General features: G+C 40.5%; 3 protein-coding genes across 5 annotated transcripts; all 3 read left to right on the forward strand.

Annotated features, from left to right (window-relative positions):
- Positions 1–13,020: 13,020 nt before the first annotated feature.
- On the forward strand, positions 13,021–97,350 carry LOC137258242 (1-phosphatidylinositol 4,5-bisphosphate phosphodiesterase gamma-1-like). 3 transcript variants are annotated; one of them, XM_067795841.1, is made up of 33 exons: positions 13,021–13,338; positions 22,328–22,477; positions 28,874–28,967; positions 29,867–29,947; positions 30,430–30,514; positions 32,155–32,229; positions 33,112–33,161; positions 33,319–33,367; positions 33,968–34,066; positions 34,730–34,845; positions 35,657–35,742; positions 37,214–37,340; positions 39,278–39,363; positions 40,435–40,517; positions 72,115–72,151; positions 72,649–72,710; positions 73,355–73,465; positions 74,285–74,454; positions 75,256–75,462; positions 76,641–76,760; positions 77,769–77,940; positions 79,771–79,839; positions 80,187–80,290; positions 80,900–81,036; positions 81,741–81,892; positions 83,493–83,589; positions 84,235–84,325; positions 85,264–85,434; positions 86,327–86,429; positions 87,117–87,228; positions 87,755–87,916; positions 88,370–88,458; positions 93,495–97,350. In XM_067795841.1, the coding sequence occupies exons 1-33, from the start codon at positions 13,158–13,160 to the stop codon at positions 93,495–93,497; spliced, it is 3,531 nt and encodes a 1,176-aa protein (XP_067651942.1). In that variant the 5' UTR covers positions 13,021–13,157; the 3' UTR covers positions 93,498–97,350. The 3 variants fall into 3 exon arrangements, with proteins under 3 accessions (XP_067651942.1, XP_067651941.1, XP_067651940.1); XM_067795840.1 differs by having other exon boundaries at positions 93,498–93,725; XM_067795839.1 differs by lacking the exon at positions 93,495–97,350 and adding an exon at positions 89,205–89,524.
- Positions 97,351–98,693: 1,343 nt separating this feature from the next.
- Positions 98,694–107,169, forward strand: LOC137257713 (superoxide dismutase [Cu-Zn]-like). Its single transcript, XM_067795108.1, has 5 exons — positions 98,694–98,852; positions 101,842–101,921; positions 103,062–103,246; positions 103,537–103,651; positions 104,467–107,169. Exons 1-5 carry the CDS (start codon positions 98,726–98,728, stop codon positions 104,575–104,577), a joined length of 618 nt encoding a protein of 205 aa, XP_067651209.1. The 5' UTR covers positions 98,694–98,725; the 3' UTR covers positions 104,578–107,169.
- A 1,609-nt stretch (positions 107,170–108,778) lies between these two features.
- On the forward strand, positions 108,779–115,096 carry LOC137257712 (uncharacterized). Its single transcript, XM_067795107.1, has 5 exons — positions 108,779–108,930; positions 112,441–112,520; positions 113,116–113,300; positions 113,795–113,909; positions 114,785–115,096. Exons 1-5 carry the CDS (start codon positions 108,789–108,791, stop codon positions 114,914–114,916), a joined length of 654 nt encoding a protein of 217 aa, XP_067651208.1. The 5' UTR covers positions 108,779–108,788; the 3' UTR covers positions 114,917–115,096.
- The last annotated feature ends 29,083 nt before the right edge of the window (positions 115,097–144,179 follow it).

The following is a 144,179-nucleotide window of genomic DNA, read 5'->3' on the forward strand; positions in this document are numbered from 1 at the left end:
CCCCTCGTGGGTACGATGTGTGAAGCCCGTTTGTGGTGTCCTCCATCGGGATGTTGCTGGAATGTTGCTAAAAGCAGCGTAAAATTAAACTCAGCTCTAAAGCACAGACATGCAGGAAAGCGTGATCACATGTTTGAAAGACGCTATATTCTTGCTGACGTAGAAAACGTTTATACTCATGAATTTTTCTATTTTGATTTTAAGACTCATTATGTTAATTTTATGGAATATTGTGTGTTTTTGCAGTTTTGAATCGACATAACAGCAGTGTTTGTTATAAAATCCCATCGCACCAAAATATTATTGCCTAACATAACCATGGATCGGATGTCAGAGAAATAAAACGGGTTGGGACAAAGATGCCGGCGGAATGACAAGATGCGCACGTAAAATGTCCCCTGTTAATCGCAGAGTGTACATAGTTTAGAAAAACTTCCCATTCACAAATTGTGTGACCAGTGTATTAGCATATTACGATAGATAGGGAAGATTTGTTGTTTGGAAGAGGCCTTATTTACATGATATAATGATGATGATGATGATGATGATGTGTGTGTGTGTGTGTGTGTGCGTGTGTGTGTATGTGTTTACTGTGTTATTGTACCCTGTATTGAATACATTTGAATGATGTAGGAATGTATGTAGACTTTATACCTCTGTCTGAACATGAATGTAAGACAGCTTTCAATACATCATTTATAACTGTAACCACTTCATGAAACATTACTATATATGAGTATGGGTAGCAGTTTATATTTATAAACACGAATAAATAGATTTCTGATGAACGAACTCGCCCGCGCGCATGTCTAGGGTTAACATAACATATTTTCAGATTGTACACAGTTACACATGGATAACAGGAGGGTGTAGGTTTTGTGCGGAATGAACTCATCCTTGTAAAGGTAAATCCATCTAAAATAAACAATTTACACGATGACATTACTGTTTTGACGTATTGGTATGAATGGGAGGGTCGTAGATCTGTGAGGTGTGCGTCGATGTCTGCCTAGGGACGACACATATTACCATCGAGGTATATGAAGGTTATATGCCATGCAATAAATTGACAAAACAAGCAATTCATTCACATCATTTATTGATAAAAGTCAATCAGTTCAATACAAAGCTGTGACATTCGAATGGACAGTAGTGTTCGCTCTGGAACATGAAAGTCAACAGTCCAGTCACTCTATACACACAGGCTGCTGCTTCAAGTCCATGTTTTGTAACACACTGCTCACTGTTGAATATCCAGTTCACCTTTCCTATGCTGTCATATAGTCTATGCTTTATACAGGCAGTCCCAGGTTTACAACTCCGCTCACGCAGAGGGAAATTCAACGTTTCTCATCGTTCAAACGCCTCAGTTTATGAGGTGTTTTCAAAGTATGAATTAAACTAGACGCGTGGTGTTGTCTCTGTTAGACTGATATGCTAATGATCGGTATTTTTATCCACAAATATTTTCCTCCACGTCATCCGCCTCCTCATCGCCTTCGTTATCCTCTACGACGTTATCAGATTCAGTGTCACTTTCTATTTATCAAATCAAATCAAATTGATAGCATATCTATCAAAGGTAGGGTCGCTTTCATCTTGGGTTTCAGGAGGAGTTTGGTTTTATTTTTGAGAACGGATTGTTCATAATTATCTCCTAGGCTGTATGGCATGTTTTTAAAGAGAGGTGCCTCTCTAAAGTACTTGGTATATTCCGCCGCAAAGATGAGAGTATTACGCAGTAGATTCTCCCACCACAGATTCAGTACTATTTCCTCTGCAGTTTCATCTTGTCCTGAAACATGTCGTACACCAGCTTGAAGAAGCGTTGTAAACCTACATTTTGCCACTTCTCGGCTTCCATATCAGTGAATGTTGGCTTCCCGCGAGGAGGTTTGACGGAAAGACCACTGCCTTTCTGGGAAGACGCTAGGTCATCATAGTCACTGTCATTGTCATCACTCTCGAGTTTGGTGCGCGGACACCAATGTTTGATATGTCGCTGTAGATCGTACACGTTATCTATCAGCATCCCGAAATCCGCGCAAGCCGAAGACATAGTCTACCACTCGTGTCCGAATCGGTGTCAGTTTGAGTGAGCTGATGTTGGTGCAGTCTCTCTTCTTCAGTCAGAGGACTATCCAGAGATTCTGCTGTAGTCAACTTCTCCCTAGGTTCCCTTTGACTCGCCCGGTTTCCTGGGGGTCATCTGAGACAGTTGCTCGCTGATGTCGTGATATAAGGGCTGCCATTGAGTATACCACCAAACAATGTAGGTTGGGGTTGGACCAGGCCATATTTGAGCACGTGAGAGGTAAACACGGACTTTCCACAGCAACCGGGTCCAACCACGTAAACATTGGAGGGAATCAGGAACCTGAACTGTTCTTGCTGCTGCAGCTGGTCCTCTTTGCGAGGAGAAGGAGGGTGTCTCTCTTGAAGAAGGTGTGTCTCTTGAGGAGAAGGAGGAGGAGGTATGTGTCTCTCTTGAGGAGAAGGTAGGCGTCTCTCTTGAGGAAGGTGTGTCTCTTGAGGAGAAGGAGGAGGAGGTATGTGTCTCTCTTGAGGAGGAGGTAGGTGTCTGTCTCTTGAGGAGGAGAAGGTAAGTGTCTCTCTTAAGGAGGGTCATTACCTACAGAAGGGACGTCGGTATCTAGAGGAGGAGGCACTTTTGGAGCGTGTATCTGCTTCCGATGTCTCTGCAGATTACGTTTCGTGCGAACCTCTTCCCACATTCCAGACAGGTAGCCACTCCCATCATGATCCTATGCAAGTGTTCAGGTTACAAGGGTTCAAGCTTTCTTTTATACTGTTGACGTTTCATTCCACGGGTCTAAAACTTATTGCAACATCTACATATCATTTCCTCGACAGTAAGCTGACACTTGCCCCATAGTCATAGCCAATCACACTCACGTGTCGGCCTGTTTACTCACTGTTGACAGTGTTCTAGCCTGCTGCATATGCATCACCAGGAAGCGATCGTAGGAAAAATAGCATTCGGAATCTTTCGGGTATAAATCTTTTCGAGGTAAAAGTTCAAAAGGTATCTGCGAATGTCCAAAATTTGGTAGGCTGTGTTCTGACGACCAATCTCAAAAGTTACCTCACACAACTCCTGCTAGGGTTTGTGAGACTCAACAGAGGAGTGAAACGAATAATACTGAGACTAAGATTACTTAGACTGGAATATGAGGACACGTTTTCAGTCCGAGTTGCTGGGGACAAGTGAAGGTCGCGGGGTAGAATAGGCCCTCAGCAACCCATGCTTGACATAAAAGGCGACTGTGCTTGTCGTAAGAAGGGACTAACGGGATCGGGTGGCCAGGCTCGTTGTCTTGATTGACACATGTCCTCGCTTCCCAATTGCGCAGATCGATGCTTATGTTGTTGATCACTGGATTGTGTGGTCCAGACTCGATTATTTACAGACCGCCGCCATATAACTGGAATATTGCTGAGTGTGGCGTAAAAATAAACTCACTCACTCCCAGTTGTTGGGATAGCGCTGAAAATACATTAAATGTTACTTTTTTGTGAAAGCCACTCGGGAAGCAGGAACGTCTGACAGCAACAGGACATTCTCTTCCATATTTGTATCTACATTCGTTTTAGAAATTATTAATATATTAATATACCTCCAGAATTAAAAACAACAACAACAACAAACATTTGATCAAATGGCATTCCATAATCGAAGCCGCTTCAGGATATTTGTCTTCTCCTAATGATACGTTTTGCTCTTTGAGTATATAGGATAGGAGAAGGATAATCTTGCATCTGATGACAAGAGATGACACATGATCAAATCACCAGAAATTAAGCATTTGAACAAGCGACCAGAGATTCTCTTCAAGGCAGCCTTGTCTTCAGAGAGTTTTTTCAAGGTTCCCTGATGCTTTCGATTTAAAGGGTAACAACACTCCAGCTTCAAGGTATTGGGATATCTGTCGCCGGTTTTATTCACTTATAAAATATTGCTCATTATGGAACCAAGTAAATGTTCATTGTTTTAAGAAAATAACATGTTTTCTTTTAGTCATGTTGTAACTCCTGTGCGCCATTTAAAGAACGCGCAGAGTGGTATTGCTGAAATATTGCTAGAAGCGGCCTAAAACCTAACTGACTCAACCCCCCAAAAACACGAGTTTATAGTTGTCAAAACCTGATAATTTCTCCTGATTTTAGATCGTTAAAGGGATTTTCCATGAAAACGCCGTACATATCTTTCGACGTACACCTGTGTTTTAACAAAAACAGGCGTAAAAAACCAAAAGAAAAAAAAACCCCAAAACCAAAAAAAAACAAAACCCAACAACAACAATATGCACCCGAATCGTGTTTGTAATCATATAACGTTTACCCCACGTAATCAAACACGTTATCTCTGTATAGATATCCGATCAATATGCCGTCCCTAAGCAATATCAAATATTTGACGAGCTTTATTTGCTAACCGTACAAAAAATCCCTTTGTTCAATCCACTTGAGATTTAAGAAAGACAACAAATTTATAAGATCTTAACCACTGGTAACTGGTAAGGTATACTTGGGGCAATCCGTGGGATTCGTGAAGCACATTAAGAGAAGCCTTTTTCACAAGAGGACTATGAACCGTCTTTGGGGAACGCCACGTCTCTCATGTGACCAGCTATTCGCCAGGCTGTGAAGGATAGAAACGCTGTTATTGGGTCAAAGCAATAAACTGACTCATAATCTAATATATCATTTTCATAGAAAAAAAACAAACAAAAACAAGTCCGTCTAAAGTTAATTAAAGTGAAAAAATGAAATACGAGTTCCAGAAGGGTAGCTACAGAAAAATGTCACTATGCATCATTCAGGAAGTGAGTTTACTTTTACGCCGCTTATAGCAATATTCCAGCAATATGGACACCAGAAATTCACACACTGTATCCATGTTGAGAATCGAACCTGGGTCTTCGATCGGCGTGACGACCGAACGCTTGAACCCCACCATCTCGAATGTACACCGAGGTGCCATTTTCTCCCTGATACTGAAGTTGACATCTATCAAATGTTCTCGATATTTACCTAGTTTGAAGATCGAAAAAAGAGCATTTTTCTTGTTAAAAAATTAATGTTCCAAAAACACACTTGAACTGAAACTCACTGCTATATGAAGTGTCATTTTTTGCCCATTGCCACCTAAGGTTCATATTTGTTACCCAATATTCGTGATTTTATTAAATCCGTGAAGATCGGGTTTAGAACTTATCTTCAGTAACCCATGCTTGTCGGAAGAGGCGACTAACAGAATCGGGTGTTCAGGCTCGCTGACTTAGTTGACACATGTCATCGGTTCCAGAAAGCGTAGATCCATACTCAGGCTGTTGAGCACTGGATTGTCTGGTCCAGACTCGATTATTACAGACGAGGAGACAATTCCGTAAGTCTGCACTTCTAACCAAAATCCCGCCGTTATAACGGGTGTAAGCCACAGCTGAAATATGGATGCCGTCTACAACACAATATACTGAGTATGAGTCCTAGTTCCATCCCAGTATGACAATAAATGGTATCGGTACCCATACCGGTTTGTTTCTACACCCGGTCAAAGGTCCGAGTTACGATATCAAACAAGGAGCCTAACAAATGCTATACTTGTATATGGATTGTATACTATATTCTCCGTAAAGTACAGATTCTGGTACGTTTACGGGGATGGGTCCCTCCCATCCCATCGCCCACCCCCACCCCCTAAAAAAAAAGAAAAAAAAAGTGTAATCATTTGAGTAATTGGTACGTTTAACTACTTTCTAAATGGCATTGTGTATTCAGAGCTTTCGGATTTGGGAGACGTGCCAAGCTATCTGACGAAAGAGGAATACTAGGTGAATAGTAAATTAAATGCAACTTCCATTTGGGGGTTCGAATCTCTGAATGGACTGACCTATTCTTATTGCAACCTGTATTTTACTGAAAAGCGTAATCCTAGACATGGCATCTGTTACATGATAACTTTGTTAAAGGGACTGTGTATTCAAAAGGAATCCAGTTAATCAAAATTTACAAAGCGTTTTCACTTTCGTGTCGTGAATGACCACTAGATTCGGATGGCCGTAGTTTCCAGATCATGACGCCATTATCCCTCGATTCCCATTTCCAAAGTTGTCAGTGGGTCCTCACAAAGGACATGGAATGTCTGTGACTGTTAAAGTTTATACGTTGAGATGGTTACGTTTCCATGACGACCGGCAAAAGTGCTGTCGAGGAAATAGCAACCCCTTTCGAGAACAGGAAGGACACCGATACTCGAGTTCATGCACAAGGAAATTTAAGTTGTCTCAGGATCAAAAATACATTTTGTGCGTGAGTGAATATTTGAGTGAGTGGGTTTGAGTGAACCGGTGAGTGAGTGAGTCCATGAGTGTGTGAGTGAGTTTAGTTTTACGCAGCACTCAGCAATGCGCCAGTGAGTGAGAGAGGGTGGAATACACCACAGGGAATCCGTGGGCTTTCTTCGACATTTAAACTAAGGCTGGGGAGCTTTGTGCATTGAGTCATGAGAGAGTGAGTGATGCGACTGGTTGAGTGAATGAGGCAGCTGGTTGAGTGAGCGAATATATGAAAGCTTGAGAGAGTGAGGTATCCATCCGAGCAAGTCAGCGAGTCACCGAGTGAGTGAATGAGTGAGTATGCTTTTATGCCACATTCACCAACATTCCAATAATACCCGGGCGAGCTTCACACGTTGTACCTATCGTCTTCAGTTTGACCAGGGGACGCTACAAACTTTAGTGACTGAGTGAGTTTAGTTTTACGCCACTTTTAGCTATATCCCAGCAATATTACGGCGGGGGACACCAGAAATGGGCTTCACACATTGTACCCATGTGACGGGCACTAGGCTATAATCCCACCTCCCCCACCTCCCTTGACAGTCCTCAAGCATGAACATGCATTGAATTTCATAGAAATTCAACAACAGGGTTGTATTCAAAGCGGTGATCTCTCACATGATAATACGGTAAACGGAAGACAGGCAGTTCATGTGACAGCTGAGGATTGGTTAGCGTGCAATGTTGTTTTCAAATAACACAAGGAAGTAAACAACACTTCAGTTTTCATTGGTCAGTAGATGTCGTGGATTTCAATGTCACCTTCTGGAATTACACACCGGAAATATTGAAACTTATGTATAGCTTGAATCCAGTGACATCAAGTGAAATATACTCAACAGGAAAAGAAAAGCAAGTTTCGAAAAAATGAAATCTCATAAACGTAAACGTTCATGTTTATGTCTTATATTAAAAACTTGACAAAAAAATTGAATTGTACGCAGTGGGGATACGATGACACTTTTCAACTGAGTCAGCGAGCCTGACCATCCTGTTCCGTTTGTCGCCTCTCATACGACAAGCATGGGTTACTGAAGGCCAATATTTTAACCCAGGTCTGCGCGGGTCCAACACGGGATCAAAGACAGACAGACAGACAGGAATCCGACCTACGAAAGAAAGTGTACACCTCGAAATTTAGGACTTTGGTTTCATGCAAACAATGTAAATATTGAAGGTGACGAAACAAATTTTATGGATGATCAACTTCTTTATTTTCACAATAGCGACGTTTCGGTATGGATTCTTGTACCGTTTTCAAGCATATGGGAGGACAAGGTGTGACAGTTTATATACAGGTACATGAGATATTGCTGAGGAGATTAACAATAACAACAGCATAATTGAGGAGATGAGATAACAAAAACATCAAAGGATATAACTTGAGTTGTTGATATAACCAGTAATTAGTGTGAAGCCGGAGGGGAGGGGGAGGGAGGGGATTACAGCGTTGAGGAGACCAATTAATAGAGGATTAGTGACGGAAGCCAGAGATTAATATTTCTTGATTAAAGTGTCGAATTGGTTAGGCAGAAATATACCCTGATCCCTGTTTATAGAAGGGTTGTGTCTGCGGATGTGAATAGCTTCTGCCAATTTTGTCTGCTTGTACTCATGTTTGTTGCTGGAGAGTGTTTTGATAGTGTCCCAATTGATTTTGTGGTCAGGAAATTTGGTAATGTGTTCCGAAATGGCTGCTTTGTTTGTCTGCTTTGTTTGTTGATGTCTTGTGTTCTTTGATGCGAATGTTTAGTGGTCTGAATGTTTCCCCAATGTAGCTGCTGCCACAGTTGCAACTGATGTTGTATACCACACCCTTAGGCTCTTGTTGTGTTGTGGGATGTTTCCTACCATTTGCACTGATGATGGTTTTGATGGATATGGCTGTGGTGAAGTATGTGTCGATGTCTGCTTGTTGTTCGAGTAGACGGCTAATGTGGTATGATGTTTTGCCAATGTAAGGAAGTGAGATGCGAACAAGTGCTGAGTCAGCCTTAGTAGTTTTGGGTTTAGGTGTGGGGTTGATAGTGGAGTTGATGATGCGGTCGACAAGCTTAGTAGGGTAGTTGTTTTGTTGGGTAAAGACGTGCCTGAGATGATTTAGTTCAGGTTTAGGGGTGAGAGAGGATAACTTTACAGCACGGCGGGTGAGGGTAGAGAAAACGCCGGTTTTATTTCTGAGGGGGTGATTAGAATCAAAGTGGAGGTATTGATCAGTGTGGGTAGGTTTGCGATAGACAGAGGTTTCGATAGTGTTGTCAGTATGCGGGTGACAAGGACGTCAAGAAAGGGTAGTTGTGAGTTGTTTTCAGTTTCAATAGTCAATTGGATGCGGGGGTGTTGTTGGTTAAGATGTTGGAGAAGTTCAGAGGGGTCATTGTCGTGAGGGAGAATAACAAGGGTGTCATCAACCTTCCTGGTTTGATTAGTGAGGTGCTGAGGGCTTGTTGTTCAAAGGAATTCATGTAAATTTCAGAAAGGATAGGAGAGAGAGGGGATCCCATGGGAAGGCCATGAAATCGCTCAAAGAGTGCATCACCCCAGGTAATGTAAGTTGAGGTGATGGAATTAGAGATGAGCTGCAGGATGGAGTCAGTAGAAATGTTTGTGACAAGAGGGGTGTCAAGGCGGTTACGGAGAACGTGCAGGGTTTCATTAATGGGAACACTGGTGAAGAGATCAACAACATCATAGCTTACAATCTTTCCTGGATCAGTGACAGTTCTTAATTTTTCACTGAATTCAGCAGAATCTGAGATGTAGGAATCCGCTGTTTTGCCAAGAGGGGCTAACACTTTCGTCAGGTGTTGGGCAGTGTTATAGAACACTGTGTCACGTGAGCACACTAAGAGTCTGGCTTTGGGTGGGTTCTTATGTACGCACGTGCATATGGAGCTTGCGGATGAGGAACACAGAGTTTTTGGTAGAGCTGATAACTTATCTCATAGTTGTCACGTAATATCTTCAGGTGCGCCTTGTGCTGTCGTTGGAGCTTTTGGGTGGGGTCGTTTTGGAGCTGGCGGTATGTTGTGGTGTCATCAAGGATCGTGTGGACGATGGACTCAAAGTCGGGGGTGTTGAGGATGACGGTGGCTTTCTCCTTATCAGCTGGCACAACGGTGATGGAGTCATCGTTGCGAAGGTCCCTTTGGGCTTTTCTCTCGGTCTTGGTGAAGTTGGGTTGTTGTGGTTTGGACTTTTTGAGGATGTCAGTAATCTGGTGGCGCAGGAAGTCGATGTTGCCTCCGGGAGCTAACAGCTGGAGGCCTTTCTCTATGTTGATGATGAACTCATCATGGTTCCGTTGCGGTAAGGTGGGGACAAACTTTAGTCCTTTGGCTAAAACGTTGGCCTGGTCTTGGGTCAGGCTCTTGTCACATAAGTTTATAACAGTCTTTTTCAGATAGTCTGACTTACTGAGGCGTTTCGTGTTGTCGGCAGTTGGTTTGAGGAGTTGGAGTTTCTTGAGATGAGTTGTCTTGGTCTTTATGTCAAGGAGGTTGTTTGACTGAGTCTGAGCTGCACGGAGGGAGGAGAAGGTGTCAGGGCCATGGGTGGAGCGGAGGGTGTCAAGGTGACTGGTGATGCTGTTGAGGGTATGGCCTTGGTCTTGCGGTAGGGACGGATGCGCTCCTTCACTAGTAGTTTGGAGGCGGTGTTCAGAATGGACCTGGCTGCTGGTGAGTTGACAGGCGATGAGAGCTTCAGGCCGTTGGGGACGATGTTGAGGTCTCTGCATCTCATCAGGAAAGTGAGGTGGTTGCTGGCGTGGATATGCCTCTTTTCCAGGCGGCTGAGGGTGTTGATGGTTTGGATTGCCACGTCTCCATGAAGACGACGAATAAACTGTTGTAGAGGCATTTTAGAAGTTGCTGAGGTGAAGGTGACGGAACAAATTTTATGGATGATCAACTTCTTTATTTTCACAAAAGCGACGTTTTCAGTTGACGGGGTTCCACCCTACTGCGCACTGCATACGTAGTGCAATAGCCAGTCTAGAAGGTTTAGACTAATACATTTAACTGGATGCATAAATATTGATCAGTATGATCTGATACATTTAAGCACTTGTATATTGTAACACTACGCTCCTCCTAATCCTTGCAAACACGTCGTACAGCATGCTCTGTCGTACAGCGAGCTGTGACAAACGGAAATCGTGGAAATCTCAAAACGAGGCTATGCCGCTAGAAAGGTTTGGCGGTCTGGTACGGAATCGATATTATATCAGTCTCATTGTGCGTTAATGAAAAAAATGAAATCGCCAGTTACACGAATCCAGCAATGACAAGGACCGGGCATTAGTACCCCAAAACTCCGCTTTCCCCAGGGTCATCGGCGAAGTCTTGACGATCATATGTTGATTTGATGAAAGCGAAACTAAATATTCCAAACAACAGTGTTCTTTCTCTATGCAACGAACAGGAACACACAAAAAGGCCCGTGACAATTATAATCGTTGTGAAACACTTCAACAGTGTGAAGCATCTGCTGTGTCGCAGAACTCAATTGTTGATGTGCTGTAATTTTATTTTTCGATTAATATTCGTGATTAATATTTCTATACCCATTTTCTTTGTTTATGTCTGGGATACGGAAGAACAAGGTTATAATTGGGTAAGGCGATAACAACATGGGAGAGAGGGTGGGTGAGTGAGTGAAGAATGCGGGGAAAGGAGGGGGAGAATTGGAATGCAGTGTACCGTCAATAGATGGAAATGTGGTCATATGGATGAATATAGAAGTGAGTGAGTTACGTTTTACGCAGTGTTCCATCAATGTGGTGGCGTTTGGCACCAGAATCGAACCCGGGTCTTTAACCCGTAGAAACAGTCCCAAGGCACTAGCTGCACGCGTATAGCCCCAAACCCCGGAAGTAACAACGAAGAAGATCTCTCTCGCCCCCCCTTCTCTCTCTCTCTCTCTCTCTCTCTCACACACACACACACACTCTCACTCTCTGTAACGGGGGTGTTGGTGGGGGGTTACAGAGAAGGAAGGCTGACGAGTGATAAGGCCAGCTTAGTGTTTGTATATGGGAAAATCGTATTTAACACGGAAACACATGGCAACGTAATTAAAGCGATTCGGGATTAGAACAAAGAATCAAGTGAGAGGCGTCATAGCAAATCTTTGTGCTTTGACGACTGGTTGAACCTGACATGCTGTCCACCAATGTCGCTGAAGGCAGACTGGACGCCACGGTCCAGTGGTTAATTCTGGACCCTGTAATAAAAAATGTCAAATACGGTTGTGTCGAAGTTGAAGGTCCCTACTTAAATACTTCGAGTTACCCGACGTTCCGCAAAATATTGACTAAAAGGGAAGGGACAAAGTGTTCACCTTAAGACAACTGAAAGTTCGACAGAACGGTGTTTGATTGAACCGGGGTGACAGTAAAACATTCAGGTGTATTCAACATACCGTCGTGACAGACCTAATGAGGACAACAGTAAATTATATATATATATATATGTGTGTGTGTGTGTGTGTGTGTGTGTGTGTGTGTTTTCTCAAAATAAAACATCATCCTTTTCTAGTATGTAAGATGAGCTTCCCTCTTTCATCTGCTCCAGAAATTAGTTTTCCAATAAAACGTCCTTCTTTTCTGGAATGTGAGATGAAGTTCCCCCTTTCAGCTTCTCCAGAAATTGGTTATTTAAATAAAACATCCTTCTGTTTCTGACCTCTTTACTTTTACAAACGCCCTCAGTGCCTAATTGTCCCTGTAGAAAAATACCTACCACCTTACCGAAGGGACCTAATTCTTAAATCTTTATTTGTAACACCAATTGTCCCCTTTTGGGAGTGGGATACAACACGTGCATGGCCCAGTCGACAACGGAGTATCCAGAATTTCCTGTCCTGCAAAATGGGGTTTGACCACTCTCAGTTTCCCGGTATTGGCATCCCCCAGACATTTCATTCTAAATTATAGACAACACCAAGGCAAGAAATAGCATAAATGAAAGTTAAGGAATGATTGGTGAATAATTAATAAATAATAACAGTTAGGGCATTATAGTGCGTTAATTCCACACTGACAGCTTGCTCACAGAGCAGTCAGTTCATTGTTTCCCAGAAAACAAGCTGCTTGTGAGGAAAGGCGCTTTTTTATAACCACGTGGCTTAGATGGAGGTGAACGAAAGAATGAATGGATGGATAAAGGAGAATGCAGGAATAACTGAGTGAACACACAAACGAACAAACGAACGAATGAACTTTCTAAATTCAATAAAACCAAGATAATGAATGAATGAATGAATGAATGAATTAAATCTATAAATTAAACAATACCAATATACTAAACGGAATAAATGAATGAATACAAGGATGAATGGACGGATGGACGAATATACTTTACACATTTTATAAACAATACCAATATACGAAACGGAATGAATGAACGAATGAACTAACGGATGAACGAACGAAAGGACGAACACATGGATTTTACGAAACGGAATGAATGAATGAATTAATGAATACCCACCCCTGTAACACACACTTTTTCTCTCCCTTTGTTTCAAATAGCGGATCGTAAGGCGAGTACTAAGCACATTATGCAGCGCCGCCCGTCTATCAACATCAAATGCTGACTGTCTACAATTTCATATCCGTGTGTGTAACACATTACAACGTCCTTGACCTTCAGATAAGATTCACGGCGAACGCACCGAAAAATAATACACATCCTACTAGACCTCCAGCCCCGCGAGCAGCCACAACAGAGACTAGGGGGGACACCGTGACTTGTCTGAGGACTACATACCCGGGAGGGTATAAACCAGAGAATGGAGGGATACTATGACACAAACACATCGGAGAAAAACTTACGGAAACTGGAGCGAGGAGTTGTTGTGACAGTGTTTTGTTCCTCGAAGAAAAAGCCTGAGAATGTCACCTTAAGAGCCATTCTGGAAACCAAGGAGGTTATATGTATTTTATACGAGGGGGGCAAGCCAGAGTATAGAGGTATGTTAATGTTTACCATTCAAGCGTGACCGTAGTAGTTCATGCCGACAGCTCCCAGGTAGGCATGGGCGCTTAAGTCTAACTATCTTGCATGGTATATGTGTTGTACAATTTTTGTGGTGTTAATTATCATATCTGTAATCGAGGTTAGTTGTTTTAGTTTCATACGAAGGATATAAACCGCGGTTTTGTTCGTTACACGAACAAGGAGCGACCCCGTTCGTTCTACTTCCTGGTTCACTTGTGTTCGGGTCAATTGAGTAATCCGGTGTCATTGTTTGTTCAGTAAAATTTTGAGTATGCGAGGTTGAGGTTCCCTTGAAACAAGTTTCCCTAACGCCTACCCTTATTTGAAAACCTCGGGCCTTCTGCGTGAAAAGATACAATAATTATGTTTCTAAGACACGGTTAAATTAATGGACAAGCTGTTGAGACTTGTAGATTCATGTCCTCGAGGTTAAGGGACATAATATCGATCACTGGATTCAGCTTGGACAATTTGTAGATGGTCGTCAGCTAGCTATTATTTTATGTTTACTTAATTAAAAAATAAATAAGCGTTTCATTTTACTCTGAGATTATACTTTCTAAATACTTTGTATTTATATTAACTTGACACAGAACATCTGTATGTATATAATTTTATGTATAATTCTAACAATGAAAGCAAAAATATCATTAAGTCTTTATATTTCAGTTTAATATGTGAAAATAAGTGATCAAATGTCTTGAGCAAATTTAACAAAATAAATAACTCTCTGTAAAAATGTAAAGATATGTGTGCAAGCGTTTACAGAAAAATGTATAGTTATATCATACGGATTTCGTGACAAAAATGTATACATAAAGAATCAACACAGCCTTTCAGTTGAGTCAGTTAAATGAAACATCTCGATTGCCTTGAGATGATTCATTTGAAATGAAATAATTTCAGTTTGCTAAAAGTTGAGAGGCATTCCGTCACCCAGGAACATAAACTGGTCCTGTATCCGGGCCTCACACAACGACTGAGGAAAATGAAAGCATCAGGTTAGACCTCTAACAAAAACAAACCGAGAGAAAACAAAATCGGTTTTATTAAATTTATGAAACCAATGACTGAAATATTTTTTATGTTAATTTGATCATGTCAATTTGTCGTCTACAGCTGATATAGTATCTGGCAAATTTTTTTTTTGAGTTAAAACTGGTGGACATGCAACTGTATGAGTGAGTGAGTTTAGTTTTAGGCCGCACTCAGCAGTATTCCATCTATATGGCTCCGGTCTCTAAATAATCGAGTCTGGACCAGAAAATCCAGTGATCAACAAGATGAACATCGACCTGCACAATTGGGAACCGATGACATGACTCAACCAAGTCAGCGAGTCTGACCAGTCGATCCCTTTAGTCGCCCCTTGCGACAAGCATAGTCGCCTTTTATGACAAGCATGGGTTGCTGAAGGCCTATTCTACCCCGTGACCTTCAGAGGTCGCGACTGCATGTAAGCAAACCTATTTATTCACAGAGATATATAAGGCATGCATCAACAGATGTGGTTTAAGAAATTTCTTTTTAATTTATAAAAGGTTATAATTAAATGTAAAATTGAAATTACAAAAGAAATCCTGTAGAAATATTCCTTCAGTGATAACCTAACGCAGACCGGTTTATTTTGTAATATGACAGTTTTAAACATATTCTTTTGTCCACGTGCAAATATTACACAGTTTACTGTCTGTATATGGATCGAGCTATAATTAACAATTGCTACTGTATCGCTTTGCAGTTTCTATATACTTGTGTACGGACAAGAATATATAATAAATAGCAAAAGAAACGCAACTCTGGCTTTTTGTCAAGTTTTAAATAGAAACGTGAACGCTTACGTTAAAGAGATTAATTTTTTCGCAAATTGTGTTTCTTTTACTTTTCAGTACATATTATTCAGCTAACCGTTTAGTGTAGGGAGTAGGTTTTTCTCTGGTGTTCCAAATTTCCTATAGATTTTCTGAAGTCATCATTTAACAAGGAAATTGAATAATATCATACTTTGAGATATTTTCAGCTGAAACTAAAAACTGATAACATCAACTGTATTGTATATTTATTTTCGTTTGCTGATCAGTTTAATGAATGACACATCACTTCATCTTTCTTCCCCATCCTGTTCACGAAACGGTAATATGCATCCCATTGTCTCTCCATTAAGAGACTTGTATAGTCCCCGAACAGTGAAGATCCGGGTTATAATTTATCTTCAGCAAAACAGATGTTGACAGATGTCATCATATCCCACATGCGTAGATCGATGCTCATGCTGTTGATCAGTGGATTATCTGGTTCAGACACGATTATTTACAGACCGCCGCCATATAACTGGACTATTGTGGAGTGCGTCGTAAAACTAAATTGACTGACTCACTCATTCTGTGTTACCTAATACTCGATTCTTTCTTTCTACTGTTATCGATATTTAACCTTAAGGACTTCCATAACTCGTGGACTGTATGCAGGCATGGTGCAGTCGTACCATTGCCTTGCGTTTTCGCTTTGTGATTTGTCAGTTATAATATATACATTGCCTGTACGTTGTAACAGATTACTTTTAGATTATTACTTGGAAGACCGTACTGATTCAGCAGTTTCATGTTTTTTTAATGCATTGTTTAACTTCACAGGAGATATCGCGGACTTATCTAAACTTGCTGTCACTTTTTATGTTGCTAAATTACTATATATGTTCATGTTCAAATAAGTGATTGTAGTTAATGGAGAAACGTGTAAAATGTAAATTAACTATTTTCGTATTAAACCTTGTGCCAATGAATGAATGAATGTACGCTGCTGTTTCGACGTAGATAGATTGATAAATCACGGACAGAGTGGAACATGCTGATTGTATTATCGATACTTGTTGACGACGTGGGGATCGGGCGGTCACACCTAAAGCGAGGGTCTATGCTCATGGTCTAAGCCTTTTGTTTGTCTGTCCTACAATTATAAGTTTAGATCTCGCTAGTTGTCTTAAAATAACATGCTTTCGCTACATAATGCACCCCGAAATCCCTGTATCATTTAAACCGTGGCAACACCTAATGCCTCGTGTGAACGTGGCTTTGTTATGTTTTTTTTTTGTTTTTGAAAAAAGTTTATAAAAACAAAACAAAACAACAACAAAATAAAACGGGTTGTGCTAGAGGTATCTAGCCAGTAATTTGATAAAATGGGTGTACTTAAGAAAAGGTTCCAGGTCAGATTAAACTGTTCTTTTTCCAGGTGTTCCAACACCCTATTCATCACCCTATTCTCTCTCTCTCTCTCTCTCTCTCTCTCTCTCTCTCTCGCACACACACACACACACACACACACACACACACACACACACACACGTTGTTATATTACAGGTAATGAACCGACTGTTGGTGTTTGTAAATACTGCTTCCTCAAAATACAAGAAAACTTGTTGTGAGCTTTTACTTCAACGTGAAAACAGACAGCTTGCTTCTCATAATCGGTTGTTTTAATGATCGTGTTTGCTTTTTTCTTTTTCCCGCAGATTATTTTTTTGAGACACGTGCTTCCTGCATTTTCATTCATATTCCCAGGCAAGTCAGATGGAAGTTAGACGGAACCAGATTAGACGAGGGAATTCCTTTCTCAGCAAACTGGCCAAGACTATGATGATTTTTTACACTTGCCTATTGTTCCATGCCGTTACGTTAATTTCACCTGGTGCCCTAAAAGATAATGTAATTCATAGATTGTCTGGCCTTTTGAAAGCCACACAAGGCATCAAACAACACGAACAGTCCATGCCTTATTTACGGGTGGTGAAGCCAAATGCTTCTTTTGTTACAAATATTGCTTAAGGGTTGTGTTCATGGCTGTCTGTCTGCCACGCTTAACCTTCACTGGTCATATCTTTACGATGACATGGAGAGGAGCACCATGCCTCAGTCTTGTATCTTTGGCTCCTTTTTTATGATAAGATCTCAAGCCCAAGATTGCTGATTAGCTCAACGTGCGGTGTGAGTGACATCATGACCAATTTCTATAAAAAGAGGCTTATTTCAGGGCCATCTTTTGAGTCCTTTGCTTATCTTTGTCTTTTTAAACAAAAAAGAATCCTGTCATCCAGGACCTACTTAGCACAGATCCTCCACACCCACTTCACATGAATGACCTTGAACGTATTGCCAGGGGAGAATGCACATTGGAAAAACGGTTTCTCCTCGTCGTGTTCATTTCCTATGACATTGGCACTCCATACGCCAATTTCTTCGTCATCTGAAATGTGACAAGAGAGAGGGGAAAAACGGAGGAAACTACCTGGGGTTAAGGTTCTTCCAAGTACCAAGCTGTTCGATTCTACATTGTTCTTAGATTTGGTACTTTTAAATCTCAAGGCTGGTATTTGGCTCCAGTCAGGAACATCACCATCTTGAAACTCTGGGTAATGTAGGGTATGAAAAAACCTGCAGTGTTACATGTCTCTGAAAGGTGTTTGGTCGATCTGTCTTGGCATCCCTTCCTTGAACCTATGAGGAGCTCGACCAGCCTTGCTGCATTAATTATTCCATGATGTAAATAAAGATGAAACAGATTTGCGGTAAAGGTCTTTTAAATGGTATCCGTACACTTCACGCGCCCATTCGACTTGATTATAATGACAATGTATGTGTTAACATAATATGTCAGCTATATATGCATAGCTGTTAAGTGCAATATATTGTTAAGTAGGTGAATGAGATAACAAGAGCGGTATTCATTTGAGACGTTCACGAATTGATACTCAGGTCATTTACAAGCCATACGCTTCGCATATTAGGTATAATCTGGTGGTCTGATCGCTGTTACTGTACATACTCTGTTTCGTTAACAAATTTAACAAATGAACTTAAGGTATGTCGGTGGTCGTGTGGATGTGTTGAATATACATATTTTTAAAAAATAAGAATAACTTGTGTTCTGCCAATTTTCGGCGTGAGTCCATGGTAATATGGATAATAATACTGAGTTCATGTTCGTATTGGAATATTTGTAACTTATCAAATGTGTATTTAAATGTACAAATATGTCAATGGTGTTTAAATTAAACATGAGCTTTTCTTTACCATCAATTGACTTTCTATTAGGATCTAAATAACTCTGCGAAGAAAACACGTGCAACTTATCAAAATTAAAATGGCATTTGCCAACATAACTGTTGCTGGGATAAATATGTGTGAGCCTGTTGTGAGATGTTGAATCATATTAATCTTAGAGTTTACTCCTTAGGGGAATCATACTAACGCGTGTTTTATGTGTTGTCAAAATAAGACACAAACGTTAATATACCTGTACGGTTACCACCAATGTGAATCCGGTGGCAAAATAAGCTAAGATACAAATAACTCCTTGTACCAGGATAGACTAGGCTACATCTGCCTTACGCTGGATACGATTAGGGATACAATGTATTGGTTTAGTGAACTAACAGTTAAGAATATATATCCCTTTAAAATCACCGTGTCACGGTGACCCACACCTCTTCACTGTGAACACACGACGACAGACATACATTACCACCCTACATCCTTGAACTATAAAGGCATTGTTCCTCCCTCACTGTAACCACTCTGTAACCTTTATCTGGAAGTATGTCATGGCGCCAGAGGCCCGAAACACGAACACACTTTTTAAAAATGATCTTTAAAATATCTGTAGCAAACAGGAACCTTTTTAAAAAGTTTGTATATGGTAATGTGCTGAGTAAACGAAAATGGAATACAGGTGAACAATCAAACACCTTAAGCAATCAGTGATAGGTATGGAGTATATATATTGTTTCAAAATATATTTCTGCTGTCCTTCTAGACGGTAGCCTAGGTTCTTACTCAACTACAAATCTATTCACGGCAGGTAATGTGACCTTGCTGGCAGTGTCAGACCACAACAAAGTTGGAGGGTTGGTTCCCTTTTACGATTGAATAGGAACTTTGCTCACAGTCGTTTGAACGATCTTTATAACTTGGTATTGTTGTGGAAATGCTTCTGTATAGTCTACAGTCTATCAAGTCGGATATCAGTTTCGGGCTATGCGTGCTACAGGTGTATACGGGCGCCAGTGTTGGTTTACTGGCGGGGTGTATTTTTTTCTGGGAAACTTTGTCTGTGAACTTGATACAACCTGTTAGGTGCTAAATTACGCCTACGTTGCAATATTGATGTTTCCTTTTGGTAAATTAAGAGTCAGCTGGGTGTGTCATTCTCGTTACTGAAGACGGGAGAATGGTTCTGTATGAATGTTTTCGAGGTCTTGGTATGTATGTATGTATGTATGTATGTATGTATGTATGTATGTATGTATGTATGTATGTATGTATGTATGTATGTATGTATGTATGTATGTATGTATGTATGTATGTATGTATGTATGTATGTATGTATGTATGTATGTATGTATGTATGTATGCATGCATGCATGCATGCAAGTATGTATGTATGTATGTATGTATGTATGTATGTATGTATGTCTCTCTCTCTCTCTCTCTGAATGTGTGTGCGTGCGTGTGTGTATGTGTGCGTATGGACACCAGGATCCACTTCATGAGATAAGCAATAATGTTCTTTTAGCTGATCGGGATGAGCATGACGATTAGAATTCCTTCCTGATTAGGAAGAGGAATAAGGATGCAAATGAGTAGAGCAGTGTTGTGGTTATCTATTATGGTGAGGATAGGTGTTACGAAAAGCGTTGTCAGTTTAGTAACACGAGGAGATGTGTACGGGTCTGGATGTGCGTGCGTTTGTTTGCGTGTGCACGTGGATGGCTGGATGGACGTTACGAAATGACGTTACTCATTGCTCCTTGGGCATATTAGCTCATCTACGAGGTGTCTGTGCAAATTGACATTCCATATATTTTCTAAACGATAATGAGTTCAATGTATTTTACCCTATTCGAAACCCGGTTCCCCCATGTGTATTATGACGCAAATCATACAGGCCAAAGGCCCGGGCTTACGTTATCATCCACTCGAGTTCTCATTTTTCTTTTAAAGGAAAAAACTGCGCAAGTCTGTGCATGTTCATATGCAATACACATTTGTATTTCTGAATTAAACCCTGTCACAGCACAGGACGTGTCTCAGTCGTGACAAACTAGAAATCAGCAAGATTTATGAACACGCATGGAGGTGAGCAGTAACCCTGCAGGCGACCTATACACATCGTTTGCAAGATATTGGAACACACGCGAAGGCACAGCAGTTGTACCCAGAGAAAGAATGATGTGAATTATGATTAATACAGTTTGTACTTGCTTTCGAGCCCTTTAGGATGGATACGCAAATGCTGAAACGATGAAAATCATGACCTTGACCCTTTTTAACAATACCTTAGGAGAGTACATGAATGTTGAAATAGAAATTTACAATCGCATTGTGGTAGTCGGACCCTGGAACTTAACAGAACAACGTATTTCTTGTAACGAAATAAGATTCAAACAGGTTGTTGATTATTTCCGTGTTAAATAAGTACTGTATTGTTCTACGAGATTGTAACCATTATGGTGGAAATTCTGAACGATTTTTGAATATCGATTATGTTGAACCTTGAAATGTTGAAAGGAGCCGCACTGATGTTTATGAAATCCACACTCTGTAGCGTGGTGCTGACAAACCTTTAAATGTAACCAGGAGATTCGTACCCACTATCATAAGGAACTCTGCACATACTTCTTTGATTTAATGCAGTGTATGTATGCAGTGTAACTAAGGATGTAAAAAGACATTAAATATAATTTCACTATCTATGATTATGTTCTTGAGACTCATATGATAGTTGGTAATAAGTATAAGACAAAATACAGTGGAAGCTGTCCAAACCGGTATATGTCCAATCCGGCAAGTTGTCATCACTGGCACAAAATCATGGCTTGTACATTTATCATTAGCTGTACAATCCAGCACATTGTCTAAACCGGATTATTTCTTCAGTCCCAAGAGCGTCGGTTTAGTCAGCTTCCACTGTATTATAGGTCTCAAATTCTTCATTTTCTGATATTATTGTCAGATGACAAAGGGTCAACGACAAGCTCAGAAGTTGACATCCATACTATTTTGTTTTACACTAATACCATAGCACCCACAATATTTTGTCTCCAGAAATAACTATTCTACATGGCATTCGTAGATGCTTTCAAGGGATCTCGCGTTGATTCATTTTGTGACGTTTCAAAATATTTTTAAAGGTCAATGAGTCTACACAAAGTCGTGCTTAACCATGAAGGTGACCATTTATCTTCAATTTGTCCAGTGAGTGAGTATAATTTTACACCGCTTTAAGCAAAATGCTAGCAATATCACGGCGGGGGACACCAGATATGGGCCCAACACATTGTAGCCATGTGAGGAATCAACCCGGGTCTTTTATCTGATGGGCGAACGCTATAACCACTTGGCAACCCCACCACCACTCAAATAGTCCAATGCTGGTCGTGACAGGCAATTGTATGGATTGTTTGGCGAGTCGTAGGGCAGATGTTGATATGGTGTCATCGTTTATCGAGGCTCGAGGCTCGAGGCTCAAGGCTCAAGGCTCGAAGCTCCATCGTTAACCTATAGCTTGTATATTTGAAACGTTAATGTTATCGACTATGATCCACAGTCGAATACACAGGTCTGATTATGAAAGACGCCTAACCCCGAAGCTTCTTGTTGCATATCTTCAAACAGTAATAGACAGTTATTAGCAGGGACAATACGTACTGAAGACCAACAAGCATAGGAAATATTCATACCCCAATTGCGTAGATCAATACTCATGATGTTGATCACTGATTTGTCTGGTCCATGCCTGATAATTTACAGACTGTTGTCATACTGCTGTCTCACTACCTCTTTCTCGCTCTTTCCCTTGCTCCCATGAGAGTAGCAGCCGTTTAGTTTGTAACCATATTATTTCATTTTGAATAATCCCAATTCGGTTTATACTTTCATTCAAGTACTACCCTATGCGTTCCAGTATACCTACCATTTGTAAAGGAAGTACGGCCAGGCCTCAACACACCGGACTTCGAACGCTGGCCAGATGAAGCAGCTAAATGTGACCCTAATATGGCCCTGGGCATCTTCCACGGTCTGGAGTTCAATCTCTCCTGCCTGTCTATAGTGGGTAAGTAACGTAAAGATGCATTTAGAAGTTAAAGCCGTGAAGACGGGTGGAAATATATGAATGCACTAATTCATTGCAGTGACGGCGACGTTTCAGTGTAGGTTCCAACACTGTTATCACGTAATTGATGAAATGACTAAGAGGAATATATGGTCCATTACAACGAAAAGCGTATACAGCATGTTTGGGCCCATAACATAGCATTACTATTGTCATTTATTTCCGTGCCCATCACATCGAAACAAGTGAGACGATTCGGGCCATATATAACACGACTATTTTTCTTTGAAAGGTAGACTTGTGGGAGACATAAACATGCCTTTTTTCTTCATTAAATGTTTTATCGAAACATGTTGAACGATAAATACTAGTCAAACTGGACGAACATGACTTTAGTAATCAGGTTGTCAAATATTTCATGAATATATCCCCTGAAATGATTTTGTTTAGGGCTTATTTCGTAATTTGTTTTCAAGTGGTATTTATTTGCGTTTCCTACAAATACTGTCAATTTATGTAAAAGCAAGTGAAGTTAAGCTTTGTGTTTCTTTTTCAGCAATAACATGTAAAGTACTCAAATGGAATGGCGTTACATAATGTTTCTTACAAGTAATACTCTGAAAAATCTAGAAAATCCTAGTTTTATTTGGTAAAAAAGATCACGACACATACATATACCATTAAGTATATTGCTGTTTCCACAGATGAACACATTAGTAAATGATATCCTAAAGGGTCATACGATATACGAGCGCCACATCTGAACATTTTGTGTGCTGTTTTACGAAGATATCATACAAAATAATCTGTATTTTGTCAACTTTAACTCCCCAAATGTTACCCACAAGTACCAACCACTGATCACATTCAAAAAGATTGGTTGAATGCCAACACGTACCATGTGTTCCATTTAGGAGTCGTCATTGATGAGACCAGACAACATCTTGGTGATAGTTAGTGTATTATACATTTTGTGTGAGAATGTATAACAGTAAACCCATGTCGCAATAACATAAGATGCATACGACACCTGTTACGGCTAACCAACTTTAATTTTAGTGAGGTTTTAAGCCTTATCATTGTTGAGATAAGGCATCATACTGCAAGTGGAATTGACATGAGGGTTCAGACTGGTACGACATGGTGTCCTGCAGGGATTGCCCCGGTTGTAGCTCACGGTGCTTGTAGGTAACGTGTTCGTTGTTAACAAAATGAAATAGAGAATACAGTACGCTACTGTAGCATAATTCATACGAGGGGATGTTAATAAGTTTTGAGCCTTGCATAGAAAAACACAAAATATTGGTATGAACCACATTTATTTTTCAACATAGTCCCCTTGTGAGTCAAGACACTTCTTCCATCTTTTCTGCCAGTCGCTGATGCCATCTCTGTAGAAGGCGCCATTTTGGTCCTCAAACCAAGCCTCAGTAGCAGCATTATGCTCATTATCATCCTGAAATCTACGAACACGCATGTGTTTCTTGAGATTTGGGAACAAGTGGTAATCACTTGGTGCCAGGTTTGCAGAGTAGGGGGGATGCGGCAAGATTTCGTACCCGCATTCCAGGACAGCACCGGCTGCAACGCGAGAGTTGTGTACTGGAGCATTGTCTTGATGTAGAAGAATACCACGTCTGATCTTGCCCCGGCGCTTCTCCTTGATTGACTGTCGCACTTGCCTCAACAAGTTAGCGTAATATTCCCCATTCATTGTTCTTCCTTTTGGTAAGTAATCTATGTGGATGACGCCTTTGCTATCCCAGAAGTCTGTCGCCATTACCTTCTGCACTGATCTGGAGGCTTTGAACTTTCTGGTCCTGGGAGAAGTGACATGTTTCCATTCCATGGATTCTTGTTTGTTCTCAGGATCATAGTGGTGGATCCAGGTTTCATTACAGGTTACTAGCCTAGAGTGAATATCTCTGGATTCTTGTTGTAACTGGTTAGCATGGAGTTGCTTATGGTGACCCTTGTTTGCTTCGATTCATCTGTAAGCATTCTTGGCACCCATCTTGCGCACACCTTAGACATGACGAAATGTTCATGAAGAATTGTCTCGATGGATCCGTGTGAAATGCATTTGGTCTCCTCTAACTCGTGGAGTGTGATTGGACGATTTTCCAGCACAAGTCTATGCACTCTGTCAATGTTATCCTGACTAGTGCTTGTTGTTGGGCGACCTGGACGGGGGTCATCTTCAAGACTCTCTCTACCATGCTTAAATTCATTTACCCATCGTTTAATGGTAGCAAGTGAAGGGGCAGACTTCCCATAAACTGCTGAAAGCCTTTCTTCAATGTTTTTCGTCGAGTTTCCTTCAAGAACTAAAAACTGAATTACTGCTCTATACTCAATTTTATTCATTTTCACTGCCGTGAGAGGGGTCTCTTTCTGTCAATGTGAGCTGTTCAATAACTTCTGAGAGTAGGATACCAAAACTTATATATCACATCAGCTATACCCCAAGGTTCCATGTCGTACCATAGGCTGTGACACCTGGGTATGAAAAATGCTCAAGGCTCAAAACTTATTGACATCTCCTCGTACAAGTATTGCAGATTCTAAAACTGACCAGGTATGCATTATTGCCTATTAATAGTTCCTTAGAATTTAAAATGGCTACATAACTGAGCGTACAGGGATGCACTGCAGCTAGTGGTTTAGACTTTATTATATATAATGAATTATTTTTGGTTGAAATTCAGACAACGAGGTGATCCTAGTGGCAAAAGTAAACGTGCTGGATGTTTGCATGATATCACGCGATAAACGGTAGACTCCTAGGTAACGTGTATTCGTTGATAACATCCCTCATTTGTAGGCAACATCAGTCAGCGTGTTGTATGTCTTGTTCAGGAATGTCACTGATCCACTTGCGAGCATAGGAGAAGTTAGGTGCATGGGTTTAGTTATTGGATTTGTCAAAGTTATGTCTTATTTGTACATAACTCGTTTTACTAGCTGAAACCTTGTGTAAATATCTATTTAATAGCCATTGTCATTACAAAATATGGGTAATTCAAACACAGTTATGGTTAAGTAAGACGTATAATGTATTGATGGTCTTAGTGACATGTTTATCTGTACATAATGGTATGTGGTAATAATTCAAGCGTTTTGAACGTTTGTGATGTGCTTTCTTTGAATACAAATGTCAGTTGAAACATTTGGCAAATTAACTACAGATGTAATGAATTCCGTTCAATTTCTGTACTTCTCATCAAACATAATTTAGACTCTTTAGTGTAAATATAGCCACTTCCTTCTGGCGACTGTTTTAGATTACATTTTGCAAAATATTCCATACTGTTTAAAGGTACTGTTTACACATGAACTGATGTTTTGTGAAACAAATTCGTAATGTTGAAAAGTGCTCAATGGTTTGATAAATCATCTAGGATTTAGTTTGACATATACAAACATTTATGAAATACAAGGGATTATGTGATTACCTACAAGTACGTTTCAGTTATGGATGCATTTTCAACCTCACTTACACCAAACAAAGGTACAATAATGGTTCTATTTTCGTAAAGTAAAGAATCCATTATATGGCTTCAGAGTTTCTTTAGTGATTAACATATTATGCATGCAGAACAACAGTAAATATGAATGTTAGGTAACATACAATCCATCTAATCACAGGATATACAAGGTATGATGTTGGTATTTGGAGGTAGGAAAAGTCATATTTATGGATGCAGAACAACAGTAAATGTGAATGTTAGGCAACATACAATCCATCTAATCACAGGATATACAAGGTATGATGTTGGTATTTGGAGGTAGGAAAAGTCATATTTATGGATGCAGAACAACAGTAAATGTGAATGTTAGGTAACATACAATCCATCTAATCACAGGATATACAAGGTATGATGTTGGTATTTGGAGGTAGGAAAAGGCATATTTATGGATGACAACTTCTTTGTTGTGGACAACACAACGTTTCGGAGCGTATGCTTGCTCCTTCATCTTGCTCCTTCTTCAGGTGTTGACATCCATAAATCTGGCTTTCCTTATGCTTTCCACTTCTTAAAGCCCCTCAAAGATTTGTTTGTAGATACTTGAACTTCACCGATCACCCAACCTGCCACTTTTAGAGATTAATGATGGCAGCGGCTTTTAATGTGAAATAAATACGTCGACTTTACATTGGTGAAACGAAGTACAATTGCAAGGTGCAAGCAATTCTATTTTGGACATCTTGTACCCATAGCTAGCTTGTTGTTAGAATCGATCATATACGAGTGGAGAAGTGTTTATACGACACAATGGACTGTATTTATCTTCAGTACCTTACGACAGGCATGAACACTATTATTCTACAGGGCATTAGTTGACTTTTAACACATCTGAAAAAGTAAAATTGATATCTCAAAGCTTATGTACAGGTCTTTGAATTCGTTGAGTCCATCCTTGAATACCTGCATGAAATTACCAACATGTATCTGTATTTACAAGAACATCTGTTCAAATTAGTAGAAATGTACATGTTTTAAAACAGTTTGATCCAGTTCTACCCTATACCATCCCACTCTATGATACGAAAGAATGTCGGTAACATGTGCAGAAGGATAATGACAAATCTGTGCGATTTGTTTTTATGTAGCGCGTGGAAAGTCAGCCTGACAAAAAACATGTTTGTATTGGTTTTTTTTGTTTGTCTTTTTAAAAGAACTTCCAATTTCTGGATTTATTAGTAATAATTTAACAAACCCTCACACTCTCAATATACCTCACAATAAAAGATATAGTACCATGTAGTACCGCGAAACACGATATAATACTTTCAACATGAATATGCCCCTTCGATGTCTTAGTATATTCATATATTTATATACCCCATAGTACCGTATAACACAGTATCACGCTTTCAGTATGTCCCGTCAATGCCTTAGTATATTTATATATTTATATACCCCATAGTACCGTATAACACAGTATCATGCTTTCAATGTCTTAGTATATTCTTATATTTATATACCCCATAGTACCGTATAACACAGTATCACACTTTCAATATGTCCCTTTAATGTCTTAGTATATTCATATATTTATATACCCCATAGTACCGTATAACACAGTATCACACTTTCAATATGTCCCGTCAATGCCTTAGTATATTTATATATTTATATAATTATATACCCCATAGTACCGTATAACACAGTATAACGCTTTCAATGTCTTAGTATATTCAGGGGCGGTGGGGTAGCCTAGTGGTTAAAGCGTTCGCTCGTCACGCCGAAGACCCGGTTTCGATTCCCCACATGGGTACAATGTGTGAGGTCCATTTTCTGGTGCCCCCCGCCGTGATAGCGCTGAAATATTGCTAAAAGCAGCGTAAAACCAAACTCACTCACTCACTCTAAGTATATTCATATATTTATATACCCCATAGTACCGTATAACACAGTATCATGCTTTCAATATGTCCCTTTAATGTCTTAGTATATTCATATATTTATATACGCTACAGTACTATGATATAATCCAGTATCACGCTTTCAATATGTCCCTTCAATGCCTTAATATCTACTCATGCATTTACGGACTGTCTAGTACTAAACGCACATAGTCTCATGCTTTCCATGTGTCAATGTAAGGTCTTTGTATTGGGTGGTGTACTGATAGGCTTCCAGTACTAAAGTTTCAAAATTCCTTATGTCATTGAAATGTCTTCGTATCCAGTCTTATACAGGGGAAGCTGTCAAAAACTAGCATATGTCTAATCCAGCAAGTTGTCAACACCGGCCTGACATCCAAGTCCCTTCCGTGGCCTGTGCATTTATCATCAGCTGGCACAATATGTAAAGCGGATTATTTCCTCAGTCCTAAAGAGGGCCGGTTTGGACAGCTTCCACTGTACTCAAAGAACATTTTGCATTGACTTCACACATTTTCACACAATTCATACCGATCTCGCTTTTTCCATGTGACCCTAGGATGCCTTATATCTTTTCGTGTAGTTCTAGATACTCCACCTGTGTCTTGGAAGTATAAGTACACATTTTTCCACACCATTTTAAGGGAATAAATGTGCATTGTTATCGTGAACTACCTGTCGTAAGTGTAGCAGGGCGTGGAGTCATCCAAAATGTGATATCCTTATCTTGTCAGCTTACGGACGGGGTTAACCTCTTTGGTCATGTGGGCAAGGCGTCCGACTCGGATCAGAAGGTCTGTGGTTCGAATCCCAACACGGAACTCGAAAGTCTCATGACCGCTACATAAGTTAAACCTAAATGAATACGATATCCAAACTCGATCTTCGTTATGCGCCAAGATATGAACAGTTAACTTGAAAGTCAGTCAAATCAGACACGCCATTATTTGGTCTGTGAATGCATTTTATTCAATTAAGCCTTGTGTATGTCCCTGAATGTTTAGCCGTGGATCCCAATGACTACCAAGCTTTAAAGGAAGGAATTACTCAACTCACCAGGGAAGCCATGGTCTCGTCATACCAAATACAGAAGGAAAGGTAACTCAATCATGCTTGTGTATTGGAGTGACTGAGTCCGTGGGTGGGTGAGTGGGTTGAGTAAGTGAAAGAATACTTCTACAGAAATGTTCATGTCACAGTCTTGTGCGTCTGTTCCTGATTATATCTGCACTCACGTGTGTGTTCGCGTGTGTCTGTTTAGGTGAGTTTGTACGTGTGTGTGTGTGCGCGCGTGTGTGTGTGTGTGTACGTATGGGCGTGGGGTTTGTGTTCAAAGTGTTGTATGGGTTGACATTTGTCTACTGGTGTATGTGTCTCAGAATGTTGTTTTCTATTGTTTCCAATTTTAGTGTTTCATAGTCTGAGATAAACAGTAGAAGTAGAAAACAACCTCGTTCACTCTTAAGACTTTCCCCATTATGATTTAAAATGAAGGCGTGAACGAGCCTACTTATAGGAAATCTGTCTATTTGAGTCATAACCTTGTTGGCCTATGAACCATATCTAACGAAGAAAGTCGCTCACGGAGAATAACGTACTGAGACACCCGTGGGAGTATTTTATCTGATGGTAAGCCGAATGATAGAGTGTTCAGTCACTCAGGATTGCGTGAATGTTTGCTCATACCCTCCGTTACTAGTTTGTTCGGTCCTGAGGTGATGATGATGATGATTATGATGATTGTGGTGGTGATGGTGGCGACGGCGATGATGATTATGATGATTGTGGTGGTGATGGTGGCGACGGCGATGATGATTATGATGGTGGTGGTGCTGATGGTAGTGGTGTACCTGGGCGTCTGTTCCTAATTATATCTGCACTCACGTGTGTTTTTTTCCGTGTGTCTGTTCGGGTGTGATGATGATGATGATGATGATGATGATGATGATGATGATGATTTCTCTTTATAATTATTATTGCTGACATATTTTGTTTAGATGGCTGTGGAAAGAATTTTACAAGATTCAGAAAAACGAAGCTAACGCATATGGAACGGACCGGTTTGCGAAACAGTTATTGTAAGTAAATGGTTAAACAATCAATTTACATCACTGTCCACTGAAAACTGAAACGGTAATATTAAGCATAACATGAAATAGTATGAACATAAATAAGTGAATAGATTGATAGAGAGAGTTTGTAAATTGACAAAAGTATGCCGGTTTTGCTAATTTGTCATTTTCATATTTAAGCTTCACCGACTGAAAGCTTGGAACTTATAAAAATATGTTAGATTTCCTTTTGCAGTATTTCCAGAAATTGTGTCAATCATATCTGTAAGGAAAATGAGAACAATTATTATATGGATATAGAACTTCTTATTCTGCATAGGAGACGTTTCGACACAGATGTTGATATAGATAAAATATTCCTCACTCTTCACGGACCCAACTTTTAGAATGCCAATCACAGAAGTCATATCTGTAATGGTATTTGTTACCCAGTTGCTAGAATGCCAAATCAAAGACGTCGTATCTGTAACGGTACTTGTTGCTTCCAGCATCAACAGTTTACGCGAACTCAAGTCGTGGCTGTGCAAGATGAACTATAAGCTGAAACATAAGGAAGCCAAACGTCTGCTCAAGGTACTGTGGGTCGATAACTCTCATGTTTACTTAATCCTGTATTGATCACTGTTAACACACATGTGCCAAACGATTCGTTATTTGAATATGACCATACGTCATTCAAGACGTCAGATTCAAGATATGAGTAAAGTATTTCGTGTGATCTGTAACACGAAGTCATCGTTACAGATACTGCTGTCCAAAATATAGAAAATATAACACATAAAGTGACATGACTGGATGGAGTAGGTTCATTGGCAATGTAAGCGTCCAGTAAACGCGAACTCAGATCCTGTCTATTCCAGTAACGACAATCAGAAGCAGTTGATTTTTTTTATTTACGAAACGTCACACTCAGGAATATGGGAAATAATCGGCTCAGGACCTGTTTAAACAGAGACTGATATTTATTATCTACGAAATGCTTCATTATGTGGTGCGTCAGCCCCCAAGCCGGAAGTGGTCACTGTAAGGGAGACAACTCTTAAACGTTTTCTCAACAGACATGTTGATTGGCAGCAGTTCTAATTAGCTGTCCCTGTCTGGTTAGTACAGCTTATTTGGCCTTAGGTATGTAGATTTTACTTGCTGGCCTTACGATCCACAGTTGTCTCCCTTACAGTGTTCACTCATTTTGAACCTTGTGTTGACACTATGGACTAAACTGATTATGAGTCGAGTTACAATTTGCAAGTTACAATGGCCGGTTAGACCAACGTGTAGTTTGTTTTTATGGTCCTTTAACGCAACACGCAACGTTGACGTTGATGTAAATTTGACGTAACCTGTAAATAATAATCGGTGTCGGAAAGGTCAGTGATTGATATCACGAGCATCGACCTACGTAATAGGAATATGATGACTTTTATTAACAAGTCTGTTATTTGTCTTTTACATCAACCACCGAATGCTATAACCTTGTGCTTCGAACTTTAATAAAGTCTTCTCAGTGCAGGAGTGAATCCTCCTTGCTCATTCTAAGTAAACTATTCCTCAGTGCTTTTCGTTACACTCCACCACCGAGTCTAACGAAACCTTTTGAAAGGTCGCGTCAGGTAACCTTTTACATTGACCAATCAGAACACAGCTTACCAAATCGCGTAAGTGGACATTCACACATACCTTTTGAACTTTTTATCTCGAAAAGGTTCGTACCCGAACGATTCCGAATGCTATTTAGTGTACGCTCGTTTTCGGGTGAAGCACACAGTGCACGTTACAATCATGTAAACAGTCCCTGAAAATAGTGTTTTTGGTAATATTCAAGGATGTCATCTTGCGGAAATATTAGCTAATGGCAACCATGTCAACAGAACCCCTAAAGTGTATATACAGCTGGTCAAATAACTGTGTTATATACAGATTTTTGTTTGTGGAGAAATCTGTGTAGGTAACCTGAATATTTTGAAAGTCCCTCCGATCCCTAAATAGCAGCCGTTGTTTGATTGGTTAAATCTTTTAACCGTCTTGCTTTTGATTGGACGGTTTTAACTAGCTCAAAGGTTACCTGACGCGACCTTCTACTAGGTTTTGTTAGACTCAGTGGTGGAGTGTAACGAAATACGCTGAGACTAAGTTTACTTAGAATGCCTCCTTGCTGAAATGTTCACTTAATTTCAGAAAATGTCATTCAGTTTCTTATTGCTTTGTGTTCGCAGCAACTCAAGCTGAAAGAAAAAATGGTTTTCCAAGAATTTTACATGCTATTTGAAGAACTCGTTCACACGGGTAATGTAAGTTGATTCTGTTTGTTGCACAGTAGGCTATTTATGAATTATTCACATTTGTTGTTATTGTAAAAAAATGATAATTGATATTGTACAGTAAGGTATTTATAACTATTGCACTTTACATGTTTTGTCAATCTTGCATAGAAAGTTAAGTTTTGTCAACACAGTAAGGTACATGTTATTATTGAACATTACGTTACGTGTAGGTGTCAAACAATACGGTATTTATTGTTACTGGCCAGTAAGGTACAGTGGAGGCTGTCTAATCCGGCACGCATTGGGACTGAAGAAATAATCCGTTTTGGACAAAGTGCCGGATTGCAGAGCTGATGGTAAATATGCAAGCTACGGAAGGGACTTGGATTTTATGCCGGTGGTGACAACTTGCTGGATTAGACAGATGCCGGTTAAGACAGCTTCCACTGTATTTGTTATTTGTTTGTGTTTGTTGTTATTGAACAGTATGGTATTTTTGTTATTTTGTTCTGAATTATTTTGACGGATATTCCTATGTAAAAATATAAAGTATGTGATACTAATGCCCAACAATATGTTAAACGATGATATAGATAATATAAGTGTTCTGAAATTATTTAGTATCACGCGTTGATAATTTGTAATTATTGTACTGTAGGCTATTGGGTACAATATCTCAACAACATAAACACAGAATTCTTATAAAACGGATGTATCAGAAATATACTGAGGAGTTAGGATATCTACCTCTTGGTATATTTTATATTATGAGTGCGACAGAAATGAGTGATGGTTAAATAGACAAAATCAAATTTAACAACAGTGCGTTCAATTTGGAATTAAATAAGCAAACCTATGTGTACGTTACTTGCAAACAGTCTGGATTTAATCGTCCTTCTTGTTTTTCAGATAATTACCAACCATTTCAATCAGTATTTAAGCGGAAGGGTCGGCGAAAGGTAACTAGAATAGGAATAAAGATGGGACGAGATATTCCAATATATTCCAACAAAAATAATAACCCCATACATCCCCCACCTCACCCCCAAACCCGAACCTTTCAACTTATTGCAACATATATTTTTAACAAATGTTATGTACAATTTGTATTTCCAGACGGATGGATCCAGACCATTTCGTCGAATTTCTCAAGGAAGACCAAAAGGTATGCTCCGTATGTTTGCTAATATAGCTAATATTGACATCGACAACATACGATGATACATGTATGTTATCCATTTCATATCATCTACTTACACACAACTGTCGTAATTCATGTCAGTATGGGTCCTGGTTCATCTGGTTCATTAATAAGAAAGTTTTGACTAAAGAAACAAAGTCTGGTGATTGAGAGCATGACGATCTACGGCTTCCCGTCATGGTGACCCGCGCTATGTCACATGAACCTGATGGACTTCAGTTCGTTAACGTCGATCTTTGAGAAGAAGGATAGGGTAATAGGAACAACGTCTACACAAGACTTCACTTGTGGTTCGGTTTTATCAACAAAGGTTCACACACACTTACCCGTGGAGGTCCTGTTTAGAATACTATGTTGTAATTCAGTAATCCATACTAAGAGACGACCAATCGGGTGGTCAGATTCGCTGACTTGGTTGACACATATCATCCCAGATCATTGCTCATGCTGTTAATCACTGGATTGTCTGGTCTAGAATTCAGTATTCACAGACCCCAGCTAGAGTATTGCTGAGGGCACCCACTCATTCACTCCTATACATTGATGACAATTGTTTTATTGCAGGAAACGTTTTCACTGGAAACGTCCAAACTGATGATCAAACATTTTGTTGATGATCAGATGAGGGGGACGTTGGGAACGATGCACTTCACAGAGAAAGAGGTTCGTGAAAACATTGACTCGTGTATACTTATGACTTTCCAACCAATAGCAAATATGATTCAAACTTAAGAACAGCAACAAGTCCTCCCAGTTTTCGAGGAATGTCATTAATAAAATCAACATAAAATACAATGCGTGTTGGATGGAGTTATTGCGTTCAGAATCGACTTGTGTTAACCAAGTCAACGAGTCACTCGATTCCGTCAGTCGCCCGGCTGAAGATCAAATCTGTTTGGATCTTCCCGGGTCTTGACGTTTTGTAAAGCCAGTCCGATATGCATGTGCTGGTGTATGGTCCTGTGCATAGAACTCAGATTACAAATAAGTTCAAGTTAACCAGCGTTGGGTGCGGAGATTCCTTTAACTGGTGACCGTGTTTGACAGCTTGACACCTGAGAGTTTCTAGGACTCCGTCCTGCCCCACAACGAGGAACGCGTGATACATGTGGTCTCACCCTAGGCAAGTGAGTTTATTCGAAACTTGCCTCTGTTCACAAGCAGAAAATGGGTACCCGGTGGGATACGTCATGTGACTATAACCTTCCAGCGCTTAACAGGCGTCTTGGGTTATACGGGACAATACATATAAACGCTTTGTGCATGCACAGATGTGTGGAAACAGGCCCATTATAAATGATCATGTATATCCTCTCATTACTGCAGTTCTATGACTACCTTCTGTCCCCCGACAACAGTGTGTGGAACCCGGAACAGGACCAAGTCACGATGGACATGTCCCAGCCTCTCTGTGACTACTGGATAGCCTCGTCTCACAACACGTCAGTGACGCCATTTTGAATTTTAACGTTATTTCCTTTTTGTACCTGCTTTGGTGGACAAGCGTTTTGAGTGGTTACAATTTTGTGGTGTAGTATAGTGGATAAAATTTAGAGGGATTTAAGACAGTTCGATTCATCCCATGGGTGCAATATTTGTCGCCTATTTTTGTTGTCCCTTGACGTGATATTGCAAGAACAGTGTAGAAACCTTCGTATTACCATAACAATAAAGGCGTCGTTTTGACGCTAAATATTTTGCCGGCGTCATCAGTGTAAACATCAGTGTCTCTAAACTGAGTGCTGTCTTAGCTGCCCGAGTATACAAACACGTATTTCAAAACTCCAGTAATCGACCAAGGGAGATAACTTACATCTTCACCGCTCAAAACGTGTTAGCGATTGTATATAGTGAGTGAGTGAGTGAGCTTAGCTTTACGCCGCTTTTATCAATCTTTCAACACTTTCACGGCGTGGGACACCAGAATCGAGCTTGACAAATTGTACCTATGTGGGGAATCGAACTGGGGTCTTCAGCGTGACGAACGAACTCTTTATCCCCTAGGTTACCGTGTACGCCCGTGCAAGCGGATTTTGCCAAACACGAAGGCACCCAAAACTGAAATCTCTGAAGAGGCGTTAACTCAATCACTCACTCACTGTCCAACATGAGATTCTCTTTTTCTTAAATTCAGAATTACATTACTGCAGAAAAAAATCGGTATTTTTGTTCCAGCCGCATACGGATTAGAATTGTGTGCGTAAAAGTTACTCGTCTGTCTCTCAAATGTGAACTGTGGTGTTGGCATTTCAGATACCTAACAGGCAATCAGATCAACAGCGATTCCTCTGTGGAGACATACGTCAGGGCTCTACGTATGGGATGTCGATGTGTGGAGTGTAGGTGTTCTTTTCCTAAACTGGTTTTCAGCAAGTATAACTAAAATCATATGGTTCTGTCATATAAGTGGTTCTCAATGAGGCGACTCAGTCCGCCGAGCAGAGTTCAAACGAATGAGTGAGTTGATATTTAACGTCACATCGGCAGTATTTCAGTCATGTCGTGACGGGGAGTTCAAAAGAAGGGTAAGAAACGTATATATACTGAACAGCAAAAGAAGCACAGCTGTTATTTTTTATCAGGTGTTTCAATCGAAGACATAAACATGCACCATTAATTTTATGAAATTATAATGTGCTCTTTTCGAAACTTGCGTTTCTTTTGCTGTTCAGTATATTTTTGTGCTTCTCAGGTTGTCACCACCATTTCCATGTTCGTAACTATCAGCGAGATGGTAAATGTCTTAACCCTCCATCCATTCGAGGTGTCCTTACGCACACGAACGGGGATTCGTTATACGAGCGTAAATAACCCAACAGGTAAACGCACAAAGCAATCACCCCACTACGCAGTTCAGCGCCCCGATCCACAAAATGTTCGTTCGCTTCGACATTCCTAAGTTAATGATAAACGGTAGACTTACGACTTGTCGTAACTTTACGAACGCATGGGAGATCAGGACTCTGTCTACATAGACATGCAGTGGGAATGTACTGTAAGGTGTTGCGTCCCCTAAGGTACCATTATAGGACGATTACGCTTCCAGATCCAGACCCCCAATTTTGATCCTTGGCATGGTGGCATAATGCTCGTGACACCGATGACAATTATCGTTTCCACGTTCATCCTGTGTCCAGAATGTTTTGCAAGTTGTTCACTGGTCAATCCATGTTCCCTGGGGGACCATTGAACAGCGTATTTATCTTATCGAACACCTCAATGTTAATTTTTAACTGCTTGAAGCATAGGTATCGGATCGTAAGCTTCAGTCAACCTGTCTGAATCAAACGATTCGAATCTTGCATCTTGCTGTTTTACCCGTAGGTATTGTCTTAGTAAAGTCGCCGTGATATAATTCCCCTTCATAATATTCACAGGGGCTACATTTGAACGTTTTGTCAAAATTTATTCATTGGAAAGAGAGTTAAATGTTTTCGTGGCCATTGCTAGATTTTGCGGGCGACACAAGACACAACATATTTAAAGTTATCTCCCTTCCATCGATTTTCATTCACATGCAAAAAATATCTGTAATTTCCGTGCATCGTGCGCGATTTAGTGTTATTCGAGATGAAAAAGTAACTACCACAGAGAACCGTATGAGCTGCTATTGGTAGCGGGGTGTATTGCAATACACATCGCTTGTACACGCTGTACACTGAAAATAATAGAACAGCGCTCGTCCAATCAGACAACGACATTTATGTGTGAGTGACACTAAGTGGTCATGTAACAGCGTTGACTACCTTCACACTGTTTTTTCACCGACCCCAGTTTTCTCTGTTTTAATGCATCACGTATGTTCGCTAGTGGACTGCTGGGACGGCACTGACGGTGTACCGGTCATCAGACATGGCGGCAAGATGTCTTTGACATCTAGCGTCAGATTCGAAGACGTAGTCAAGTCAATCAAGGCCAACGTTTGGCAAACTTCTGAGTAAGTAGATAAAATATTGATTCCCTTAACTATATCTTTACCACACTTGTAAATATGTGTTTGACAACATTTATCTAGCTAACGCATTTTGAAGTCATCCGTTACTAGCTATATGTTAGCTAACCACATTGTACTAGTTATTTTACTAACCATATTTTACCAGACATTTGGTAGCTAACGTATATTAATAGCTATATGTTAGCTTACCATATTTTACCAGTTATATGTTAGCTAACATATATTAATAGCTACATGGTAGCTGACATATATTACCACTTATTTGTTAGCTAACGTATATTAATAGCTATATGGTAGCTAACATATATTACCAGATATTCGGTAGCTAACGTATATTAATAGCTACATGTTACCTAACCATATTTTACCAGTTATATGTTAGCTAACATATATTAATAGCTACATGGTAGCTGACATATATTACCACTTATTTGTTAGCTAACGTATATTAATAGCTATATGGTAGCTAACATATATCACCAGATATTCGGTAGCTAACGTATATTAATAGCTACATGTTACCTAACCATATTTTACCAGTTATATGTTAGCTAACATATATTAATAGCTACATGGTAGCTGACATATATTACCACTTATTTGTTAGCTAACGTATATTAATAGCTACATGTTAGCTAACCATATTTTACCGGTTATTTAGTATATTAACATACTGTGTTTGAAAATCGGAGGTATTTAACTAACAAAAATAATAATAACTCTATAACCGACATAACACGTGAATATATACCTCTGTATAACTTTGATTAACCAACCACAATCCAGCATTGACCGAAGTCATTGTACAATTGCTAGTTAACATATTTTACCAGTTATTTGTTAGTTAACATATTTTAGTCGTCATGTGTTATTAGCTATTACTAGCTTTGTGCTAGCGAACAGATGTTACCAGATATGTGTTAGGTAACATATTTTACCAGTTCTGTGTTACATGCTGGAAATTACTAGCTATGTGTTAGCTAACAGTTTATACTACTTATTTTCCCTAGCTATATATTAGTTAACATACTTTAGCAGTTACTTGTCAGCTAACACATTTTACAAGTTATATGTTACATGCTAGAAATTACTAGCATTTATGTTAGCTAACAGATGATACTGTCTATTGTCCTAGCTGTATACCAGCTATCATTATTTACCTGTTTTATGTTAACCAACATATTCTACTAGATATGTGTTATATGCTGGATATAACTAGCTATGTGCTAGCGAACAGATATTGCTAGATATGTTACCGGACATATTTTACTATCTTTGTGTCACATGCTAGAAATAACTAGCTATGCGTTTGCTGATGTATGTTACTAGTAATGTGTTAGATGTTATATTTCACCATGTGTTAGCAAGCAGATTTTCCTAACTATGTGTCAGATTACATAAAGTACAACAGTTGCCCAGTCATGTGGTAGACAGCACAATTATAAGATATGTGTAGTATAACATATAGTATTAACTATGTGTTACCTAGCATATATTACTCGTTAAATATGTGTGTGTGTTAGAAAACATATATTATGACATCCACGCACTATGGGAAGAACGATACGAAAGGTCCAGACTGGGACTGTTGACAAAGGTGATCTTCCATCGTTGACCACCCGTGAAGATCTTGATTAGAACTGATCTTCAATAACCCATGATTGTTGTAGGAGCGACTGACGTGATCGGTCGTTATGCTCGCTGACATACTTGACACATATCATCGTATCCCAATCGAATATTTACAGAACACCGCCATGTAGCTGGAATATTTTGAATTTGGCATTAAATAATACACACAATAAAAAACAAATCAAAACAACAGAACACATAAGAAACAAACACAACAAGTAGCAAAATGCAACAAAGATAAATAAAATGAAATGTATTGCCTAAGCCGTATGCATTTCTTCTCCCAGATACCCCGTGATCCTGTCTCTGGAGAATCACTGTAGTCTAACTCAGCAGAGGTACATGGCACAGGTCCTCAAGGACGCATTCAAAGGTGCGTGGTGTTTAGCGGGGTGCGTGAGATTTACAGGACATGGGTCATCTGGTAATGCACTTGGATATTTAACAATAGTTCAGTAACAACATGCGCCATTCTCTTCCCACAGAGGTTACTTGTCATATCTTCCGACGTAACCTCTGTTCTAATACGACCATATTTCCATGGACCATACGACCATCGAGAAATCTCCTTGCGGCAAAAAATCGCAACAGGATTTATGTCCCTTGTTACTATCCAATCAGAACACGCGTTAAATAGACTTAGCTCCAATATGGCGGCCCCCATGGAGTGGGTTCATCAACGTGCGAAGGAAAGATTCGGTATTTCATGTTTAACTGAAAATCAGAAACTGGCAATAGAGAGTGCAGGGATCAATCGCCATGATGTGTTTGCAGAAACAAAAACTGGTAGTGGCAAGTTTTCCAGATGCATTCGGAAATTACTGAGATCTTGCGAACGATCACTCTTGAAACAACGTCTCTGATTGCACAACTAAATCTGAACGCCTCCAATCGCGAGTCTTGAACACTCGCACCATGAAAGGGTCGTATTAGAACAGAGGTTACGTAGGAAGATTTGACAGGAGTAACCTCTGTGGGAAGAGAACGCAGCATGGCATGCGACGTCAGAAATGCGTCTCGCACACTGTACCTGTATTAGGCCTGACGAGCGAACGCTTAAACCACGGGGCTAACCCACAGTCCAAATGTGAACAGTGTCTCAACATGTTTATGATCTCCTAGATTAAAGACGCCATTTTACCCTTGACAGAGTGACATGGTGGTGTTCACGTCATGACGGTGCTAAGTGGCTGACCAGTTTAAAGGATCATCGCTCAAGGCGACTGTGCTTGTCGTAAGAGGCGACTAACGGGATCGGGTGGTCAGGCTCGCTGACTTGGTTGACACATGTCATCGGTTCCCAATAGCGCAGATCGATGCACATGTTGTTGATCACTGGATTGTCTGATCCAGACTCGATTATTTACAGACCGCCTCCATATAGCTGGAATATTGCTGAGTGTGGCCTAAAACTAAACTCACTCACTCACTCATTCACTCACAGATGAGCTCGTGATGGCGCCGATAGATGCGATGGAGAAACAGCTACCATCACCAGAACGCCTCAGGAGGAAAGTGATAATCAAGGTGAGTGAAGGTCCGGTGAAGATCTGGTCTTCAGTAACCCATGCCTCTTGTGAGAGGCGACTAACGGGATAGGTATAACAAATGACCGTCCCCGTTCAGACAGACCACGAGTTTAAACTTCAGTCCAAGATCGGTACATCCGGGTACTATAGTTGCGTGATCGTACTGCCACGGGGTTAGAGAGCACAGGACTTAGGAGGATATCCGGTCAAACTGTACGGAACGGGTTGAAAGAGATTGGTCTGAGAGCCACGAAACCTGACGTTGGAGTCGTGCTAGTCACCATCGCGCTCAGTATCTCCACTATCTAAGAGTATCCGCTTGTTTGTATAGGCATTGTCTTCTTCTAAACTGGTGCAAAATTTCATTCACTAAAGTCTCTTCGTTGACGAGTTATACATGTTTGAAAAAATAACATTTTCGTAACAGATTTTTCGTCTATGCGTTTCAATTTATGGATAGTACATTGGCGTTCCGGGTCGTCCACTTGTCAGGACCATCCTATTTGACTGATTACAATTCAATCGATTTAGTTTAATAACTTTACGTAAATAAACCTATCCAGTACATGCCTGGAGTTACTGGTAGTAAAGTTCCTGTATCAATACTGTCTCAACAATACTTTTTATGGCGGTTTTCGTATTGGACACAATGGCATATGTCAAGAAGCTTTTTGCAGTGATAGGTTAAATTATGTGTGAAAATATGAGATGAGGACAAGTGACAACTGACAAATTTTATTTGTATTCTAGGCATCGTGACCCAGAGTACGTATACATCAAACAAGTTGCATACATCGCATATAACAGTCATCAACATGTTGTACAGGTACATTCACATGGGTATAAGCAGTCATCGGTATGTTGTACAGGTACATTCACATGGGTATAAACAGTCATCGGCATGTTGTACAGGTACATTCACATGGGTATAAAGAGTCATCAGCATGTTGTACAGGTACATTCACATGGGCCTAAACAGTCATCAGCATGTTGTACAGGTACATTCACATGGGTATAAACAGCCATCAGCATGTTGCACAGGTTACATTCACATTGGCCTAAACAGCCATCAGCATGTTGTACAGGTTACATTCACATTGGTCTAAACAGCGATCAGCATGTTGTACAGGTACATTCACATGGGTCTATACAGCCATCAGCCTGTTCTACAGGTACATTCACATGGGTACAAACAGTCATTGGCATGTTGTACAGGTACATTCACATAGGCCTAAACAGTCATCAGCATATTGTACAGGTACATTCACATGGGCCTAAACAGTCATCAGCATGTTGTACATGTAAATTCACATTGGCCTAAACAGTCATCGGCATGTTGTACAGGTACATTCACATGGGTCTAAACAGCCATCAGCATGTTGTACAGGTTACACTCACATTGGCCTAAACAGCCATGAGCATGTTGTACAGGTACATTCACATGGGTATAAACAGCCATCAGCATGTTGTACAGGTTACATTCACATTGGCCTAAACAGCCATCAGCATGTTGTACAGGTACATTCACATGGGTCTAAACAGCCATCAGCATGTTGTACAGGTTACACTCACATTGGCCTAAACAGCCATCAGCATGTTGTACAGGTACATTCACATTGGCCTAAACAGCCATCAGCATGTTGTACAGGTTACATTCACATTGGTCTAAACAGCCATCAGCATGTTGTACAGGTACATTCACATGGGTAATAGCAGTCATCAGCATGTTGTACAGGTTACACTCACATGGGCCTAAACAGCCATCAGCATGTTGTACAGGTACATTCACATGGGTATAAACAGCCATCAGCATGTTGTACAGGTTACACTCACATGGGCCTAAACAGCCATCAGCATGTTGTACAGGTACATTCACATGGGTAATAACAGTCATCAGCAGGTTGTACAGGTTACACTCACATGGGCCTAAACAGCCATCAGCATGTTGTACAGGTACATTCACATGGGTCTAAACAGCCATCAACATGATCTACAGGTTACACTCACATTGACCTAAACAGCCATCAGCATGTTGTACAGGTACATTCACATTGGCCTAAACAGCCATCAGCATGTTGTACAGGTTACACTCACATTGGCCTAAACAGTCATCAGCCTGTTGTACAGGTTACATTCACATTGGCCTAAACAGTCATCAGCATGTTGTACAGGTTACACTCACATGGGCCTAAACAGCCATCAGCATGTTGTACAGGTACATTCACATGGGTCTAAACAGCCATCAGCATGTTGTACAGGTACATTCACATTGGCGTAAACAGCCATCAGCATGTTGTACAGGTACATTCACATGGGTAATAACAGCCATCAGCATGTTGTACAGATACATTCAGATGGGTCTAAACAGCCATCAGCATGTTGTACAGGTTACACTCACATTGGCCTAAACAGTCATCAGCATGTTGTACAGGTACATTCACATGGGTATAAACAGCCATCAGCATGTTGTACAGGTTACACTCACACTGGCCTAAACAGCCATCAGCATGTTGTACAGATTACACTCACATTGGCCTAAACAGCCATCAGCATGTTGTACAGGTTACACTCACATTGGCCTAAACAGCCATCAGCATGTTGTACAGGTACATTCACATTGGCCTAAACAGCCATCAGCATGTTGTAGAGGTACATTCACATGGGTATAAACAGCCATCAGCATATTGTACAGGTTACACTCACATTGGCCTAAACAGCCATCAGCATGTTGTACAGGTACATTCACATGGGTATAAACAGCCATCAGCATGTTGTACAGGTACATTCACATGGGTATGAACAGCCATCAGCATGTTGTACAGGTACATTCACATGGGTATAAACAGCCATCAGCATGTTGTACAGGTACATTCACATGGGTATAAACAGCCATCAGCATGTTGCACAGGTACATTCACATGGGTATAAACAGCCATCAGCATGTTGTACAGGTACATTCACATGGGTCTAAACAGCCATCAGCATGTTGTACAGGTTGCACTCACATGGGTATAAACAGTCATCGGCATGTTGTACAGGTACATTCACATAGGCCTAAACAGTCATCAGCATGTTGTACAGGTACATTCACATGGGCCTAAACAGTCATCAGCATGTTGTACAGGTACATTCACATTGGCCTAAACAGTCATCAGCATGTTGTACAGGTACATTCACATGGGTATAGACAGCCATGAGCATGTTGTACAGGTTACACTCACATGGGCCTAAACAGCCATCAGCATGTTGTACAGGTACATTCACATGGGTATAAACAGCCATCAGCATGTTGTACAGGTTACATTCACATTGGCCTAAACAGCCATCAGCATGATGTACAGGTACATTCACATGGGTCTAAACAGCCATCAGCATGTTGTACAGGTTACACTCACATTGGCCTAAACAGCCATCAGCATGTTGTACAGGTACATTCACATTGGCCTAAACAGCCATCAGCATGTTGTACAGGTTACATTCACATTGGTCTAAACAGCCATCAGCATGTTGTACAGGTACATTCACATGGGTAATAACAGTCATCAGCATGTTGCACAGGTTGCACTCACATGGGCCTAAACAGCCATCAGCATGTTGTACAGGTACATTCACATGGGTATAAACAGCCATCAGCATGTTGTACAGGTTACACTCACATGGGCCTAAACAGCCATCAGCATGTTGTACATGTACATTCACATGGGCCTAAACAGCCATCAGCATGTTGTACAGGTACATTCACATGGGCCTAAACAGCCATCAGCATGTTGTACAGGTTACACTCACATGGGCCTAAACAGCCATCAGCATGTTCTACATGTACACTCACATGGGCCTAAACAGCCATCAGCATGTTGTACAGGTACATTCACATGGGCCTAAACAGTCATCAGCATGTTGCACAGGTTGCACTCACATGGATCTAAACAGCCATCAGCATGTTGTACAGGTACATTCACATGGGTATAAACAGTCATCGGCATGTTGTACAGGTACATTCACATAGGCCTATACAGTCATCAGCATGTTGTACAGGTACATTCACATGGGCCTAAACAGTCATCAGCATGTTGTACAGGTACATTCACATTGGCCTAAACAGTCATCAGCATGTTGTACAGGTACATTCACATGGGTATAGACAGCCATCAGCATGTTGCACAGGTTTCACTCACATGGGCCTAAACAGCCATCAGCATGTTGTACAGGTACATTCACATGGGTATAAACAGCCATCAGCATGTTGTACAGGTTACATTCACATTGGCCTAAACAGCCATCAGCATGTTGTACAGGTTACATTCACATGGGTCTAAACAGCCATCAGCATGTTATACAGGTTACACACACATTGGCCTAAACAGCCATCAGCATGTTGTACAGGTACATTCACATTGGCCTAAACAGCCATCAGCATGTTGTACAGGTTACATTCACATTGGTCTAAACAGCCATCAGCATGTTGTACAGGTTGCACTCACATGGGCCTAAACAGCCATCAGCATGTTGTACATGTACATTCACATGGGTATAAACAGCCATCAGCATGTTGTACAGGTACATTCATATGGGTAATGACAGTCATCAGCATGTTGTACAGGTTACACTCACATGGGCCTAAACAGCCATCAGCATGTTGTACAGGTAAATTCACATGGGTATAAACAGCCATCAGCATGTTGTACAGGTTGCACTCACATGGGCCTAAACAGCCATCAGCATGTTGTACAGGTACATTCACATGGGTATAAACAGCCATCAGCATGTTGTACAGGTTACATTCACATTGGCCTAAACAGCCATCAGCATGTTGTACAGGTTACATTCACATGGGTCTAAACAGCCATCAGCATGTTATACAGGTTACACGCACATTGGCCTAAACAGCCATCAGCATGTTGTACAGGTACATTCACATTGGCCTATACAGCCATCAGCCTGTTGTACAGGATACATTCACATTGGCCTAAACAGTCATCAGCATGTTGTACAGGTTACACTCACATGGGCCTAAACAGCCATCAGCATGTTGTACAGGTACATTCACATGGGTCTAAACAGCCATCAGCATGTTGTACAGGTACATTCACATTGGCCTAAACAGCCATCAGCATGTTGTACAGGTACATTCACATGGGTAATAACAGCCATCAGCATGTTGTACAGATACATTCACATGGGTCTAAACAGACATCAGCATGTTGTACAGGTACGTTCACATAGGTAATAACAGTCATCAGCTTGTTGTACAGATACATTCACATTGGCCTAAACAGCCATCAGCATGTTGTACAGGTACATTCACATGGGTAATAACAGTCATCAGCTTGTTGTACAGGTACATTCACATGGGTCTAAACAGCCATCAGCCTGTTGTACAGGTACATTCACATGGGTCTAAACAGCCATCAGCTTGTTGTACAGATACATTCACATGGGTCTAAACAGCCATCAGCCTGTTGTACAGGTACATTCACATGGGTCTAAACAGGCATCAGCATGTTGTACAGGTACATTCACATGGGTCTAAACAGCCATCAGCCTGTTGTACAGGTACATTCAGATGGGTCTAAACAGCCATCAACATCTTGTACACGTTACACTCACATTGGCCTAAACAGCCATCAGCATCTTGTACAGGTACATTCACATGGGTATGAACAGCCATCAGCATGTTGTACAGGTTACACTCACATAGGCCTAAACAGTCATCAGCATGTTGTACAGGTACATTCACATTGGCCTAAACAGCCATCAGCATGTTGTACAGGTACATTCACATGGGTATAAACAGCCATCAGCATAATGTACAGGTTGCACTCACATTGGCCTAAACAGCCATCAGCATGTTGTACAGGTACATTCACATGGGTATAAACAGCCATCAGCATGTTGTACAGGTACATTCACATGGGTCTAAACAGCCATCAGCATGTTGTACAGGTACATTCACATGAGTCTAAACAGCCATCAGCATGTTGTACAGGTACATTCACATGGGTATAGACAGCCATCAGCATGTTGTACAGGTACATTCACTTTGGCCTAAACAGCCATCAGCATGTTGTACAGGTACATTCACATGGGTCTAAACAGCCATCAGCATGTTGTACAGGTAAATTCACATGGGTACAAACAGTCATCGGCATGTTGTACAGGTACATTCACATAGGCCTAAACAGTCATCAGCATATTGTACAGGTACATACACATGGGCCTAAACAGTCATCAGCATGTTGTACAGGTACATTCACATTGGCCTAAACAGTCATCAGCATGTTGTACAGGTACATTCACATGGGTATAGACAGCCATCAGCATGTTGTACAAGTTACACTCACATGGGCCTAAACAGCCATCAGCATGTTGTACAGGTACATTCACATGGGTATAAACAGCCATCAGCATGTTGTACAGGTTACATTCACATTGGCCTAAACAGCCATCAGCATGTTGTACAGGTACATTCACATGGGTCTAAACAGCCATCAGCATGTTGTACAGGTTACACTCACATTGGCCTAAACAGCCATCAGCATGTTGTACAGGTACATTCACATTGGCCTAAACAGCCATCAGCATGTTGTACAGGTACATTCACATTGGTCTAAACAGCCATCAGCATGTTGTACAGGTACATTCACATGGGTAATAACAGTCATCAGCATGTTGTACAGGTTACACTCACATGGGCCTAAACAGCCATCAGCATGTTGTACAGGTACATTCACATGGGTGTAAACAGCCATCAGCATGTTGTACAGGTTACACTCACATGGGCCTAAACAGCCATCAGCATGTTGTACATGTATATTCACATGGGTCTAAACAGCCATCAGCATGTTGTACAGGTACATTCACATGGGTCTAAACAGCCATCAGCATGTTGTACAGGTTGCACTCACATTGGCCTAAACAGCCATCAGTATGTTGTACAGGTACATTCACATTGGCCTGAACAGCCATCAGCATGTTGTACAGGTACATTCTTATGGGTCTAAACAGCCATCAGCATGTTTTACAGGTACCTTCACATTGGCCTCAACAGCCATCAGCATGTTGTACAGGTACCTTCACATGGGTAATAACAGCCATCAGCATGTTGTACAGATACATTCACATGGGTCTAAAGAGTCATCAGGATGTTGTACAGGTACATTCACATGGGTAATAACAGTCATCAGCTTGTTGTACAGGTACATTCACATGGGTCTAAACAGCCATCAGCATGTTGTACAGGTACATTCACATGGGTCTAAACAGCCATCAGCCTATTGTACAGGTACATTCACATGGGTCTAAACAGCCATCAGCTTGTTGTACAGATACATTCACATTGGTCTAAACAGCCATCAGCATGTTGTACAGGTACATTCACATGGGTCTAAACAGCCATCAGCATGTTGTGCAGGTACATTCACATGGGTCTAAACAGCCATCAGCATGTTGTACAGGTACATTCACATGGGTATAAACAGCCATCAGCATGTTGTACAGGTTACACTCACATTGGCCTAAGCAGCCATCAACATGTTGTACAGGTACATTCACATGGGTATAAACAGCCATCAGCATGTTGTACAGGTTACACTCACATGGGTATAAACAGTCATCAGCATGTTGTACAGGTACATTCACATGGGTATAAACAGCCATCAGCATGTTGTACAGGCTACACTCACACTGGCCTAAACAGCCATCAGCATGTTGTACAGGTACATTCACATGGGTCTAAACAGCCATCAGCATGTTGTACAGGTTACACTCACATTGGCCTAAACAGCCATCAGCATGTTGTACAGGTTACACTCACATTGGCCTAAACAGCCATCAGCATGTTGTACAGGTACACTCACATTGGCCTAAACAGCCATCAGCATGTTGTACAGGTACATTCACATGGGTATAAACAGCCATCAGCATATTGTACAGGTTTCACTCACATTGGCCTAAACAGCCATCAGCATGTTGTACAGGTACATTCACATTGGCCTATACAGCCATCAGCCTGTTGTACAGGATACATTCACATTGGCCTAAACAGTCATCAGCATGTTGTACAGGTTACACTCACATGGGCCTAAACAGCCATCAGCATGTTGTACAGGTACATTCACATGGGTCTAAACAGCCATCAGCATGTTGTACAGGTACATTCACATTGGCCTAAACAGCCATCAGCATGTTGTACAGGTACATTCACATGGGTAATAACAGCCATCAGCATGTTGTACAGATACATTCACATGGGTCTAAACAGACATCAGCATGTTGTACAGGTACGTTCACATAGGTAATAACAGTCATCAGCTTGTTGTACAGATACATTCACATTGGCCTAAACAGCCATCAGCATGTTGTACAGGTACATTCACATGGGTAATAACAGTCATCAGCTTGTTGTACAGGTACATTCACATGGGTCTAAACAGCCATCAGCCTGTTGTACAGGTACATTCACATGGGTCTAAACAGCCATCAGCTTGTTGTACAGATACATTCACATGGGTCTAAACAGCCATCAGCCTGTTGTACAGGTACATTCACATGGGTCTAAACAGGCATCAGCATGTTGTACAGGTACATTCACATGGGTCTAAACAGCCATCAGCCTGTTGTACAGGTACATTCAGATGGGTCTAAACAGCCATCAACATATTGTACACGTTACACTCACATTGGCCTAAACAGCCATCAGCATCTTGTACAGGTACATTCACATGGGTATGAACAGCCATCAGCATGTTGTACAGGTTACACTCACATAGGCCTAAACATTCATCAGCATGTTGTACAGGTACATTCACATTGGCCTAAACAGCCATCAGCATGTTGTACAGATACTTTTACATGGGTATAAACAGCCATCAGCATAATGTACAGGTTGCACTCACATTGGCCTAAACAGCCATCAGCATGTTGTACAGGTACATTCACATGGGTATAAACAGCCATCAGCATGTTGTACAGGTACATTCACATGGGTCTAAACAGCCATCAGCATGTTGTACAGGTACATTCACATGGGTCTAAACAGCCATCAGCATGTTGTACAGGTACATTCACATGGGTATAGACAGCCATCAGCATGTTGTACAGGTACATTCACTTTGGCCTAAACAGCCATCAGCATGTTGTACAGGTACATTCACATGGGTCTAAACAGCCATCAGCATGTTGTACAGGTACATTCACATGGGTACAAACAGTCATCGGCATGTTGTACAGGTACATTCACATAGGCCTAAACAGTCATCAGCATGTTGTACAGGTACATACACATGGGCCTAAACAGTCATCAGCATGTTGTACAGGTACATTCACATTGGCCTAAACAGTCATCAGCATGTTGTACAGGTACATTCACATGGGTATAGACAGCCATCAGCATGTTGTACAAGTTACACTCACATGGGCCTAAACAGCCATCAGCATGTTGTACAGGTACATTCACATGGGTATAAACAGCCATCAGCATGTTGTACAGGTTACATTCACATTGGCCTAAACAGCCATCAGCATGTTGTACAGGTACATTCACATGGGTCTAAACAGCCATCAGCATGTTGTACAGGTTACACTCACATTGGCCTAAACAGCCATCAGCATGTTGTACAGGTACATTCACATTGGCCTAAACAGCCATCAGCATGTTGTACAGGTTACATTCACATTGGTCTAAACAGCCATCAGCATGTTGTACAGGTACATTCACATGGGTAATAACAGTCATCAGCATGTTGTACAGGTTACACTCACATGGGCCTAAACAGCCATCAGCATGTTGTACAGGTACATTCACATGGGTGTAAACAGCCATCAGCATGTTGTACAGGTTACACTCACATGGGCCTAAACAGCCATCAGCATGTTGTACATGTATATTCACATGGGTCTAAACAGCCATCAGCATGTTGTACAGGTACATTCACATGGGTCTAAACAGCCATCAGCATGTTGTACAGGTTGCACTCACATTGGCCTAAACAGCCATCAGTATGTTGTACAGGTACATTCACATTGGCCTGAACAGGCATCAGCATGTTGTACAGGTACATTCTTATGGGTCTAAACAGCCATCAGCATGTTTTACAGGTACCTTCACATTGGCCTCAACAGCCATCAGCATGTTGTACAGGTACCTTCACATGGGTAATAACAGCCATCAGCATGTTGTACAGATACATTCACATGGGTCTAAAGAGTCATCAGGATGTTGTACAGGTACATTCACATGGGTAATAACAGTCATCAGCTTGTTGTACAGGTACATTCACATGGGTCTAAACAGCCATCAGCATGTTGTACAGGTACATTCACATGGGTCTAAACAGCCATCAGCCTATTGTACAGGTACATTCACATGGGTCTAAACAGCCATCAGCTTGTTGTACAGATACATTCACATTGGTCTAAACAGCCATCAGCATGTTGTACAGGTACATTCACATGGGTCTAAACAGCCATCAGCATGTTGTGCAGGTACATTCACATGGGTCTAAACAGCCATCAGCATGTTGTACAGGTACATTCACATGGGTATAAACAGCCATCAGCATGTTGTACAGGTTACACTCACATTGGCCTAAGCAGCCATCAACATGTTGTACAGGTACATTCACATGGGTATAAACAGCCATCAGCATGTTGTACAGGTTACACTCACATGGGTATAAACAGTCATCAGCATGTTGTACAGGTACATTCACATGGGTATAAACAGCCATCAGCATGTTGTACAGGCTACACTCACACTGGCCTAAACAGCCATCAGCATGTTGTACAGGTACATTCACATGGGTCTAAACAGCCATCAGCATGTTGTACAGGTTACACTCACATTGGCCTAAACAGCCATCAGCATGTTGTACAGGTTACACTCACATTGGCCTAAACAGCCATCAGCATGTTGTACAGGTACATTCACATTGGCCTAAACAGCCATCAGCATGTTGTACAGGTACATTCACATGGGTATAAACAGCCATCAGCATATTGTACAGGTTTCACTCACATTGGCCTAAACAGCCATCAGCATGTTGTACAGGTACATTCACATGGGTATAAACAGCCATCAGCATGTTGTACAGGTACATTCACATTGGTCTAAACAGTCATCAGCCTGTTGTACAGGTTACATTCACATTGGCCTAAACAGTCATCAGCATGTTGTACAGGTTACATTCACATTGGCCTAAACAGTCATCAGCCTGTTGTACAGGATAAATTCACATTGGCCTAAACAGCCATCAGCATGTTGTACAGGTACATTCACATGGGTCTAAACAGCCATCAGCATGTTGTACAGGTTACACTCACTTAGGCCTAAACAGCCATCAGCATGTTGTACAGGTACATTCACATTGGCCTAAACAGCCATCAGCATGTTGTACAGGTTGCACTCACATTGGCGTAAACAGCCATTAGCATGTTGTACAGGTACATTCACATTGGCCTAAACAGCCATCAGCATGTTGTACAGGTACATTCACATGGGTATAAACAGCCATCAGCATGTTGTACAGGTTGCACTCACATTGGCCTAAGCAGCCATCAACATGTTGTACAGGTACATTCACATGGGTATAAACAGCCATCAGCATGTTGTACAGGTTACACTCACATGGGTATAAACAGTCATCAGCATGTTGTACAGGTACATTCACATGGGTATAAACAGCCATCAGCATGTTGTACAGGCTACACTCACACTGGCCTAAACAGCCATCAGCATGTTGTACAGGTACATTCACATGGGTCTAAACAGCCATCAGCATGTTGTACAGGTTACACTCACATTGGCCTAAACAGCCATCAGCATGTTGTACAGGTTACACTCACATTGGCCTAAACAGCCATCAGCATGTTGTACAGGTACATTCACATTGGCCTAAACAGCCATCAGCATGTTGTACAGGTACATTCACATGGGTATAAACAGCCATCAGCATATTGTACAGGTTTCACTCACATTGGCCTAAACAGCCATCAGCATGTTGTACAGGTACATTCACATGGGTATAAACAGCCATCAGCATGTTGTACAGGTACATTCACATTGGTCTAAACAGTCATCAGCCTGTTGTACAGGTTACATTCACATTGGCCTAAACAGTCATCAGCATGTTGTACAGGTTACATTCACATTGGCCTAAACAGTCATCAGCCTGTTGTACAGGATAAATTCACATTGGCCTAAACAGCCATCAGCATGTTGTACAGGTACATTCACATGGGTCTAAACAGCCATCAGCATGTTGTACAGGTTACACTCACTTAGGCCTAAACAGCCATCAGCATGTTGTACAGGTACATTCACATTGGCCTAAACAGCCATCAGCATGTTGTACAGGTTGCACTCACATTGGCGTAAACAGCCATTAGCATGTTGTACAGGTACATTCACATTGGCCTAAACAGCCATCAGCATGTTGTACAGGTACATTCACATGGGTCTAAACAGCCATCAGCATGTTGTACAGGTACCTTCACATTGGCCTAAACAGCCATCAGCATGTTGTACAGGTACCTTCACATGGGTCTAAACAGCCATCAGCATGTTGTACAGGATACATTCACATGGGTCTAAAGAGTCATCAGCATGTTGTACAGGTACGTTCACATGGGTAATAACAGTCATCAGCTTGTTGTACAGATACACTCACATTGGCCTAAACAGCCATCAGCATGTTGTACAGGTACATTCACATGGGTATAAACAGCCATCAGCATGTTGTACAGGTACATTCACATGGGTAATAACAGCCATCAGCTTGTTGTACAGATACATTCACATTGGTCTAAACAGCCATCAGCATGTTGTACAGGTACATTCACATGGGTCTAAACAGCCATCAGCATGTTGTACAGGTACATTCACATGTGTCTAAACAGCCATCAGCATGTTGTACAGGTACATTCACATGGGTGTAAACAGCCATCAGCATGTTGTACAGGTTACACTCACATTGGCCTAAACAGCCATCAGCATGTTGTACAGGTACATTCACATGGGTATAAACAGGCATCAGCATGTTGTACAGGTTACATTCACATGGGTATAAACAGTCATCAGCATGTTGTACAGGTACATTCACATGGGTATAAACAGCCATCAGCATATTGTACAGGTTTCACTCACATTGGCCTAAACAGCCATCAGCATGTTGTACAGGTACATTCACATTGGCCTATACAGCCATCAGCCTGTTGTACAGGATACATTCACATTGGCCTAAACAGTCATCAGCATGTTGTACAGGTTACACTCACATGGGCCTAAACAGCCATCAGCATGTTGTACAGGTACATTCACATGGGTCTAAACAGCCATCAGCATGTTGTACAGGTACATTCACATTGGCCTAAACAGCCATCAGCATGTTGTACAGGTACATTCACATGGGTAATAACAGCCATCAGCATGTTGTACAGATACATTCACATGGGTCTAAACAGACATCAGCATGTTGTACAGGTACGTTCACATAGGTAATAACAGTCATCAGCTTGTTGTACAGATACATTCACATTGGCCTAAACAGCCATCAGCATGTTGTACAGGTACATTCACATGGGTAATAACAGTCATCAGCTTGTTGTACAGGTACATTCACATGGGTCTAAACAGCCATCAGCCTGTTGTACAGGTACATTCACATGGGTCTAAACAGCCATCAGCTTGTTGTACAGATACATTCACATGGGTCTAAACAGCCATCAGCCTGTTGTACAGGTACATTCACATGGGTCTAAACAGGCATCAGCATGTTGTACAGGTACATTCACATGGGTCTAAACAGCCATCAGCCTGTTGTACAGGTACATTCAGATGGGTCTAAACAGCCATCAACATATTGTACACGTTACACTCACATTGGCCTAAACAGCCATCAGCATCTTGTACAGGTACATTCACATGGGTATGAACAGCCATCAGCATGTTGTACAGGTTACACTCACATAGGCCTAAACATTCATCAGCATGTTGTACAGGTACATTCACATTGGCCTAAACAGCCATCAGCATGTTGTACAGATACTTTTACATGGGTATAAACAGCCATCAGCATAATGTACAGGTTGCACTCACATTGGCCTAAACAGCCATCAGCATGTTGTACAGGTACATTCACATGGGTATAAACAGCCATCAGCATGTTGTACAGGTACATTCACATGGGTCTAAACAGCCATCAGCATGTTGTACAGGTACATTCACATGGGTCTAAACAGCCATCAGCATGTTGTACAGGTACATTCACATGGGTATAGACAGCCATCAGCATGTTGTACAGGTACATTCACTTTGGCCTAAACAGCCATCAGCATGTTGTACAGGTACATTCACATGGGTCTAAACAGCCATCAGCATGTTGTACAGGTACATTCACATGGGTACAAACAGTCATCGGCATGTTGTACAGGTACATTCACATAGGCCTAAACAGTCATCAGCATATTGTACAGGTACATACACATGGGCCTAAACAGTCATCAGCATGTTGTACAGGTACATTCACATTGGCCTAAACAGTCATCAGCATGTTGTACAGGTACATTCACATGGGTATAGACAGCCATCAGCATGTTGTACAAGTTACACTCACATGGGCCTAAACAGCCATCAGCATGTTGTACAGGTACATTCACATGGGTATAAACAGCCATCAGCATGTTGTACAGGTTACATTCACATTGGCCTAAACAGCCATCAGCATGTTGTACAGGTACATTCACATGGGTCTAAACAGCCATCAGCATGTTGTACAGGTTACACTCACATTGGCCTAAACAGCCATCAGCATGTTGTACAGGTACATTCACATTGGCCTAAACAGCCATCAGCATGTTGTACAGGTTACATTCACATTGGTCTAAACAGCCATCAGCATGTTGTACAGGTACATTCACATGGGTAATAACAGTCATCAGCATGTTGTACAGGTTACACTCACATGGGCCTAAACAGCCATCAGCATGTTGTACAGGTACATTCACATGGGTGTAAACAGCCATCAGCATGTTGTACAGGTTACACTCACATGGGCCTAAACAGCCATCAGCATGTTGTACATGTATATTCACATGGGTCTAAACAGCCTTCAGCATGTTGTACAGGTACATTCACATGGGTCTAAACAGCCATCAGCATGTTGTACAGGTTGCACTCACATTGGCCTAAACAGCCATCAGTATGTTGTACAGGTACATTCACATTGGCCTGAACAGGCATCAGCATGTTGTACAGGTACATTCTTATGGGTCTAAACAGCCATCAGCATGTTTTACAGGTACCTTCACATTGGCCTCAACAGCCATCAGCATGTTGTACAGGTACCTTCACATGGGTAATAACAGCCATCAGCATGTTGTACAGATACATTCACATGGGTCTAAAGAGTCATCAGGATGTTGTACAGGTACATTCACATGGGTAATAACAGTCATCAGCTTGTTGTACAGGTACATTCACATGGGTCTAAACAGCCATCAGCATGTTGTACAGGTACATTCACATGGGTCTAAACAGCCATCAGCCTATTGTACAGGTACATTCACATGGGTCTAAACAGCCATCAGCTTGTTGTACAGATACATTCACATTGGTCTAAACAGCCATCAGCATGTTGTACAGGTACATTCACATGGGTCTAAACAGCCATCAGCATGTTGTGCAGGTACATTCACATGGGTCTAAACAGCCATCAGCATGTTGTACAGGTACATTCACATGGGTATAAACAGCCATCAGCATGTTGTACAGGTTACACTCACATTGGCCTAAGCAGCCATCAACATGTTGTACAGGTACATTCACATGGGTATAAACAGCCATCAGCATGTTGTACAGGTTACACTCACATGGGTATAAACAGTCATCAGCATGTTGTACAGGTACATTCACATGGGTATAAACAGCCATCAGCATGTTGTACAGGCTACACTCACACTGGCCTAAACAGCCATCAGCATGTTGTACAGGTACATTCACATGGGTCTAAACAGCCATCAGCATGTTGTACAGGTTACACTCACATTGGCCTAAACAGCCATCAGCATGTTGTACAGGTTACACTCACATTGGCCTAAACAGCCATCAGCATGTTGTACAGGTACATTCACATTGGCCTAAACAGCCATCAGCATGTTGTACAGGTACATTCACATGGGTATAAACAGCCATCAGCATATTGTACAGGTTTCACTCACATTGGCCTAAACAGCCATCAGCATGTTGTACAGGTACATTCACATGGGTATAAACAGCCATCAGCATGTTGTACAGGTACATTCACATTGGTCTAAACAGTCATCAGCCTGTTGTACAGGTTACATTCACATTGGCCTAAACAGTCATCAGCATGTTGTACAGGTTACATTCACATTGGCCTAAACAGTCATCAGCCTGTTGTACAGGATAAATTCACATTGGCCTAAACAGCCATCAGCATGTTGTACAGGTACATTCACATGGGTCTAAACAGCCATCAGCATGTTGTACAGGTTACACTCACTTAGGCCTAAACAGCCATCAGCATGTTGTACAGGTACATTCACATTGGCCTAAACAGCCATCAGCATGTTGTACAGGTTGCACTCACATTGGCGTAAACAGCCATTAGCATGTTGTACAGGTACATTCACATTGGCCTAAACAGCCATCAGCATGTTGTACAGGTACATTCACATGGGTATAAACAGCCATCAGCATGTTGTACAGGTTACACTCACATTGGCCTAAGCAGCCATCAACATGTTGTACAGGTACATTCACATGGGTATAAACAGCCATCAGCATGTTGTACAGGTTACACTCACATGGGTATAAACAGTCATCAGCATGTTGTACAGGTACATTCACATGGGTATAAACAGCCATCAGCATGTTGTACAGGCTACACTCACACTGGCCTAAACAGCCATCAGCATGTTGTACAGGTACATTCACATGGGTCTAAACAGCCATCAGCATGTTGTACAGGTTACACTCACATTGGCCTAAACAGCCATCAGCATGTTGTACAGGTTACACTCACATTGGCCTAAACAGCCATCAGCATGTTGTACAGGTACATTCACATTGGCCTAAACAGCCATCAGCATGTTGTACAGGTACATTCACATGGGTATAAACAGCCATCAGCATATTGTACAGGTTTCACTCACATTGGCCTAAACAGCCATCAGCATGTTGTACAGGTACATTCACATGGGTATAAACAGCCATCAGCATGTTGTACAGGTACATTCACATTGGTCTAAACAGTCATCAGCCTGTTGTACAGGTTACATTCACATTGGCCTAAACAGTCATCAGCATGTTGTACAGGTTACATTCACATTGGCCTAAACAGTCATCAGCCTGTTGTACAGGATAAATTCACATTGGCCTAAACAGCCATCAGCATGTTGTACAGGTACATTCACATGGGTCTAAACAGCCATCAGCATGTTGTACAGGTTACACTCACTTAGGCCTAAACAGCCATCAGCATGTTGTACAGGTACATTCACATTGGCCTAAACAGCCATCAGCATGTTGTACAGGTTGCACTCACATTGGCGTAAACAGCCATTAGCATGTTGTACAGGTACATTCACATTGGCCTAAACAGCCATCAGCATGTTGTACAGGTACATTCACATGGGTCTAAACAGCCATCAGCATGTTGTACAGGTACCTTCACATTGGCCTAAACAGCCATCAGCATGTTGTACAGGTACCTTCACATGGGTCTAAACAGCCATCAGCATGTTGTACAGGATACATTCACATGGGTCTAAAGAGTCATCAGCATGTTGTACAGGTACGTTCACATGGGTAATAACAGTCATCAGCTTGTTGTACAGATACACTCACATTGGCCTAAACAGCCATCAGCATGTTGTACAGGTACATTCACATGGGTATAAACAGCCATCAGCATGTTGTACAGGTACATTCACATGGGTAATAACAGCCATCAGCTTGTTGTACAGATACATTCACATTGGTCTAAACAGCCATCAGCATGTTGTACAGGTACATTCACATGGGTCTAAACAGCCATCAGCATGTTGTACAGGTACATTCACATGTGTCTAAACAGCCATCAGCATGTTGTACAGGTACATTCACATGGGTGTAAACAGCCATCAGCATGTTGTACAGGTTACACTCACATTGGCCTAAACAGCCATCAGCATGTTGTACAGGTACATTCACATGGGTATAAACAGGCATCAGCATGTTGTACAGGTTACATTCACATGGGTATAAACAGTCATCAGCATGTTGTACAGGTACATTCACATGGGTATAAACAGCCATCAGCATGTTGTACAGGTTACACTCACACTGGCCTAAACAGCCATCAGCATGTTGTACAGGTACATTCACATGGGTCTAAACAGCCATCAGCATGTTGTACAGGTTACACTCACATGGGCCTAAACAGCCATCAGCATGTTGTACAGGTTACACTCACATTGGCCTAAACAGCCATCAGCATGTTGTACAGGTACATTCACATTGGCCTAAACAGCCATCAGCATGTTGTGCAGGTACATTCACATGGGTATAAACAGCCATCATCATATTGTACAGGTTACACTCACATTGGCCTAAACAGCCATCAGCATGTTGTACAGGTACATTCACATGGGTATAAACAGCCATCAGCATGTTGTACAGGTACATTCACATGGGTCTAAACAGCCATCAGCATGTTGTGCAGGTACATTCACATGGGTATAAACAGCCATCAGCATGTTGTACAGGTACATTCACATGGGTATAAACAGCCATCAGCATGTTGTACAGGTACATTCACATGGGTATAAACAGCCATCAGCATGTTGTACAGGTACATTCACATTGGTCTAAACAGTCATCAGCATGATGTACAGGTACATTCACATGGGTATAAACAGTCATCGGCATGTTGTACAGGTACATTCACACTGGCCTAAACAGTCATCAGCATGTTGTACAGGTACATTCACATGGGCCTAAACAGCCATCAGCATGTTGTACAGGTACATTCACATTGGCCTAAACAGTCATCAGAATGTTGTACAGGTACATTCACATGAGTATAGACAGCCATCAGCATGTTGTACAGGTTACACTCACATGGGCCTAAACAGCCATCAGCATGTTGTACAGGTACATTCACATGGGTATAAACAGCCATCAGCATGTTGTACAGGTTGCATTCACATTGGCCTAAACAGCCATCAGCATGTTGTACAGGTACATTCACATTGGCCTAAACAGCCATCAGCATGTTGTATAGGTTACATTCACATTGGTCTAAACAGCCATCAGCATGTTGTACAGGTACATTCACATGGGTAGTAACAGTCATCAGCATGTTGTACAGGTTATACTCACATGGGCCTAAACAGCCATCAGCATGTTGTACAGGTACATTCACATTGGCCTAAACAGCCATCAGCATGTTGTACAGGTTGCACTCACATTGGCCTAAACAGCCATCAGCATGTTGTACAGGTACATTCACATGGGTAATAACAGTCATCAGCATGTTTTACAGGTTACACTCACATTGGCCTAAACAGCTATCAGCATGTTGTACAGGTACATTCACATTGGCCTAAACAGCCATCAGCATGTTGTACAGGTTGCACTCACATTGGCCTAAACAGCCATCAGCATCTTGTACAGGTACATTCACATTGGCCTAAACAGCCATCAGCATGTTGTACAGGTACATTCACATGGGTCTAAACAGCCATCAGCATGTTGTACAGGTACATTCACATTGGCCTAAACAGCCATCAGCATGTTGTACAGGTACATTCACATGGGTATAAACAGCCATCAGCATGTTGTACAGATACATTCACATGGGTCTAAACAGTCATCAGCATGTTGTACAGGTACGTTCACATGGGTAATAACAGTCATCAGCTTGTTGTACAGATACATTCACATTGGCCTAAACAGCCATCAGCATGTTGTACAGGTACATTCACATGGGTAATAACAGTCATCAACTTGTTGTACAGGTACATTCACATGGGTCTAAACAGCCATCAGCTTGTTGTACAGATACATTCACATGGGTCTAAACAGCCATCAGCCTGTTGTACAGGTACATTCACATGGGTCTAAACAGGCATCAGCATGTTGTACAGGTACATTCACATGGGTCTAAACAGCCATCAGCCTGTTGTACAGGTACATTGAGATGGGTCTAAACAGCCATCAGGATATTGTACAGGTTACACTCACATTGGCCTATACAGCCATCAGCATGTTGTACAGGTACATTCACATGGGTATAAACAGCCATCAGCATGTTGTACAGTTTACACTCACATGGGTATAAACAGTCATCAGCATGTTGTACAGGTACATTCACATGGGTAATAACAGCCATCAGCATGTTGTACAGGTACATTCACATGGGTATAAACAGCCATCAGCATGTTGTACAGGTACATTCACATGGGTATAAACATCATCAGCATGTTGTATAGGTACATTCACATGGGTATAAACATCCATTAGCATGTTGTACAGGTTGCACTCACATGGGCCTAGACAGTCATCAGCATGTTGTACAGGTACATTTACATGGGTCTAAACAGCCATCAGCATGTTGTACAGGTACATTCACATGGGTAATGACAGCCATCAGCTTGTTGTACAGGTTGCACTCACATTGGCCTAAACAGCCATCAGCATGTTGTACAGGTACATTCACATGGGTATAAACAGCCATTAGCATGTTGTACAGGTACATTCATATGGGTAATAACAGCCATCAGCATTTTGTACAGGTTACACTCACATTGGCCTAAACAGCCATCAGCATGTTGTACAGGTACATTCACATGGGTATAAACAGCCATCAGCATGTTGTACAGGTACATTCACATGGCTATAAACAGCCATCAGCATGTTGTACAGGTACATTCACATGGGTATAAACAGGCATCAGCATGTTGTACAGGTACACTCACATTGGCCTAAACAGCCATCAGCATGTTGTACAGGTACATTCACATGGGTATAAACAGCCATCAGCATGTTGTACAGGTACATTCACATGGGTAATAACAGCCATCAGCATGTTGTACAGGTACATTCACATGGGTATAAACAGCCATCAGCATGTTGTACAGATACATTCACATGGGTATAAACAGCCATCAGCATGTTGTACACGTACATTCACATGGGTAATAACAGCCATCAGCATGTTGTACAGGTTGCACTCACATTGGCCTAAACAGCCATCAGCATGTTGTACAGGTACATTCACATGGGTATAAACAGCCATTAGCATGTTGTACAGGTACATTCATATGGGTAATAACAGCCATCAGCATTTTGTACAGGTTACACTCACATTGGCCTAAACAGCCATCAGCATGTTGTACAGGTACATTCACATGGGTATAAACAGCCATCAGCATGTTGTACAGGTACATTCACATGGCTATAAACAGCCATCAGCATGTTGTACAGGTACATTCACATGGGTATAAACAGGCATCAGCATGTTGTACAGGTACACTCACATTGGCCTAAACAGCCATCAGCATGTTGTACAGGTACATTCACATGGGTATAAACAGCCATCAGCATGTTGTACAGGTACATTCACATGGGTAATAACAGCCATCAGCATGTTGTACAGGTACATTCACATGGGTATAAACAGCCATCAGCATGTTGTACAGATACATTCACATGGGTATAAACAGCCATCAGCATGTTGTACACGTACATTCACATGGGTAATAACAGCCATCAGCATGTTGTACAGGTTACACTCACATTGGCCTAAACAGCCATCAGCATGTTGTACAGGTACATTCACATGGGTCTAAACAGCCATCAGCATGTTGTACAGGTACATTCACATGGGCCTAAACAGCCATCAGCATGTTGTGCAGGTACATTGACATTGGCCTAAGCAGTCATCAGCATGTTGTACAGGTACATTCACATGGGTATAGACAGCCATCAGCATGTTGTACAGGTTACACTCACATGGGCCTAAACAGCCATCAGCATGTTGTACAGGTACATTCACATGGGTATAAACAGCCATCAGCATGTTGTACAGGTTACATTCACATTGGCCTAAACAGCCATCAGCATGTTGTACAGGTACATTCACATGGGTCTAAACAGCCATCAGCATGTTGTACAGGTTACACTCACATTGGCCTAAACAGCCATCAGCATGTTGTACAGGTACATTCACATTGGCCTAAACAGCCATCAGCATGTTGTATAGGTTACATTCACATTGGTCTAAACAGCCATCAGCATGTTGTACAGGTACATTCACATGGGTAATAACAGTCATCAGCATGTTGTACAGGTTTTACTTACATGGGCCTAAACAGCCATCAGCATGTTGTACAGGTACATTCACATTGGCCTAAACAGCCATCAGCATGTTGTACAGGTTGCACTCACATTGGCCTAAACAGCCATCAGCATGTTGTACAGGTACATTCACATTGGCCTAAACAGCCATCAGCATGTTGTACAGGTACATTCACATGGGTCTAAACAGCCATCAGCATGTTGTACAGGTACATTCACATGGGTATAAACAGCCATCAGCATGTTGTACAGGTTACATTCACATTGGCCTAAACAGCCATCAGCATGTTGTACAGGTACATTCACATGGGTCTAAACAGCCATCAGCATGTTGTACAGGTTACACTCACATTGGCCTAAACAGCCATCAGCATGTTGTACAGGTACATTCACATTGGCCTAAACAGCCATCAGCATGTTGTATAGGTTACATTCACATTGGTCTAAACAGCCATCAGCATGTTGTACAGGTACATTCACATGGGTAATAACAGTCATCAGCATGTTGTACAGGTTATACTTACATGGGCCTAAACAGCCATCAGCATGTTGTACAGGTACATTCACATTGGCCTAAACAGCCATCAGCATGTTGTACAGGTTGCACTCACATTGGCCTAAACAGCCATCAGCATGTTGTACAGGTACATTCACATTGGCCTAAACAGCCATCAGCATGTTGTACAGGTACATTCACATGGGTCTAAACAGCCATCAGCATGTTGTACAGGTACATTCACATTGGCCTAAACAGCCATCAGCATGTTGTACAGGTACATTCACATGGGTATAAACAGCCATCAGCATGTTGTACAGATACATTCACATGGGTCTAAACAGTCATCAGCATGTTGTACAGGTACGTTCACTTGGGTAATAACAGTCATCACCTTGTTGTACAGATACATTCACATTGGCCTAAAAAGCCATCAGCATGTTGTACAGGTACATTCACATGGGTAATAACAGTCATCAGCTTGTTGTACAGGTACATTCACATGGGTCTAAACAGCCATCAGCATGTTGTACAGGTACATTCACATGGGTGTAAACAGCCATCAGCCTGTTGTACAGGTACATTCACATGGGTCTAAACAGTCATCAGCTTGTTGTACAGATACATTCACATGGGTCTAAACAGCCATCAGCCTGTTGTACAGGTACATTCACATGGATCTAAACAGGCATCAGCATGTTGTACAGGTACATTCACATGGGTCTAAACAGCCATCAGCCTGTTGTACAGGTACATTGAGATGGGTCTAAACAGCCATCAGGATATTGTACAGGTTACACTCACATTGGCCTAAACAGCCATCAGCATGTTGTACAGGTACATTCACATGGGTATAAACAGCCATCAGCATGTTGTACAGGTTACACTCACATGGGTATAAACAGTCATCAGCATGTTGTACAGGTACATTCACATTGGCCTAAACAGTCATCAGCATGTTGTACAGGTACATTCACATTGGCCTAAACAGTCATCAGCATGTTGTACAGGTACATTCACATTGGCCTAAACAGCCATCAGCATGTTGTACAGGTACATTCACATGGGTAATAACAGTCATCACCTTGTTGTACAGATACATTCACATTGGCCTAAACAGCCATCAGCATGTTGTACAGGTACATTCACATGTGTCTAAACAGCCATCAGCATGTTGTACAGGTACATTCACATGGGTAATAACAGTCATCACCTTGTTGTACAGATACATTCACATTGGCCTAAACAGCCATCAGCATGTTGTACAGGTACATTCACATTGGCCTAAAAAGCCATCAGCATGTTGTACAGGTACATTCACATGGGTAATAACAGTCATCAGCTTGTTGTACAGGTACATTCACATGGGTCTAAACAGCCATCAGCATGTTGTACAGGTACATTCACATGGGTAATAACAGCCATCAGCATGTTGTACAGGTACATTCACATGGGTATAAACAGCCATCAGCATGTTGTACAGATACATTCACATGGGTATAAACAGCCATCAGCATGTTGTACACGTACATTCACATGGGTAATAACAGCCATCAGCATGTTGTACAGGTTACACTCACATTGGCCTAAACAGCCATCAGCATGTTGTACAGGTACATTCACATGGGTCTAAACAGCCATCAGCATGTTGTACAGGTACATTCACATGGGCCTAAACAGCCATCAGCATGTTGTGCAGGTACATTGACATTGGCCTAAGCAGTCATCAGCATGTTGTACAGGTACATTCACATGGGTATAGACAGCCATCAGCATGTTGTACAGGTTACACTCACATGGGCCTAAACAGCCATCAGCATGTTGTACAGGTACATTCACATGGGTATAAACAGCCATCAGCATGTTGTACAGGTTACATTCACATTGGCCTAAACAGCCATCAGCATGTTGTACAGGTACATTCACATGGGTCTAAACAGCCATCAGCATGTTGTACAGGTTACACTCACATTGGCCTAAACAGCCATCAGCATGTTGTACAGGTACATTCACATTGGCCTAAACAGCCATCAGCATGTTGTATAGGTTACATTCACATTGGTCTAAACAGCCATCAGCATGTTGTACAGGTACATTCACATGGGTAATAACAGTCATCAGCATGTTGTACAGGTTTTACTTACATGGGCCTAAACAGCCATCAGCATGTTGTACAGGTACATTCACATTGGCCTAAACAGCCATCAGCATGTTGTACAGGTTGCACTCACATTGGCCTAAACAGCCATCAGCATGTTGTACAGGTACATTCACATTGGCCTAAACAGCCATCAGCATGTTGTACAGGTACATTCACATGGGTCTAAACAGCCATCAGCATGTTGTACAGGTACATTCACATGGGTATAAACAGCCATCAGCATGTTGTACAGGTTACATTCACATTGGCCTAAACAGCCATCAGCATGTTGTACAGGTACATTCACATGGGTCTAAACAGCCATCAGCATGTTGTACAGGTTACACTCACATTGGCCTAAACAGCCATCAGCATGTTGTACAGGTACATTCACATTGGCCTAAACAGCCATCAGCATGTTGTATAGGTTACATTCACATTGGTCTAAACAGCCATCAGCATGTTGTACAGGTACATTCACATGGGTAATAACAGTCATCAGCATGTTGTACAGGTTATACTTACATGGGCCTAAACAGCCATCAGCATGTTGTACAGGTACATTCACATTGGCCTAAACAGCCATCAGCATGTTGTACAGGTTGCACTCACATTGGCCTAAACAGCCATCAGCATGTTGTACAGGTACATTCACATTGGCCTAAACAGCCATCAGCATGTTGTACAGGTACATTCACATGGGTCTAAACAGCCATCAGCATGTTGTACAGGTACATTCACATTGGCCTAAACAGCCATCAGCATGTTGTACAGGTACATTCACATGGGTATAAACAGCCATCAGCATGTTGTACAGATACATTCACATGGGTCTAAACAGTCATCAGCATGTTGTACAGGTACGTTCACTTGGGTAATAACAGTCATCACCTTGTTGTACAGATACATTCACATTGGCCTAAAAAGCCATCAGCATGTTGTACAGGTACATTCACATGGGTAATAACAGTCATCAGCTTGTTGTACAGGTACATTCACATGGGTCTAAACAGCCATCAGCATGTTGTACAGGTACATTCACATGGGTGTAAACAGCCATCAGCCTGTTGTACAGGTACATTCACATGGGTCTAAACAGTCATCAGCTTGTTGTACAGATACATTCACATGGGTCTAAACAGCCATCAGCCTGTTGTACAGGTACATTCACATGGATCTAAACAGGCATCAGCATGTTGTACAGGTACATTCACATGGGTCTAAACAGCCATCAGCCTGTTGTACAGGTACATTGAGATGGGTCTAAACAGCCATCAGGATATTGTACAGGTTACACTCACATTGGCCTAAACAGCCATCAGCATGTTGTACAGGTACATTCACATGGGTATAAACAGCCATCAGCATGTTGTACAGGTTACACTCACATGGGTATAAACAGTCATCAGCATGTTGTACAGGTACATTCACATTGGCCTAAACAGTCATCAGCATGTTGTACAGGTACATTCACATTGGCCTAAACAGTCATCAGCATGTTGTACAGGTACATTCACATTGGCCTAAACAGCCATCAGCATGTTGTACAGGTACATTCACATGGGTAATAACAGTCATCACCTTGTTGTACAGATACATTCACATTGGCCTAAACAGCCATCAGCATGTTGTACAGGTACATTCACATGTGTCTAAACAGCCATCAGCATGTTGTACAGGTACATTCACATGGGTAATAACAGTCATCACCTTGTTGTACAGATACATTCACATTGGCCTAAACAGCCATCAGCATGTTGTACAGGTACATTCACATTGGCCTAAAAAGCCATCAGCATGTTGTACAGGTACATTCACATGGGTAATAACAGTCATCAGCTTGTTGTACAGGTACATTCACATGGGTCTAAACAGCCATCAGCATGTTGTACAGGTACATTCACATGGGTATAAACAGCCATCAGCCTGTTGTACAGGTACATTCACATGGGTCTAAACAGCCATCAGCTTGTTGTACAGATACATTCACATGGGTCTAAACAGCCATCAGCCTGTTGTACAGGTACATTCACATGGGTCTAAACAGGCATCAGCATGTTGTACAGGTACATTCACATGGGTCTAAACAGCCATCAGCCTGTTGTACAGGTACATTGAGATGGGTCTAAACAGCCATCAGGATATTGTACAGGTTACATTCACATTGGCCTAAACAGCCATCAGCATGTTGTACAGGTACATTCACATGGGTATAAACAGCCATCAGCATGTTGTACAGGTTACACTCACATGGGTATAAACAGTCATCAGCATGTTGTACAGGTACATTCACATGGGTCTAAACAGCCATCAGCATGTTGTACAGGTTACACTCACACTGGCCTAAACAGCCATCAGCATGTTGTACAGGTACATTCACATGGGTCTAAACAGCCATCAGCATGTTGTACAGGTTACACTCACATTGGCCTAAACAGCCATCAGCATGTTGTACAGGTTACACTCACATTGGCCTAAACAGCCATCAGCATGTTGTACAGGTACATTCACATTGGCCTAAACAGCCATCAGCATGTTGTACAGGTACATTCACATGGGTATAAACAGCCATCAGCATGTTGTACAGGTTACACTCACATTGGCCTAAACAGCCATCAGCATGTTGTACAGGTACATTCACATGGGTATAAACAGCCATCAGCATGTTGTACAGGTTACACTCACATGGGTCTAAACAGCCATCAGCATGTTGTACAGGTACATTCACATGGGTCTAAACAGCCATCAGCATGTTGTACAGGTACATTCACATGGGTGTAAACAGCCATCAGCATGTTGTACAGGTACATTCACATGGGTAATAACAGCCATCAGGATGTTGTAGAGGTACATTCACATGGGTATAAACAGCCATCAGCATGTTGTACAGGTACATTCACATGGGTCTAAACAGCCATCAGCATGTTGTACAGGTACATTCACATTGGCCTAAACAGCCATCAGCATGTTGTACAGGTACATTCACATGGGTATAAACAGCCATCAACATGTTGTACAGATACATTCACATGGGTCTAAACAGTCATCAGCATGTTGTACAGGTACGTTCACTTGGGTAATAACAGTCATCACCTTGTTGTACAGATACATTCACATTGGCCTAAAAAGCCATCAGCATGTTGTACAGGTACATTCACATGGGTAATAACAGTCATCAGCTTGTTGTACAGGTACATTCACATGGGTCTAAACAGCCATCAGCATGTTGTACAGGTACATTCACATGGGTGTAAACAGCCATCAGCCTGTTGTACAGGTACATTCACATGGGTCTAAACAGTCATCAGCTTGTTGTACAGATACATTCACATGGGTCTAAACAGCCATCAGCCTGTTGTACAGGTACATTCACATGGATCTAAACAGGCATCAGCATGTTGTACAGGTACATTCACATGGGTCTAAACAGCCATCAGCCTGTTGTACAGGTACATTGAGATGGGTCTAAACAGCCATCAGGATATTGTACAGGTTACACTCACATTGGCCTAAACAGCCATCAGCATGTTGTACAGGTACATTCACATGGGTATAAACAGCCATCAGCATGTTGTACAGGTTACACTCACATGGGTATAAACAGTCATCAGCATGTTGTACAGGTACATTCACATTGGCCTAAACAGTCATCAGCATGTTGTACAGGTACATTCACATTGGCCTAAACAGTCATCAGCATGTTGTACAGGTACATTCACATTGGCCTAAACAGCCATCAGCATGTTGTACAGGTACATTCACATGGGTAATAACAGTCATCACCTTGTTGTACAGATACATTCACATTGGCCTAAACAGCCATCAGCATGTTGTACAGGTACATTCACATGTGTCTAAACAGCCATCAGCATGTTGTACAGGTACATTCACATGGGTAATAACAGTCATCACCTTGTTGTACAGATACATTCACATTGGCCTAAACAGCCATCAGCATGTTGTACAGGTACATTCACATTGGCCTAAAAAGCCATCAGCATGTTGTACAGGTACATTCACATGGGTAATAACAGTCATCAGCTTGTTGTACAGGTACATTCACATGGGTCTAAACAGCCATCAGCATGTTGTACAGGTACATTCACATGGGTATAAACAGCCATCAGCCTGTTGTACAGGTACATTCACATGGGTCTAAACAGCCATCAGCTTGTTGTACAGATACATTCACATGGGTCTAAACAGCCATCAGCCTGTTGTACAGGTACATTCACATGGGTCTAAACAGGCATCAGCATGTTGTACAGGTACATTCACATGGGTCTAAACAGCCATCAGCCTGTTGTACAGGTACATTGAGATGGGTCTAAACAGCCATCAGGATATTGTACAGGTTACATTCACATTGGCCTAAACAGCCATCAGCATGTTGTACAGGTACATTCACATGGGTATAAACAGCCATCAGCATGTTGTACAGGTTACACTCACATGGGTATAAACAGTCATCAGCATGTTGTACAGGTACATTCACATGGGTCTAAACAGCCATCAGCATGTTGTACAGGTTACACTCACACTGGCCTAAACAGCCATCAGCATGTTGTACAGGTACATTCACATGGGTCTAAACAGCCATCAGCATGTTGTACAGGTTACACTCACATTGGCCTTAACAGCCATCAGCATGTTGTACAGGTTGCACTCACATTGGCCTAAACAGCCATCAGCATGTTGTACAGGTACATTCACATTGGCCTAAACAGCCGTCAGCATGTTGTACAGGTACATTCACATGGGTATAAACAGCCATCAGCATGTTGTACAGGTTACACTCACATTGGCCTAAACAGCCATCAGCATGTTGTACAGGTACATTCACATGGGTATAAACAGCCATCAGCATGTTGTACAGGTTACACTCACATGGGTCTAAACAGCCATCAGCATGTTGTACAGGTACATTCACATGGGTCTAAACAGCCATCAGCATGTTGTACAGGTACATTCACATGGGTGTAAACAGCCATCAGCATGTTGTACAGGTACATTCACATGGGTAATAACAGCCATCAGGATGTTGTAGAGGTACATTCACATGGGTATAAACAGCCATCAGCATGTTGTACAGGTACATTCACATGGGTCTAAACAGCCATCAGCATGTTGTACAGGTACATTCACATGGGTCTAAACAGCCATCAGCATGTTGTACAGGTACATTCACATGGGTATAAACAGCCATCAGCATGTTGTACAGGTACATTCACATGGGTAATAACAGCCATCAGCATGTTGTACAGGTACATTCACATGGGTCTAAACAGCCATCAGCATGTTGTACAGGTACATTCACATGGGTATAAACAGCCATCAGCATGTTGTATAGGTACATTTACATGGGTATAAACATCCATTAGCATGTTGTACAGGTTACACTCACATGGGCCTAGACAGTCATCAGCATGTTGTACAGGTACATTCACATGGGTATAAACAGCCATCAGCATGTTGTACAGGTACATTCACATGGGTAATAACAGCCATCAGCTTGTTGTACAGGTTGCACTCACATTGGCCTAAACAGCCATCAGCATGTTGTACAGGTACATTCACATGGGTATAAACAGCCATCAGCATGTTGTACAGGTACATTCACATGGGTAATAACAGCCATCAGCATATTGTACAGGTTACACTCACATTGGCCTAAACAGCCATCAGCATGTTGTACAGGTACATTCACATGGGTATAAACAGCCATCAGCATGTTGTACAGGTACATTCACGTGGGTAATAGCAGCCATCAGCATGTTGTACAGGTTACACTCACATTGGCCTAAACAGCCATCAGCATGTTGTACAGGTACATTCACATGGGTATAAACAGCCATCAGCATGTTGTACAGGTACATTCACATGGGTCTAAACAGCCATCAGCATGTTGTACAGGTACATTCACATGGGTAATAACAGCCATCAGCATGTTGTACAGGTACACTCACATTGGCCTAAACAGCCATCAGCATGTTGTACAGGTACATTCACATGGGTATAAACAGCCATCAGCATGTTGTACAGGTACATTCACATGGGTCTAAACAGCCATCAGCATGTTGTACAGGTACATTCACATTGGCCTAAACAGTCACCAGCATGTTGTACATGTACATTCACATAGGTAATAACAGTCACCAGCGCATTGTACAGGTACAATACCATCTGTTGATGAAACTATTGATCATGTATGCAAAATTAGTTTGGAAACTGGAAATGCAATCCTACATCTATAATATGGTTTGGAACTTAAATTGTACATGATATTTCTTTCAAACGCTTATCGAACAAGCGATCCTTCACTTGTACCATAAACATGGGGAACAAAAGACGTAAATGAAAAAGGTGAATTGTAACTACGCTTTTATTGCATAGTTGCTTTGTTTTTTCCTGGGGGTAGGGGTGAAGGTTGGGGGAGGGGAGTGTTTTTTTTGTGAAATGTGTTGACCGCGAAGTTTCAGATGACTTGCGCCGAAAATAGTTCTTGGTGATGAAGCGTGAAAATGATGAGCGATTTTCGTTCATTGAATCCATGAATGTAAAAGTGTGTAAAAGTACTTTTAATTCACATGTTTCTATTTCAGGATCGTAAACTGAAGGTCGAAGGTGACCCTGATGACAGTATGTAAGACACGGAACATATTTATATAGAAGTGAAAAGCACATGCAAAATATAGACATAACAGTGACAGTACGATAGAAATCGGAACAGAATAAATGAACCCAGTGCTTTTATTTGTTTCCTAATGTTCTTGTTTACGATTTGTTTTGTTGAAAACAAACAGAAAAAATAAATGTGGGTAACGGCACTAAATCTTGGTAAGCCAGACGGACTTTTTGATCGATCGAATCACGGGCTAAACCTCCAGGATGCGTTTGTTCAAAACAACCTCAGCGCTAAGTCTACCTTAAATTTATATTAAGGTATGGAAGTTAAGGTCACCTTAGCGCTAAGATTGCTTTGTACAACGGCACATTGGGCCCCTTTTCACAAAACTCTCGTAAGCCTAGGATCCCGTACCTTTTCTTTTAGCATTACCGTGAATGTTCCATGTGTCATAGTATATAAATGAACCACCAAAGCAGAGTTAACTCAAATTACCTCACTCACCTTTCAGGGAGGATGTCCTTGGACGTCCGTTTCTCAGGGATTTTACACATACTGGACCAAGCCGAGCGGGTAGGAACAGACAATAGTTTTAGCCAGTTCTCTGTGCAGGGACCCGTAGGTTTGCCATAAATCTAACAGTGTTGTTTCAAATCTTATATAAACCCGATTACGTTTCTAGTTATTTTTGTTTGCTTTTTAAAGCCCCGCACAGCAAAACTTCAGCTATATGAGGCCGGTCTGTAAGTAATCGAGTCAACCAATAATCGATCCGACTATCCAGTGATTGATCCAACTGATGAGAATCATTCTAAGCAGTTGGGATATATTAACATGTGACAGCCAGTCAGCGAATATGGCCACCCGATCCCATTAGTCGCTTCTTACATAGTTCATTATACCGACGAACATGTAATCTTTGCATCGATTCTGGTGATCGTGTGGTCAGATTCTCTGACTTGATTGATCCATGGCCTTGGATCCCTATTGCGAAGACCAATACTCACAATGATGTTGATCACTGGATTGTCTCGCCCAGATTCGATTATTTACAGAGTGCCACCATAAAACTTGGGCATTGCTGATTTCAGCGTTAAAAGACAAACAAACAACAACAATAATCATCACTTCTTGCGTTTTGCTGATCTGACGGAAATGTTGTTCGCAGCGGCTTTAAACCATCCTCACTCGCACTCTTTTCATGTTTTACCTTGAAGGCTTGGGTCCCAGTGAAATGTGTCCTCACCGAAAAGGCGCTGATCTACAGCCCTAAGGATGACAATGAAGGCGACACTTCCGGGGATGATGATTATGCTGATGAGTACGAGGTATGTTTTGTATGGTTCATAACTGAAGCGAGGAATGTTTGCTCCGGGTGTTTGGGGGTAGTCTAGTGGATAAAGCGTTGGCTAGTCACGAAGAAAGCACGGGTTTGGTTCCCCCACATGTGTACCATGTGTAACGTCATTCTCTTTGTCCCCGTCACGATATTGCGGGAATATTGCAAAAAGCTGCGTAAAACCACACTCACTCACTGAGCGTGTTTGACTCGAAGCCCTTGTTTATTGTCGCTTCAGGACTTATGGTGCTGATTGCTTTTTCAGCCATTCCACTGTGTTTCTGATTAGAGATGGTTGCAATTTGAAGGATGTTCAGTGTTCAACCACTCCCCTGAATTGCCTCCCAAATTTTGTCCAGGATATATTTGGAGTTCGTATATATCCATCTGACGAATAACTGACCCTCTGATCCATATACCTATGGTCATGGGTTCGATTCCCAGGTCTACTGGCAGTGTTTTTAAGTCTGCCAACACGTGTCATTTCTCTTGGAACCCGTCTTCAGCAACCCATGCTTGTCGTAAGAAGCGACCAACAGGATCGGATGGAAGGACTCGCTGACTTGTTTGGTATGTGTCATCGTATCCCAGTTGTTTAGATATACGCTTACTGAGTTATCTGGCCGAGACTCGTTTATTTACAGATCGTCGCCATATAGCTGGAAAACTGCTGAGTGCGGCGTTAAACAACAAGCAAAACAAAACCATTGCTCGTGGATTTGTAGACAGTCATAATGTAACTCCGTCGTGCTATAGACACCCAGATGTTCACTCACTCACTCACTCACTCACTCACTGATCTTCTCAGGACTACGACAGTGACGACGAAAATATTGAGATGGAACCATGGTACCACGGCAGGCTGTCGCGGGGACGGCGGGAAGCCGAGGAACTGCTTAAAGAACACAAATATCACGGTGATGGCACCTTCCTAGTCAGAGATAGCGACAAGGAACCAGGATACTCGGTATCATTTTGGTAAATATGCGTCACTTGTTTCACGCAACCTTTTGCAAAGCATGTCGTGTTTTATAGTTTCATATAACAGTTTATAAATGAATGCTACAGTTATGTGTGAAATGTTACAGTATACAAATAGATGCTAAAGTTAAGTGCGGCGTGCTACTGTGTGCAAGTTACTGTTAAAGTTAAGTGGGGCACGTTACAGTCTATTAGTGGATGCTAAGGTTAAGTGTGGGATGTTACATTATATACGTGAATGTTGCAGTTCCGTGCATAATATTACAGAAACATAAATCGAATTTAAAGTTGAGTGCGGCACGTTAGCGCTTATAAGTAAATGTTACGGTTAGGTGCCTCAGGTTACAGAATGTAACTGACTGCTGAAGTAAAGTAAGTCATGTTTGAGTGTATGATTGTAAAAGTCAGTATTTGTTTCATTTAGAGTGTATGACTGCGTAGGTCATTAATTCCTTTCACTTAGAGTGTATGGCTGCGTAAGTCAGTAACTGTTTTCATTTAGAGTGTATGGCTGCGTAAATCAGTATTTGTTTTCATGGTTGAGCGTATGACTGCGTAAGACTGTACTTGCTTGCGTACTTCAGTATATGACTGCGTAGGTCAGCATTTGTTCTCATGGTTGAATGTGTGAGTGTGTAAGTCAGTATTGGTTTTAATGGCTGAGTATATGACTGTGTAAGTCAGTGTTTGTTTTGATGATTGAATGCATGACTGCGTAAGTATTTGTTTTAATGGATGAACGTATGACTGTGTAAGTCAGTATCTGTTTGCGTGTTTGAGTGTTGGACTGTATTTCAGGCTCCAAGGCAAACCGAACCACTGTCGGATCCAGTCACGCGTTGACGAGGAAGGGACAAAGATGTACTACTTCAACGACAGCACGTGCAAGCCCACGGTGAAGGAACTACTTGATTACTACAAGGAAAACCCATTATATCTCGCCACCCACAAGTCAGTCCTACTCAGGGAGTCCGTCTACCACCCACCCGACTACATCATACAACCGTGAGTCGATATTGTACGGGTATACTGAGGGGAAAAAGAAAGTATGCATTTTATATTTGGTTGAAGCAAAATCGAAAAACTCATCGACACGCACAATGTTGAAAGCAGTGCCAACAGTTTGTGTACAGTATCATGAACTCAAAGAGCTTATATTTGGTTTATCAAATATAAGTAGGTATATCAGTCGCGGAATGTGTCGATTGGAATGTTTTTGTTTGTATGCGCGTTTCTATTGCAATTTACTACAATTTATTGCCGCATTATTAACAAGGCGCCCGATAATGTGTTATTTTACGAAAGGCCTCAAAGCACCGGGCTTACTTTCAGTTACCGAGGAGTCCGTAATCGTTAATAATTGCAAGGCAGTTCCTTACATGGACTCAGAAATGCAACTGATGCACTAGAGATGAATAAAGGTTATATGGCTCGTTAGATAGAACGCAGATCTAAAACAATGCATTATGTATTTTCCTCAGTAATACTGTCAGCCGACAGGGAAGCTGCCATATAATTTATCCCCTAGGTATTTAAATTACAATGTTAATGCTAAATAAACAAGTTCTAATATATTAATGCAACGTTGCTTTAATCGACTCTTGTGCCCTATAAGGTCGGAACACTGTTTCAAGCTAACCTCATAGAGTTATGTCCCTTGGAGCACTCTTTACAACCTACGCACAACTATATCATTGAAACCAGTTCGTCAAACAATGATGCACACGGCTTGCGACAGCGTATGATGTATGGAGCAGCTGTTTACAATCCATATATGGCCATATAATTTTTAAGCTGTTCGCCTCGAAGTTTCAATTACCGATTTCAGGCAAGTCGTAAAGGACAATAAGTATTTTGTTTGCTCCAGTAGGTAACTAAGGGGGTTACGTATGTCCCAATGTATGTGATATGAACCAAATATTCTAGAAAATATGAGACATTGTGCTTTTAAGGATGACAACTGCACGTACCCGAAGAGGAAGTCAGTATGAAATGCTCATTCAAAAGAAATTCTGACGACAGTTTACCTAATATAACAGCCATTGGTCAATCACTGTCAAATCATCGTCAATCCTGGTCAGTCATTGTCAGTCCTTGTCAATCCTGGTCAATCGTCAATCCTGGTTAATCATTGTCAATCCTGGTCAATCATTGTCGATCCTGGTCAAATCCTTGTTTTTCAGATGGTACTTCAGTAGTGTAAACAGGCGGGCTGCTGAAGAAATGCTCAGACGAAATCCGGAGGATGGCCGCTTTCTTGTGCGACCAGGATCAGCCAGGGATACTTTCGCTCTTTCCTTCAGGTACAGTGTCGTTTCTGTCTTAATGCGATGAAGATAACATGCAGCTGTGCACATTGCAGTCCATCCACGCTTTCTTCTACTATATATTTAAGTGTTACAGACTTCCTGTGATTTTTAACACGTTCATTACCACCACGAGCACTAATGTCTTCGCGAATTTGCCACAACGTGTTATCTCATAGCCACATCTAGGGTATATATTTTGAAACAAGTTTCACGTGCTGGCAAAATAGACATGAAGCAGTATTCTCCTAACGGCAACAAAGACCGACAGGAGACGTTCGTTTCTTGTGCCCGTTTTGACATGTGAAACTTTTAAAAAATACTTACGATGTAGCTACGAGGTAACTCGTGAGAGGCAGTCAGAGTGTTAAGAAAGTGGCAGAAATTTGAAATGAGGCTATCGCCTTCCCCGAGCTACGTCATGACTCACCAAGATTTTCCGTGATTTCTGAGTTCAAGAAAGTTGCAGAAATTTGATATGTTCACTGCGGTGAAAATATCACTTTCTCGGATCTACTTCACGGCTGTGAACAAAACCATTGCCCGTTGTCTGTGTTCAACCCTTACCGAAATGAACTCACTCTAATCTGCTGATCGCCAAGTCAGTGCACCCGAAAACCGAATCATGTCTAAACAAAGTCGTGAACTCTTCTCAATTTACAGTTAGAAGAATTTCGATTTCGATAACTGACTTTCCTTGGTTTAAAATGTTTAGATTAAACTAAACAAAAATGGAAGCAAATAATAATAGATAGAATATTTCATATATCCTGTGAAATATGATATGTCTGCCATCTGATGACACGAAGTGAGTGTACGCCAAGCAAACGAATTTTATCAGACTTGTCTTGTTGGCACCCCAAACAGAAATCTTTGAAGAGGCATCAACTCACTCACTCACTCACACTACAAAACTTGAGTGGCATCTTCTGAAATTCAAAATGGTATTACTGCTGTGCATAACTATTGAATGTATCGCATCATTATGTCAAATCTATTTTTCAGATATCACGGCAAAATTCGTCATTTTCGCATCAGTAGGCAGGGTGGGCCATTTGTTCTGGGACTGTACAGGTTCTCCAGCCTTGTGAAACTGGTAGACTTCTTCAAGAAGACTCCATTATACCGAAGCATGAAACTAGGGAAGTCGGCAATACGGGCAACTATTGATGAACAGGTTAATGTGGGTAATTTCAGACGGTTCATTGGTGAAAATAGTTGTGCAGACCATGATGTCGGCAGGTACTCTGTGCTACACAGATTGCATGGTCAACAGGTGAATGTGAAAACATAGTTGTGCAGCCCATATTATCTGCAGGTTAATACGTTACAGTGGACTTCATTGTCAACAAGTAAATATAGATCCGTTGACCATACTGTGGGCAGATAAACGTAGAAACATATACTACACGTCAACGTGTAACTGTAATTCTTTAGACCATATTGTCGGCAGATAAACGTAGTAACATATACTACATGTCAACGTGTAACTGTAATTCTTTAGACCATATTGTCGGCAGATAAACGTAGTAACATATACTACATGTCAACGTGTAACTGTAATTCTTTAGACCATATTGTCGGCAGATAAACTGAGTTACATATACCACATGTCAACGTGTAACTGTAATTCTTTAGACCATATTGTCGGCAGATAAATGTAGTAACATATACTACATGTCAACGTGTAACTGTAATTCTTTAGACCATATTGTCGGCAGATAAACTGAGTTACATATACTACATGTCAACGTGTAACTGTAATTCTTTAGACCATATTGTCGGCAGATAAACGTAGTAACATATACTACATGTCAACGTGTAACTGTAATTCTTTAGACCATATTGTCGGCAGATAAACGTAGTAACATATACTACATGTCAACGTGTAACTGTAATTCTTTAGACCATATTGTCGGCAGATAAAAGTAGTTACATATACTACATGTCAACGTCTAACTGTAATTCTTTAGACCATATTGTCGGCAGATAAACGTAGAAACATGTACTACATGTCAACGTGTAACTGTAATTCTTTAGACCATATTGTCGGCAGATAAAAGTAGTTACATATACTACATGTCAACGTCTAACTGTAATTCTTTAGACCATATTGTCGGCAGATAAACGTAGTAACATATACTACATGTCAACGTGTAACTGTAATTCTTCAGACCATATTGTCGGCAGATAAACGTAGTAACATATACTACATGTCAACGTGTAACTGTAATTCTTTAGACCATATTGTCGGCAGATAAACGTAGTAACATATACTACATGTCAACGTGTAACTGTAATTCTTTAGACCATATTGTCGGCAGATAAACGTAGTAACATATACTACATGTCAACGTGTAACTGTAATTCTTTAGACCATATTGTCGGCAGGTAAACTGTGTTACATATACCACATGTCAACGTCTAACTGTAATTCTTTAGACCATATTGTCGGCAGGTAAACTGTGTTACATATACCACATGTCAACGTCTAACTGTAATTCTTTAGACCATATTGTCGGCAGGTAAACTGTGTTACATATACCACATGTCAACGTCTAACTGACGTTCTTTAGACCATATTTTCGACAGGTAAACTGTGCTACATTTACCACATATCAACGTCTAACTGACGTTCTTTAGACTATATTGTCGGCAGGTAAACTGTGCTACATATACCACATGTCAACGTCTAACTGCAAACAGATCAACTGAGTTACAATGTCAACAGGTAAATACATATCTGTAGACCATATTGTCGACAGATAAACAGTGTTACATAGACCACATTGTCAAGAGGTAAATATAAATTAGTTAGAGCCATATTGTCGGCGAGTACATATGGTCGCCTCTCTGGACCTCCACAGGTTGCTGTGCTCCTGTTTTCGTATCCAGACCCACCACAGGACACGCGTGTTCAGAATATCATCCACCGCTTTAATAGACACCAGAACATTTACAGGTCGATGTGATATAGCTGGACAAACACTGACTGTATGTTTTTCAGGCTGACGACTGTGACATCTATGGCTGCAGCATATACAGCGACCCCAACAGCCCCGAAGGTCTCAGCATGGTAAGCTTTGGTAAAAAAAGCAAGGAAACAACTCTTCAAGGCAGTGGTAATGTGTTTGTTCTCTGATGTCCTCCCACAGTGGTATTCAAAGCTGGTGGAAAAACACTAGAAAATATTAAAGGAACACTTGAATTTTCACGTGTTCCATTATTTGTTTCTATTAACACGTTAATGTTCATTTCTGTTATTTACAAAATAAATAACAATAATAATAATAAAAATAAACGACATGCTTTAGGCGTGAGGACTGGCTAGCTCGCCTAATTTTTCTCCCGAGAATAATTACATTACTCAATGTTTTTCTAGTAGCACTATAAGGCGGATGTCTGGGTTACTACGTTTTCCAGGTGAAGGTCAGGGCCCTGTACGACTTCCGGGGTGACCTGCCTGACCAGATGACCTTCCGGAGGGGAGCAATTATTAAGAATGTAAAAGAAGAGGACTGTCCATGGTGAGTCTATGTCAACTGGTTCTTCTCCTCCCTCATAGCTGCTTGTATGAGTTTATGTGTGAACGTGCCTGTGTGTGTGCGTGCGTGCATGCGTGCGTGCGTGTGTGTTTACCGCTGCTTGTACCGTTCCGGACTTATGCATTTATGTAGTGCTAGCCTATTCAGTTACTATAGTGAAGATGTCCACGTTTAAACAACTCACACATATTATACTGACTCCAACCCAGCCGGACCTTGTTCGTTCCTCTACAGCACCGGGATGCTAGGCTCGGTAACAACAAGTACAGTGGAAGCTGTCTAAATCAGCACTCAATGGGACTGATAAATAATCCAGTTTAGGTGTTTAATGTGTCAGGAGTGAGTGAGCGAGTTTTAATTAAAACGCCGCCTTTAGCAACATTCCAGCGGGGTACAGCAGAAATGGGCTTCACACATTGTACCCATGTGGAAAATCGAACCCGGATCTTCGGCTTGACGCGCGAACGGTTTAACCACTAGACTGTCCCGCCGTCCGTTTAATGTTACAAGATTTGGAGTTGTATCTTAAAGTAGTGTCAGAATTAACCATCATGGGAGTGTGTTATGTGAGAACGTGATTCCCTCCGTTAGGTGGAAAGGGGACCTGGACAACATGCGACAACTTCTGTTCCCCGCCAACTACGTGGAGGTTATCCCGGAGAAGGAGGACGAGAAAACAGATCTCGAGAAGGAAAGCGGCATCATTGATCTCGCAGGCGGCATCGTTGGTGAGTACAACCACTGCAGGTAACTTGGGCGTAGTTTTATGCCGTTTGCAACAATGTTTCTTATCGATCACTTTTTGACATCCGCGCGTTAAATACGTGTTTCATTCTGCTTCACACGCGGACACCCGATGTATGTATTTCAAATACACATTCGAAACTCACAGGATCGAGTTCCAGGTGACTAAAAGTAAGGTCTTCGACACATCCAGATTGATCTTGTCTATTCATCAAGGGACAAAAAAGGAAAACGTATAAATGCATAATGCATGATGCATAATATATATTGAAGACTGACTTTAGTGTTACGCCGCACTCAGAAATACTTCATCCATATGGCAGCGATCTGTAAATAATCGAGTTTGGAACGAACAATCCAGTGATCAACAGCATGAGTATCGATCTGCGCAACTGGGAACTGATGACATGTGTCAGCGAGTCTGACCTCCCAATCTCGTTAGTCGCCTCTTACAATAAGCAGATTTGCCTTTTGTGGCAAGCATGGGTTGGTGAAGACATATTTTACCAAGGATCTTCACGGGTCGCAGATGACATTGAACGCCTGGTGTCAGAAGGTATAACTGATGTCTTTGATGTCAGGTATTTGACGTCCGGAGTCAGTTTTGTGTCTTCTCGAAACAATTCACAATCACCGAGAGCACCGGATACATATTTTTATTCATGATAAAATATGTGTGCCATTCCAGAAATATCCCCAGAGGTTGAAGGCAAAAAGAATGTTCTCAACATATTCAGCAACAAGACAGCTAAGCCTTTTGTCATCGGTTTCGACCACCATCGAGAAATGGCTGACTGGGGTGACACCATCAGAAACATTGTTACTGCACTAGAAAACAAGGTACGTACATCATCATCATCTTCATCATCATCATCATCACCATCATCATCATCATCTTCTTCTTCATTTTGTCCTTTATCATCTCCATCTACATCTTCCCCATCTTTGTCTAGTTCATCATTGTCTCATCTATCTTTATCTCCTTCATCTTCATCGTAATGTCGATGATTATAAGGGGCGTATCTAGCATTATGGGAAAACCCCGGGCTTACACATGATTGTTGCCTAAAAATTGGGCAAGCACTCAAAACTACAGTGGAAGCTGTCAAAACCGGCATCTGTCTAATCCAGCAAGTTGTCACTACCGGCATAAAATCCAAGTCCCTTTGGGAGCTTGTACATTTACCATCTGGCACTTCGTCCAAAACGGAATATTTCTTCAGTCCCAATGCGTCCCGGATTAGACAGCGTCCGCTGTATATATATATAGCTTTGCAGCCTATCGACAGGCTATGAAACTGCCAAACATTTTAGCTAGTGCCCAGGGCTGGTTAATAGATGTAACGCTTGCCAGACCTGACCAAAACATACCTGCACACAAACATTCCAGTTTAAAGAGTATATTTAAATCAAAACTGATGAGTATGTTCACATACATGTCTAATGGCAAATTTTAACCCGACCGTCGGGCAGGTGAATGTGAGAATCTGGCAGTCCCTATTGAAAACAACCCATTGACAGGCTGGTTTTACGAATCGAGGCTTACTCAAAACTTTGGTTTGCCACGCGCCTGATTATATGTGAGAAATTGAAAGAAGACAAAAAGTTACCTTGGTACAGTTTACAGCAGTATATGTAATTCGAGACGATTGTCTCAAAGTGTTTCCATATGTTGCTTTCAAAGGCATTGGTCCGTCCCACTCTCTTTACCCAAAGTTCCATGCATATATCTAAACTCTTTTAGACGAGACTACACATATGATTGGACATCTTCAATAGAGGGGAGTTGGAGTCGCCTAGTGGTCAAGCGTTCGCCCGTGACGCCTATCGCACGGTTTCTACTTCCCACATGAGTACAACGCATTTGTGGTATCCGTTGCGTGATATTGCTATACTATTGCAAAAAGCGGCGTCAAATGCATTTACTCACTCTTCAAATGAAAGTAGGTCAAGTGAGAAAGTATCATACAACGAGTAGCCCAACACTATTTCGACTTGCATGGCGATCCGTTGTTGACGATTCCACGTGCTGTCATCGAAGCCCTGTGGAGAGCAAGCGCTTTGTTGTATAAGTGCGCATTTTGTCACAAACCTGACTCTCGCAGTTGTAGCGAAATCTATATGACAATGTAAAGCAGTAGGTCACGTGATATGCAAATCTGCCTTCCCCAGTGATGTTATATTAAGTCATTAATTGAAGGCATCACACACACCTCACTTCCGGTTCCGTCACAATGATTGACGCAGGAAGAAAATAGACTCGAATGGTATGAATCTCTTCTGATGGGAATATTACTAAAACTTTAAACCATCCTCACTCAGTCACTGTTGCTGTCTTGTCCACATAAATAACAAACTCCTATTTTGAAGCTGGCACATTGAAATATGTGGCATAAAATTCATTTCACTCACTCTGTTCCGATGCATCATTTTTCATCAGGATCGAAAGAGATCAGCACAAGAAGGTATTGACAATAGAGCGGCAGAGTTGTCGGACCTAGTCGTCTATTGCCAAGCTGTCCCATTCGACACAAAGAGTATGTTTTCCGTTATTATTATATTTACATAATTTATCGTTATTATGCAGTCAAACTATTCCACGGTTGAAGAATGTGAAAATGTCGATTGAAAGAAAAAATATTTATAACTATACTGAGCAGCAAAGAAACGCAAGTCTGGATTTTGTCAAGTTTTTAAATAGGAGACATAAACATGAACACTTAGTTTCATGAGATTTCATGTTTTTGCCGTTCAGTATATTTGGGTTTTAATATTTTAAAATTGCTTCAGTTTAGCCTTGGTACGTACCGTTTTGAATATATTATGATTGTTTTCCATCAGCTTATGGGTTGCTGGATATCTGAAAGTGTTTCAGAACGGAAACTACTCATGGGATATTCCCTCAAACAGGCTTTCCTATTTTTTTTAAAACATGACTTCATTTTCCGGTACTCGGGAATTCTGGGTACGTGTGCTTGTCCCGGGTCGCTGACTGACCGTAACCCCTTTCGGTGGTCGTAATGCCAACCCTAGATTATCCGTCCCAGACTCAAATTTAACGGTAGTTCCGTTATTTAGCTGGCCGACGTTGAACGTTGACGCAGGAGTGCGACGTTGAACAATGAACTGTTAAATGGAATCTAGATTTAGATTACAAACATTCCCTCTGTGTATTTTTGCAGATATTCCTGGCAGACATTCGGAAATGTCGTCTCTGTCCGAAGGGAAGGTCGCAGCTTTTCTCGGCGCTGAAAAAATAACAACAATAACGAAGTATCCTTTTTGCAAAGTCGCTGAGAGACAAAACCAATGTGCTAAGGGAATTATGGGTTTTCTGACCCTCCGCAAATACCTTGTATCACCAGGGGAACTGGTATTTGAGGTGTGAATCATTCATACTTCGAGAGAGGAAACGAGGACACCTCCTTGAGGGCAATATATTGTTTAAACAGGACGGAAAGGTACGGAAAGGAACAAAGCAGAGGAGACCAGGACGGAATAGATCTTCTATTGCTCAGGTCGGGAAACTCAGCATAAGAGGTACAAATACACAGCGAAGTGTACAAAGGACTGACCAACAACGTTTAGTTTTACACTGCTTTTAGTAATATTCTGGCAATATCAAACCTTGGTCTTCAGCATGAGGCCATAAACATTAGACTACCTCACCGCCCCAAGTGTACACAGGAAGGCGGGATGGTTTACATGGAAGATTATAAATTTTCATGATGGTATTACAAAATATATTGTTTCTTTAGTGTTTCAGTTAAATAACGCTTCAGTGCTTCACGCCTTTAACTACGTCGCGTCTGGTCACAAACAACGCCGCTTCAAGTCATAAGCAACGTCGCTTCAAGTCATAAACAACGTCGCGTCACGTCACAAACAACGTCGCTTCATGACATAAACAACGTCGCGTTACGTCACAAACAACGTCGCGTCATGTCACGTCACAAACAACGTCGCGTCACGTCATAAACAACGAATAAGTCATGTGTTATGCTAGTTCCCGGCTCTAGCCGTACCTTGCGCACATTGCGATATGCGAGACGGAGCCTGGCTTACGTCATGTGTTGTTACGTCATACGGCTTCACTTGACAAGTCGGCATAAGAATCACTAAAATGCACACCTGCAACTGGCCTTACTGTTACTTTACAGTAGTAGTTATTAGACAAATTCTGTTTGCTGCAATTTCCTTAACAGAACAAGCTACAACTGCTACCAGCTCAGTAGGATCTTCCCGAAATTCACACGCGTGGCATCGGATAACTACGACCCAGTCCCGTCCTGGACTGCTGGTTGCCAGATGGTTGCCCTGAACTACCAGACGCCGGACAAACCCATGCAGCTCAACCAGGGCTGGTTCCGACAAAATGGAAAGTAAGACCATCATAACTTCAAACACGAAACTGAAGAAATTATGGTCACGAGACATTGTGAATTGGCACCAATGAATCAGTTTCTTGGACACATATTTAACTCCTATTGAATCGATGATTATTTTCTAGAAAATATTGGGAAGATTATAAACGGAATGCCGGGTTTCTTATATGGTGTGAGAAATGTCACTTGGCAAAGGTATCATTGTTCATTGAAACTGAAAGCAACATTATTGACAGATGAACCTGTTTCCATGCCAACATCTCATACAGAAGTCCATCCATGATCTCCTTATATATCCACATGGAAAAAGTATCGCAACACCATATGATTTTCGTAGTATTAATATGTTGCCTTTAAACATTGCAAAGGAACTGACTCTCTGGATAACTGACCCTCAAGAAATAATCAAATGTCAAATCTAAACGCAAAGACAAAAAAAACCACAGAAAACAAACAAAAATAAACAAACAAACAAAACAAACAAACAAAAACAACAACATAAAAAAACAAACAAACATCGCAAACTAATTAGGCGATTTCGGACCGCTCTATTCGTCAAAAAACGATACGAAAGCCTGTCATTTTATTCTTGACACGCAATGTGACTTGTTTGGATGAAGTCTAGTAATTGTGGAAGGGCTGTATTTCTCTGTCAGCTGTCATTTGTGGTCGACCTCAGCGATGGCGGTTTTTAATTCATGTCATTAGTTTGCTTCACATTTCCTGCAAATTGGCTGATTGCCGATGGCAGACAATCGATTTCCAAGTTATCGGGCCTTTTATTGAAACTTGATATTTACGAAGTGAAGACTACATATTTTGCTCGCTCGCTCTTTCACACACTCACTGACTAAACGCCAACTCAAACATAAACAACTTGACACTACAGATGTGGATATGTGTTGAAGCCCATGTGTATGAGGGAGGCTTACTTCAACCCCTATGACCTCCGGACCATGACCTCAGTCCAGAAACTCAGCCTGACCATCACAGTAAGTAGAATCTATTCTTGTGATTAAACTTTAGGATTATACAGGCGTTATTCTGAATCAGTAAGTAAGATATGCCCATACGATTAAATTTTGAGATTATACATGAATGATTGCTGCACGTTAAGATGTACCCTATGATTAAACTTTGAGATTAACATGAATGATTGTTGTTCAGTAAGAAAGATATATCTACCTGTATGATTAAACTTTGAGATTATACATGCATGATTGTCGCTCAGTAATTAAAATCTACCCATATGGTTAAACTTTAAGATTATGCATGCATGATTGTTGCACATTAAGATGTACCCATATGATTAAACTTTGAGATGAACATGCATAATTGTTGTTCAGTAAGAAAGATATATCTACCCATATGATGAAACCTTGAGATTATACACGCATGATTGTTGCTCAGGAAGAAAGATCTACCCGTATGATTAAACTCTGAGAATATACCGGTGATTGTTGGTCAACTATACCGGTGATTGTTGGTCAACTATACCGGTGATTGTTGGTCAACTATACCGGTGATTGTTGGTCAACTATACCGGTGATTGTTGGTCAACTATACCGGTGATTGTTGGTCAACTTCCATGGACCAGTTTGCGTGCTCCTGACTGGTCATGTAACAAAACTGTTGTTGGCTGCGGCATAAAATAAAACCGTGTCCTAACGTATTTCCAGATACTCTGCGGTAGACTGTTAACCGTCGGAGCTTGCCTAAGACCGTTCATTGTAATAGAGGTTCTCGGAATTCCCATAGACAACAAGAGAATCCGAACTAGTTTACGAGAAGGTAGGCACACATATGACTGGTTTCAGTGTCCAAGTGCAAGTGATTGAATCCACGAATATGGATATTTTGTCGATCAGCTATGAATAGAATGAGAGCACCTCCTGGGTTCTAGTCCGTTGTATCCGGAGACTGTTTCTTTTATCAGTGTGTGACTTAAGACGAAGTAAAGTATGAAGTAAAATCCATTGACAAATCCATTGACAAATCCATTGACAAATCCATTGACAAATGGATCCATTGTAAAAGTGCAGTTATACCACCCTAATTTGAAACTTCAGATCGGATACAGACATGTTAATTAATCTGTTTATTTCATTTGTGCACGTGGGGTTATATTCGTTGGCAACGTCTTAAAAATTAGCGTCTGCGTGACAAATAAATATTTTAAATCGATGGATGGAACCAAAAGGTTCGAAATCATTCTTTCATCATTATTTATTTGTTACAGATATGTCAAGAAATTGTTCTTGTTTATTTTTACAAGTTATATCTATTTCATAATCTCTGGTTATTTATATCACCTAAGAAAACAATGGTCTGACGCCGGTATGGGAGGATGAAAAACATGTACTTGACATCGTATGTCCTCCGATGGCTTTGCTGAGGTTCGAGTTGGGTTCTGATAACGAGGTGATTGACCAGAAGGTCCTTGCGCAAGCTACGATTCCAGTAGTAGCACTCAGGGAAGGTAAGAAACAGTTCCAAAGACGATCCGGATTCGAACTGGTCTTCAACAACCATGCTTGTCCTTAAACGCGACAAACAAGGGTGGTCATACTGACTTACTTGCCACCGCATGCCAATGATGATAATTATTCATGATGATAATTAGATTTGGTTGTGCAGGTTTGATAATTACGGAGAGCTGCTATGTAATTGAAATTATACTATTTATCCAAGTGGCGAGCGAACTCTTTCAAGGATATCCTTGTCAGTTAGTTGACGCAGTTATCACCCTTGCATTGCAGTCGGCAACGTTCGGTTATTTTGAGCATATTTATGCATCATAATCTCACAAACTTTGTTGCAATCACCGGTCTGTTTGGTCGGTAATCCTGTATCTATTGTCAGTTACAAGTAAAACAGAAAATAACAAACAAAAGAAAACAAACTCACTCACTCACTCACTGATTATTTTCAGGTTTTCGCAGTGTGCCTTTACAGAATGGCCACAGTGAGAATCTGCCGTTATCTGCGTTACTTATACACCTCACCATCAACGATACAGAGGTAAATAAAGCTAACGGGTCGCCATTGATGTTACAAATGTGTTTGCCTGCGTGACTCGAGTGTCTCATTGACCTGTTTGATACATATCGTGGTATTCCAGTTGTGTAGTTCTATGTATGTATGTGTGTGTGTGTGTGTGTGTGTGTGTGTGTGTGTGTGTGTGTGTGTATGTATGTATGTATGTATGTTTACTGGAAATGACATTTGAGCAGCTACACCAAGATTCACTTAAATAATAATATAATTTATAGAAAATACACTCTCGTAACTAATTGCATGCGTACACTTGCGTAAGTCTGTAATATACTTACATAAATGCGTACACATTATACTTAAGACCATATTTTCTATATGTATGTATGTATGTATGTATGTATGTATGTATGTAAATATATGTTCAATTGCTCCATTGATGCTTAAATGTTATGTCCTATATGGCGACATTTCTTTCGTCAGGCAGTAATACATACGCGCTTACAATTAAAAATATTCTGCATCATGTTGTTTTTGTCATTGTAGAATACATACATGGTATGTGTTTGTACTTGTAATGTGATAGCCAAACGAACTAGTGAATCTAGTAATTCCTGTTCCAACATGTAAATGGACTTAATGAATGGACTTAATGTTACCAGTTTTCTGCATTCTGAGATATCATGAATTATGGAATTGGTAAGAGCCAATGGCAGTATGCCAGGAGATTCTCGCATGTCCAGAAAACCGTTAATTCTATACAACATTACAAGAACGAAAGCCTGTCACGCATTGCTGAAGAAGTGAGGAACATGTACCAGTCTCTGGCCAGTTTGAACCGTGACCCAGACCGGGTGCAGAAACTGATGGACACGGAGAGGAAGATTCTTGAGTCTCTGGAGGGAAAGAGGAAGAATAGGTATTACAGGGATGAAGAATCGTGCCTGGACATTCCAGCCACCCAGCATGTGCTTCATGTACCACCATCTTTCAAATACCACCCATTCTTTTGTCACTTTAACCATTATTTCACGGCTTTCAGCGGAACAAGATCCACCATATAGAACTTGCGCATGTGGTGAAGCTTACTTTAGAAGTTCCCTTCCCCAAATATATATATATGAAATAATTGCATTGTATGTACACGTGTTCAATTAAGCTTGTTACTACTTAAATTGTAATAATTACTTAAATTGTAATGATGCGCTTACGTTACGACCTACCGCGGCTCTAGTGATAGTGGTAGACGAAGACCCGGGTTCGATTCCTCACATTTGCATATTTTGTGAACCCCGCCGTGATATTGCTGGAATATTACTGAAAGCGGCGTAAAACTTAAGTTTCTCACTTACTCAGTTGTTAATGTATACCGTTTTATTGCACTTTAACACGATGATGCAAGAAACAGTGTTATTACATTTTAGCTCATTGTTGGAGTTTGTACCGCATTATTACAATGTCGTGATAACTGTATTTTGCACAGACGCAGGTATCAGTGTGAGGACTGAGTGTCATCATGCCATTCTGTTGATTGTTGGTTGCAATTGCTTTATTGGTTCCACTTTACAGCATGCGAAAATGTATTTCCGAGTCGTTCAAAATGGCTACTAGTAAATACATTTTCTTGCGAAGAAGAACACTTGCACCTAGACGGCGACTAAACGATGTCGGGTTATGCACTTAATTAGCATGTTAACTGTATGTACAGAAATACCTGTAGTTGCTGATGATACAAAATGAAACAAATTTTGAAAAGCGATATATTTGATAATTTGCTACTCATTACTTTGCATTGTATTTGTTATCAATTTCTAAGTGATAAATACAATGGACCTAAGTATTACCATAGTTTCCCATAGTTTCTTGCGCGTATGACGTGAATAGCTGAAAGCTGAAATTAGCCAGGTAATAAAGCAAAAGAATGACTCTCAGGCAGCTGTTGTTGGACAAGGCAATGTTGACGTCATTTCTGTACATAGCAAGCCTGTGGTGATGAATAGGTCCATCGTAGTTATTACAAAAGAATTGCAAGAGAGGACAGTTTCTGGTATACGTTTGGAAATGCACAGTATAACAGGATGAGGCAGTATCGCTTTATAGTTTATAAGCATGCTGCATTTGCAAGCCTGTATTGTATCAGTTATTGATACCAATCCAGTGTACTGCATGAGAGTATATACACCTGGAAATTAATCAAGCAACACCCCAATTTTTTCTATTGGAGCAACTTTGAAGTGTTCTGACAATCAAAATATGCCGGGTTGATATAGTTTGACACTTTTTTATTCAACAGACGATCTCTGACAAACAACTTAAAGGGAAAAAGTATCAAGACTTTGCTTTATTGCAACGAAATCCAAATTCTTAAAACTGTCTTAAATTCATGAAAAAATGGACACAATTTACTATTCATCCACAGACGTTGTTGTCAGGTGTATTAACACAAATGTCACATGGAAAGAAAGAACAGTCATCTGAGAGTCTGCACACCGACTTTCATCAATATCTAGTGTGTCCTCCCTGCGCACGCACCACCGATTCCAGACGCCTCCTCATTCCTTGGATGAGTCTCCGGATCTGATTCTGGGGGATCCTGTTCCACTCCTCATGCAGGGCAGCCGTCAATTCGTTGAGATTATGGACTGGTGGGTCTCTCTGCCTCACACGACGGCCAATAAAGTCCCACAAATGTTCAATGGGGTTGAGGTCAGGGCTCATGGCAGGCCATGGAATTCTGTCAATTGCATTTTGCCGCAAAAAATCATTTACAGCATGCGCCCTGTGAGGTCTAGCATTGTCGTCCATAAATATGGGTCTCGTTGCCAGAGGATGGTTCTCAAAATGAGGTACCACAGCCCTGTCAAGAACCTCCTGTTGGTAACGAACACCGTTAAAGTTGCCACGGATGGTAATGATATCCAACTTGCAGTTCATGGAAATGCACCCCCATACCATAACGGAACCTCCCCCAAAGGCCACAGTCTCCTGGATGTTCCGTGGAGCCATTGCTGTGTTCCTCTGCCTCCAGACCCGAGTACGACCGTCCACCATGTGCAGCAAGAACCGGCTCTCATCTGAGAAATGGACCTTCCTCCAAGAGGCAATGTTCCAGTGCAAACGGTCATTACACCAGGCCAGTCGGGCTGCCTTATGGGCTGGAGACAGTCTGGGTCGCTTGATTGGCCTCCTTGCCCGGTATCCTGCAGCTTTCAGACGATTCCGAACAGTCCTGTTCGAGATGGGTCTCCCTGGAAGCCACTCCTGTCTCAACCGAGAGCTCGAGTCGAAGGACCTGCGCCGTACAAGTCTCAGTAAAGCTCTGTCCTCCCGGACTGTGGTCTTCCTGGGTCTTCCTGGTCTAGGCAGGTCTTTAACTTCATTAGTGGCCCGGTATTTTTTCAAAAGTTTTGAAATTATGGAATGATGTCGTCCGATTTGAGTCCCGATTTGTCTTAGAGACATACCAGCATTCCTCATGCCGATTATTTGCCAACGAGTGGCCTCTGATAATTTCCTACGTGCCATGACATTGAAATGAATGAAAAACCGAATGCAATCGACAACCTGCGCTTGTAAACACCCCAGGGAAAAAGTGCATTTTTCGAAAGTTGAGGTTAAAGCAATGCACGTGCGCTGTGCAAGCTTCACGCGCGTCATATCAACCCATGAAAAGCTCATGCTGTATGTCAATACATCAAAATTGAATAATCAATCATCAAAATTACTTCGTTAAACTTTGTTAAGTTTTTATGTGTCTTTGAATTTGGTGTTGCTTAATTAATTTCCATATGTATAGTTTTTATCATTGAAATGCATGGCTCAATTCAGTGAAGGTTTGAATGACATCAAACCTGCTTGTTTGAAACATGATATATGTATTAATAAATTATATCATGCTAGAGGTACAGTTAATGTTATCATCGAATTGTTGGGTATCCTATTATCCCTGTGCTGCAGTGGGCTATCAGAATCCCCTTACTGATGGTTCGAATCCCAAATTAGTTTGGGTTTTCATCCAAAATTACGCGGGGTGGGAGCGGATTGAATGACCTCTGATTGTCCAGAGGGTTCTCAATACGTGTCACCCGGAAATGTTACTGTCATATCCTTGATCTGATACACTGGATCCAGAACTGGATTCTCATATGATATGACGGAGTTTCCGATTCCCTATATTTTATAATGACAGAGAACATAGCTATGTCATATGTTCAGGGGATGGTTAAAACAAACATCTGCTCACAATGTAGTCACAATATGAACATTTGATTCTGCTTTTGGCAGAGGTTTCTTATGAATGTGGCTGAGGTTTGTCGTTTTTATTTAGATGTCATTAAATATGGCAGGTGTGCTTACATGCACAATGGGACAGTGAGAACCAGGCTGCTAGTGTTATAGTTATGTTTAGCTGGCTCAGTGGTTTGTAGTAGCATCCAGGTGACCGGGTTTGGGATAATGTATCCGAATATCAGTATTTCATTAAAATACCCATTTATCTGTAAATAACAAAGTAGACTTGGAGATGGCTTAGACTATAGACATTAGTCTCATAGGTGTTGGAGACAAACAATGCCTGGATGATAGTGATATTTTCAGGTGTCTAGTGTGATAAATCTTTTACATCAATTTTTCAATCCAAAGACATTCACTTTAACAGAACACGGGTCTATATCGACGCAAAAGAAAACGGATTAATATCTTTGATTAAAAAAAATTCTGAAAAAAATTGTCACTGTCATTCGTACACTATTTGTCTATAATACATTTTATAACAGGATCATTAAAAATATATTGGATATGAACTGGCCTCACAGGGCGAGTTTGAAACCTACATTCGTAGCATAAATTTTACGATTCACGTGTGGTTTCGTTGTTTCTTGTCACTGTGGTAAACATTATTTTTTCTATTTTTTAGAAAAAAGTCTCTCTGTTGACTCACTTTAATGTAAATGACAAAATGTACAAAGCAGCATGAACGAAATAAACTACTTATATGGTATACAGATGTTACTATCATAAATGCATACAAAAACGTGATCAATTGCAATATATTCTTTTTACAGTAGCGTCTATGCAGAGGGTCCCATTTACAGGCGCAAATAGACTTCGACGAAAGGATCTGGAGAGCGTTACACTGTCTGCAGAAAATGACAGAACAGCACACGAAAAAGCCCGGTCTCATCACTCGTGTAGCGTTTATGAAGAACAAACGATGATGGCAGCTTGCTGGACAGGAAGAAAATGAATGATGCCATTCACGGCATACAATCAGTATGAGCAGTAGAAGGAAATGTACGAGGAACGAAACAGTACGGACAACACATGATTTGCTGTGGACATTTAGCTCTAAATTATTCATGATTGCTTAGCAGTTCATTTAAGACCGATGAACAGTAGTTCGTGCACATTTGCAATGATCTGTGTCCGTCGGGAAAGGTACTTTCTGTCCATTTAAACAAGCATGAAGGAAAAATCTTGTAAACGGTTCAACGTGGGTGTTCAGAACTCTCGCGTGTGTCTGAACAGCGTCCTTTGACCCGCGGTGTTTTTAACAGAAGGTTTGATTGGTTGGTCAGTCTCCATGAACTGTTCACTTGTATATTGTTTGTTGTTTATTATCTTGTTTTGATGTGTTTTTCTTACCTGACACAACCTGTTGAACGTACATATAAGACTCATATGAATGCTTGTTTGTTAGTTAGACATATACCATGTACACATATGACAACCTAACTGATATTGCCTATGTTTTGTTTGTATCCGTGAATGTTTATACTATCCCTTTAAGCGTAGGCGTATCGTTAATTATATTGTTATCTCTAACCTCACCCAGTATTCAATTCAGGTGGACATCAGATTTTGTACATACAACTAAGATAATATTATGATTGTTTGAACTTGTCCGACACACTATCAAGATATAACATACATATTTGTTACTTTTTCACTCACGTATGCCCGTTTTAATCATTCCGCGTGCTTATTACCTGTTTTTTCCCCCCAAATATACTCCACAGATATGAATACTGACAAGACTCTAACCCTGGAAAATACGCATTTGTTACTGTGAAACCTCAGTTTCTTAACTATCGTATTACCAGCTACCACCTACCTTGCTGTATCTGTGATACGTAATGCATAATATGGTTATGTGTCAACTTATGTAGAGTTGCACCATAAACTTAAGCAAACTGCCCATTGTAGCAAGTAATATACCATTTCCACATGTATGGTTATGGTCACCGTACCTTTATGCGGTGAAAAGTCCTCCGCTCGCTGCACGTGATGATGGTATACAGTGAAAGCTGTGAAAACCAGCGTCTATCCAATCCGGCAAGTTGACAACATTGGAGTAAAATCTCAGTCCCGTTCGTGGCTTGTACATTTATCATCAGTTCTACAGTCCGGCACGTTGTTTAATGCGGATTATTCCTTCAGTCCCAAAGAGTGCCGGTTTAGACAGCTTCCACTGTATCTACTATTACTCAATACATTTCTTAATGTATTTAATATCTAGAAGAAATGGTAAGATATATTTGACCATCCGTAGTGACGTCGTATCACAAAATGTGTCACCTTTTATTGCAATGTTTAAGTTGATCTGTTTAAATATCACTTCTTCTTCATTGGTGACTAGCAAAGGTGCCACCCGTTTAATGTTTGATGGCGCATCAGTCCCATGGTTGCAGTTACTGTTTCTCTTACTTTCGATTATGATTTGTAGTAAATTATTCTTCTTTTCATTAGTGTATGCCGTATGAACAAAATCGTTGTTTTACATGGATTTCAAATTGTTCCTGCCTAACGGTGTTATTTATTTTACGTTTTGTAAATTGTGACAATCGCACCTTTAGTGGGTTTGTTCAGCGTTTGATCAAAATACAATTATTGTCATGAACACGAAACAGATATTAGAATGTATAATGTAGAGATACTGAAAAATCTCTGAAGTCAAGTTTCCAAAGAACAGAGGTATGCTTTTGATGTTATCCTTCTTGTCATGCGTGGCAGCCATATGAACATGAATATTGTTACATTGGGTTTCAAGTTGTTCCTGCGGTTTTAAAATATTTTGCTTTTTGTGATTTGTGACAGTCATGTCGATAGGAGTTTTGTTCATCGTTTGATTAAAATACAATTGCTGTAATGAGAGCGAAATATACATTGGAATACACCGTGTGTAAATGCTGGAAAACCCATTGAGTAAAGTTTCCAAAGGAAATTGGCATGTTGTAGTATGTTGTGCTTTTCTCATGAGTGTCAGCCAAATGAATATAAGTTTTGTATATATGCATTGGGTTTCCAGCTGTTCCTGCCTCACGGTTTTGAAGTATTTTACTTTTTGTGGATTCTGACAGTCACGTCTATAATGGTTTTGTCTTTCAATAAACCATACAATAATTGTACTGAAAAATGGAAACACAGATTAGAATATATCATGTATAGATGCTGAAAATGCCATGAAGTAAAAATTCCGAAGAACATATGTATGCTTGTTGTATGTTATGCTTCATTTCATGAATGTCAGTCATATGAATATAAGTATTGTTATATATGAGTTTCAAATTGTTCCTGACTGACGGTTGTAAGGTATTTAACATTTTGTGAATTTTGACACAGTAATATTGTGGTTTTATTTCTTGATAAAAATACAATAATTATATGAAATGATCGCATATAGATGCTGAAAAGCACATGAAGTAAAGTTACCAAAGAAAAGATGTTTATAATCAATATTCATTTGTCTCCAGTGGCGATTTTGTCGTTGCGGTTGTTGTATGAGATAGAGTCCATGTACAGAACCAACCATAGTTATTAACCAACTGATCTGATTAGTTTGTTAATAGTATTTACGTTGTGCATGCTACAAATTGATATTACCTCATGATTTCATTGACTTTTTGTTATCAACTGTTTCTTGAAGTTCAGTTTGAGACACTTTCTGTGATTGCTTTTTGTTTTGCCCTTAGAAGTACAATTTGTTTTCTACTTGTATAGAAACTACCGATACATAAGCATTTTGACATCTTATTGTTTTTCTGAACGGAAGAAATTCCGTATGCTTCTTCACGAAGAAAACATATGCATACGTAGTTCTAAGAGGGCATATAATTCCCTTATATGATGTTTTAAATCAAACAGAAGCGGTCAAAAGCCGCATTGCACATTCTGTCAAGGTTCAGTAGCGTGTTTCTTTAACAATGGCAAACTGAAAGATGTCGGTACGATAAATTCATCGAAGCAGTATCTCATTAGACATTAGACGGCTTTATCCGTATTTTGGGGCCTGATGCAAGACGCACATATCTGCATATATATCTCTTCACATTGCTACAAGTATACAACAAAATATTATGGATAGATAACTTCTATAATGTATGTTCAACGTGTCTGGGCTTTTCCTTGCCTCCTTGTCAACTGAATGACTCGAGGGGCATGAAAAGCCAAGAAACTTATATGCAATAAAGAAGAAGTTGGCATCCATATTATTTTGTCTTATACTTGAATATCAATTTCTATATGCCCCTAAAAAAACTCACATTGCTACTAGTGGTAGAATACTTCTACCCAGTCGCATGTAGTGAGTGATGGTAAACAATAACAGTGGAAGCATCAAAGGTCAACTATTTCACTAGAGCCGTTGTAAAGCATGTATTCAAATGATTCATTTCATTTTCTTCAGTTCAAATGTTTCAACTGCTTGAAAGAGATCTTCGCTATACAGATATCCTTTAACGCGTTTGCCAACACGAATGTACGTGCAAAACCTATGTAAACACAGTTGAAATTTTCTGTACAGCCCTTGTGAATCCTTGAAACTTTTTTCGGTTTGGGTTCCTGTTACAACATTCCATATGTCTGGTTTGTTAAACTTTTAATTGTTGAGCTTAATAAATTACTGACAGTGAGTTTGCAAAATCGATGTGTTATTTTAATGAATGTGGATTGAAAGTGTGTGACATTTCTGAGCTGAGAGTCGTCCCGTTTGCCTGATCGACTTTTCAGTGGGCGTGGCCTGGCGTGGCGTGGCGTTGCGTGGCGTCACAATCTTCCCAGTCTTCGCTTGATAGTTGGCACGGCGTGGAGTGGCGCGGCACGGTGCGGTATTTATATATCTGGTGTATGTTGATTAACAGCGCACTCACTCATATGCATAAACGTAAATGACAAAGTCGGGACAACACATTCCTGTCATCGGTATGATATATCATTCAAGGCCTCCAGTTACAGTGTAACCGATCCTCATTTGACCCCACTGTGTATACAACACATGCAATAATAAAGAAAATAGTTTCAAACATGGAATTCCACAGACGTCGCACGTTCAGCAGAACATGTGTATGTATGTCTTGTTCATTCAAATACGTCAGCAGGAGCGGATGGCGTAGCATGCCATTTCAGCATGAACATAACTTTGTCTCGTGGTTATATTTTCTCTCAGAGAACTTTCCAGGTTCATCCATTAACCTCAGCTTCCAGTTTAAATGAAGGACATCGCTACTGCTATCATTTTAAAATTTTGAGACATAACACCTTTTTAGGGACTTCTCTGCTTTTATATCCTTCGTTATAAAGGATTGAAGATGGTTGTTTAAATGGATTGTTTTCTCAGGATGTGCCTGACTAACGTCGATGTCTTATGGTCCTGTACATAGGGCTCAGGTCACAATCATTTGAAGTTCAGCAACAATCAGCGCGGTCACTACTCGGATGGGTGACCATGTTTGGCAGCTTGACTCCTCACAGTTCAGTACTGCCCACGACGAAGCACGCGAGATAAATTACCATCATTTATAAATGACCATTATTATTGTATGAGGACATTGAGCAAAATCGTGTATAATGATCAAGTATATTGCTCATCTAAGGGACAGTTGTCATTAGCTGATGGACGTCAACAATACACTTCAATGTTTAAACAGTCTAGTTTGATTAGACTGAATCTGCAGCGGAAACATTGCAACTGAGAAGTTTCTTAAAATGTTACACAATCTAAATGAACAAAATATACAAACAAGTCAACGGGAAACGTAGTATTAAATAGACCAGTTTATCTTTTTGGACTTGAAGAAATACGACAGCATCTGAATTAGCGATGGATTTTAATACGCCGGCAATGTGTCTAGTCTCAGTACATCATAAAACAACATATGTACAATATGTCTTTAACACAATGATTTCTAATGTTATAACGCCCCCCTGGCTGTAGCATAAAGACGCCTGTATGTGAATGTCCCATATCGTGACCCAGGTTATATAAACTCCCCGCTCAGATCACCATCCATCAGTTAAGATGTCTCCGACGTTCCTCCCCGCACTGATATTAGCTATCTCTCAGACTGGGTTGATGTATGCCCACATGGCTCTTTTACATCCGAACCCTTGGATTAAGAAGTTTTCCCTCTGTGTTCCTCGCAAAGGTAAGAAAATACACTATCTGAATGAATTTTGATTACTGCCGCAGTAGACCTCTTCATAGAATAGAAGTTAACCAAACATGGACAAGAACTTATCAGTTGGAAAACGATTCCCCTGTGTGTTCCCATACTAGTGAATTTTGTGGATGTAAACGTTCTTGAGGAAGACATTTCGGAGCATACTTATTCCTTCAGTATTTCCATGAAGAATATTCTCCTGAACTTCTAATCATTTCACTTCATGAATAAGTATGTACATACTCTGAAACGTCATGTTCCTCAAAAGAAAGATGTTAGCATCCACAATATATTTGCCTTTTGTGCATCACTCTAAGTGTCGTTCAAAGATTTTATGCATACAAGTATAAACGTATTCAGGTGTGCGTGGTAATAACGAATATGACGTGCTGTGGATATACATTGTTTATTTGGTCAGTCCTATATTTATTTTCAACAGAGATATCAGTGTTAATGCTGCTGACAGCCTTTATCATATGTTAGTTCGACAATCAGTTTTATTATCTTCGTACACTTACAGTTACCTTGTAGTTACCTGTCATTGAAGATGATGTTCATAAGAACTTTGTACACGAGGATGCAAACATACACGTGCCTACATGCACAATCTTATATACACTCACACATACCTACCTACATCAACTCACAGCCATACATCGATAATCACCATTAAGACAAACAAGAATATGAGATTGCAGATTGTTGAATAAGAAATGAAACATACAGCTTATGATTGACAACTTTTTGCTGATTGCACAGAACGACGTATTGATGTAGATTCTTACTTTTAGCTTGATAACGATGTAAGAATAAAGAAGACGTTGTCCATAAAGCCATGTGTTTCATATTTCACATATAGATTTATGAATACATATATTACAATCATCCTTATGTAAGTAAGAAATCATGTAATTCGACAAAGCCACATAAACATATACCTGTATAAAATCAAGTTAAAAGAAACATTTTAAGACATCTATTTAAAGCCGAGTAAATGGACAGTCAACAAATGAATTTCACATGTAACTTTCACATTTACTGGAGTATGAACGCTTTAAGCCATGCAAGTTAAAGTGTTGCAGCCCCCAGAGCTTGAGCATACTCCAGTAATCAAACATAGCATGACATCAATTTCTTATTTCTTATATAATCGTATTATGAAGTTTAAGGGGGTACCATTTCGGCTGGAACGCACATTCTCGGCGATTTGCTTCACCGATTACACTGGAACGCAGGGATCCAGTAGCGAGTATAATCGTTACACTTACGTAAAAGAGGTTCCAATTGAATGTTAAATACATGGATCAATATTTAACAAGAGCTAATGTTTAATAGTTACACTTTAAGCCCACATACGTGAGAGTATTGACTAAGTGTGTAGATTTATGTAAACTAACGAAAAAGCATTGCACATGAATACTTGTGTGCGAACAACATTTAATCTGCGCCCTTCGAGACCAAGAGTCATGCAACCAGCCATGATCGGCCTATTGACACTCGCAGGAGGAAACAATGACAGTAACTGAAAGACATTTGTCACTTTGTAAATCAACTCATTTAGGTGATGAATTTCATGACGTACATTTACTTACAGTGTATCTGTCCACTTTTGGAAAATGACGGAATGCAGCTTTTTCACACATACACACACACACACACGCGCGCGCGCGCACACACGCACACGCACACGCACACAAACAAACACACACATAAACCAACCAAAAAACAACAAAAAACACACACAACCCCCCTCCCCCCCAAAACAAAAACAAAAAAAACAAAAAAAACAAAACAAACAAAACAAAACAAAAAAACTAGACAAATCATCTTTAAAACGAATGTTGTGACATGATGTTCTGAATTCAGTTTAGTTCTTGTTTTACATAGACACGGTTTTGTCATGTTTCGTATGCTTTTGCGAATTCAGCGTTTTTATTGTAACCCAGCCGATGTAGCGACAAGATTGAAAAAATTCACCACGGGTTAATCTTAATTTTTCAACGCGGGCCAATCAAAAACATAACAACGAATTTACTTTTTAACAATGGAAACTAGTATTTGCTATATAATTATTCAAAAATGTGTAATATCATTATGCTGCTATCTAACATAAACAGTATTGTGCACAGTTGAATATTGTTCTTTTATCTGTTCTCATGGTTCGGTGAGGTTGTTGATACATATCGTATACCTCTATATTAAGATGTATATTTTGTAATGTTGTACCCGAAGTGCCTCTAATAGCGGCCTGAGTGTGAAACAAAGTTCAGTTCCGAGAAAAGACTGCTCACCAGGCACCTGCCTTTTATCGAAAGATGACGATGAATGTCATCGCCTAACTTGTTGGGCCTTCAGTGTGTGCCTGAACCTGGACTGGGTGTACACTGTATGTATGTATGTATGTATGTATGTATGTATGTATGTATGTATGTATGTATGTATGTATGTATGTATGTATGTATGTATGTATGTATGTATGTATGTATGTATGTATGTATGTATGTATGTATGTATGTATGTATGTATGCAGGTAGGTAGGTAGGTATGTATGCATGTAGGTAGGTAGGTAGGTAGGTAGGTATGCATGCATGCATGTATGTCAAGGCGAGTGTATGTTCGTGGCGAGTTCCGAGACGAGTGTATGCTCCTGCAACGGATCTTCCTTGGAGCCTCGTGTCAATTGCCCTGAGCTTTACCAGGGAGACTAACAAGTCGATTACAAGTTGTAGACTATCCCTCGTTTTACAATGGAAAGTGCGTGTGTTAGGGCACTGATGGATGTCTTTTTTTCTTTTGCAATCATCATCACTGCTCATTTTTGTTTCATAAACATGTTGTATTATAAATCAGGAGCCATCCAAGCACAGAGATGCTGGTTAAGTGATTAAATGGGTTACGTTTGCATATACTGTTTACACAATTAACATAATCAAGGTAACGAACTCGTCACACCGTTTTTCTGTTCCGTTTCCAGAATATGCCACCTGTGTTGTTCAACCAGATCCCACAGCTCCTTACAGGGTTACAGGCACAGTAGATTTTACCCAGACTGACGTGAGCATTACTATACATGTAAAACTATCAGTGCTAATTATTACAGAGAAGCTTTCAATCAGTGTATGAAGCACATTTACACGTGTAGTGTTCCACGTTGATGATATCAAGTAAGTTTTTGAAAGGTAAAAGGTCCTTTTGATGAAATATGCAGATCTGTATTTCTTCACATTGTGTTTTTACGGTGTGTTTTGATGACTTTCAGAACTGTTTCAAACATACGTTCCAATATTATGCTGATTTGGTGCACCGGTGATGTATTACGCTAAATCAACTTACACACGAATCCCTATGTCTTCGTCGGAAGGGCTTTTTGGACCATGTATGCCTATAGGAACTGAGTGAAACTCAAAATACCCATGTACTGACATCAACTCATTTCATATACATTCACAATCATAAGGATAATGTAGAAAGGAAATAATATTTTACAAATATTAGGCATTTTGGGACAGTTACAGTTTCAATTTCACAATTTCACAAAGTAAGACAAGAGGGATGTTTGCCTGAGCGATAGCTGTCATTTATACTTATGGCGGCAGTAATACTACATTTACAACTTCACAATTCAACCATTTATTGCATTTTAACATTAAAACATTTAGACAATTACAGTATGCAGATACTTATATTTGAAGATACGAAATTAGCATAATAAATCAATTAAAATATTTTAAAATGCTTTATCACGGGACAGTTAATCTTTACACACCGTGAAATACACTAAGATGTCACATTGCAGGCAACTCAGTAAGATTTGGTTCTTAGTAATGTTTCTGTAAGTATTTGAAAAGACCGTGCTTCATGGAAAGTTGTGCTTCTGTAACGATCCAGCAACTGTATTTTGCAATTTCCCAGATTGGTATCAACATCAACTGTTGTCTTTACTGATCTTCATCAAAGGTTGTTGGGCCATTGCAACAGCGATCTTGATCCTAGTCAAACAGTTACAAAACTCTGTGAAAGAAGAAACTTTCTAAATTCGACGTTTCACAATGACATCTTTTCACCCCTTTCAGAAGTCTCGATGTTTATTAGAAATATCTTAGATCATCATCATATAACGCTGGTTTTCATGATTATGGAAAACGTGTTTGCATACTGATACTTTGTCATATAAGGTGTTCTTTTGTGTTACAGTACTGTGGTTACCATGGTGACCTGCTGATCAAGGTCACTCTCAAGGGTTTCCCACGTCCTGACCCCGTGAGGGATCATGGTTTCCATGTTCATCAATACGGTGACCTCTCTGACGGATGTACAAGCACGGGAGGTCACTATAACCCCTTTAACATGACTCACGGAGCACCAAATGATGAAAAAAGGTTTTATCCCACGCTTCACTTGTTTTTTCTACCATGTATGTGTAGTTATCATATGTTATTGTAGGTCATGATTAACGGTTGGCAATCTATAACCCATGACCTCTGTTAAATGGTTCTGATTCTATTATGTACAGGACTCCATTTTTTACCTCAAAAAGTTTTAAAAAGCCAAAAAACTCTAAAAGGATAATATTAATGTACGCTAGTATACGGTTCTGTGATATGTTCAAGTGAAAACTCGGACACTGAGTTAGCTGTAACTGCTATGACACGATTTGTCACGATTACAGACACATGGGCGACTTCGGGAACATACCCGTTCATGCTGGTCAAGTGAAAGAGTTCCGTCGAGATTGGATGGCGACCATTTTTGGCCAGTACTCCATAATTGGTAGAGCAGTCGTGGTGAGTATAACTGTCCACATTCCGTGCACTCACTTACTACTTAGCTATTACTATCAAACTAAATAACAACTGAAAAGAAACAAAAAGAGAAAAGGACTTGGGCGATCTTCTAAAATTATCCCAAGATCATCATTAGCAGATGGTAATAAAATGTGACGAATTGGAATTCAATGCAGGGAGAACTCGGAGGAAAATCCTTCGGCAAGGACAACGTTTTGACTTTTTAATAGTAAGTGACGAATTGGAATTCAATGCAGACAGAACTCGGGATAAAATCCTTCGGTAAGGGTAACGTTTTGACTTTTTAATAGTAAGTGACGAAATGGAATTCAATGCAGACAGAAATCGGGATAAAATCCTTCGGTAAGGACAACTTTTTGACAATAGGAACAACAATTATCAAATGAGGCTATGTTTTAATCACATCATTACAGCACAGCCATCTTAATCCGAATCGAAGATTAATTTTTTATAAAGTACGGAGGTGCTGAGTTGATTTGATTTCAGGACGCAACTTGGGAATGCTCATAATATCTTCTCACCTGCATTGGCATCACAGTGATTCACAAATGAAAAGATTGTTATGAATAAATGGAAAGTTGGCCTTTCGTTCGGGCACAGCAAATACCCACTTTACAGTGGTTATATGTTAATTATTCCATTATGAGATACTTACCAGTATGGTGAGTGCAACTGCCGGTTTCCTTGAAAGTGGAGAAGGTGTTATATCCTAGGAAGGAATGACAATTGTCAAGCAGGCATTCATATTATAAGGTGCACATACTCTTATAACCTAAGTTTATTTTGTCTTACAGATCCACGCAGGAACCGATGATCTTGGAAGAGGTGGGGATCCTTCCAGCAAAACAAACGGAAATGCTGGATCTAGAGTTGCCTGTTGTGTCATTGGGCGTGGAGTAAAATGAAATTCCGCAGACAACCAATAACTGGCGCATTAAGGAAAAATACGCCTGACTGCTGAGTACCACTGCACTGCATCGTAGTAACAAATGGCGCTGATTAACAAAAGTCGGTAAAGATATCGCTTCACAACATAAGTATTAAGTATGTTTTTCATACGACGTGAGGTCAAAACGTTTTGAGAACTTGAACAATTAACAATCGTACAATTCGGATTCATTTTTTCGAAAGTACTTTCCCCCAAGTTCAATACACTTTACTCATTTGTGCCCCAAGCTGACAACGCCTTGGAAATAGTAATCTCTGGCTGATCTTTAAACCAACCTCTTGAGTTTATTATATGTAAATTATCCTTAACGCAAGTGACACTTCTAACTTCGAAACAGGTAATAATCACAGGGCGACAGGCAAGGACTGCACACGTGCATTCTGCTTGCCTTGATGCCCTTTAGTTTGAGGACATGAAGTACAGCTCTGTTCTCAGTATAGAATTCCTCTCGATATGCGTAAAGTATATTTTTCTTCCAGGTATCACAATATTAATGCTGTTTGTTGCGAGGTATTGGAGCCTTTACAGTATCTCATGACCGATCAATGCTACTAGCGTCAGAACTGTTTGACAAGTTTAGGTAGTAAGTTCTCAAAATCTTTTAACCTCCTCTCGTATGTATAATTCTCACAGTCCAAATTTTCAACAAACAATATGAACATTGTAAATAGGTTTGTCCTCACACCCTGCGTAATCACTCACATATACACTTACCTCGGGAACTATACTATGGATCAAAGTAGTGTAGTATCTAACAAATGAATTTGCATGTCAGTAAAATGATAGCATATGTTTCCCATTATCAATGTGGTCCAGGATAAGTGAGTTGGTATGTTTAAATTTCCGCTATTATACGAAACCTCTACCAAAGGCGTACAGAAAATAGGGGATATTCCGAAACAGTACAAAACTGTGGAAATGCACTGCTGTTCTTATTCGAGGTAACCAGTGCATGTTAAGAACAGGGCAATTGCCTACGAATGAACATAAACAGTTCATATGGGCGGCTTATCTGACGGCCCCAGTTCACTCGCAAAGAGATACACTCTCAAAAGTGGAAATGGACGTTTGTCTGAATAATGAGTCATTGGTCCACCAATCCTCAGGCATTCAGCAATTCGTCGTAGCATGCTCCTAATCTATCGTCCAATGACTATTTGGGACAATCTGTCCCACTTCTCTTGCAGCGCCGCTGCCAGTTCTTGCCGTGTTGTCGATTGACGTTGACGTCGACGAACACGTCTCCCAATCATGTGACAGACATGTTCTATATCGGGAAAGGTCAGGACTCATGCCTGACCATAACGCTCATTTACATGCCTCCAAACGCGAGCACGCCTATCGATGGAATCCAGAGTAAATCTGGACTCATCAGAGAACATTACACGCGCCCATCGACGAGTACCCCGATTTCTACGCTGCCTACACCATTGAGGCCTGTTTGTCATGTGCTGGCGAGTTAATGGAGGCACAACACGCGGTCGCCTCGTTTGCAAATGGGCTGCATGTAGCCGATTTCTAATCGTTTGGGTGTAACTCGAATCCCTGTAACGTGGTGCAAGCTTAGAGAAAGCTGATTGGCCGTTTGTGCACGATTTCGCAGGACCTATGTACGAATGTAACGATCCGGGGCTTGTATAGTGGCTCTAGGACGACCTGAACGATGTCAACCATCAACATTATGTGTTTGTTGGTACCGGTTCCAGTCTGCTGAGACAGACTGCGACACGCTAAACATGTTGACTACTGCTTGCTGTGTAGAACCAATTTGAAGCATGCCAAAAGCACGTAGACGTTCATCATGTTGAAGACGCCCCATTGCAAATGTAACGTAACACACTAAAGCAAAGACACGCTAATATTGCGCGTCGCACGTGCAGTTCTGTGGTTCCGTTGGGGCGATAATTTCTTCATCTGTGAACATATTCTCAGAGCATGTCAAGTGTCCATGACTATTTATCATAATATAATCACAACCAGCATAGGTATTTGCATTGCATTATACCCCATTATCCACACACACGCACACGCACACGCACACCCACACACACATACACACAGACACACAAATTGTTGATCGCATAATTTTCCATTGGACTGAACATCGGAAAACACAAGGGGACATATGGTATACAAAGACTGTAAATAATATCGAATATAATTTGGTTGCCAGTCGTTTAACATCCTTTATATGTCTGCAGCTTTATTAATGATCTTCCTAATGCCACCCGGAAGAAATGTTTTACAAGCAAGAGTCATGTAATGCTCTTTGAAAAAAGTACTTAAATGTGAAATGAAGCCGCAACCCCCCCAGAATTGTTGGACTATTGCTCGAGGTACAGGGAAATTTTAAAATCATTTATTGTGTCATAATGCCCTGTAAATCAAGACAGATTTCTCAGTCTGAAAGTTAAAACATGCATCCGGTAAACGAACATGTGAGAATGTTTCCTATTTGGGGTTTAGTTGGGTAAATCAGTTGTGGGGAATGCGCTTTATTCTGTATTTTGCTTCCACATTAGGAGAATAAAAAGAGATTTACACGTGATTTATCCTATGTTATTTATCTCAGGAGATCCGGGTTAGAATTGGTCTACGGCAAGAGGTTTGTCGTAAGAGGAGACTAGCGGGATCGGGGGACTTTTTTGACCCATGTTGTATCCAGTGACGTAAATAGGTGCTCATGCAGGTCATGACTGGATTGTCTGAACAGACACGTGTACTTACAGACCGAAGTCACAGAGGTGGAATATTGCTGGAACACTGGAGTGCGGAGCTAAACAAAGCACAAAGTAAAGTCTTATATCATACAAAAATCCACTTGATCTCTTTCTGAACAACAAACCTGTTTCACTCATCAATGTGAACAAGGCTGGTAGCCAAATCCGTTCAGTATGTCGACCTAATTCAGATGGCATGAGAGTATTTCTCGAGAATTTACTAACACTTTTAATAACCAGAAACGCGAAGGCTTTTTGATCCAAATAAACACTTTTGCTCTGGTCTTCAAGTTAAACATTAAGGTATTTGCAGCTCGCCTCATTTGCCTTCTGAAGAAATGTACTGGACGTACAATCTCTTATCGATATGTGCCTCTTGTTTTTACAGTAACAGTTCCACTAATATCGTAGCTAAAACATCGTATGTCTTCACACACTTCATCTAGGTCTTCGTTTCAGGTCAGAATCTCAAGGTCATCATCCCAGCACAACCGAAAACCGTAGAACCTGCGAAGAGAAACGTTCACATGCCCATTGTGGCCATTAGTCATGTCGATTGGTATACTGAATATACAGATATACTGAATACTTAGCCGAAGATATACTGAATATAATCTCTTCAGGACATAACTTGTGTAACACTGTGTTTGTTTAACACTCTCACATGATCCGACTCAACCTCTGACATGATCGGTGATCGTCCAGTTCAAACTGTCCCACGATGGGTAACTGTCCAGTTCAAACACTCCCAGGATGGGTGTGATGGTCGGTTTCTGACTCGCCGAAGGGTGATGGTCAGTTCAAAACGTTCATAGGCTTTGTGATGGGAAAATATATTCAATGCGTAATTATATCTTCTGGGATGGTGGGTCTATGAATGTTGAATCTTTGTGTGAGCGTGTGCGTGTGTGTGTGTGTGTGTGTGTGTGTTTGAGAGAGAGAGAGAGAGAGAGAGAGAGAGAGAGAGAGAGAGAGTGTCCGTGTCCCATGAGCTTTTCTTTGGCTGGGAAGTATGTGTGTGCGCACGTGTGTGCAGTTAAAAGTTAGTCCCAACCACATCTCTTTAATACAACGAGCTGTATAAAACCCCAACTAAATATTTAGTTTAACCCTCGGTAAATATGTGAATATGTTAATACATGCAAGCACATGATGCCTGGATATTTAAATAGACTATATCAGAGTGAACATATTGCTGAAAGGTACAGGTCAGTGATACCAACAAATAATTCAAACTGCGACGAAACTGAATCAAAAAGTTTACAAACCAATAAAAATGAACTCAACGTCATCTTAAAATTAGGACTGGGTACACATGCCCACAATATTTGCAGCACTCGCGTGACATCGCTGGCTGTCACATTAAGAAGACAGTTACAGTTCACTGTCTTCTATCGTGACCCATCTTATATAAACTCTTCGTTCAGATCTCCATCCATCAGTCAAGATGTCGCCAACGTACCTCTCGGCATTGATAATGATTGTCTCTGAGGGTGTATTGATATATACCCAGGGGGCGCCTTTACACACGAACCCATTTATTCAGAAGTTTTCAAGCACATCGAAGAACTATTGTGTTCCTCACAAAGGTAAGAAAATACGTAAACGGATGTTGGTTAATGGCGCAGTAGAAGTATGGTTAGTAAAACGTTGAGTTAGTCAAACTTGGTCACCGATCCACACCGTTAGCACCCACTAGGTCTGACAAACCACACGATCTACTTCTGTCACTTTTAGATACCAGTCATTTGGGCTTTTCTTATAAGCAAAGTAAAATATAAAAAATATAATATGTGTAAAATATGTGAATTTTACCTCGCTTTAGAAAATTAATATTTCAGCAATGTCACGACGGATGACACCAGAAATGGGTTTCACAAATGGTACCCATGTGTGGAACAGAACCGGGTCTTCAGCGTGACGAGCAAACGCTTTAACCACTAGGCTACCCCACTGATCCCCCTTATATGATGACGACACGTTTACGGATAATAACTTTGTTGTTTGGTACGAGTGAGTGCGTTTAGTTTTTACTCAGCAATATTCCAGCTATATGGCAACGGTCTGTAAATAATCGAGTCTGGACCAGACAATCCAGTGACCAACAACATGAGCATCAATCTGCGCAAATGGGAACCGATGACATGTGTCAACCAAGTCAGCGAGCCTGACCACCCGATCCCGTTAGTCGCATCTTACGACAAGCTGAGTCGCCTTTTATGGCAAGCATGGGTTGCTGAAGATCTATTCTACCACGGACCTTCACGGGTCTGGTTTGGTACGAACATTGAGGTATGTCTCTTGTCAGATTATCACGAGGGTGGTCAGACACACAGACACAGATTCACTAGAGTTTGAGAGTGTTTGAGAGTTAAGAGAGTTAAAGTGCACGCCGCTTTTGCAATAGTTCATCCTTATTACGACACCAAATGTCGGGACTCGAACCCAGGTCTTTGGTGTGAAGGGTGAACGCTTTAACATCTAGGTTCCCAAACAAAGAGAAATCAGACACGAAACCGCACACACACATATACACCTGCATGCACAGGAAGGAACACACATACATACACACACACCTGCAGACATTCATTGGAACACTGATAATTCCGTTATTTGTAAATTACTCTGTCATGTGCTGACAGTTGTATGAAAATAACTGTCATGGTAGGAAACCAATCCAAAGTCAAATACCGCGTGACAAGTCTAACCATTGTCTCCTATTTCCGTCCTCTTTCATACGACGGTGACCTTATGCATCAAGGTATTATGAAACACGGTTTATGAATAGGCTCTGTGTCCCGCAGCATCGGAGCATATCTGCCCTTGTCTATTTTATACTGAATGTATGTCAAGGGTGTTTTGGTGAAACGAAAAAAATCTTAAATTTTGTTGGTTATATAAAACCGAGTTCTATAATGGAAAAATGCTTACATAAACGTGCATGATCTTACATGAATTCATTATGATTGCCTTGATACTCTACAACACATATTTACAGCTCTTTAAATGACAGCATACCATCATCCAATAAAGGCCAATCAAGAAGACGAACACATGGTTATCAATATCCCCCGTCAGTGTTACCTTACAAGGTTCCTGTATTTGAACTCCACCACAACATTTGTGTCCTCCTGAAGACACATTCCACATTTAGTTTCCCTGTCTATAATGGTTTCTGAGAAAGTGAAGTGCATCAATTCAAGAAACATATGACAAGGGCCATTTCTCCTTTAAAAAATGCAACGATTTCCGTTTTCAAACTTCACCAAGCACTCATGTCCTGAAGGCACAGAGCAAATTGGATTTCCTATTCATAACGCGTTTTGCTAAAGCCTGTCCCCAACATCTGACAGACGGACGGAAGGACGCACAGAGCTCAAACCTATATACCCCCCCCCCCCCCCCCCCCACTCCCTGGCGGGGATAAAAACTTGCCCCCACCCTTTGCCCTTTCGGCCTCAAAGCCATTATCTGTAATCACAAAAAAATCATTAGTTATGTCATCACACTGTACTCCAAACTCTTGAATTAATATCTCTAATATCTCTCTTGAATATATACGCCTTATTCACGATGTCGTGTATCAGATGTATTATTTGATAACGACGTTAGCTGTAGCATCTACACCGAAACGTTGTATCTCCTGCAATAAAAAGTTGTCTGTCCCTTCAAAAAGTAATCCTCGTTATACTTAGATTAAAACGCATGCATTTTCATTAACGTGCACATACAAGGCAAAATACAGAGAGTCAATATAGAGGTTTCATGTACAATACTACTAAGTCAAATCTTAAGTAATGGGTCACAATTATAATCATGTCAACTCACCGAAGTCTTGGTGGGAGAGTGAGAAACAGATGTGCAGAATGTAACAAAGCGAGCTATCAGACAGCGGTTATGAAGATCAAGCGTTGACGGAGAGGAAGATATATACTCCCGTAGTCTGTATGTATCCGTGTCGACAACACGGCAACTAGCCTTTATATATACTGTCATAGTTTCAAGAACTTTCGAGCACTTACGACCATTGCCACTAACGTAGAATTCTCTCGTGTTTACCTTTTTCAAAGGGAGGTAACTCTAGAGAACTACCCTCAAGGCCTGCCGATAAAATACCAATACCACTGAACATTTATGATACCAAATGTGACCCATAATAATTATCACTTAAAACACTAAACGTTGTGACTCAATAATACTAATTATTACTTAACTAATAATACATTTTATAGAAAATACGCTCTCGTAACTAAATGCATGCATATATATGCATAAGTCTGTAATATACTTACATAAATGCGCACACATTATACTTAAGATAAAATTTTATCTATTTGTCTATGTATCTATCTATCTATCTATCTATCTATCTATCTATCTATGTATCTATATATATATATATATATATATATATATATATATATATATATATATGTGTGTGTGTGTGTGTGTGTGTGTGTGTGGTACAGACTCGATTATTTACATTTGTAAATCGCCGACATATTGCTGGGATACTGCTGAGTGCGGCGTAAAACTATACTCACTCACTCATAAATGTGTACATATTATACATAATTGTAAACCTAAAGTTACTGTGTTCTGTAATCTGATTGGTTGAAAAACCTGATTAAATGGTATTAGATTCCCGGAAACTGAAAGACTATTCACCGCGTATACATATACTTATATATACATATACTCAAGCATATAGATCCATAGACGCATATTGTCACGTGGATATGTACTATCTTTATCATAAAATGTCATTCTTAATATCACTCTAAGAAAAGAGTCAAATCTTAAAGCACAGTCTCCTCAACTTATTTTCCCAACTAAACCATGAATAACAGAGATTAGTGAAACACTAGCACCTGTTGATACCTGGACGCATACATTAAGCTTCAGACTGACAAATATGCCTTCATGTACAAAAATGCACGACACGAAGAATGATTTCGTGTAATTGTATGCATATTTAATGTACTAGTATTATATATCCATTTATACACAGATTACCTTACTCCTTACATAAACAATCATATCATTATCAACAAGTGCTAGTTTATGTAACTAGTCATTGTGTTCTGTTTCGTTTGTAGAATTTGCCACTTGTACAGTTCAGCCTGACCCAAGAGCTCCTTACAAGCTGACAGGCACTGTACGCTTCGCCCAAACAGACGTAAGTAGGGTTTTTGCTTTGGAGGGACAGGTTTTACTTTTCGTAAGTAAAACCGCTTCCCAGGCTTTACTTTTCGTAAGTAAAACCGCCTCCCAGGTTTTACTTTTCGTTAGTAAAACCGCTTCCCAGGTTTTACTTTTCGTTAGTAAGACCGCTTCCCAGGGTTTACTTTTCCTAACTTTACATGAACATAAACATTAAAATGATGCATGGTGGTTTGAAATCAATTGAAAAATATCGTTCAAGATTAAACTCGGGGGGACGCGCTTGGCCACGTCGCCACAAACAAACCCTCAGGATGATATTACGAAGTATCTACTACATTGATATATTCTAACAAAATATTACTAGTTATATATTTGTGGATCACTGTGAAACAGTGGTAACACCAGGTTTTATTGATAAAACCGGGAGTAACCTTCATGGTTACCAATCACAAACACACGCAAAGGCGCTGTAATTGATCAACGAGTGTTTACCATGATACAAGTCTTTTCTATTTTAACTAGGAAAATTCTTTTGTTGATTGTATTCTTATAGTTGTTTTGTTGCTGTTTGTTTATGGTCAAAACATGTCCTATCGTTGTTTTCACAGTATTGCGGTTACCATGGTTACCTGTTGGTTTCGGTCAATCTAAAAGGTTTCCCTCTCTCTGACCCCTTGACGAAGCACGGTTACCACGTGCATGAATACGGTGACCTCTCCAACGGATGCACAAGTACAGGGGGTCACTACAATCCGCTAAACATGACTCACGGGGCTCCGTATGATGAAATAAGGTTGAAAATTACCTATATTTTGGACATGTATTTTACGAGCGCTTAGTTAGATTTGGTTCTCGAACCCTGCTATGTGTGCACTCCCATAATGTGATCTGGGCTTACGGGAAACCATTTAACGTTAGTTTATGATAGATGAAGCGTTAAAATCAGAAGAGGGCCGTGGCTGTCAATGACTGCCTTTCAGTTGTTAGCTTATTGGTTGAATTGTCATCATTTCAAATGTAATAAATTTGATTTAGTGTCTTTTTCAATCATTTCATCGATTTCTGTAAGATGTTGACACATGTTCGTTTGATTCAGATTGTCAGATCTCGAATCTAAGACATTCCGTTTATCGCATGGCTTGCTGAAGGTACAATCTAACCCAGGTCATCACGGGAAGAGTGTCTCCATAAGTGACAAAGGACAATCTGAGATCAAGAACTCGACAAAAGTATATTCGTTAAGCAATGAGTTTGATTTGTAAATGGTGTGAATTGTCATGGTTACAGGCACGTCGGTGACTTTGGGAACATTCCGGCCCATGACGGTCTAGTCAAACACTATCACCGTGACCGGATTGCAAGTCTTTTTGGACATTACTCCATATTAGGAAGACCAATCGTGGTGAGTTCTCGTGTCCCCATTCCCACCTACAGTTTTACAGGAAAACACAAATCAAGCAAATATCGCATGTACTTTTTGCCAGAAGTACCGATTTACTTCGGTAATGGCTGGTTAATATATCAGTTGGCAGAGGGGATTTTCCTAACGAGTCGCCAGACTAAACACGAAAACCTTTCTAGACAGTGGCCATATATACGCTTCAAACAAAGTAGGGGAACCTGAACTTTGAAGTCTGGCAGAAAGAAAACGTTACAATGACATTCATCTTGTGTATCACATCGTGTGTAATCACGTCATCACCTCACGGAAACACAATGCATGGAAAGCACGTGTACAACGTGGGAGCCTCCTACACGTGCATGGGATGCCATTATGAATCTTGACGTTTTTCAGGCAGGTCGATAATTCACCGTAGACCATTTTCCGATACTTTTCTTGCATCTTTGCATGACCAATGTCAAATCACACGCTACTGACTGAATATTGTAAACCTGAAATTTTGATCTTATACTCCAGTCACCAAGCAGGAGGGATAACTGAACGAACAGCATTGCTTTGAATGAAATCCATGTGTTGATCCATTCTCAAAACATCCATTATTATTGTATCAGCATTGGTTCAATCCCATATATCTCCCAAATTCAACAATCGTACATTGAAAGTAGTTCCCCTACCTTTTTTGAAGAGTATATCTATTCATTCTATTTGAGATAATATTAAGATATGTACTTACTATTAATATCATTGCATATCCCAATTTCTATGAAAGAAGAGAAGATATTATTTCCAAAGAAGAAATAACAATTGCCAAGTAGATATTCCCATTATAAGAATTGTAAAGAAACCCATAACACTGTTTGTTCTTGGTGTGATAGGTTCATGAAGGAACTGATGACCTCGGAAGAGGTGGGAACCCTTCCAGCAAAGAAAACGGAAATGCCGGCTCCAGACTAGCCTGCTGTGTGATTGGGTATGGAGAGGAGTGGTATGCAACAGACGGAGAGTGATTTATTCTGGAGGAACTGTCAGTTTAAACACGTACATAAGAGTTATATCGAACTGTGGAAGAACGTGTGTGTAGTTATAGTCGTTACATCTTGTAAAGAGCTCAACACGTGGAGCTCAAACAGTATGAACATTGTACACTTGCTTCTGTTTATGTAAATAAACATATGTATCTCCGATTATTGGAACTGTCGATCACTTGCCTTTCATTCATTAATTGTTACATAGCAACTAAACTAGATGGACGTAATTCTTACTGGTGCTTGATTAGCTCTACAGAGGTAAACATGTTGAATAACGTCATACTCCTTGCGCTCTATCTGAAGGTGGACTCTAAGTATTCGAGTTTCAAGCAGTCAGTCGAGTGATTGTTACCACGAACATCGAATTGTGAAATGATTATAGGTATCTGAGTATTAGTAGGGCGTTAACGATGTGGGGAAGGGGAGGAGATGCATTTCTTTTAAATATTTAACATATTGTGATACCCTGGTGCCTGGCTTTGTTGCTGACAAACCTAGAAATCTAATCAGGCTAAACCGGACTGGACACAGAAACTCTGGATGAGGAACCAAGTAAAGATAAACCAAACCAGTTGATTTTTCAAAATTCTACACCTCTTACAGGGTCAGGTTAAGAAAAGAAAACATTTCTTGGGGCATGGGGCATTTAGTACTGGACAAGTTTACATCTCTGTCGTTAAAGGTTGAGGTCTTGGTTTACAAAGGTACGAGAATCCGTATCGGAACGCTATAAAAGAAGCTGTTATCCATAAAGTTTGTCCGTTCCTGGCAGTTATATTGGTCGTAAACAGAAGCAGATATCATCACATTTTGTCACTGTAGAATTTGGGGACTATAATATTTAGTAGTAGGCATTCAAATGGTCGGTGGTCTGATGCTGCAGATGACGTTTTAAGTTTGTAGTCTGTGTTCCTGTCTGGTGAACGACATGGCCATAGAACTTCCTCTGCCAAATGCTGGACGAACCATGGGCATTTGTCGTGCTGAGAGCGTTCCTTGTTGCTGTGTAATTTGCGAAGGAACTGTTACCCTCCGATTTGAAGAACGTCATCCCTCTTGTACCGGAACTTGGGGCTGCTACGGATGAAGATTTCCATAGATACTTTCAGAAACCATCACTCACTTCTAGAAGGCAGTCTTGGATAAATGGTCTCCCCTTCCGATGATAATCCTTGGCGCGACCGGCATCAGAGTATAGAAGGGCAACAGCTCTGGCTTAGTTTACAAGAAGGCACACAGGACAACCTTAGTGACTGCATTTAATAAAAATATCTAGTACAACAAGATATGCAATTACAGTGGAAAATCATTGTGAACAATGAAGTTTTAAAGCCTTTCATTTAACCATGTATTTTCTCGCCAGTTATTTCTGCTACATTTATTAAGGTATCTACTCTTTATAACTATTAGTCAAAATATTCCAGTGATCTGAAGAATTATGATATAATGGAGGTTTGTACAATCATGTGGTTTGTACCTTCTTGACTCACTGTGTCGGTGACTTTTACCTTCTTATTCGAGTTATTTTGATGGGTACTTACTACAGCCAAAATAGTGTTACAGTACTTCTTCATTACATTACAATGGATCCAGCCCTATTGTCTGTATGTGTTCCAAACCAAATCTGGACACTACGTTTGCAGTGTTTCCGCGACTGGTTATCCTACTTATGTTGTTGCTGCATTTTCTTTGTAATTTATTTGTCAAATCCATGTCAAATGTCTGGTTATAGCTTTCACACACAATACAGTTCATTCCTTAAAATATATGTCATATTTATACGTAAAATAGTTGTATATCAGTGTCACATATTGTTGTGAAATGTTTTCTCAACCGTACATCACATTGTTACCTGATTTGCTGACAGAAAACATTAACCGGAAAACCGGAAATAAAACTCGGTATGAAACCAAAATACATGAAACAAATGTGATATGACTACTTATCGTAAGATATACGAAATTTCCAATTAAAAACAAAATATTGGTTCCCACGAATATAGATGTAAATACAAAGCTGTACTTTCAGACGAGTGATGTTCAGGTATTATGTCAATATTATACTAACAAACATATATAAATCAATAGAGACGAAAGATGATATTAGGGATATATGGATACATTTGGAAATCATCTAAGTACTTTGAAGACAGGTCCCATTTATGATTAATATTTATTTTATTTTATTATTTGTGTTGATATATGAATATTTCTCAGATTAGTTTTACGCCTCACTCAGCAATATCCCAGCTATGTGGTGGCGGTCTATAAATAGTCGAGGCTGGACACACAATCCTCTGATCAACAGCAGGAGCATATATCTAGTATATACGATGACTTGTTTCGCGAGGCGAGTCTCACCACCCAATCACTTTAGATCCCTTTAGTTACGACACGTACGGGTTACTGAAGATCCACAACTTGGACCTTCACTGGTTTATACAAGCATGGAGCACATGTGACTCGCAGACCTTGTACATACTGTATGGCTACTACCTTACTTCACAAACCATACATTGTATATGAAATCGTACAATCAGGTTTTAAAGTGAATTTCCTATAAAAACCGTGCACACCCACGATGCCGATGACTTAACAAAAATCTTAATCCTAGATACTGAATGTGATGAAAACGGGATTGTTACTAGATTACTTGAGCACAGCTGGCATACTGTATACACACCCAGTTCAGGAGTTATTGGTATGAAGTCAATAATGTCATAACGAAAGTGAACATTTATGAATCGAGAATGTTACATGTCATAAACTAATAAAAATGAGACACAAAGCAATAAATAGATGCTTGCGGATAGATTGCAACGAGTGGCGATATCTGAGTACATGTGTGTATGAGTTTAGGTCGGCGTGAGGAGAAAACGCTTTAACCACTAGGCTACCCCACAGTCCGTCTTACTTTTTAAGGGGGAATGAGTACAGTTTTAAGCCGCTTTTGGAGTATTCCAGCAATGTCACGGCGGATGACACCAGAAATGGGCTTCACTCATTGCACCCATGTGGTTAATTGGACCCGTGTCTTTGGTGTGACGAGCGAACACTGCACACATATAGCTACCGCATCGTAAGCAGTAACTAGCAGACAGTAGGCCATTTCTCATGTTCTCCAACGAAATATTGCCGAAATATAAACGGCCGCGGAAAGCCATTCCCAATGTTCAAAAACTGGGTTAGAAACTAGTTATTCATTGAAATAAAAAGATGTAGTTATATGTGTGGAGGATTTTTACTTAGTGCACACACCCAAAGCATCGATCATGGGTATATCGTTGACAGAAAGTCAAACAGATGCTACATAAAACCATCTAATAAGTCAAAAAGACATTTTTTTTTTCAACATCTGGTATAACAGACTGTAATTCGAAACCAAGATCATACTTAAATCGGGATGATTCAAAGCAATCATTTTAAAACGAAAATGCTTTTTTTCACATTTAGTGGCTGAAATGATTAAGCTATTATTTCCAGATGTGTAAGACCCGTTGTTAAAAGACAGTTTTTAACTTGAAAGGTAGCGAGGTTTATATGAACATATTGTCGGATATAATTAATATAGATCAATACATGACCACATAAGATCAGTGCATTATTCTTATACATAAACATACATTTCTTCTTAAATCAAATAGAACTTTAATATATACACATGGATTCATCCCCTTGGCTTGAATTAATAAATAGGTTTGTAAGTACCATAACTCCACACGTGGTATTAGAATGTGAACAGTAGACATTAATTGTGTTGGTCATCGTAAACGCTGACGTAATGACATGGTTTGCTGAAAATCAGTGTCTACGCGCAGTAGGTATGTTTTAAACAGGAATTGAATAAAAACCCCGAACAATGTTACTAGATATTTACAAATGGAATACACCCCAGGCATTTGTAGCATGTATGATACCATTAACCACAGCAAAGGAACGTATCGAAATCTCAGTTGACATTGTAGATAACATAGCTCTCAAAGATTGTGGCAAATGGCGAATTTAAATGGAAAACTGTGACAATGTGTCCCAGTTCACCCAGCTGTGAACTGGGTACCTCGTTCGGAGTGCCACAACAAAACTCGTTGCGCCTAGTGGCAGCAAGAGTTGTAAACTCCCCAGAGAGTTGGGATCGATAATACGATGTGACGTTGAGCCTGACATCCAATGATTGAGGGAACCAGATACCAGCGCCTTGAGTAAGCACTAGATACATGGATATGTGCGCTATATAAATATCCTGTAAATAAATAAAATAAAATAAAAACCCACAACTGCATTTTGTCGTGCTGAAACTGCATTCGTATGACAAGTGCGGTTATCTAACGATTCTGGCATACAATCCCCAAGAAAGCAGAAACGTTTAAATAACTAACAGCACAGAATTAACAAACTGATAGCACAATATCATTTCTCTCGTGAAACCTTAACCAAGTACAATGATATTCCTGACGCTACTTTTCGGCGACTGAGTAAAACTTAAGATTTGACGATGGCGTGATTCCTTCTATTCTCGATCGAAAGATTGTCCTTATGCACCAAGACGTTCTCGGTATACTAGTGGATGTCCGCGACCCCTAACTTCCAAAGCAATCAGTATGGGATTACGATAATGGACTTCCAAAGCAATCAGTATGGGATTACGATAATGGACACCCGGCGGCCAAGATAGGCTTGCTATTACCTTTTGGCCGAGAGCACGGTGTAGCCCAGGATCGTGGTCCTTGAAGGCTGGCATTGTGTTCAGAGGATGACCATAGAATTGTGATACAACACCCATGTGTTGGATGGCAGTGATGCACTGCTTTTTGTTTGATTGTCACAAGGTCCGTTTTACAGTCATGTGAGAGCCACAAGACGCCAAACACGAAATCGAATTTGGTTTTATCAGTGGACATACAAATTCCATTGACGTCGCCCTTGAAATCAATCTTGTCTGGGATGTTTTGCCCTGAGGATGTCTGATAGATCGTCTGGCTACAGACAGGTCCACTTTTAGGTGTTTTAGGATCGTTCGGTTGTATTTCTTCTGTTGGTTGGATGTAGACGTCATTCTGTTCTTAACACGCTACTTGAAGGGATAAAGTTTTTTGGATCTTAGTATGGCCATATCCTCCCTGGGAATTGTCCCTGGCTGTCGACCTGAATGTTGACGGTCCTCAACGTAGTTTGGTTTCAGCCAGTCAGCTGGCGAGATATTCGATGGAAAAGAAATATTTTTGCATTAGCCCTCAACCATTCTGCATACCATTAGCGTGCCAACTTTCTCATCGTTTTCACAAACCTTAGATCGGATCTCACTTTGAGAAATTTCATTAACACTGTTGCGTCGTTTACTAGAACAAAAGTATAATGATGAAGGTCACATGATCTGCACACCGAAACGACTTAGCACGTTTAAAAGCCTATTACCATTATATAGTATTCCCAGAAATTATTGAGAATCATGTTGCGTCATGTAGCTCATTACGTTTATTAACCTCTGGCGTTTTACTTACATAAACATGTTAAAACATCATCCTTTTACAGTCTCAGTCTTGTTTTAGTACTTTGTTAGACCTCCTCGCTCAGCAATGCATGCCTGAATACGCCTAGGCACACTACCCACCAAAGTTTGTAGGTAATCGTGTGACAGGGTATCCCAATATTGGACCACCTCGGCCTTCATATCTTCAATATTTCTCAGTCCCTTTTGGTTTATTCTGTCCTTCATGACTCCCCACACATTCTCAATTGGGTTTAGGTCTGGGCTGTAACTGGGCCAGTCTAAAACTTGAACATTTTCGCCCGACAACCACTGTTTTGTGTAGCGCGCAGTGTGTTTTGGGTCATTATCATGCTGGAAAATCCAATCATCTTCATACAATGTTTGTGCTGTCGGAAGAAGGTGACCATTTAGAATGTCAACGTATCTTTCTTTTGTCAAGTTTCCCGTGAAAACACACAATGGCGTCACTCCGCGAGCCGATATGCCACCCCACACTTCGAGCTATGTTTTGGTCGCTGGTAGATAGGTTTGACAGTATCTCTGGTCCAAATTTTCACACAGTTAGGGAAAAGCCAAACAGAACTTTCATCCGAAAAGAAAACATTATCCCAATCTTGATTTCCATGAGCCCGACACCAGTTTAAACGTTTTTCCTTTTGTGCATCTTTCATCAACGGCGAGGGAATTCCACGTTTTTTCACCCAATTAAGTCTCTGTAATTCCTGCCTAACTGTTTCATTGCATACCTGAGGACGTCCTCTGCTAATCATTCCATTTCTGATGTTCTCAACACTTTTCAATTTGCCCCTACTCACAATCTGCCCAAGTCTTCGGCGATCCACAACACTGAATTTCCTAGGCCGACCTGCCCCTGCTTTGTGCTCTATCCCGGTTCCTGTTTGAATATTCTTCAAAGCTGTGTATACTGTAGACAGAGGAATACCATATCTACAAGCTAACACTTTAGCATCAGCCTCACCCCTTTCAAAATCATCTAGAATGAGCTTTCTTTTCTCTCTTGCTGTAAATTCTCCCATGTCAACACAAGAAGCCGTCTGCTCAGACAAGTGAGATAACTCTTGGCGTAATGAGCTGCCTTCTAAGCCTTCAAGAGTTGTCTCCCTTATTTAGTATGCTTAGTGCATAGTGAAAGCCCTTTTTCCAATCTTAGCATCATTAAAAAAACCCAAAGATTTTCTCAATAATTTCTGGGAACACTGTATATAACTGTTCTCTTTTGATGAATCAGCATTTTAACACTTGAATGTTACAGATGTATATAACACAGTATCCACAAGAAAAAACTAAAGAAAAAAATAAATCAGTTACTTGAACAAGTATCTGAGTTTCTGTGAATCAAATATGACATAAAATAATTCATCTGTTGTCATTGTCGGTTGTCATGTCACTTGTAAAATATATTTTAACAATATCTAATTTTCTTGTGTAATTGTAACAACTGAAAATTGGGCTTTTATCATAACTGGCCTTATTATTGTATGTTGCAAATGATGAATACGCCAGTAACGACAATTTATTCCAGCAACCATGACCAGCTGACATGAGGATCTAATCAGACTCGTGCTAAGGATGCTGACGTCGTTGACGTTCTTCTCCTGTAATGACACATGACGTATTCGTTTTCTTGAACTTTGGTAAAATGGAACTTACTTTATTTTGGGTTTAGTTGCTTTCTGATGTTGGACACTATTCTATTATCTATTGTGCCTAAGTATCACCCAAAACAGATTCGTGTATTCAAAAGCAGCATTAAACTTAAATGATACTAACATGTAACTAACATCATTACATCGTAGAGCTTAGTTTTATGTCGCTTTTAGCAATATTCGAGAAATATCGCGGCGGTGAATACCAGAAATGCACACAATGTACTCATGAGATGAATCGTCACACCCTGTTCCCATGTGCGGATTCGAACCCGCGAACGCTCTAACCATTAGTTTACTCCACCACCCCCATGGATCTGTGTGTATCTTGGATGCAACATCACTTCGTTGTATACACTGGTTGACAACAAAAGGTAAAATAATGTACGAATATTTAGATTTAATAGCCATAGGTGTCAGTAAGACACTCTTGACAAGTGTGTAGGGAGGACGCCCGTGTGTCATAATGTTTGAAATACATCTTTCACAGTATGTTGAAAAATCAGTTTGCCTTTCATTCTCGTTAAAACATTCAAGGCTTGATTAAATTTTCGAAATGCATTTGTTATATTGTGTACTCATTTAGTTGTTATTTTCAAAGTTAGCAATTTACTTGCCGTTGCTTGTGTTTATGATGGAAAATTATATTCCTATATTTTCACGAACACATTGTATCACAACTGGCAGAATTGCTACAAATATCGAGAAGAATTAGTTAATTATATTCACAAATCACAGGTATACAATTTATACACACTGATTTTCTGTCTAGTTGAATTATTGTTGCCGTTGACAATTAATTTCACCTGGCTATTTTTGATTAAATTTCATTGGCCAAAACTTTGCTGAGTTACACGGATGATCGATGAAAAAAGTTACCCGGATGAAAAATATCCTATAAATGAGCGGCGACTGAGGGAGTCAGATCAGTCAGGAATTCTGACGTCTCCAACACTGATTATGAGGTCGACCGGCGTCCTGCTTCTTCTGATAGTAGCTTTGAGCTACACAACTGTTGATGCCTTCCGTTGGCGTTGGCGTTTCCCTTTCCGCCGACGATGTGTACTTCGAACAGGTAAAAAAAGGGCAAAAGTAGATTTATTAACACGTTTTAGAGAGACACATAGTAAATGAATTCACAGCATTGAGGGTCTTCGAATCCGATTACATAATTCTATATAAATACATTGGTCACTTGCAAAAAATAGATATTTTGTACCTTATATTTTTATTATAACTACATGTTGAAACAAGTGGATAGAAACATTTAAGTTGTGTGCAGTCAGCGATCTAAGGCGATATATACTTTCCCTTTCATATACTCCATGGAATATTGACTGTAAACTGTTCTATCTTAGTACTGTAAGTACTATAACGAAGGTGTCGTTGTTGTTTTTCTGTGGAGTGTTTACTACGTTTACGTCGTGCCAAGTTGCCACAGCTTAATCTTGGATCCGTGAATATCCAGATAAGAACTGATCTTTATTAAGTCATGCTTGTCGTAAGAGCCGACGAAAGGGATTGGGTGATCAGACTCGCCGACTTGGTAGTCACTTGCGTAGATGGATGCTCATGCTGTTGATCACTGGATTGTTAGGTTCAACATCTGCGAGAGCCGGGAAACTGTCCGTGTACACTTTAAAATAAAAACAAAAATACGCCAGCTTTACTAGGCCAAAAAGGTCGCCACAAAGCTGCAAACTTGCGTTCAATACACTTTGGTTTGCAAAGCATCACATGCCACCAACAAAACCACACTAGACTAAATAGCACTAGAAAGCCTTATGTTAACACTTTTGTAACATATAATATACTTTTCATTGCTTCGATGTTCTTCTCGGTGCTCGAAAAACTTATTTCAATGTTCTGAAGGTTCAATTCGATGGAGAAGCATGCTCGGAATCTCCATCACAACATTGTCTGCCCCAAACTCTGTTATTCAGATCGAGATATATGAAAGAAATAATAAAGCACATCTTTATACTAGGTACATTAGTGCTCTAGTACTTCAGTACAATATAGTTTATGGTAAAGTGTTGTCTTTGCATATTTTAAGATTTTTCAGAGACTACCTCCGAATGATAGTCATAAAAGAGATACACGTACCTTCATCTTACCTCTCACATTAATGTCGTTTTCAGATTGGCTGAGCACACTTTTTCATTATATTATTTCACATGTACCCCGCTCAAAAGCGAGTAACATTTCTGAACAGGTGATCGGTAGCATGAGCAACACATATCATTAAATGGTGTGTGCATAATAACCCTGAGAACCGAGGATGTATTAATAAAGTCGCATTGTTGTTTCAATGCAGGTTTGTTTGCATGTACATTTCAGTGAACGCTGTGTGCAGAGTGGCAGCGGATCCGGGTACCGTCAACCCTGTGAGCGGCATGATCAGTCTTACCCAAACCAACGTAAGGCAACCCCGAGACCAATACTCTGTCGTCTTAATTTGTCAAAACTACGACCCAAAAAAATCCCCCAAACCGGGGTACATTTTAGACATTAATAACCCCATGTGTCTGCGTATTTAGTGATATTTTATAGTTTTTACCATTTCAGTTCCTTTCGCCATATATTTCTATTTACGGTCTTTCAAAATTTCCAGTGGAACTGGTTTCGCTGCTACTTTCTAGCGGAATGTTTGTGCCAAGCATGTCAATTTTAATTTTTCTCTCCTTACCCTTTCTATTTGTACAAAATGCACCAAATCCATACCCTAAACCGAAATAAAAGCACTAGGGAATATATATGAAATTCAGAGTGAATAACTTTGCCTTTGAAACATCACATGTGCAAGATTTGATTCGAGGGGTGTTGTGATTGTTATATGAAACATTACAAGCGTCTGAATATTAAGAGATAAAAATCTAAAAATGATCCCCAAAATATTGAAACACATTTGGCAATGGAATAGTAGAGTCGTTTTTCTCATTCTCAGTTCGAAAACACGAAGAAACATCGCTTTGTTCTGGATATGAAATGACCCTAAACTCATTTATACGCAACTGAGGAGCTTAAAATATGTTACTTTAGTGGACCTGAGCATGTAACTTACCTCACACACAAATATCGCTTTCTGATTGGGTGAGCACTCCTCTATTATATTATTTTCAATGTACCCCACTTTCAAGCGAGTAACATTTTCTATGCACCCCGCTGGGAGGTCATTTGGTACTTCGTGGTAATATTTCTTTGTCTCGAATAACTTAGAATGACATATAATGTACGGAAATTACGGATGTTTTGCCAATGCAAATCGCTGAACGGGGCTAACTTTAAATCTGTACTTATCTGTAAAATGTAGCGACGGCTACAAAATACAAAAACATTCGCGAATCAAACTTTAGTTGCCTTAAAAAATTCAAAATTGACATTGATGTTTCTGTCATGTTCCCCTCGCTCATCGGATTCATGTCATCCGCGTGACCAGTGAACTTTTTGTAATGTCGCACAGTTTTATGATGACCAGCACTGTATACATTGTAGGAATATACTCTCTGTGACTCCCGTCTTGATATTGCTAAGACTGATTTAAATACCCGATTCTGTTTCAGCGTTGTGGAACTAGCTTTTCGGGCCTCACAGTCAATCTACAACTCCAAGGATTCTCAACAACAGACTCAGTAACAATGCACGGCGTTCGCATCCTTCAATTCGGAGATCTCAGTAATGGTTGTGCAAGCCTTGGCATGGTGTATAATCCGTTTAATCTCAGTGGAAGGTGATTTGAAGTGTCTACTTTATGATTTAATAGCAAACATATTTTTACTTAATCACGTCAAATTATTAGCTTAAGCGGATCCTACATCGACAACTGAACAAGTAAGCGTGAAGAAAGACATTTGTATTCAAGGTTTCAACTCATTTTTCTCACTTTTGTACACTAAGTCTATTGAATTTATATCAAAATTCTTCTCTGTTTGAGTTTCATGAGTATTCTTCTGCTTTATGTCTATTATACATGTATGTGATCAGTGGATTGTGATGTATATTTCTTCATACTCAAATAACTTTTCACTTCTAATTATTTTCAATTATATATATTTTTTTTCATATAATAATTTCAATTATCTAATCATTTTCGATTTCTTTGTCAAGTAATAATCTAATTAGTTTCTTATGGCTGATATTTGGTTATGTACTTCTGTTCCGTTCTATACCATTTTCATTTTTTTCTTGTGTTCTTTCAGACCTGTTGGTGAATTAGACAACGTCCAGGAAGAAGCTGACGGAAGCGTCAATGCCACCATAACCAGCAGCGTGGCAAGATTGTCCGGTTCGACGTCTGTCATCGGAAGAGGTATTCAGGTACGTGAAGCTTTGCACTGATTAAATTGGTATTTCAATGGGGCACTGTAGAACCAGGTTTTGAATCAATGACAATAAATCCGCTTTTTAAAACTGTGGCATATTTATATATTTTAACTAACCTGGATCGCTTCATCTTGGGTTCGAACCATAATCACTCCGTTCATTCTCCCTACTGTTAAAGTACCTCCCAGATATATGCTTCCTGAAGGTGGAACGCATCTTGGATCGTATCATGTCGAAGGTTTGTCTGGTAATAATCTGTACGGAAACTCGCCCTCACCACCTGTAATGGATTTGGAGGGCTGCTTAAGACTAACCAAAGGTCTTTCATATGTAACAAATAAAGAGTACGAAAGCTTTCCGAGGACCGCAAGGAATCCATACACTGATACCAGCAGATCAAAGAATAAGTGTGATGCTTGTACCATTTCCTTTTCATTCTGTAGACATGAACTGTTATTTTTTACCATTATTAGATAACTGCTGGAACTGGCAGCACAGCAACAACGGTCGGATGCTGTGTGATTGGTCGAGCGGCAAGTCCACCCCCTGTGAGGGTGTGGTGGTAATACCACAAGAAATCATTGCAGTGACATCGCAGACCGAGTCAGTTGATTTTTTTTGTACTACTGAAGGAGCAATAAATCGGAATGTGTTGCATCATTTTGCGTTTCATTATATGTTAAATAAATCATCATTTGTGGTTCTGTCATATGAAATTAACCGTACCTACTTTCATGAATACTGAGTTATACTATACAGAGTTCTTTTAGTAAACACGAGTCAATATTTTAGTTGCAAAATGAAAGTGCAACAAAAGTGATCAAGTTAAGTGAAGACTCCTTGTTTATCAGTTGTGGCGACCATCCACCACTACTGGAACAACAGCGGAAAAGTTTCCAAAACACTACAGGTACGATCGTCCACTCCAAGACTCTGTGCTAAAGGAAACTATCCTTTCCTCTTTCGCGCAGGCCTTATACTTTGTTTTCTCGTTCGCGTTTTACAGTCACACTCATTTTCATTCTTTACAATTCCTGTAAGAACAGGACTAATCATTGTAAGAATGCTGCAGTTAAATCTTCCTATTGCTTTTGACTTGTTATCTATGGTGAGAATCATTTATTGAGACACGATACTAGTCCCCAAACTAGAATCAGTACATGCATTTCAATGTCACAGCAAGGGTCACAGTATATGCTTCAAACCTGGATGGTTTCAATCAAAGCTACGACTATGCCCTATCACGATGCAGAAGAAACATTTCGCTTTTCTTCACGACGGCTGAACCCTTAGGGCTGTTACATCACTGAGGAATAAAGAAAATGCTTTATGGAATGTTTCGCATTTCAAGGAATATATTTGGCCAAATTATCGTTAATTGCAGTGGAAACCTTTGATCCAGAGTCTCGGGCAGTTACACATTTGTTTATTATTGAATTCTGAACATTTCTGAAACATATTAATGGGCAAAGAAATCAAACGACCGGGTTTGATACTGATAAAAATAGAAAGAAATTGCTATTTGATGGTGATCTATTCAAGGATGTTTTTGTGCATATCCACGTTTTACGTGTCTATTTTCTTATGCAACACTGTTGATTTGGAATAATTACGTAAAGTCAGGAAATGAGAAGATAACGTGTTATTCACTGTAATTCGATTAAAGCTCTCGTTTTGTCTAATTATGTAACGAATGATTGCTATTGTGCACGTTGACATTTGACGTAAATGTTGGTCATTTGAATGGGTGCATTTCCATCATAAGGAAACTTATTTGGGTTTCAGTTTTCAAATGTTACCACTGCTTACATTTGCAAGCCTGATCTTCCTGAACGGGTCAAGATGTACTTTCCAGGTACGTCTATAATTTGTCCCCTAGCTATGATATGCTACAATTGTCCAAAAATGTGTCCATGATGCATGCCAATGTAGAAGTAAGAATCCCGTATGCATCAGATGGGTTGGGGATGATAAGGCTGAGGATTGGAAAGCTGAGAATGTTTCAAAATGTAATTGCGGTGGTGATAAAGGTTTTCAGAAATATAAGGAAACCGTATGTGTCCAACGAATTAGAGGAGAAAATGTGTCTTATACCTTGGTCTCTAGAACAGACATCCGCTGTGACAAGTCATGTTTCCCTCTCACTAAACAAAACACCGTCGATGTCTCTACAAGTGCACTGAGTTCATAATCTGTACCAAAGTCTGTCTCTTTTGTGCTTGCAAATGAGCCGATCATACTTCAAATGTACCTAAAGCTCAATCAACGATGTGAGCACCTTCTCCAACTATTCCTGTGGCTCCATCTGCTATTCTCGGTAGTTTCCTTTTCTTTCGAAGTCACTGCCGGTTGTTTCGTTACAACTAACAAAGAAGAGCAAATAGAATGAACGTTTTGGTTTTTTTTGTTGCATCAACCCACTTGCTTCTTGATGTGTCAAGAGATATCCTGCATGATTTTCATGCTGACATTGAAAAGTGGATAGAGCTCTCGTTTTTCTTTCTTTCATAGGAACGCTCCTGTTGCAAATGGAGACAACCTTAACCACTTGTTATCAAACATTAATTTTCACAAATGCCACACATTATTTGCATTCAGGAAACTTTTTATGGCCTGAAAGTAATTTTAATATTAATGGTTATACCAGTTTGCGATGGTATACAGTAAATAAGTCAAACAATCCCCTCAAAGGAGGATCGCTACTTTTATCAAATTTGATGTACATTTTATAGAACACATATTGTCGAGAGCAGCTTTTAAGCTTTTGCAGTGGGAATATATTATGGAGACAAAACAAAGTCTTAGTGATTAATACAGCAGTGAAATACAGAGGGTGAAAGAAAAGACATCCCTTAAATCTGCACTTGCTAGAAAGTTGTTTTGTTTTATAATCTGTTTCATCTGTAGAAGTTGGTGAATTCTGCATCTCTCTGGTTTCAATACCTCATCATTGTTGAACTTCTTCATGCTAGTCTGCACTTTTCTGATAAATTCTCTAGAGAACAAAGAAGAGCATCGCTCTGGGTCGAGTGCCTCAAGGGGAATAACTTCTGATGCTTCTTTGAATGGAAATGATTCTATCACAACTGTGAGTTTGGGTTGTAGGGTATCTGTGTAATGTATCTATGGTTCACCAGAATAATATATCTGTTGCATTCGTAATGACGTATGCTAATCTCTTTCCGTGACCTACAAGAACATTCGTACCCTCTCATACGCCATCATTGCCAACAATCGTGGCAAACCAATCAAATCGCGCGTAGTAAAACGCATTTCAAACCATGAAACTGGCGGGACCTTGAAGTTTGTAACTTCGCTAAACTATACCAAGTATTAACTTTGAGCTTAAGGATGAAAAACTTTCAACACTAAAGCATACATGTAACAGTATTAACCGTATTGTTGTTTTGTCCACGAGCCATGTTTAGACATTCAGAGTTATCACTCCTTGATAATAGTACTAGACAAGTTTTATCTCCATACCCATTTGCGCTTAGACAGGACCCAGTCGTAAACATGGCCACGAGAGGGGTACAAGATGCCATCCTGCTTGATGGAATGACACGAGTAGTTACGAATGATATCTCTTGCATAAGATTTTGGTGAGTTCTTCCTTGTCTAAATAGTAAGGTGAGTATGCTGAGCACACCTGGTCAGAAATAGACTCCTGGTACATCTGATGGCTGACCATGGGCAAAGACATAACATTTTCTGTCAGACTGAAGATGCTTGAAGTGTGATACCATCACCTTGTTGATGAATCTGGCACTGAAAACAGTATGTCAAAGTTTATATACTGCGCATGCGCAGAAGATACAAACTTTTAGGTACCTCTGTATCTGATTTTGATATGTTCTTTGACATAATTACCGAATTTGGTGCTTTTATCATCAAATGCACAATTCTCAAAAAAAAAACTTAGCCATTCCTGGAGACATGCCATAATCATACCTGTGCTAAAGTCAGTTCAAGACCCCTCTATACTAGCATCGTATGAGTCGATTTCTCTTACGTCTAATTTATTTAAACTCATGGGAAAAATGGTTAACGACCACTTGACTTACTTTCAGAAATACATGGTTTTATCAAGAATTCAAGCAGGAATTCCAAATGTAATGACCAGCATGTAAGATTACAGACAGAGGCTATTGAAAAGACATGTGACATGATCTGACGAAAGGCTGTGGTTATTAAATTACAAATGCTTGGATAATGAGGTAATGTGGATGGATGGATTCAATCACTCTCTGAAAGGATCATTCAGGTTCGTACTGATTCAGAATTTACCGTATGAACATCATAGAAAATAGTTCTCCACAAGGAAGAGTAATTAGCCCAGTTTTGTTAAATATCACGAGAAACGACCTTATCACCAACCTACCTGTTAAAATCGATGCTGATCAGTTTTCGGCTGATGGGTTAGGTTAGGGTTAGGGTTTTTGACAGTCCGGAGTACGGACTGTAAGGACACCTTTTATCTTGATAATAAACCTTATCACTTTCATGTGAACTTGAATAAACCCCTTCATTTGGACAACCACTGGCTCGTAAGACTGGCTGACATCACCATATGTAACTGGATGGTTAAAAAGAAATCAGAATGTCAGGATATCTACATCTTTTCATCCCTGTGCGACAGTTCCCATGTTGGTGATTCGGAGCTACCTGTGTTGAGACATGGTTCTCTGACTGGAAACAAAAGAGAACGGACATTCGTTTTTCCTCAGTGTCATTACGTACCCGTCAAACTGAAAGATGTCCAGAACGTAGACATCTATATAAAGGGCAGAAACTGTCACTTAGCTTCATTTATCACCGGACCCGTGATAGTGACACTTCATCTGAAACCGCGGTGTGAGCAGAAACAATGAACAGGAGATGCAGGAGACCCTATCTGAAAGACCCTAAGAAATGGACCAAATATTACTATTTGCAAGCCACAGGCTATCCCAGTCCTTTTACCGATGTAGACAATTATGTGATCTAGTATGAGAAATAAGGGTTCAAGATGGACCTACCCCTTTCTACAGACATGTTTGCTCTCACGTCTCCCGCCCAACAAGTCATTCAACAATCTAAAGCCAAGGTGAAGGAAAAAAGTGTCGTCCATAGGGAAAACACCATGGAAGCAGTGCCCACAAAATGAATGAAAACAGATGTTTAAATAGAGACAAAAGGCTAAATGTGTCATTTGTAGTATGACTGTCGCCGTGTGAACATGTATTCCTGTCCCATATGGTCCATACAATATGTTTGGGCTCATAACTTGTCCCTCATATTCGAACATTCAGGAGAATGCATCTACATGTGTGTGATGAATTTAGGTTGCGACACCCATTTAACATGATCGTCTCTTACCCGACCTCCTGTGAAAAAAAACTACCTTGTAAAGCAGCTTCTAGAACGGATGACCATTAAACCTTATCCTGAGCGTAGTATATGGCTCTGCAAACGATGGCAACCCTTGTATAACGCCATTCAAACCTGTGTTTATCCCTATGTTGAATTCCATCATGGCATTCCTTCCGTCCTGGACCCCCAGGTGGTGAATGTCGTTGTGCTTGATGACTTAATGTCAACAGTCAGCATCTGTTTACGGAAGGAAGTCATCATAGTAATCTCTCAGTAATTTCCTTGAACCAAAACTTGTTTTACAGTAAGGATCCCACAGAACGAAGGAACTGTCACTATCTACTTCATTTCAATAATCCTACCCATCATGACTTTTGCGAGATAGATGTATCCAAGAAACTATAAATATTTCATGGACCAGTTTCAAAGGGCAACTCAGAACTCAGGTTACTTGTTGGTTGATCTAAAACCCCAGACACCTCCCCATCTGCGACTTTGTCCTAATGCGTTCAGTTTAAGAGTTTAAGAACAGCTCCCAACCATGCCATCTTGTGATGACTGTGGTCTCTTGTTTCAAGATCCTTCTGATTTGCAAAAACACTAAAGAAGATGGTGTCGTTGACAGGCTTCCTGTGAAGAGACCTCTGGTGGATTGTGATGTTTGTGGACAAGTGTTTAGCAATCACCACAACCTGCAGAAACATTTACATGATAAACAGTATTCTGAGATGGATGGTGATGATGAAAGTGGTGATAGGAAGATAGTTGATATCGAAGAGCAAGGTATACGACAAATGTATTCACGTATCCCTGAGCTGAATCAAGACGTGTTGAACGAGAAAGGGCAGCTGTAGTGTGTATGAAGTGGGGTTAAACCAAGACTTCATCCAAGCCAAACTGAGAAACTTCATTTGGAGAGCGTTTAAAGACGTATGCCCGATTTATTACTTTTCTGTACCATATGCAGTCGGGTCCAAAGACACGTGAATTACTCAAGGAAATACAAGAATCGAAGAATGTATTTTCCAAGCTTTGTACAAACACCGGGTTGACCATGATTACTATGATGATGATGGTGATGATGAGGTAGAGAGCGAAGATGACGAAGCACCATAAGACAATAGATGTACAGTTGACTATTGGGCGTGCTCCTATCCCTTAGTTCTACTTAATTGAAACGGAGCTAATAAATAATTATGAATTCATTCTATCTTGTTGTTTCTTAATGTATGGTACCCACCTTTAGTCACAAAGTGGATGATCCCCAGGGACTTGACCATGGAGCATGGGAACATGCAACTGTTTACACCAATGCGTTGTCTGACACTTTAAAACTTTCCTGATAGAAGGCTATGGAAGCGCACGTACAATGTCCATGGCAGCTACATGGACAGCGCCGAGTTACAACGAAAGCTATACACCACTGTATGTCTATATTCAAGCTATTTATTTATGTTTGTTTTAAAATGTCTCATCATGAGGCATTCATTAAATCCTATTTAGCCAGAGCAAATTCATAATTCCCTCCTAGAAACACATACACTCAATGTTGTCTTTCGCCAGTGTAACACTCGACGGAAACATGATAGCCCCTCTAGAGCACTGTGGGCCACCACGTGTTTAAATGCAGCCTAGCATTCCATTGCCCTAAAGGTTAAACACGTTGAAATTTGTAACTGTATGGCAATTTTGTTTAGTTAGTCTAGTGCCGGCCAGTGCATCAACGGTTTCTGATAAAACCTATTAGAGACTTGTGCCAGTCTACCCCAAACTTGTTGACGCTAATTTGTAGCGGTGACTGAGATATATACACAAGTGTGTATTGTCATCCACAGGCACACTGTAGCGCAAATGGGTTGCGCAGGATAGAGAAAATGACAGGTCTTCTTACATGCCAGCGAAGTGAGCAAAGGTTGGCAACATACTTTCCTCGCTTCAGTTCGAAAAATATTTTTCTTGTCAAAATAAAACATCGCCACCATCAAAAGTATACACCCATTTCTTCGCCGGGTTGTGTTCTCACATTTCCAACCTCATCCTGAACAATTACTCACGTGAAATGTGTTTTATTCAACATTTCAAGCGCAACTCGTGGTATATCAGACAGTTCTTCGCCTCCATTCCCCATTCTAGCATCCGGGTCAACGTAATGAAGGAACAACAGGGTACTATTCCATAGGGAATACCTACAGTTACCTCCCCTGCATCATTCACCCATTATGCCAGAAGTGTTTTTATGTAGAATAAATTTACGAAAATTCTAGCAAGAGCGATAAGACAAATAAACTCCAACACGTTCACAATAAAATTAGGCGATTCTTTTTAATTTCTGCTTATTCTTGTTCCGTCACTCCCTTCAACTGGAAGCTGGCAGGGGTAATGGAGACGAAGAACTATCTGAATACCACAAGTGGCGCTTAAAATGTTGTATAAAACATATTAGACGTGAGTATTTACTAAACATGGGGTAAGAAATGTGAGAGCACAGCCAAGTGAGGAAATGGGAGTGTACCTTTGATGGTGACGATATTTTATTTTGACATGAAAAACAATTTCGAACAGAAGCGAGGAAAGTACGTTGCCAACTCTTGCTCGCTTTGCTCGCGTATAAGAAGACCTGTCATTTTCTCTCCATTTACGCTACAGCTTGCCTGTGTTTCATCTCATGTGCGTTGGTGATAGATTCATTCCATACAATCACAAACGTATGAGATTTAGGGCGTACATGTCAATATCATCCTTGAATTCGCAACCCCACGCATTGGATACACTGGTTTAGTATGAATTTTGAAACAAACATGTTGGCATTCCCAGGCAGGATACCATAAGGATATGGAATGTAACCATGGCATAACGGTAAGCCATTTAATTTTGATTCGTTTATGTATGGCAAATGTGTCTTAAAGCCCATGAACTGTTTACATATGTGTGTGTTTAATCTCTGAATATGTATGGATCCAAACAAACCACAGCAGACAGGAAATATAATATATGGGAGAGAAAAATTTGGGAAGATATCATAAGACACCTTGGCTGAGTGAGCTCTCTCGGCTGCAGGCTGAGAGTGCACCATGCCTCGACGGCGCGCTCGCTTTGAGAGAGTGAGTGAGGTAACATTTAACGTCACGTCGGCAATATTGCAGCCATATCGTGACGAGAGCATACGTGACATTAAAAAAAGAATATATATGCATATTATGAAGAACCTGTCGGCGAAGGACAGTAAAACCACTGGACCATCACAGTTAGGTTTTAAAACTAGCGTAGAAACGTAAAAACTAATATATCACTATTTGGACAGTACAATATAAAAACAGGCCATTGATTGCCAACAACAGAGGGTAGATCACCATACTAGGGACCATGGGGACTTACAGTACCTTTGCTACCTGCATGGTCCCTAGCTGGATTTACACCATCCCCTCAGCTGCTGGCGACTGTATGCAAGATTAGCCACAATTTAAAATGACACATATTCTACGATTGAAAAAGTGGAAGATTAAATCTGACTTCAACTGTTTTGGGACTTACGTACGCTCTCAGGAGGACATTAATTTTACGGTACTTCAACCCCCTTCGAGGATACAGGCAATAACAATCTTAAGTTGTTAATTCAACTTCCAGTTATAAAATATTAATCTATTTGCAAGTCATGTAACAGGTCTAATTCTTTTAAAAACGCAATGATTAAATGAGCACTAACATTACTAAAAAGATCCTTCATAGTTCTTGATTTATCCCTTGTGATGGAATATTCCACACAGTCAAGCAAGACATGCTTAGCCGTGATTCTTTCATCACAAGGGATACAAAACGGAGGATCTTCACCTTTAAGCAAATATTCATGTGTATATCGTGTGTGGCCAATACGACATCGTCGCATGATGACCTCTTCAAATCTGGACTGACAACCCAAGTAGGTGTAAGCAATGTAGGGTTTTATTTCAAGTAATGTGTTGATACCTACTTGACTGTCCCACTTCTTCTGCATCAGATCACGGATGTAAGATCTAATGGTGGCTTTATAATCAGTGTATGGAATAAGAAATGGCGTCACAGATTTGTTGAGTGCTGCTTTAGGAGTAAGGTCAGCCAGTGTGTTCCCAGAAATGCCCACGTGGCTGGGTAACCAACAAAAAACGATGTATTGGCCAGTAGCAAGATCATTATACAGTTCAATTATTTCAATTAAAAGTGGATGTTTACAAGAAATATTTTTAATGGCTTGAAGTCAAGAAAGTGAGTCGGAATAGATTATATAGTGATTATGTTTAGGGTGTCTTTGAAGATATGTAAGAGCCGTTAGTATGGCATTAGCTTCAGCTGTAAAAATAGAACTGTTGTCTGGTAATCTAGAAGATATTGTTCTGGTTCCAATGACAGTGGCACAAGCGCCACCGTCCTTGGACCCATCTGCAAATAAGGATTTATAATTGCTATATCTATGTTTTAATTGATTCTATTCTTGTTTGTACTGTAATTCATTAGTTTCTGATTTTTTAAATGAAGTTAATGTTAGGTCAACTTGTTGCCTAACCAACTGCCAAGGAGGAGAAGAAAGAAGACGGGAGGGAGCTATGTTTTCAAGCTCAATGCCGGCCGAAGAAAGAAAGGGTTTAATTCTGTGTCATGAAAATGAAGTCATGCAGGTGGTTGATGGCGTCATTTCTTCTGGTATTTGAGCCCTTATACAACATGTATGTGTTCCAAACCATATCTGCACCTTACGTTTGCAATGTTTCTGCGACTGGTTATCCTACTTATGTTTTGACTGCATTTTCTTTGTAATATATCTGTCAAAAGCCAGATCAAATGTCTTGTTGTAGGTTTCACACACGATAGAGTTCATTCCTTAAAATATAAAACAGATGTGTGTTAGTGTCAAATATAGTTGTGAAATGTTTTCTCAACCTGTTTTCTCTGGGAATGAAATCAAACCCGTTATGAAAACAACAGACATGAAACAAATGTGATATAATTACTTATCATAAGATATACGAAATTTGCAATTTGCAATTCTTGGTTCCCACGATTATATCGTCATATACATGTATATACAAAGCTGTGATACTTATAGACGAATGATGTTCAGGTATTATGTCAATATTATAATAACAGACATTTATCAGGTGATATCAGGGATATATGGATACATTTGGAAATCATCTAAGTACCTTGATGACAGGTTCCATTTATGATTCATTTTTTTTATTTATTATTTGTGTTGATATATGGTTTTCCACAAAGAATGTTTTTTAGGTTAGTTTCACACCGTACTCAGCAATATCCCACCTATGGGGTTCGGTCTGTAAATAATCGAGGCTGGAGCACACAATCCTGTGATCAACAGCAGGAGCATATATCTAGTATATACGATGACATGTTTCGCGAGGCGAGTCTCACCACCCAATCACTTTAGATCCCTTTAGTTACGACAACTATGGGTTACTGAAGACCCACTCTAACCCGGGCCTTCACTGGTTTATACAAACATGGAACAACCGTGCCTCGCAAACCTTGCACATTCTGCTGGATTTGTTCCTGACTTCACAAACCATACATTATATATGAAATCGTACAATCAGGTTTTAAAGTGAATCTCCTATAAAAACCGTGCACACCCACGATGCCGATGACTTAGCAAAAATCCTAATCCTAGATACTGAATGTGATGAAAACGGGATTGTTACTAGATTACTTGAGCACATCTGGCATACTGTATACACACCCAGTTCAGCTGAGGTTAATGTTTGTATGAAGTCAATAATGTCATAAAGAATGTGAACATTTATGAATCGAGAATGTTTCATGTCATAAAATAATCAATGTCTTATTACAAGAACTAAAAAAACAGTATATAGATGCTTGCGGATAGATCGCAACACGTAATCAGTGGCGATATCTGAGTACATGTGTGTTTGAGTTTAAGTCGACGTGACGGGCGAACGCTTTAACGACTAGGCTACTCTCACAGCTCCTTTTTAAGGGAGAATGAGTACAGACTTAAGCTGCTTTTAGCAATATTCAAGCAATATCACGGCGGAGGACACCAGAAATGGGCTTCACCCATTGTACCCATGTGGGGAAACAAAACTGGGTCTTGGGATTGACGAGCGAGCGCTTTAAAAACTTGGCTACCCAAGAGTACCTCTTAGTTTTTAAGGGGGAGTGAGTGTAGTGTTACACCGCTTTTAGTAATATTCCAGCAATATCACGGCGGGGGAAACCAGAAATGGACGCAGATTGTACCCATATGGGAAATCGAACCCGTGTCTTTGGTTTGACGTGCGAACACTGTACACACTAAGCTACCCCGTCGTAAGCAGTAACTAGCAGACAGTGGGCCATTGGTATTGCCGAAATATAAACGATTGCGTAAAACCAGTCCCACTGTTCAAAAACTGGGTTAGAAACTAGTTATTCATTGAACTAAAAAGATGTAGTTGTATGTGTGTAGGCTTATCAGTATTGAGTTTTTACATAGTGCACACACCCAAAGCATCGATCATACGTGTGAAGTTGACAGAAAGTCAGTACAACAGATGCTACATAAAACCATCTATTAAATAAAAAAAATATTATATCTTTGTCAACATCTGGTATCGTCAATAACAGATTGTAATTCAAAACTATGATCATAATTAAGTCGGGATGATTCAAAGCAACAATATATCACATTTGGTGGCTGAAATGATTCAGCTATTATTTCCAAATGTGTAAGACCCGTTGTTAACAGACAGTTTTCAACTTGAGAAGTAGATGGGTTTATATGAACATTTTCTCGCACAGAATAAACATATATTAACGCAAGATCGGTGCATAATTCTGATAGAACATACCATACATTTCATCTTAAATCAAATAGAGCATTAATACACTGACCCAAAAAAGAAACGCATAGCTGAAATCTCATTTTTAAAGTAGATTTTTTCGGAAAATATGGAATGGAATGACAATTAATGTAAATATTAAGTGTTTTTATAGTCAATACAACCAAAACAGACAAACAAACACAACCTCTGGTGATTATTCGCCACACCACAGCACCTTGAAAACGCTTTGTATAATCTGCACGTGGGAAAATCTGAAAGCATTATGCACGTGCAAATGCAGGATCTCAATCTTGATTATGATGGCTATAAAAGGGGACAGGTCCTGTTCCGATTCATTCTTCGAATTTCTTTCTATGCGACGCGAAAAATGCCAAGGTTAAATGAAGAAAACAGAAATAGAGCCATTGGACGTCTGGAAGCTGGGGAAAGTCAGTCATCAGTTGCCAGACGTCTGAATGTGAGGCAGAGCACGATTTCCCGTCTCTGGCAACGATACACGCAACACAACTCGACCAGAGACCGTCCAAGGAGTGGGAGACCAAGGGTGACAACTCCAGCACAAGACCGCTACATCCGGGTGCTTCATCTGCGTAATCGGGCCGTCACTGCTACGTATACCGCTGATCACGTTCCTGGGCTGCGTAGAGTCTCTCCACAAACCATCAGGAATCGCCTAAGAGAGCATGGAATTCGACCTATGCGACCTCATACAGGACCTGTTCTGCATCCCCATCACCGTCGTGCACGTCTTCAGTGGTGCAGGAACGTTCGGGCATGGAACCTCTTGAATTGGAGGAGGATCTGGTTCAGCGATGAGTCACGTTTTCTGCTGTACAGACATGATGGAAGGATGCGTGTTTACAGACGTCGAAATGAGAGATATGCTCGACAGTGCGTTCGTGAGGTCAACAGACACGGTGGTGGAGGTGTAATGATGTGGGGAGGCATATCTATGAACGGCAGGACACAGTTGGTGCATGTGCAAGGGAATCTCAATGCTGTACGCTACCGGGATGAAATTCTGAACCGTCATGTTGTTCCTACAATTGACGCTAGAAGGGAAATTTTCCAGCACGACAATGCAAGACCGCACACAGCGCGCATTACCACGGATTTCCTTGCCAACAACAACATTACAGTTCTTCCATGGCCCTCAAAATCGCCGGATTTGAACCCAATTGAACATTTATGGGACCAATTGGGTAAACGGTTATGACGTCGACAGCCGCAGCCACAGACACGTCTACAGTTGGTGAATGCGTTGCGAGATGAGTGGAGAAGAATCCCACAAAGGCGGATACGACGTCTTATACAGTCAATGCCCAGGCGATGCAGAGCAGTGATTGATGCCCGTGGTGGTCACACCAGATACTGACTTTCTCACTATGCCATGGAAAATAGAGACGCTTAATACCACTGTGAATGATTGTATATGTCTTGACACACATTTGTTAATACCCGTGTGAATTATCATTGCTCAAGTTCCATTACTTTTTGTGCAATTTAAGTTAATAAATCATCTCTCATAACATTGGATTTTCACCTGTGCGTTTCTTTTTTGGGCCAGTGTATATACTCATGAATTTATCTCCTTGTCTGGAAGGTCGTAATAAATAGTTTATATGTGGATACTGATGTTTGTAAGTTTGTTTGTATGTGGTATTAGAATGTGAACAGTAGACATTAATTGTTTTGGGCATCGTAAATAACGCTTACGTAATGTCACGGTTTGCTGAAAATCAGTGTCCACGTGCTGTGGGTATTTGACGATGGCGTAATTCCTTCTATTCTCGATCGAAGGATTGTTCTTATGCACAAAGACTTATTTGGTATGCTAGGGGATCTATGCGACCCCTAACTTCTAAAACATGTTGTATGAGATTACGATAATGGACACCCGGCTGCCAAGATCGACTTGCTATCACCTCTTGGCCGAGAGCACGGTGTGGTCGAGGATCGTGGTCCTTGAAGACTGGCATTGTGTTCAGAGGATGACCATAGAAATGTGGTGCAACACCTCTGTCTAGGATGTCAATGATGTTCTGTTGTAAGTTCTCTTTCTTGTTTGATCGTCACAGGAATAGGTTTACAGTTATGTGGGATCCACTAGATGCCAAAAAAACCCCCCAGGAAATCGAATTTCGTTTCATCAGTGGACCCACAAATTCCATTGACGTCGCCCTGGACATCAAGCTAGTCGTTCTGCGTTTTGCTCTGTTTGATAGATCGTCTGGCTATAGTCATGTCCACTTCTAGTTGTTTTAGGATCGTTCGGTTGTATTTCTCCTGTTGGTTTGATGTAGAAGCCATTCCAGTCTTAACACGCTACTTGACATGAAGGGATGGAGTTTTGTGGAGCATAGAATGGCCGTATCCTCCCTGGGAATTGTCCCTGGCGGTCAACCTGAATCTTGACAGTCCTCAACGTAGTTTGGGGATTATTTCTGTCAATCACCTGGCCAGATAGTCGATGGAAGTGCGAAATTTGTCATATATTTAACAAATCTTAGGTCGGCTCTCACTTCCCGCATCTATTATGAAACTTCATTTGCATAATTACGTCGTTTACTAGTAGAAAAGTATCACATGATCTGCACACCGAAACGACTTTGCACGTTTAAAAGCCTATTATCAGCATATATAAGTTTCTGAGTTTCTAAGTTTCTGTGAGTCAAATATAACATAAAATGATTCATCTATTGAATTTGTCGGCTGTCATGTCGCTTGTTGTCAAATATATTTAACAGCATTTCACCTTTTTACGCAATTTTAGCATCTGAAAATTGGGCTTGTACCATACGCGACCTTCGTATTGTATATTGCATATTGCCATGTAATGAAAACGCCAGTAACGACACTTCAGCAACCATGACCAGCTGGACATGGGGATCTAATCAGACTCTTGCCGAGTCTTGGTGAGGATGTTGACGTTGTTGACGTTGTTGACGTTCCTCTCCTGTAATGATACACATGAAGTATTCATTTTCATGTACATGAACATTGGTAAAATGGAACTGAGTTCAGTTAATTTTTGGGTTTAGTGATTTCTGGTGTTGGACACTATTCTGTTATTTATTGTGCCTAAGTATCACCCAAAATAGATTCGTGTATTCAAAAGCAGCATTACATTTGTATGATACTAACATGCAACTATCATTGCCTGCTAGAGTTTAGTTTTACGTCGCTTTTAGCAATATTCCTGAAATATCAGGGCGGTGAATACTATCAATTCACACAATGTACGCAAAAGATAAATCGTCACACCTTGTTCCCATGTGCGCGAACGCTGTAACCATTAGGCTACCCCACCATCCTCATGGATCTGTGCGTATCTTGGATGCAACATCACTTCGTTGTATACACTGGTTGACAGTAAAATAATGTACGAATATTTAGATTTAACAACCATCGGTGTCAGTGAGAAACTCTTGACAAGTGTGTATGTAGGACGCCCAACTTTTCCGTGTGTCATAATGTTTGAAATACTTCTTTCACAGTATGTTAAAAAATCAGTTTGCCTTTCATTCTCGTTACAACATCCAAGGCCTAATAGTAAAGGTTTCGAAATGCATTTGTTATATTGTGTACTCGTTTAGTTGTTATTTTCATAGTTGCATTTATTTATGATGGAACATATTTTCACGAACACATTGTATCACAACTGGCCATCTTGAATAGAAGTGCTACACATACCAACAGGAATGAGTTAACTACATTCACAAATCACAGATAAATTATTTATACATTACTTTTCTGTCCAATTGAATTACTGTTGGCGTTGGCAGTTAATTTCACGTGGCTATTTTTCATTAAATTTGATTGGCCCAAAATTTGCTCAGTTACACGGATGACTGATGGAAAAGGTTACCCGGATGAAAAATATCCTATAAATGAGCGGCGACTGAGGGAGTCAGATCAGTCAGGGATTCTGATATCTCCAACACTGATCATGAGGTCGACCGGCGTCCTGCTTCTGGTGTTAGTAGCTTTGAGCTACACAGCTGTTGATGCCTTCCGTTGGCGTTGGCGTTTCCCTTTCCGCCGACGATGTGTATATGAAACAGGTGAGAAAAGGCTAAAGTAGATTTATTAGTACGTTTTCGAGAGAGACATAGCAAATGTATCCAGTATTCGAAGCCTTGCGATCAGATTACAGAATTCTATATAAATACATTAGTCACTTGAAAGAAATTTAGATATTTTGTACCATATATTGTACTATTATTACATATGAAAACAAGTGGATAGAAATAGGCCAAAACATCAAGTTGTGTGCAGGCAGAGGTCTAAGGAGATATATACTTTCCCTTACATGTACTCCATGGAGCATTGACTGTAAACTGTCCTATCTTAGTACTGTGGTTACTGCAATGAAGGTGTCGTCATTGTGTATCTGTGAAGTGTTTACCACATTTACGTCGTGCCAAGTTGCAACAGCTTAATAATGCTTCCGTGAATATCCAGATAAGAATTGATCATCATTAGGCTATGCTTATCGTAAGAGCCTACGAACGAGTTCGGGTGATCAGAGTCGCCGACTTGGTAGACACTTGCGTAAATGGATGCTCATGTTGATCACTGGATTGTCAGGTCCGGACTCAACATACAGATGAAATACTGCTGAGTGCGGCAAATACTAAGCTCACGTACTATCTGCGAGATAGAGAATCAGGATATTGTCCGTATGCACTTTTAAAAAACCAACAAAAATACGACACCTTTACTACGCCCAAAAAGGTCTCCAAAAAGCTACAAACGTCTGTTCAATACACTTTGTTTGGCAATGCATCACGTGCAACCAAAAAAAAAAAAAAAAATTCACAAGACTAGATATCACTAGAAAGCCTGATGTTAACTCTTGTAACATAAAATATATTTAATTTATTGCTTTGATGTTCATGTCGGCGCTGGGGAGAGTGTTCTCATTATTTCAATTTTGTGGAGGTTCAGTTCGATGGAGGAGGATGCTCGTAATCTCCATCATTGTCTGCCCCAGACTCTGTTATTCAGATCGAGATATTAAATGAAATAATAAAACACATATTTATACTAAGTACATTAGTACTAAGTACATCATATATTTTAAGTTTTTCAGAGACTACCTCCGAATGACAGTCATAAAGGAGATACATATACCTTCATCTTACCTCATACATAAATGTCGTTTTCTGATTGGCTGAGCACACGTTTGTTTTTATTCTTATATTTTAAATTCACCCCGCCGACAAGCGAGTAACATTTCTATGTACCCCGCCTAAAAGGGCAAGGTGAACAGATGATCGGTAGCATGAGAATCACACATAGTTAAATGGTCTGTGCATAATAACCCTGAGAACCGAGGATGTTGCACTGCTGTTTCAATGCAGGTTTGTTTGCATGTATATGTATATTTCAGTGAACGCTGTGTGCAGAGTGGCAGCGGATCCGGGTACCGTCAACCCTGTGAGCGGCATGATCAGTCTTACCCAAACCAAAGTAAGGCATCCCCGAGGGCAATGCCCTGTCGTCTTAATTTGCCAAACAAACAAACAAACCAACAAAACCAAAACACCCGGGGGCATACTTTGGACATTTATAACC

Source organism: Haliotis asinina, chromosome 12, assembly GCF_037392515.1.
Source record: "Haliotis asinina isolate JCU_RB_2024 chromosome 12, JCU_Hal_asi_v2, whole genome shotgun sequence".
NCBI lineage: Eukaryota > Metazoa > Mollusca > Gastropoda > Lepetellida > Haliotidae > Haliotis > Haliotis asinina.

What these genes read in the sequence shown, in the direction of transcription:
- LOC137257712 (XM_067795107.1), top strand. Translation starts at nt 108,789, where the DNA reads ATGTCGCCAACGTACCTCTCGGCATTGATAATGATTGTCTCTGAGGGT. An exon ending in GCTCCGTATGATGAAATAAG is followed by an intron (nt 113,301 to 113,794) that starts GTTGAAAATTAC and finishes TCATGGTTACAG; the next exon opens with GCACGTCGGTGACTTTGGGA. An exon ending in TATTAGGAAGACCAATCGTG is followed by an intron (nt 113,910 to 114,784) that starts GTGAGTTCTCGT and finishes TTGGTGTGATAG; the next exon opens with GTTCATGAAGGAACTGATGA.
- LOC137257713 (XM_067795108.1), top strand. Translation starts at nt 98,726, where the DNA reads ATGTCTCCGACGTTCCTCCCCGCACTGATATTAGCTATCTCTCAGACT. An exon ending in TAGATTTTACCCAGACTGAC is followed by an intron (nt 101,922 to 103,061) that starts GTGAGCATTACT and finishes TTTGTGTTACAG; the next exon opens with TACTGTGGTTACCATGGTGA. An exon ending in GCACCAAATGATGAAAAAAG is followed by an intron (nt 103,247 to 103,536) that starts GTTTTATCCCAC and finishes TCACGATTACAG; the next exon opens with ACACATGGGCGACTTCGGGA.
- LOC137258242 (XM_067795839.1), top strand. Translation starts at nt 13,158, where the DNA reads ATGGAGGGATACTATGACACAAACACATCGGAGAAAAACTTACGGAAA. An exon ending in GGGATGTCGATGTGTGGAGT is followed by an intron (nt 35,743 to 37,213) that starts GTAGGTGTTCTT and finishes TATGTTCGCTAG; the next exon opens with TGGACTGCTGGGACGGCACT. An exon ending in AAAATAACAACAATAACGAA is followed by an intron (nt 84,326 to 85,263) that starts GTATCCTTTTTG and finishes TAACAGAACAAG; the next exon opens with CTACAACTGCTACCAGCTCA.